Raw genomic sequence first — 144,179 nt, 5'->3', positions numbered from 1 at the left:
CTCTTCCACCTCTGTTCAACAGGGTGTTTCCCACTCTGGTGGGCCCCAAGTAGCCTCTGGTCATGGAAGTAGATACTCTCTTGAGGAAGAAGGCCATCGAGGTGGTTCCTCCTCTCGACAGAGAGTCCGGGTTCTACAACCGGTACTTCATCATTCCGAAGAAGTATGGAGGGTTGCTTCCTTTTCTAGTTCAACATCAGCTGATCACGATAAATCTGAAAGATGCGTATTTCCACATATCCATCCTTCCTCAACACAGAAAGTTCCTGAGGTTTGCTTTCAGGGGGAAGCATACCAGTACCAGGTTTTTCCATTCGGCCTTGACTGGACCAAACATATCCACATAGCTATGATCAGATGCATTCTTTTTCACTGTTTTCTAACCATGGTCATTTTTGTTGTGTTTATTTTATCATTGAGAGGAAATCACACAGCACATATTAACATATTCATCTAAATGTCACTCTCAGTTGCATGGATGGCGTCTGGATATTCGTTAAAAGTATGTGGTTGCGAAGGTATTTCTAACTTCTTTTTAGTTCTAACTGAAGTAAAAAAATAAAATGAAAAAAAGTAAATCAGGACCTTGAATCATGTTTAGTTTGTTGTATGTTACAGTCTGTGTGCATGAGTGTGAGCACAAGCAATAAGCTGCTGGCTGCAGTTCACTTAATAATTAATAAATGATTAGTGTGTCCACTTTACTTTAAAGTTCACTTTCACAGGATAATGATGTTCATCATTCATTAATAAATGGTTCATAGGTGTTCACTTTTAAGGTTCGCTTTCACAGGTTACTAACGTTTATAGATCATTAATAAATGGTTCATGGGTGTTCACTTTACATTAAGGTTTACTTTCACAGGTTATTAACGTTTTTTAACTCGTTAATAAATGGTTCACAGGTGTTCACTTTACATTAAGGTTTGCTTTCACATGTTACTAATGTTTGTTACTCATTAATAAATGGTTTTACATGTTACTAACATTTATAACTCATTAATAAATGGTTCACAGCCATTCACTTTACATTAAGGTTCACTTTCACAGGTTGCTAACATTTATACCTCATTAATAAATGTTCACAGGTGTTCACTTTACATTAAGGTTCACTTTCACAGGTTGCTAACATTTATACCTCATTAATAAATGTTCACAGGTGTTCACTTTACATTAAGGTTCACTTTCACAGGTTGCTAACGTTTGTAACTCATTAATAAATGGTTGAGCATCAACTTCTGGTTGGCGCTGCAGATGGCAGCCATGGTTTGTTGGTCCTTGGTACCTGTACTCTTTTTGTTTGTTTGTCCTGTCTTAAGCAATATTTTCCCAATCAGCTTTACTAGGAACGAACTCCTGGACATCAGAAATAGCACACCAAATAACTTTCTGCCGACATTTAAGCATTCAGATGTTTTACGGGACATTTTAGTCAGAGGAGCTGCATTCCTATACAAGCGCTCCAGGCTCCAGTGCGCAGGCGCGCTCGTTAAATTCCGACTGAGCGGATTTAGGCCGCCGCTGTTAAGCATTCATCTGGCGAATCTCCACTCCCTAGCAAATAAATCAAATGAACTACGACTCCTTACATGCACAAACAAGGACTTTTTAAACTCCGCTGCACTCTGCTTCACGGAAGCCTGGCTGAACGGAGCCATCCCAGACAGCGCGTTACATCTAACGGGCTTCCAGCTGTTCAGAGCAGACCGCATCACCTAGTCATCGGGGAAAACGAGAGGTGGTGGATTATGTTTTTATATCAGTGAAGGAAGCTTTTTTCATTAACTGCAAGTCATTTTATTCAGCGCGAGAGTTTTCATCATTTATTCTGGTGAGTGTCTCCATTCCTCCTGACGCGCACGTGAGTGCCAGGCTAGAACTGTTGGCCGATCAGATCACACACAAAGAACAACATTATCTGGACTCTTTCATAATCGTTCTCGGTGATTTTAATAAAGCTAATCTCACCCGTGAACTGCCTAAATATAGACAAAACATCACATGCCCCACCAGACACAGCAATATACTGGACTACTGCTACACTGTTTTAAAGGATGCATACCACTCTGTCCCCCGAGCAGTGCTGGGATTCTCTGATCACTGCTTGGTTCACCTTCTACCGGCCTACAGGCAGAAACTCAAATCTGCCAGGCCTGTATTAACCCTCTGAAGTCGATTAATGTGGATATGCATTTTGAGGCATTTTCTCCTGATAACCCCGAAAAGAACTTAAATTACACTTTCAGTTTTGATCGTACAGATAAGAGCAATACATCAATCGAATCTGTAAAGGGTCTACTTTTATTTGTATCCACACATAATAACAACAAAACTATGTGCATTTATAAAAAAAAAGAAAAAAAAAAGAGGTGCGCTGTCTGCAGCCTAGGTCTGCGGTGATCTTTATTTAGAAACGTGTCATTAAAATGAACTGTAACTCAGTGAATACTCAACGAAGAGACATGAGAGAGATATCTATAGAAAGCTTGATATGTCTACTAAGCAAAACTAAGCAAGTGCTTCCAAAAACAAATATTCTGTGATAAAGTAATCCATATGAAAACAACGCGATGTCTGTTTTTCATGTCTCCCTTCATTATATCTAAATCGACCACGCCCATGCAGCGAGCGCGCTATTGTTATTATAAGCATCCACGTGAAGCTTGCGCGGGTAACCTCACTCATCAGAGCAAACAAAGCAGTGAGACTGTACTTCACGTTTTTTAAATGTTACTGTTCACTTCGCGCTGAGAGGAAAAAGACATAATTCAACTCAAGAAGACCGCAGAGAGGAATAAGATTTGGATTACCTCAGAAAGAAGAATGAAGCGGCTTGACCCAGCAGAGATAAACATGAGTTAGTCTTTTTTATTATTAATCTACTTGTATTAGTTTTCATATAACTTGTACACATTTTACTAGTTAGACTTTTTCCAAACTATAATTCCTGACTAAATGTATATAATCAGGTGAAACATTATGAAGTTTCATTTACATCATCTCAATGTTTCAGATGCCAAGATGTTTTTTTTTTTTTTTAATGTTCTAATGTATAACATAGACAGCTCTGGTGTAAATATTTTGAATGTGTTATACCCCGTCATTGGTGTTTGCAAGCTTCTGAGGTAAAAAAAAAAAAGTCTATAAAGTAAGCTGTTAATATCACTGACAATAAATGTGCTATGTGGTAATTGTGTTCTTTTTTCCTGTAAATTACTAATAGTATCAGTGACCATCACAATAATGTTAATAGTGCAGTTTATTTGCGTAAACAGCATGCTTACTTTTTTTTAATTTCAGATAAATAATAACCTGTTGCAAAGCGAGCCAATGCAAATAAGCAGCCCACTCAGGAACCTGGAACACAGCTAAGACAAAGCGAGGCACCCACTCCCATCTCTACAAAGTCTCTTCTAAAAACTATGTCCTTCAGAGCACATAAACAATATACATTTTGGAAATGCCAGGTATGTGATGTTCATTTATATATTTCAACATGACACATGAGCCTGCATTTATTTGATCCAAAATACAGAAAGTTGCATTTGCTAAAGCAGTAATATTGTGAAATATATATAAACTTATTTAGCACACAAGTGATGGTAAATACAATAATCATGTTAGAAACGATGCTGTTCTTTCAATTAATAAAAAAAATAAAATAATCTCTTTTCAAAATTAATAATAATAATACATGTTTTTTTGAGTAACAAATCAGAATATTAGAAGGATTTCTGAAGGATCGTGTCAGCTTTGAAAGTCAGCTTTGACCAAAAATTCTAGGCTACAAGCTCCAGGTTTGACAGTCTTGTGAACAAATGTTCTCTTGGTGTTTTATGACCTTATTTCAGTGACTTCAAAATTTCTTCAGGCCCCCAAAACCCCCTAGACCTCAGAGGGTTAAAAACTGTAAAGAGATGGACTGCTGAAGCAGAGCAAGATTTACAGGCCTGATTTGAACTTACTGACTGGAGTGTTTTTGAGGCTGCAGCTACTGATCTGGATGAGCTTACTGACACGGTGACATCCTACATCAGTTTCTGTGAGGACATGTGTGTTCCCACCAGGACTTATTTAACTTTTAACAAAGACAAACCTTGGTTCAGAGCAAAACTCAAACAGCTTCGCCAGGCCAAAGAGAATGCCTACAGGAGTGGGGACAAAGACTCGTACAAACAGGCCAAATACACACTGAATAGGGAGATCAGAGTGGCAAAGTTAAACTACTATGAAACGATAAAAACAAAAAACAAAAAACAAAAAAAAAACAGCTTTCAAGGATTGACTCTACATTAGTGTGGAATGGCATGAAAGCCATCACCAGCTACAAGACCCCATCCCCCAGCACTGAGCCCAGTCAACAACTGGCTGAAGACCTGAACGAGTTCTACTGCAGGTTTGAAAAGCAAAACCCTAGTCTGGCACCCCACAACCACTCCGACCATCTCACAGCACAGCCATCAACACCCTCCCCCTATTGTCTCTCAGCCCGTACTCAAGATCTGTGAAGAGGATGTATGCAAAGTCTTCATAAGGAAAGCCAAATGCCCAGATGGTGTCTCTCCAGCATGCCTGAAAGCCTGTGCTGTCCATCTATCATCCATCTTCACATTGATCTTCAACAGATCCCTGGAGTTCTGTGCTCTTCTATAACTGTCTGGTTTGGGTCAGCCAGCAAATCAGAGGCATAAACATCTAGGCATAAAAAGTTTTCCCCCCATGCCATCTCCAGCTTAAACAGCTGACATATGAATCATTTCTTGTGTTCTGTAATTATTTTCCGTAAATCATTCTACATCTTTATTTATTGCCTTTCTCAAGTATTATGTAAATACTTATGCATATCGCTTTAGTTATACAGTTCTATATAGAGTTAAAATGCACAAATCTGTACATAAATCAATCCACTGTTCCAGATTCATACACATTATTTATTAAGTCTTATTAATTTTATTTCATTTTTTTTCTTTTTTCTGTTCTCATGTCAGATGTGTATGTATGCATCTATGTATGAATGTACCAGGAGCACCTTAAAAAAAAGCACAACAAATTGCTTGTCTGTTTGTGCACACCTGGCGAATAAAGCTAATCCTGATTCTGATTCACAGATGTTCACTTTACATTAAGGTTCGCATTCACAGATTACTAACGTTTATAGATCATTAATACATGGTTCACAGGGTTCATTTTATATTAAGGTTCACTTTCACAGGTTACTAACGTTTATAAATCATTAATAAATGGTTCACATGTGTTCACTTTACATTAAGGTTCACTTTCACAGGTTACTTAAATTTATAGCTCATTAATAAATGGTTCACAGGTGTTCACTTTACATTAAGGTGCACTTATAGACGTTATTACCATTTATATCTCATTAATAGCTGGTTCACAGATGTTCACTTTACATTAAGGTTCACTTATAGACGTTATTACCATTTATATCTCATTAATAGCTGGTTCACAGATGTTCACTTTAAATTAAGGTTCATTTTCACGAGTAATTAATTTTTATAAATCATTAATCATTTGCTCATTACATTAAGGTTCACAGGTAATAATGGAGTTAACATTTTCAATATTAATATATCAACAAGTCATGGGTGTGCTTTTATTATTTTCCCCCCAAAATCAAAATGATGATTTCATCTTGATAAACAAAATATATTTGTTTCTAATCATTGCTGTGGATACATGAACTTTTGCGGCAGATTATGGGTAAGGTACAGAGTAGATTCTGGTAAGAAACATTGTTAGAGTCATGAGATATAAATGGAAAATAAAAATAAAAAAATAAAATACATCACCCTTCAGTCTTGCTATAATAATACATTTTTGTTGCATCATTAACAAATAAGGAATCTGGTTTTGAGTGAAATAAGTATTAAAAAATATATTGTTAAGCATTTATTACATGAGTTAAAAATGGCTTACTATTTGATCAGATATTGCATTAAAATCACCCTTTTATTCATGCATTTATAGCTGCTTATCAATGATTTTAATGCATTTGTAAGTGAGTTATTAGTCATTTATTAACACCTTTATAAACCCTTTAGGTAAAAGTAAAGTAAAGGTAAACTGTTACCGATCAAACATATGCTCAACTCACTGTTGTGCCACTGGCTGCATGGTTTTTCCTTTAAAAAACAAAAATTTTATTTTAACAAACATAAAAAGTTTCAAACATATTTCTAAATTAACTTAATAAAGAAACAAAAATAAATATGACCACTTTGCCATTAAAAAACAAAACTGAACTATTTAATAGCTGTGTAATGGGGGAGAGAGAAAGAAAAAAGACATGGGATCCAGTCAGACTCGGGCAAGAAATCTCATAAGCTTCCCATGCAGGGCTCTATTTGTTCCCTCGTTCAATTAAAAGTTCCCCCTGACTCAGCGGGCCCCCAAACTGCCTGTGTATTCACCTGCATACCCTGCATACCAGACGCTAAGTCACTGCTTTTGAATGTGTCGTCACATATCCAGCTTCATATGCATGAGTTTTCTAATTCAGTAGGGTTGCTCTGTAGCTCATGCAATATGGCGGTGCACTTAAGAGATGAAGAGCTCCGTTGTTCTGTCGATTTGTCCTACCCTGTCAGATTTTGCTACCTTCCAGTGGGTAGTACAGTTCAACAATGAAAAATGCTACCTGTAAAGTTATGGTTTATTAACATCTACACCTACCACAACCCTAAACCTACCCTTACAGTAATGCAGAGACATTAAATGTAGGATAAAATGTCAGAACACTGTGAAACTAAGATTCAACAAAACAGCTCAAATCCACATTTTAATAGCATGGCTGCATTAACAGATGAGTTTTTATATCACTTCTGCATTTGTTAACACTATCATTTAGGTTAAGGGTTAGGTTTGGTGTAGGAAATATTTCCAGCACGATAGAGCGTTAACTTTTAGTGACACTCATCAGATATTTGAAGTATAAACCGTAAATATGTACCTCAAGCAATGTAATACAAACACAGCAATACGTGTCTATATCAACATAACAAAAATGTGCCAGGGTCACATATTGAACCCGCATTTTAGTGCCACACACTGGATGTTTCATTTTGAAAAGTGCCGCAAAACTTGCAGTAAAGTATGTCATAACGGTGTTTCAGAAATGTATTTAGAGGCACGTATTTCGAATGAGCCTATTGCGATAGTCCTGATTGTCATTACAGGTTTCCCTCATTTTGTCTGAAACACAATTATAATCCGGTAGAACAGAACTGTAGCTTCTGTTTCAGTATGTTTTCAAACCTGTGTTTGAATGGAGAAAAAAAGGCAGTATAAGTGTAATCACAAGATGCCTTCCTAAACAATGAGGATTTTATTTATTTATTTATTTATTGTACCAAACTGTATTTTGAAATATTGCTTATTGAAAATCTCACTAAAAACAGTTTCTTATTAAGCCGAGCGAGAAGACCAAAACATGGCTCTGTGAAAGCAATTCAATCATGCTGCAAAATTAGATTGTGTCTTTCAAACCAAGATTATAATAAGTACTTGCCAAAAAAATGAGCATATACATTATTTCTGAAAATATACTAGAATATGGAAGCCTTAAGTTCTTTGATAGGACCAAAGGGTGGTTGAGGAAATCTAGCTATAATTATCAGAAGAAATTCAAACCTGCAAGTCTGTAGCGGCTTCTCCCTTCTGCAGTATTTTTTCATAAAGCTCCTTATTTGTGGTTCAACTGGATTTAATGCACCATATGTTTATCTATAACCATTCTCCCTTCTAATACTTTTTCTAAACCACAGGTGAAATTCCAGTCTTAACAGGACTAACTTCTCTGCCCACCTGGATTCCAGAAAGTCTATTTAAAATACAGCGGTAAACTACAGCATTGTTAGTTTTGGAAGGCATTTGTTGATGGTATGCCTTAAAGTTACAGTCAAAGATTGTTTTTTTTTCTAACAGCTATCTGATCTTGACAAAGTTATTTAAGCTTCTGTGATCAAATTATATTAATATTATAATATTGTGTTATTTGTATTAATATTTTATTAATAATATTTAAATAATAATATGATCAATAAGCCTTGATTATATATTTTTTTACTAAAAACAAAACATATATTTCAAAATATTCTAGTGATCATAAAAGTTAGATTGCAAGTTAGTCAGAGCTCATATTTTCACCTGATGACAAATAAATGCAGAGGTCACGTTCTCCTGAGGAAGTAACCATGGCAACAGTAAGCTGCTTGAGCATTTTGTTGCAATCAGTATCGGGCAGTGCCTAGACAAAACATGGCAAGAACTGACATTATTTATCACCTTATTATACTATACATGTACATACAATCAATATATCACAAATAAATAAATATATAAATAACATATTTGCATTGCATGAGACAAACTGCCCTGAAATCTATTCTAATAATAATAATAATAATAATAATAATAATAATAATAATAATAATAATAAAAGTGTCCAAAATCTCTCTGAAGTCTCACCCTGAAAATAAGCTAAGTAAATTATTTAAAGAAGCCAAACTTCCAAAGAGTCATTGTATAATTCACACACTGAATAATTACAAATGTAAATGACTGAAAGGAGAAGAGAGGCGCGTGCATTGACGTGCAACCAAATGATGGCGAATGTCAAAATCTAGCTCATAATAAAAAGCTGTTTTAAGAGTTTACTTGTAAATCAATAAACTGACAACACTCTCAATATAAAACCTTCAAAATACAGAGGTGTTTATTAAGTGAAAATCAAACTAACTGGAATAAATTTAGGGGTCTCAACTGGTTTTTGTTCAGGCTGTTCATGATCTTTCCCTGGTTTTGTTATTGGCTTATTAAACACAATAACTATGTCTCTCATTTGGGGGGAAGGAGTTGATATGCTATACTCCCACACTGCAAATTTGATCTTATTATTTTTGTTTATATTATTATTTTGTAGTTTCTTTTGATCCTGAGTCCATCATCATTCTGCATGAGTCCAGTCCATCTGCAAGCGAATTAATGAACAGTTTCTATAAGCCCACGGTCATATCCCATGGTTTAAATTAGTATACATAGCAGCCTTTGTACTCACGCGATGAAAACTGCCAGAACTGCAAGGAGCTGAAACAGCACAAAAACAGATTATTAGCAGACAAACAGTTAAATGTACACTAAGAACGATGGTTTAAAATGATCAAAATCATTTATTTAACTAGATGTTTGTTAAAAAAATTAACAAATAAAAAAATAAAAAAAAAACTTTGATGTTGCCTTGACAAAGCTATGTTCAAAAGTTTTAAATAACTTTGAAAAGCTTGACGTTTGTATGTTAATTGAGCTCAGTAAAATGTTACTAACATGTTCTAGCACACTGCTATAATGTTAATGCAAGTTGCTAACATTATTTAACATGCTGCTAACACATTTTAGCATGTTGCTACCATAATTTAACATGTAACTAAATGATTTATCATGTTGCCAGGATGATTTAACATGTTGCTAGCATGTTTTACCATTGCTGTCGTGATTTAGATTGATCTAGAATGTTTTACTATGTTTCTGGCATCACAGTGTTCACCGACCTTTTTAAGCACAAGATCTCTGACCTTGGCCTTTATGAAATATGAGTTCTGCCTGTTGTAGAACTGATTGAAAAAGACAGCCCAGACTGTACTTCCAATTTGAGGCCTTTTATTTAGGCTAATTAGTGATGCATCAGTCATGATTTTCCTTGGCCAATTCCAATAGTCCTACTGGCGATTGTGATCGATGGGTTGGCCACCACTGATCTACAGTAACATGTTGCTAGCATGTTTTAACATTACTATCATCTTTTAACATTGCTAGCATGATTTAACACATTGCTAGCATGTTTTAACATGTTGCTAACTATTTTAGTGTGTTGCTAGCATCATAGCTAGCCGGCGATTTATGTTTCTGCCGGTGGGTGCTAAAATGTATATAAACACATTTCCACCGCTGTTACCATGACTAAATAATAACTGGGCTAAGTTGTCATACACATAAGCAGCAAATTTAATATTTTCAAATATTTCATTCTCATTACTCAGCAATTAATTATACTGGGTGTTTTTTTTTTTTCTTATACTCTGTTGGATGGTGCGTTTGATGAATTTACTACACAAAATTTATCTTGCAAAGTGAAACAGGTGCAGTTAATGTTTCGACTTAGAACTCATTTTTAACGTGTCGGTTTTAGGTAACACTTTATAATAACGTTCTGTTATAAGTCATTTATAAATTATTAGTTAATGATGAACTAGTCATTTACAAAACATGACTATACATTCATAAATGATTAATAAGTAATAAGTTAACATTTTAGTAATGTTTTATTAATTCAGTTATAAGTCACTTATAAGTTATTGGTTAATGATGAATGAATCATTTACAAAACATGACTATGTTCATAAATGATTAATGAGTGGTATGCTAACGATTTACAAATGTGTTGTAAGTTATCTTAAAAAAAAGTTCAAATCATGAAATAAATCAAACGGATCATTAGTAGATGGTTTATAAGTTATTAGTTGATACATTATTTATCACTTATAAATCATTGAAGTATTTATGTCAAAATTGTTTTGTATAATTATCTCATGCACAAATGATGAATAAACCATTAGTAAATGATCAGTATATGATTTATTGGCAAATTTGTTAGCTGGTCTGTGTTCAAAAGCACAAACATGCAGGTATGCTAAAGCACTATTTTTAAGAAGAGTAATTCATTTGTTTTGAAGTTGATAAACATTCATAAATGCCTTAGTCAGGTGATTCCAGTGGCTTGTGTTAAATCCTTTCACTCATCGGCACAGACTTGTGTTCTGTGTGGATCTAGTGATGAAGTGACCCTCTCAACCGCTTTTACCTTCCACTGAAGCTCACATCAGGTGCACAGAGGTGTGTCAGAGAAGACAGCTGTCTATACCCTTACCAGTCAGTACTTACAGTAGTACACACTACAAAGTTGTTTAACACCTGTTATAGATAATGTGTAAACGCATGAGTAAATCATTTACAAAGCTTTCTGCATCCCCTCATCTAAAGTGTACACTATTCATCACTTGTAAATGTGTTACATATCACTTGTAGACCTTTCTTACCTGTTAAAAATTATTTGTATATGTACACAAGTCATTTATAACACTTTCTGCATCCCCTAATCTAAAGTGTACACTATCCATCACTTGTAAATGTGTTACATATCACTTGTAGACCTTTCTTACCTGTTACAAATTATGTGTATATGTACACAAGTCATTTATAACACTTTCTGCATCCCCTAATCTAAAGTGTACACTATCCATCACTTGTAAATGTGTTACATATCGCTTGCAGGCCTTTCTTACCTCTTACAAATTATTTGTATATGTATACAAGTCATTTACAAAGCTTTCTGCATCCCCTAATCTAAAGTGTAAACTATTCATCACTTGTAAATGTGTTAAATATCATTTGCAGATCTTTATAAATTATGTACAAACTGCTGTTTATAAATTTACCATGTATTTGCCATATGCAAAGGTTGTGGTATACCTTTTAGTTACAGGATATACAAATCTATACAAATCCCTTATATGATATTTAAATTATAAATATTTTTTATGCAAATATATTTTACTATTATATAGATATATTTGAGCCTCTAACACATCCCTTAAACACGACGTTTTAGCCACTTCCCAAAAATAAAAACGCAATATAGATATATTGACAGTGACTATTATCTTAGTTAATATACTATTGTATAAAAAAGATCATTTTAAGCTCCCTACTCCACCCTATAATCTTAAGCATAGCCATTTTGACAATAAAAAGTGTAACAGACAGATAAATGTACGTTAGTCACAATAATTTATTTAAAACATTACAAAAAACAGTATAAAGAACAGATAAAACGACGCGTGTGCTACATTACCAGTGATCTGACAGCAAAACAATTTTGTGTGAGTTACAGAATGAAATTAAAGTGTTTAATCGCTGCGAACATTCTCCTGATCTGCATTTCCATCCTTCAAAGCGTCGCGCTGCATCTCACTCAACACAATTTGGCATGTCGCAAACAATCTATGGTGGTCGCAAATCACAAGTGACAGCCAATAAGGAGCGAGGTTTGACGTCAATGCCGCAAACCAGTGCCGTTGTGTAGAAGCGCCAATTTTGAAAGTTTTAACGGATGAGACGGTAGCTATGTACTGTTATTAATGTATAATGATTATATTACGGAAAACAAATCTTTTTCTCACACGGTGGTATCGTACGACTTCTGAAGACTTGGAATAAAATGCACAAAATAATGGACTACGTTTATGGTGCGTTTTCATGTTATGTTGAGCAGCTGTCCCATGGGAAACAAAATAAAAAATACACAATTAAGTGCTGATTAAATGGTGACAGAGTGTTCATTTATTTATTTTAAAAAAAAATTAAGTTCAAGTTTGGGTAAAGTGATGGAATGAGATGGATCATGTAACAGGAAGAAATGATATGTAACACATTTACAAGTGATGGATAGTGTACACTTTAGATTAGGGGATGCAGAAAGTGTTATAAATGACTTGTGTACATATACAAATAACTTGTAACAGGTAAGAAAGGTCTACAAATGATATGTAACACATTTACAAGTGATGAATAGTTTACACTTTAGATGAGGGGATGCAGAAAGCTTTGTAAATGAATTATTCATGCATTTACACATCATCTATAACAGGTGTTGAACACTTTGTAGTGTGTACTACTGTAAGTACTGACTAAGACAGCTGTCTTCTCTGACACACATGGAGTCTTTAACTCCATGCACCTGATGTGAGCTTCAGTGGAAGGTAAATGCGGTTGAGAGGGTCACTTCATCACTAGATCCACACACTCCACACAGAACACAAGTCTGTGCTGATGAGTGAAAGGATTTAACACAAGCCACTGTGACTGGAATCACCCGACTAAGAGATTTATAAATGTTTATCAACTTCAAAACAAATGAATGACTCTTCTTAAAAATAGTGCTTTAGCATACCTGCATGTTTGTGCTTTTGAACACGGACCAGCTATCAAAATTTGCCAATAAATCATATACTGATCATTTACTAATGGTTTATTCATCATTTGTGCATGAGATAATTATACAAAACAGTTTTGACAGAAATACTTCAATGATTTATAAGTGATAAATAGTGTATCAACTAATAACTTATAAACCATCTACTAATGATCTGTTTGATTTATTTCATGATTTTAACTTTTTTTAAGATAACTTACAACACATTTGTAAATCGTTAGCATACCACTCATTAATCATTTATGAACATATAGTCATGTTTTGTAAATGATTAGTTCATCATTAACCAATAACTTATAAGTCACTTATAACTGAATTAATAAAACATTACTAAAATGTTAACTTATTACTTATTAATCATTTATGAATGTATAGCCATGTTTTTTAAATGATTAGCTCATCATTAACTAATAATTTATAAATGACTTATAACAGAACGTTATTATAAAGTGTTACCCGGTTTTATTCTTACATGTACTGTAATGACATGTATTATTAGGCCTGAGACTATTAATGTCAATGAATAAATACATAGGTACACAATAACCATACCTATAAACAGCCTTGTGGTATAATTCTCGTTAGGAGAGTCAGAGGTTTTGGTTTCTAATCTGCCCTTGCATATTTTTTTTCCCCTTATTAAAATCAAAGATGATCATCGGGTATCAAGAGCAGGGACATGTTTGTATGTATTTTGTTTTGTGATTTAACCGGAATGAATATATATTCTCCACAACGTCACAAGCAATAAATTGAAGTGCTCGTGTGTGAAGCGTTTCGTCACTAATAATATAGTAACAAACATTCAGCATGATTTGAAAAACAACAGATTCCAGCACCAGATCATATCTTATTCAACAGAAACTAATGCTTAATCTGCATAAGGTATGTCTGTGCCACAAGATGTTTCAAAAAAGTGGTGGGGACAATATCGACCCTGGCAAAAATTGGTGGGTACATGTCCCACCCGTAAATTACGCTTTTGCAAATAATACACACATTCTTTCTTTGAGGGTTGAGTTTCACTTAATAAAATGATTTAAATACCTGTTTCCAATAAGCACTTATTCGCACGTACACAGGACATACATATTTGACATTTGCCATTAAAATAACGCCAAAAACTGCCTCAAATGAACTATGGAAATGAGAATAAAGTCATACAATCTGCAATCCATTTCTTATTGGTTAAAATGAATGGAGACTATCTCCTGTTGTTCCGTTGGTGTGCGATCATTTCCATGGACGCTCGAGCTATGGCTTGCTAGCACACCATAATGGGATATTTGCTATGCTTTGCTATAGACAGGTTATTGATTCTTATAGTACAAACTAAGTGATAGACAGGTTATTGAGTCTTATAGTACAAACATTTCAGACCAGTCTGAAAGTCAGACCTGACTTTAGTGGTTGTATAGCTTGATATAAAAAAAAATAAAAAAAAAAAAAAAGGTTTTCAAAACTGTTTCAAGGCCATGTGTTCTATTTCCAGGAATGCATGAGCTGATAAAAATGTGTATCCTGAGTATATCCTGCATATCCTGTATGATGCATTCTATGCATATATATGTGTGTGTGTGTGTGTGTGTGTGTGTGTGTGTGTGTGAAAAAAAACAATTCATCAGATTGTGTCTTCTTTTCTATATAAATAGATAGAAAATTGCTAGATAGATAATGGCTATGTATATATATATATATATATATATATATATATATATATATATATATATATATATGAAAGATTGTAATTGTAAGAGTCATATTATGAGCTGAAAACACTTTTTCTTTTCTTTTTTTTTTTCTTCATAGCATATGATTTGTAAACGAATACATTTTGATGTTTGCATTACATAACCAGTTTACATAACCAGCCATATATGGCTTTTCGGACATAGTAAATTCGCTCTATTGCTCACCTGGTGCAGCACTGATAAACTGGTTTATTTCCTTTGGATTAAAATAAGTTAAAGATAATAGTACATAGAAAATTATGTTGCAAAGGGTAAACCTCTAATAATAATAACAACAACAACAACAACAACAATAATAATGAAAAATGTATTTAGACTCTTGTCTGTCCAAAAGTAGGCTAATTAGGTACAGATTATTTCACAGACATATCTAAGAACAAAACTCAAAACTCGGACTAACCTGACAAACTTTGGCAAGTCCAGTGACTATACTGAATAAAATTTTTAATGTAACCATATTTACAGCAGGTTGTTTCAGTGTAGTTCATTCTCACAAATGATCATTGTAGCAGCTTGAAAACTGTCATTTTTCTGTGCAGTGTACATCAGATGGTCAGTGAACGGATTGTGGGTGGTCTGTGTGGTTGCCATCTGATGCTGAGCCTAGTGACTGGTTTATTATTGTCTTGCAATTGTTAGTAAACTGTTGTCAACAGATGCAAGCTTGTTCATGCTTGTTAAGATGCTTCTTTAAGCAGACTTTATCTAGATCATTACATACATTATATGTTATCTCCAGACCACAGGGCTGGTGTGAGCTATGATACTACTAAAAAGATAAAAAGGTACTGCAGAGATAATTTTTTTTATTTTTATTTTTTCACTCATAAAAATACTTTTTTGCAGTGATGCCATAAAAGAACCGTTTTGGGTTCCTTTCAATTAACAGTTCTTAAAATAACCTTTTTTTTTTTGATAATTGAAATAACCTTTTTTTCCACTATAAAGAACCTTTAGTGGAATGGAAAGGTTCTGTGAATATTGTTTCTTCATGTAACCATCAATGCCAACAAAGAGCCATATTTCACATTGTGTGTACACTGCTTGGATATAATGTTATGTGGTTATCACAGCCTTGTTTTTTGGGGAGTGAATTGAATTGTAGAACGTGGTTGTCACTTCAGTAAATAACCAAACTGTGTGTGTACAAAACAGGATTAAGCACTCAGAAGAGGATTGTATGTGGCACTTACTGTAAGTAAGTGAAGAGATGCAGAAGGGTGATTGCATGGTGTTCTGGGGCCTTGATGGTGAAGTAAAGTCACAGTGGGTGATAGGCTCAAGTGTCGGAGATGAAGTAGTAATTTAGCGGACACTGCCTGAACCACTTACTTACAGTACACTTACAGTATAACAGACTCAGTCCTCCTGGAGTAACCGGAGGTTAAGTACCTTGATCAAGGACACACCATGATAATTCATAGATCAAGTTTTGGCAGTGTTTTAACCTGCAGCATACCAGAGCTTTAAACATAAAATGCACAAGTGACTCAGATATATCTTTTCTTTTCTTTTCTTTTCTTTTCTTTTTCTTGCTTTTTTCTTCATTTGATAAATAAATTTAAATATATACTCATTTTCTTCATTTGATTTATATATTTATTTATTTACTTACTTGCTTGCTTACTTCTTGCTTGCATATAATTTATTCAGTTCACATACTGTATGTTTGTTAAATAATTTGCAATGTATATGCAATTAGACATAAGCATTATGAAACATCTAAAAATATTATACTGATGATATAAACTATAATGACTATAGATTGACCCTAGATCAAAGTTTACCCCTACAAAATCAATAATAATAATAATAATAATAATAATAATAATAAAAATATATGTTCTTCTTGCTTGTAAATAATTTATTCAGTTTGCATACAGTATATGGGTTAAATAATGTGCTTTTTTTCCCCAGATATAGCTGACATATGGACACAAATTTGTCCCCATTAATAAAAATACCAAGTCTCAAACTGTATTTCACATGAATTTTAGGGGGAAAAGTCAGCTATGCATCTAGTTTTAACTACTTGATCATGCCTTAATTAATTAATAAATTAGTTTGTTATTGTATGTTTGTTTGTTTTCTTCTTTAGTTGAATGCCATGGTGTATTCAGTTCAAGATTGCTTTCTTAAAAAAATCAGAGTGGAGAAGAAACTCAATTTTAGTGTTCTGCCCACTCACTCAACTAAGCTGCTATGTTATTTAGCCTCTTCTTGTAGATGAGTCATTATTTTAATCAGCTGAATCTTGTTCCAGATATGTGTGCCTTTTCCATATGCAATTGTTTAGTTTACGAGAATCAGAGCTGATAAACACTGATTAACACTGATAGATGTACTTAAGATTTGCCTTTGTAACTGAAGACATACTGTACATAAGATGGAATGCACATAGAATGGCCAAATATGCCAATTTGAGTGTATTAGTATGTAGGCATGTGTAAGCATGTGTGCTTGTGAATATTTGGTGTGCATTTATTATTCTTCTCCAAATGAGTATCTTTGTCACATATGTCTCACTGCTACCAAATAAGTAATAAAAGTGCAAACTATGATACAAATGACAGACAGTCAAATCAATGCATATGTATCTGTCACGAATGAGACTCCCGCTGTTCCTCCCACTTGCCACCAGATGGAACTCTCACCCGAGTATTGAACTACAATCTGGACCACACTCATACGGCCACATACCTGGCCCTGATTACTCCTGCACCTGATGCTCATCAGTGGACTATTTAAGCAGCTCCCAGATCCTACCTCATTGTGAAGTCTTGTATTACCCTGGTGTACACTTCTGAGCGGTTTCCCTCCATGGCTAATCTCTCTGTGCATTACCTTGGGGACTGTCTCTCTCATATCGATTGCCTGCCGCTGGCCCCAAACTCTTTGCTCTTGTTTCATTGACTACTGATTGTTTGCTGCCTGTCCCGACCCTTGCATGTCTCTGACTACAATTTGGATTGTCTTCTCTGTTGTGTTTACTGGTGTTTGACTTTGCCTGTTTACCCCAATTTGAATAAAGGTGTAGTTGGATCCTCACTCTGCCGATGTGTTGTTACAGAAGACTTCACCACTACATGATCCAGCAGCTCTGGCTCAGCACTCCACAGAAGTCTCAGCTCAGGACTATAAACTCGCCGCTCATCAACACCAACTGACTCGACTCCCTGCTTACCGTGGTGATGAGATGCATTGCAGACTGTCATCACTCAATGGCTGGATGTCTAAGTAGTGCCCGCAGAATAACATAGGTTTCATAGAAAATTGTGTGTTTTGGGGGCAGACCTGACTTATTAAAAACCACCTGGGGTGGTGCCACTCTTCTGTCTAGAAATATGGTACATAGTCTTAGAGTTTGTACTTGACTAACTGGGGCCCAGGTCAGGAAGCAATACGGATAAACATGATAAAGCTTGGTTTATTGAATATCAATGATATGATCACTGATCATAACCTAGATGTGCTCTGTTTGACAGAAACCTGGCTAAAACCTGATGATTACATTATTTTAAATGAGTCTACCCCCAAGATTAATGTTATAAACATGAGCCAAGCCCAAAAGGTAAAGGGGGAGGTGTTGCTTCGATTTATAACATTGTTTTCAGTATTTCTTAGAGGGCGGGCTTCAAGTATAACTCGCTTTAAGTAATGGTGCTTCATATAACATAGTCCAGAGAAACAAGGGTAAATGATAAATCCCCTGTGATGTTTGTACTGGCTACTGTATACAGGCCACCACGGCACCATACAGACTTTATTAAAGGGGGCTACAATGGTGTTTCATGTATTCAGAGTTGTTCACAGTGTTAAAGAGATGGATTCTCATGCTAAACATGGCCAAAGTTTTAAAAATATTTTGGACGAATGACGGAGAATTTCTGTGCCAAAACCCTTACTTCCGGGTTGGTACAAGTTTCGACTGTTTTTTTTTTTCGATCGTGGATCTAATGACGTAGACGATGGTGGAACTCCTTTTATGAGCATTTCTCTCGGAAAAGCGTGCCCGTGCACAAGTCGACCAGAGGAGAGTGAGACCATGCCCATCAACGCGTTGCATAGGATTTGTTCGAGAATGTCTCCAAATAAGTGTGTTTTTGGATGTGATGGAAAGTTTACCATGTTCAGCTTCCCAAAGAACCCAGCGTTACATGAACAATGGTTGCAGTTTGTTTTTCCGCGGCAGCAACGGAGTGTAGCAAGTGCGTTTGTGTATTCTCGTCATTTCAGTGACGAATGTTTTATAAACAAGGCCCAGGTCGACGCTGTATTTGCACATTGTTTACTGTTAAAACATGGAGTGGTCCGAGTGATAAAAGACTCCATTCATGTAAGTACAACTGCATCAGATTTCTGTCTGTTGTTGGAAATCAGCACATAAGTGAATATATGTTAATGGAAACAAGACGAAACATCAGTATTATAGCTCCGCCCACGGCACGCCTCCAGGAGCTTTTTCCGGAGAGAATCGGAAAGCTGTATTTTTTTTTTATAAATATAATACAACTAAAGACTTTTTGGAGATATGAAGGATGCAGCACTACCCTATAGGTACTCAAGATTAACATTAGATTAGGTGAAACTGTGTATGTTATGTACCCTTTAAAGAATGCGCTGAATTTATATCTTAGTAGAGTTAGTGCTGGCTGCAGATAAAGTTTTAATTGTAAGTTATTTTAATATCCATGTTGATAACGAAAAAAGATGCATTGGGATCAGCATTCATAGACACTGAACTCTATTGGGGTTAGACAACATTTCTCAGGACCTACTCATTGTCGGAATCATACTCTAGATTTAATACTGTCACATGGAATTGATGTTGATGGTGTTGAAATTACGCAGCCAAGTGATGATATCTCAGACCATTATTTAGTTTTGTGCAAACTTCATATAGCTAAAACTGTAAATTCTATTTCTTGTTACAAGTAAGGTAGAACAAGTAAGGTAGAACTTTTACTTCTACCACAAAAGGCTGCTTTGTAAGAAATCTTCCTGATTCATCCCAATTCTTTAGCATATCCAAAACCTCAGAACAACTTGATGATGTAACAGAAACTATGGACTCTCTCTTTTCTAGCATTTTAAATACAGTTGGTCCTTTACGCTTAAGAAAGATTAAGGAAAACAGTCTGACACCATGGTATAATGAGCACACTCGCACCCTAAAGAGAGCAGCCCGGAAAATGGAGCGCAGCTGGAGGAAAACAAAACTAGAGGTATTTCGTATTGCTTGGCGAGAAAGTAACCTATCTTACGGAAAAGCATTAAAAACTTCTAGATCTGATTACTTTTTGTCTCTTTTAGAAGAAAACAAACATAACCACAGGTATTTATTCAATACAGTGGCTAAATTAAGAAAAATAAAGCATCAACAAGTGTTGACATTTCCCAACAGAACAGCAGTAATGACTTTATGAACTACTTCACTTCTAAGATTGACACTATTAGAGATAAAACTGTAACCATGCAGCAGTCAGCTAAAGTATCGCATCAGATAGCATGCTTTAGATCGCCTGAGGAACAATTCCACTCATTCTCTACTATAGGAGAGGAAGAATTGTATAAACTTGTTAAATCATCTTTACCAGAAACATGTATGTTAGACCCTATTCCATCTAAGCTTCTAAAAGAGGGCTTCCAGAAGCCATAGATCATCTTCTGACTATTATTAATTCATCACTGTCATTAGGATATGTCCCCAAAACCTTCAAACTGGCTGTTTCTCCCTTTTCTGTCCAAGATACTATAAAAGGTAGTATCCTCACAATTATATTCCTTCTTAGAAAAAAATGGTATCTGTGAGGATTTCCAGTCAGGATTTAGACCATGTCATAGTACTGAGACTGCTCTAATTAGAGTTACAAATGAACTGCTCTTATCTGATCGTGGTTGTATCTCTCTATTAGTGCTATTGGATCTTAGCGCTGCGTTCAACACTATTGACCAAAACATTCTTTTGCATAGACTAGAAAACTTTGTTGGCATTAATGAAAGTGCATAAGCATGGTTTAAATCATACTTATGACCGTCATAAATGCGTAGCAGTGAATGAAGAGGTATCATATCGATCACAAGTGTAGTATGGAGTACCTCAAGGCTCAGTACTAGGGCAGTTACTCTTAGTTACATGTTACCATTCGGAGATATCATCAGGAAACAGGGTGTTAGCTTTCTCTGTTATGCTGATTATGCTCGGCTCTATATTTCTTCGCGGCCCGGCAAAAAATACAAATTTGAAAAAACTAGCGGAATGCATAGTCGATATAAAAAACTGGATGACGAGTAATTTCTTACTGCTAAATTCTAAAAAAACAACAACAACAAAAAAAAAAACAGAGGTGTTAATTATAGGACCTAAAAAACTCTGCATGTAATAACCTAGAACACTGTCTAAGACTTGATTGCTGCTCTGTCAGTTCTTTGTCATCAGTTAGGAACCTACTATGTGTGCTATTTGATAGCAATTTTTCCTTAGAAAGCCACGTTTCTAGCATTTGTAAAACTGCATTTTTCCATCTCAAAAATATATCTAAATTGCTACCTATGCTCTCAATGTCAAATGCAAACATGTTAATCCATGCGTTTATGACCTCAAGGTTAGATTATTGTAATGCTTTATTTGGTGGTTGTTCTGCACGCTTAATAAACACACTCCAGCTGGTTCAAAATGCAGCAGCTAGAGTTCTTACTAGAACCAGGAAGTATGACCATATTAGCCCGGTTCTGTCCACACTGCACTGGCTTCCTATTAAACATCGTATAGATTTTAAAATCTTGCTTATAAGTTATAAAACCCTGAATGGTTTAGCACCTCAGTATTTGAACGAGCTCTTGTTACATTATAGTCCTCCACATCCACTGCGTTCTCAAAACTCTGGCAATTTGATTATACCTACAATATCAAAATCAACTGTGGGCGGCAGATCCTTTTCCTATTTAGCACCTAAACTTCGGGAGGCAGACACACTCTTGCAGTTTAAATCTAGATTAAAAACCCATCTCTTTAACCTGGCTTACACATAACACACTAATACGCTACTAATATCCAAATCCGTAAAATGATTTTTAGGCTGCATTAATTAGGTAAACCAGAACCGGGAACACTTCCCATAACACCCAATGTACTTGCAACATCATTAGAAGAATGGCATCTACGCTAATATAAGTCTGTTTCTCTCTTATTCCGAGGTCACCATAGCCACCAGATCCAGTCTGTATCCAGATCAGATGGTCACTGCAGTCACCCGGATCCAGTACATATCCAGACCAGATGGTGGATCACCACCTAGAAAGGACCTCTACAGCCCTGAAAGACAGCGGAGACCAGGACAACTAGATGAACCACAGATACAGATCCCCTGTAAAGACCTTGTCTCAGACGACCACCGGGACAAGACCACAGGAACCAGTTGAGTCCTCTGTACAATGTGACATTGCTGCAGCCTGGAATTGAACTGCTGGTTTTATCTGGTCAGAGACTAACAACGCTATCGGAAGAGCTAGTGAATGTGCTTAGGAGTATTCACCTTTCATCTCCAGAGTCAACGATTAGTCATCCAAGGATGAACACGTCACCTCCTCCCATTTCCTAGATAAATCCTCGCCTGGCTCTCCCCGTCAAATTCAACGGAAACCCCATGAGGTGCAAGAGATTTCTATTGCAATGCTTTCTGTGCGTTAACCAACAGCCAGTGATGTATACCACGGACACCAGTAAGATCTCACTCGTATGCTCTCTATTGACTGATAAAGCTTTAGACTGGGCCACAGCAGTATTAAAGGAGGATGGATCAACCTTCCCATCATTCAGTGCTTTTCTCCAATGTTTCTGGGAAATATTCAACCATCCTGAGGGAGGTAAAATTGTGGATGAACAATTACTCGCTTTATGTCAGGGCAGAAATACCGCAGCTGAGGAAAGATGAGGAAAGATCACTTAGATGAGGAAAGATCACTTAACCAATTAATTGAGCTGGCTATTCCAATTGACAACCTGATTCGATCTCGTCGCCCTACCAGAACGATTCCAATCAGTCATTGTGTTGCAAGCACTTCTTCATCTCCTTCAGAGGAACCCATGCAACTTGAATATACTTACCTATCTCCAGAGGAACTAGAATGCCGAATCACTCAACGTCTCTGCCTTTACTGCGGACAAGCTGGTCATCTCTGGGATTCCTGTCCCACACAACCACCCCTCCGTACTTCTTCTGCGGTGAGTCCATGCATTCAGACACATCACTCCAAGACATGCTTAAAAGTACCCATAAAACTATCTCATGTCACCACATAATCCGGTCATTCTTGGACTTCCCTGGCTACGACAACACAAGCCACTCATTTTTTGGAAGGAGGGTCGGATCAGTCAGTGGGATCCTTCATGTCAAGCCAAATGTCTGAATGACAAACCAGCAGTCACAGTTCAAGGCATCAAGCACACAGAGGAATTGGATCAAATGGCTACACTTCCTTCAGAATACACCAAACTCGTTGAGGCCTTCAGTAAATCCAAAGCCTTAGAACTACCTCCTCACTGGGCTAGCGACTGCGCTATTGATCTCCTACCAGGTACAACACCTCCCAAGTGCCGTATCTTCCCTTTATCACAACCAGAATCTGAAGCTATGAAGAAAAATATCAAAGAGGAACTTTCCAAGAGATTCATCAGACCATCAACCTCACCTGCATCAGCGGGTTTCTTTTTCGATAAGAAGGATGGAGGTCTACATCCTTGTATTGATTACTGGGGTCTCAATGACATTACTATTAAATTTCGTTATCCATTACCTCTAGTACCAGCTGCCTTAGAACAACTTCACAAAGCCAACTACTTCTCCAAGTTAGATCTCCACAATGCATACATTGCATCTCATTCGCATCAAAGCGGGTGATGAATGTAAGGCAGTCCTTTGGTGTTTCAGTCCTTGATCAGTGATGTCTTTCGGGACATGCTGGATCGCTGGGTAATTGTTTACATCGATGACATCCTTGTCTACTCCAACACATATGAGGAACACGTACTACATGTGAGGTCAGTTCTACAGAAATTAATCAACCACAAACTGTATGCCAAAGCTGAGAAGTGTGAATTTCACCAGATCGGTACATCATTTCTGGGGTACATCATCAGTCAGGAGAGAGTGGCGATGGATGAGAAGAAGGTCAGAGCCATTCTCAATTGGCCACGACCGGCAACGATAAAGGAACTACAATGTTTCTTAGGATTTTCAAATTTCTACCACCGCTTCATCAGAAACTTCAGTTCCGTAGCCGCCCCTCTAACTTCCATGACCAAAAGAAACTCTGCTCATCTCATCTGGTCTACTTCAGCATTAGAGGCCTTCAAAGAACTCAAGTCAAGTTTTACTTCTGCTCCCATTCTTTACCATCCTAATCCTGAGATCCTGTTCATAGTCGAAGTGGACACTTCAAATACTGGCATCGTGGCCATCCTATCACAGCGGCATGGTAATCCATCCAAGCTTCACCCTTGTGCCTACTTTTCCCGCAAGCTCAGTCCTGCTGAATAAAACTATGATGCGGTAACAGGGAATTGTTGGCTATGAAAGCAGCCATGGAGGAGTGGCGACACTGGCTTGAAGGATCAGAACATCCCTTCATCGTCCTTACTGATCATAAAAATCTAGAATATTTATGAACCGCTAAAAGATTGAACCCCAGACAGGCACAATGGGCGCTGTTCTTAACACATTTTGACTTCTCGATCACCTATTGACCTGGTTCCAAGAACACCATGGCTGATTCTCTGACACGTAAGATCTTGAACTCAAACTCAAAAGTAAACACAACTTTAACCAGTATGCAGCATAACTTGTTTCATTAATTGAATTCATAGCTTGCATTTTGTCGCAACACAAATACCAAGTAAAGTCAAATACATGCACATATACAGAACACAGAACGAGTCCATCCCCAAGCATACACATAGTTTGTGCACTCATTTTTAAAGCTAAAATCATGCATTTTTTTAGGTCAATCCAAATGCATGCTGTATGAAGGATATATACATTAAGGTCTATGTTTGGACACTAACACAATTTTCAAAATTTCGGCTCTGTATGCCACCAGAACAGAATTAAAAATAAAACAATCAAGATTAAACTAAAGTGCAGAATTTAAGCTTTAATTCAAGGGGTTGAACAAAAATATAACATAAAATGCTGGAATTACAACCATTTTATATATTTATATATATATATATATATATATATATATATATATATATATATATATATATATATATATATATATATATATATATATATATATATATATATATATATATATATATATATATATATATATATATATATATATACATACACACACATTACCCCCAAATGTAGTTGGACAAATAAATATAATCATAAATCCAAATTTTATTTACTTTATTATTATTATTGTTATTATTTTAAATTTAAAATATTAATCAATTAATATATATATTGTTGAGAATCATTTGCAGGCAATGACTGCCTTAAGTCTGAAACTCATGGACATCACTGACTGGGTTTCTTCCTTTGTAATGCCTTGCCAGTCCTGGCAACTGTGGCTGACATTGGTTGTTGTTTGTTTGTGGGTCCTTCTGCTTTTAGTTTTTCTTCAGCAAGTGAAATGCATGCTCAATCGGGTTGTGATCAGGAGACTGACTTGGCCATTGCAGAATAAATCAACAATCATCCAAATCAATAAATCAGAATAAATTATATTGGTGACACACCCTAATGACAGTTCAAAAAGGTTGATTGACATTAAATTTCTTTTTTAAAGCATCTTTTTCCTATCAATTTTCCCAGTACAGCCTCCATTAACCAGTAGTTTACTCGACAAGATGCGGCACTGAATGAAATGGCCGATTTTGTCAAATAGGGTGTCAAATTTCGTTCGACCTCCCCTTCACTAGATGGCAGACATGTCATACTTCATCTCTGACTCAAAAAAACGTCATGCTTCTATACAAAATCTTCGATATAGAGCGCATTGAATCAGTGCGAACAAAAGCGGAGCTAGTGTGAGAGTGAGCCATTTTATCAGAGCAATATTGTCAACATCAGCGAGTATTTGCATTATATTATTATTATTATTATTATTATTATTATTATTATTATTATTATTATTATCTAATGGCATCAATAAAGCTTACCCGCAAAGTGTTGGGACTTCTATTCGCGGACCCTGATTCTGAAGGGGAATATCTGCCTTCAGAAGATGACGGTGATTCTGAAAGTGAAAGTATAGCCCTACACCAAGCAGAAACAGTGAATCCTTTGCCCAATGTAGATGGTCCTTTGCCCAATGTCAGTGGTGGGAACAATGTTTCCCGGGGTCGGAGTGGTCATCACAAAGTTAGCAGGCGTGTTAGTATTGTGGGGAACAAGGCGGGAGATTTTTACCGCGCTAGCAATGTAGATTTGTCTTCTGACCGTGTGCCTCTCCGCAATCGCGGTGACAGTATTGTGGTAGTGACTTTGTCTAATGCCACTGGGTATGTTAGACGAGGTTGAAGTATTCATAGAACAGTTAGGGGGCAACGTGGAGGCAGGGTGGGGAGTCGCAATGACAATGACAGTAGTCCAAGGTGTGCACACTCGGCGCGTGCTGTCTGTCTCTTGTCTCGTCATCGCACTCATGATCTGTGCCTTTCCGTGGCGAGTGAGCTTTTGAACAGGTCTTGTCTACTTGTGTTTGTGTGTCATATGAAATATATATATATATATGTGCCCCATACATGGAATCAGAGTGCCTACTGTATGTAGTAAATGGAAAATCTCTACAGCAAAAGGCCAACCGCTACATGCATTTGGTTTGTTTCTACCATTTATTAGTAATGATTTACACAGTTTGTTTACTACTTACTATTTACCTGAGCATTCAGTATTGTGCAATATAGCATACAGAAAGTGAGGGACATTTTGGGGGGAAAGAAGTGCTGCATTTTATCATTTAAACATGTGACTTTTCATGAAAATTCTATAATCCAAGATGGCCGCCACCATATGACGTCATAATATGCACATTAGATGGGGAAATGTAATCCCTACATAAACTTTGGGTCATCCTTAATATTTCTATAATTTACAGAAAGTCTTTATCTTTTATCACTTTTAAGATATAGCCTTTTGAAATTAAGATGTTAAAATCGAACGTTTTAGGAAAAAACCTCTGGCGCCTAAAGGGTTAACCACTGGAATGAGACTCGGGCATTTTTCAGACCGAAAGGCATTACATTAAAGTGGTAGAGTCCTGAAGGTGTGATGAATGCAGTCTTAGGATTTCTCTGGGAGTCCATGGCTACCTGCCAGTAACCACTGTTGAGGTCGATGGTAGTGAAGACTGCTGTACCTGAGAGTGATTTGAGTATCTCAGTTATATTTGGAAGTGGGTAAGCATCATTCTCTTTTACTGCAACTAACTTTCGATAATCCACACAAAACCTAAGGCTGCCATCTTTTTTATGGACCAAAACAACAGGCGATGTTCAGCCAGTGTGTTGGTTCTATAATTCCTGCCTTCACCATTTCTTTAAGCTGCTCCTTCACAACAAACTACTTGGCAGGTGACATGCGGTAAGGACGCTGTTTGATAGGGACCTGATGGTTGGTATAAATACAGTGTTTCAGAACATCAGTACGTCAAGGTTGTAAAGCACACACTTGAATGTTGGTTTCAAGGATTGTCTTTAACCTGTTAACCTGCTCCCCCCTTTTTGGGACTCAAAGCTGAAAATTACCTACCTAACTTAAAATGGTAACAGTTCCTGACAACATATTTGGAAAGAATACACTTAAGGCTTTACTATCCATCATCCAGAGTTTATAATGATCAAAAAGATAAAAAGTTATAGACACTGAAGTGCCTTGACAAAATTTGTACCACACTGAATGTTTTTTTTTTTTCTTCCATATTCAATTACATGCAGTCAATCCTTGAGCAAAAACAATAAATAAATAAATAAATAAAAATAGCCACCAAATGTAACCCAGATGTAGGGGTTCTACAAACTATTTTAGACATTATACATACCACTGCATACTTTTTCTATTATAAAATAATGGACTGAATCTTAGACATTGTATAAGTGATTTATCTGAGAACTAGAAAAATACTTTTTTGAGTAATAATAATAAAAAAAAGAATTAGCTTTGTATGTCAAGTACATACTCCTGATTGCCAGACACACAGCATTCACACTGATGGCCAGTCATACAGATGGCCGGCCATATAGTCAATATTCACACTCTTATGGCTGTTAATATAGACAGCATTCACACTTATAGCTGGTCATTCCGTCAGTAATCACACGCTGATATGCAGTCATACAGAGGGTACTCATGCAGATACAGCCACATTCCCCACAAAACACACACACACATTTATGAAAAATGTCAAATAGGGGAAAAAATAATTATTTGTTCAAAAAGCCGATCACAGATGACAGGTGCATCACAGCGCGCATCATGAAAAAAAACATGTTGTTTTTTACCACAAAGATGTAGTTTTATGAGCATAAGTTATTACATAATGGATACAAACAATAACTCTCCCCGAAAAAATGAGATGTAAACAAAGGAATAACCATCCATATTACAATGTTATTGTTTCATTAGACTAAAGGTGCTCTGTGGGATGTTGTTCAGTGGACCCTTGCCTTTCTAACTAAACTGGGATTTACAGCAGCGGATGCATTTATGACTCGTTATTACGATGAATCTGGTACATACAAGTTGACAAGAAGAGGCTTGGTTGACCAAAATTTTAATAGTCACTTAGTTGCAGAAAAAAACAAAGAAAGAAAAATAAAAACCACAGGCGAAGTCACGCAGTCTGTGATGGACAGGACATTCATCGACCTCAAATATGGCTTATCATCTGAAATATGTTAGTATTAGCAACTTTATATGGCTGCTCAATCTAATGTTATCCTAGAGAAATGTGCACTCTTGTGTCTGTGCGAAACATGCAGCTGAACAGTAGCTCGCTCAAGGCAGACAGATGGAGGCGCCAGTGCCATCACTTGGTCTTAAAATAGGCTACTCCAACATTTTTAGTCATACAGAAAAGAGTAATACATATTTCAAATCTGTAAAGACTCTATGTTTATTTGTGTGCACTCACAATAAAAACAAATTGTGCTTTTTTGAAATAATGAAAGCAAACAATATGCGCTTTCTGCCGTCTCGGTCTGTGAACTTGAGTGCAAAACTCCATGTATATCTTTGCTTTACAGACATTAAAAATATATATCTATAGAGAGTGAAATGTCTACTTTCAAATTAACCAATTCAAAAGGAAGAAAAATATTCTCAGATTATGTAATCCATATGAAACATTCATACAGGAGCATCCACTACTGCGGCGATGACAAATCAGTGTCACCGACTTCATCTCTTAAACAGAAAACAAAGAAAGCACTAGTTTATCAAAATATTAAAATGTTAATGCAGTCTCCTTTCTGTTTTTCACTGACACATTCATAATCATTACTTCTGCCGGTGCACTGTGGCAAGCTTTATGCATGCACTTGAGCACTTATTAGGCTATAGACAATTAAAGGCTCATAATAGTGATTTAAATGGTTTATTAATAAATGTGGGATTAGTCGACTAATGCTTCAAATTAATTACTACTGGTCAACCAGAGAAATCCTTAGTCGAGGACAGCCCTACTGCTTACACAGATTTATCAAATACATTCCTTGTAAGCTTTCCATTGAAAAACAGAAATCTATCGTCGATGCTTGAGCCTTAGATCTTTAGAATGATATAGAGTTTGTCAAGGTTTATTATGTCCCTTTAAATGTAATATATTCATAAACAATGACGTGCAAGCAAAGGGCGTTCAAGTGCGCCAGTGTCCAGGTGCGGGTTAACAGGTTAACCTTTGTTTGTCAGTGGGAGATGTGCTTCATTTACTGCTGTGTCAAATAATGTTTGTAATTTTGCCTCAACAGAAGACATTATGAATGCAGGTTGGGGCAGCAGAACAGAACTCAATAGTGTGAGGGACGGGTTGAGTGTGCTTGGAGGTTGTTCTGATTTTTGGTGTGAAGGGCTAGGTATGCTGTGAGTGACATCAGGTACACTGGCATTACCAGGTTAAAAAGGATAATCCTCCTGTGGAGTAGTCTTGGATGAGTATTTCCTATCGATGACATTTATTTGTAAGCCACTGAAAAAAATGAAATCCAACCCTAAAATCACAGTGTATGCAAGTGCTTGGGGGGACATGACAGCAACAGGTTGAGTAAAAGTTTTGTCATGCAGACTGATTTGCAATTGAACTCACCCAAATGGGACTTCTGCTTCCCCATTTGCTAGGTACAGTGGGCCAAGTTACAAAAGGCTTGAGTTCTCCTGGCAAGAAAAGCTTTCTCCACAGGCTTTCATGGATCATGGTATAGCTTGCTCCTGTATCCAGAATGGCCTTTCCATACCAACTGCCAATACCGATTGGACTAATAAGCTGTTGAGGAATGAAAGCAGTAGGGGCATTTGCTGATTTGGAGGGTGTTTTCTTTTAAGTTCTTAGAATCTTAGGTTTTGTTTGTTGTGGCTGTGATAAAATGGTTTGTTGCTTGACCTCCAGGCTTACGAGACTGAAATGGGCATGGATTGGGCTGGTGCTGTTTTGTCGAGACCTTTACATCTCCAACACTGAAACTTGTGGTTTGTCTGGTTGCTTGTTACTTGTGTTTTTTTGTGATACTTCAGATAGTAGTTTTCTGCCCATGCACATTTCAGAAACTGACAGAAAAGCAGTCTCAAACTCACTCCATGTTGTTATTGAAGAGCGAGCGACCTCTCACCAGTCACGTGCTGTGCCGTGAAGTACGCTGTGGAAGGTTGCCAAAAAGTCACTCTCTACAAGAGGATGTAATGCTAAAAAGTCTTGACATCATGTTAGATAAAAGCAGAGGATTGGTGTAATCAGACGGTCTTTCAAATGTTGGAAAGGTCAACTTTAAATGGTCACTTTTTCCAGCAGGGAATAGGACGACACTCTAGGACATTTTCAAGGGATGATGGGGGTGTGGGAGTGAGTGGTGGTTGTATCCATTTGTTTTGGTGATCAGCCATTTCTTTTTCTTGCCGTTTGACTTTCTCCATGTTTGTTTGAAATTCATATAGGTTGTTCCAGTTACCTTGAACTTGCACAGTCAAATGGTGAATTTATTTTCCAGTAATTGGGAGGTAACCAGGCAGGTGATGCTGTGACACTGAGGAAGGTGGTATAGTTTCAGTGGATGTGGATGTGCAAAGTTGCATAGAATCTGGCTGGTATTAAGCAGTGCCCCTTGGAGGTGTGGAGGCAAAGTGCACCTGAGACCTTGGATGGAGACTGGACAGGGGGTGGGGAGTTCAGTCAGTGTACTGTTTGAGTAAATGAATTACTCCGGGATATTGGTTTATTTGAACTCAGAGGGAGTGTCAGCCATGTTAAAAAGTTAACAGCTTAAGTCATTTGTGGATTAATGCTTATTGTTGACGCGAACCATTTCAAACGATTCAGTTCGATTTGGTGAACTGGTTCAAGAAGATTCGGTTACATCGAGTGATTCGTTCGCGAACCGGATATCACTAAACTGCAGTGTTGTGAACGCGCTCATAACAGACCCGAGAGAGAAGTCAATGCTGAATAAAGTCGTAGTTTTTGATATTTTTGGACCAAAATGTATTTTCGATGCTTCAAAAAATTCTAAGGGACCCTCTGATGTCACATGGACCACTTTGAAGATGTTTTTATTACCTTTCTGGACGTGGACAGTATACCGTACACACATTCTCAATGAAGGGACAGAAAGCTCTCGGACTAAATCTAAAATATCTTATACTGTGTTCCGAAGATGAACGGAGGTCTCACGGGTTTGGAATGACATGAGGGTGAGTCATTAATGACATAATTTTCATTTTTGGGTGAACTATCCCTTTAAGGTCATTAATGCAAGACGTTCAATTAGAGTAAATCACAAATGTGTGTCTGGGGAAATAAGTGTGATTAGGTGCATTGGTTTGTCTATGAATGGTGGGGAAAAGTTTTGTGGAAAGCGTTTTCTCCAAAGTAGCAAAACCCAATGGAATGGTGATCTTGTGAGTTTCTTCAGCAGTTCATCACACTCTCTGCAGCCAGTGGATATATATTCCAGCATTCACCCCAACCAAATACAGAATGCGTCTCGCTTCTGCCGATCAACTCCTAAGGCAAAGCTCACATCAATTGTGTGGCATACTCAACTCTCTCTTGGAGTCCGCTTTTACCCTCTACTCCCTTTTTCCTATCCTTTCTTTCTTTTTATAATTTCCGCTTGATTGTTCAACATCCCGATATGGGCATGGAAGGGGCGGATTTTCTTTACACTGCCACAAAATCAACAATCGCCCAATCAACTTTGCTCAACTTGACTGAATCTTGGCAGACAGTATATCTCTATATACTTCAGAATTCATCCGGCTGCTTCTGTCTTCTTTCACATCATCACTAAACACCAGTAACCTGGTGCCACTGGAGGCATGCATGCTCATGCCATCACACTGCTCCACCATGTTTCACAGAAATTGTTGTATTCTTTGGATCATGAGTTGTTCCAAGAAGTCTTCTCTTGTTTGTAGACTTTGACAGTGACACACCTACCTCTTAGAGTGTTCTTCACTTGGCTGGATTTTTGGAAAAGGTTTTTCTTTACCATGGAGAGGATCCTCCATGAACGTCCAGGACTTTTTTGTTACTTAGCTCACTAGTATCTAATAGTCTGTTGATTTGGCCACTCCTAATGTTCCTGCTAACTATCTGATGGATAGCCTAACAACTGTCTGTTTCACTTGAAGGTAAAGCTTCTTTGACCGCATGATGTGGGTTCACAGCAACAGCTTCCAAATGCAATTGGCACATTTAGAATCAACTCCAAACTTTTTACCTGCTTGATTGATGTAGAAATAATGAAATAATAGCCCATGCTTGACCATGAAACAGCTTTTGAGTCAATTGTCCAATTACTTATGGTACCTTGAAAAAGGGGGGAGGCACATGTAATTCCTTAAAGGGATACTCCATTCCAAAATGAAAATTTTGTCATTAATCACTTATCCCCATGTCGTTCCAAACCCGTAAAAGCTTAATTAGTCTTTGGAACACAATTTAAGATATTCTGGATGAAAACTGGGAGGCCTGTGACTGTCCCATAGACTGCCAAGTAAATAACAGCGTCAAGGTCCATAAAAGGTATGAAAGTCATCATCAGAATACTCCATCTGCCATCAGTCGTGCAATCTGGGTTATATGAAGCAACTGAAACACTTTTTGTAAGTGAAGAAAACAAAAATAACAACTTTATTCAATAATTCCTTTGTCAACAGTCTCCTCTGTCTCTCCATATCACCATATGCTCTTCTGTATCATCCACGCCACAAGGATGCGCTGTTTTCTTTCAAATCAAAGCTAAATACATGTAGAAACAGCAGATCCTTCAGTCACAGGCCTCCGGGTTTTCATCCAAAATATCTTAAATTGTGTACCGAAGACGAACGGAGCTTTTACGGGTTTGGAACGACATGGGGTAAGTGATTAATGACAAAATTTTCATTTTGGGGTGGAGTATCCCTTTAACCTTTCCTCCAGTTTTAATGAGAATACCCTCAAATTACATTTTAAACCCATGTTCATTATATAACTGTAACTTGAATATGTTTTGGTCAGCAGCTAAAATAATAAAAATTGTGCCTTTGTCCAAATATATGGACCTAATAACCCTAATGTTTCAGATTCTGTCACATTTCTTCCTGGGTCTAGTCTATGGATTCTGTACTTCTAACATTATTCTGTATAATGAGCTAAGAATTTATCTCACAATATACTAAAATTTTCAGATTAACCCCAGTAATGTATCTAATTGTGTAAGCAGAAAGCCAGGCTGAAGCACTGAAACTCAAGGATTAAAGGTCAACATGACGGCGAAATGTTACGGTCTTGAATTTATTCAGTTCTCATGGGGACTGACATAGTTGTCGAGATACATTAATTATCCACCACTATTACTCAATATTCTCTACACCATTATTTCATTAATGTATATTCATCAACAATGAAATGCATTAAAATGATTATGATAAAAAGTTAAAATCCTGAAATTAAACTCACCCTTGTTTCATTCCTAACCAGTATGCTGCTGTTTTTACCTTGAAACACAATTAAATAACTTACCACTACATTGTCTTAAAAGTCATTCTACATAATTTTTGTCTGAACCGACAAGTTTGTCTGAAAAAAAAATATATATATATAAATAAATAAATATTGTTGAGTTTTGGATTTTGGGTACCCCTTATGGAATATGAATGTCCTTTGTCAGTCACATGCCTATTTAAGTGACGAGCTGTGTTACTCGTGATCGTTTTCAGAGTTGGTAACGGGATGTTTTGTGCTATAGTTTGTGGCTTATGTTATAACACTTCACTTCAACTTTTGTAATACCAGTGCTATATACAAACAAGCTTAATGCACAACCCTGTTAGGATAGCTGATAAAGATCAGTTAAGCAAATGCTTAACAAGAAAGAAAGAAAGAAAGAAAGAAAAATATAAACTGTATCTGCTATGAAAAGTGTAATTTTATGATAATGTGAGGTGAAGAATTCTGAATATAGAAAATCTGCATTTCAGATGCACATCAATAATGAAGCTAAACAGACTTCTTCGTGTCTTGCTTGCAGATATTCAAAAGTTGTAATATGGATGTTTGGTCATGACTTGGATTAACCTGGGATCCAATCCAGAGAAATAGGCAATCAATCTTTTTGATTTATGCCTTGAGAAAAAGTTATAAAACTATCTAATCAACGGTCCTTTTAATTACAATGTTTAATTGTTTAGGAATTGAGAATACTAATTGTTAAAGTTCTTCAAGTAAATTTTTTTGTCCAATCTGGCTTGATACAAGAAACAAGATGCTCAGCAGTGTATGACTGTTGTTGACCAACTCTCATTTTCATGTTGAGCCATACATTTTTAATAGGAGACAGATCTGCTGGCCAGTCTATGAAGCTATTTTTGGAGCAAAACAACTCAAAACAAAATAACAGCAGAATTTGTAGTTATACAGAATAGCCACACATGTGTACCAGTACATTTTAAGTCACAGACTTTTTTTTTCCTCTCCCACAAACACAACAGTTACACCTTCTTGAATCCCTCACTGCAGGTGCATAAATCCTATTCTATAAATCAGAAATCAAGAAACTTTTACGCTCACATTATTTTGATACAATTGCTGCAGTGAATATGGTGAAAAACACATTCAAACACCTGCATCAAAAATGTGAAGTCACGGACAAATTTTGTACATCTGCAAATCCGTATGTGAATTATTGCAATGAGATTTGCACACTTGTAGAATGTTTTCTTATACACACACACACAAACACACACACACACACACACACACACACACATATATACATATCTGCTAAAATAAAAAAATATATATATATATATACATATACATACATACACACAAACCCGATTCCAAAAAGTTGGGACACTGTACAAATTTATGAGTAAAAAATGAATGGAATAATTTACAAATCTCATAAACTTATATTTTATTCACAATAGAATATAGATAACATATCAAATGTTGAAAGGGAGACATTTTGAAATGTCATGCCAAATATTGGCTCATTTTGGATTTAATGAGAGCTACACATTCCAAAAAAGTTGGGACAGGTAGCAATAAGAGGCCGGAAAAGTTAAATGTACATATAAGAAACAGCTGGAGGACCAATTTGCAACTTATTATGTCAATTGGCAACATGATTGGGTATAAAAAGAGCCTTTCAGAGTGGCAGTGTCTCTCAGAAGTCAAGTTGGGCAGATGATCACCAATTCCCCCAATACTGCGGTGAAAAATAGTGAAGCAATATCAGAAAGGAGTTTCTCAGAGAAAAATTGCAAAGAGTTTGAAGTTATCATCATCTACAGTGCATAATATCATCCAAAGATTCAGAGAATCTGGAACAATCTCTGTGCGTAAGGGGCAAGGCCAGAAAACCATACTGGATGCCTGTGATCTTCGGCCCTTAGACGGCACTGCATCACATTCAGGAATGCTACTGTAATGGAAATCACAACATGGGCTCAGGAATACTTCCAGAAAACATTGTCGGTGAACACAATCCACCGTGCCATTCGCCGTTGCTAGCTAAAACTCTATAGGTCAAAAAAGAAGCCATATCTAAACATGATCCAGAAGCGCAGGCGTTTTCTCTGGGCCAAGGCTCATTTAAAATGGACTGTGGCAAAGTGGAAAACTGTTCTGTGGTCAGACGAATCAACATTTGAAGTTCTTTTTGGAAAACTGGGACGCCATGTCATCCGGACTAAAGAGGACAACCCAAGTTGTTATCAGGCGGTCAGTTGTATGGTTGTATGAGTGCGTGTGGCATGGGCATCTTACACATCTGAATAAAGGCACCATCAATGCTGAAAGGTATATCCAAGTTCTAGAACAACATATGCTCCCATCCAGACGTCGTCTCTTTCAGGGAAGACCTTGCATTTTCCAACATGACAATGCCAGACCACATACTCCATCAATTACAACATCATGGCTGCGCAGAAGAAGGATCCGGGTACTGAAATGGCCAGCCTGCAGTCCAGATCTTTCACCAATAGAAAACATTTGCCGCATCATAAAGAGGAAGATGCGACAAAGAAGACCTAAGACAGTTGAGCAACTAGAAGCCTGTATTAGACAAGAATGGGACAACATTCCTATTCCTAAACTTGAGCAACTTGTCTCCTCAGTCCCCAGACGTTTGCAGACTGTTATAAAAAGAAGAGGGGATGCCACACAGTGGTAAACATGGCCTTGTCCCAACTTTTTTGAGATGTGTTGATGCCATGAAATTTAAAATCAACTTATTTTTTCCTTAAAGTTATATATTTTCTCAGTTTAAACATTTGATATGTCATCTATGTTGTATTCTGAATAAAATATTGAAATTTGAAACTTCCATATTATTGCATTCTGTTTTTATTCACAATTTGTACAGTGTCCCAACGTTTTTGGAATCGGGTTTGTATATATATATATATATATATATAAATAAATTTATAAATATAAAATATAAATTTATTTTCTTGGATGCTTTTTCTAGCACAAACACAAGTGCATAATGACAACGGCGTGAAACTGCTGCTATGAAACTCAAACCTGTCTTTCGCTTGCAAATTACAAGTTTAGCGCACTCTCCCTTTTACACCTCATATCTGTGAGAAATATGTTGCAAAAGTTATCTGTGCATCTGTAGAGCCATTCTTCAAAGATCAGAGAATTTTGGCCAATCAGACGAGCTAGTTTGGGTGCCTATCAGCAGAAAAAAAAAAAAACTTTTGCGAGCTGCAAGCATCTTCCGGAGCAGACAGCGGCAACCAATGAAGATTTGTTTTCTTTCTTTCTTTTTCTGAAATCACTCACCTTTATACTGTACATTTGTTTATAGTTGAAATATTAAATGAGTTTAGCTCCAACACTGATAACGCTCACCTGTACCATTCTAGTAATCCAAATTAAGTTAGCTGGTAGAGGTGTGTTTGATTAGGGTTGAAGCTAAACTCTGCAGGACAGTGGCCCTCCAGTACCAAGTTTGCCCATCCCTGCTTCAACTCACAAAAAAGGCTTCATAAAATATTTTTTAACCCGTTCATTAAATAGATTATTATGTGAGTGTCATATACAAAATGACCGAATATATTTAATATATGTAAATTATTAACAAATGCACAGATTAACGGTGAGTGATTTCAGAAAAAGAAAGAAAATGTACCTTTATTGTTATTTGTTGCTGTCAGCTCCAGAAGATACAGCGTGCAATCAGTTCTCACTGCTTACATACACAAACAGCAGTCCAGATGTCTGTCGTGTAGACTAGAGTATCTCATGTAAATACAGTCGGTTATGGATTAAGTGAATGACATGCATGCCTTCTGTTTTAAAGGGACAGCATTCCTAATTAAGTACCTATCCGTGTCATTAATGTTAACCAACAAAAGTTGTTAAATAAATATGTTAAGTAAAAATAATTTAAATGTGCATAAAATTCATTTTAATTTTCATATCTTTCATATTCTTCTTATTCCAAAACTTTTTTCAAAAAATAAATTAAATTATATATCATATATGAACAACTATAATTTTTATAAGTTGTTCCCTTTTCACTACTGTTAAAGGGACAGTTCACCCAAAAATGAAACTTGTCATAATTTATTCAAGTTTTTCCAAATTCAATCCTTGATTAAAATTTCTCATATGCTTAATTGATTTGGTCTAAATAGAGAAGAATTAATGACTATTTTTATTTGAAGACTATATATAAATAAAATAATTCTGCTTTTAATAAAATGGACTGCTGGCCATATGATGAGCCCCTCATAATCACCACCTGTGTTTTTGCTTGGATAATCTCCTGTAACAGACAGTCACAGCAGCCTTTTATAGTTTATGGTCAGAAAAAAAAAGAAAAAAAAAAACCTTCCATACAACAACAGAACAGTTTATAATAAAATAAACAATTTATAATATTTGTTAACCAATATTCCTACATTAATATATTACTAGTCCCGTTCTGTGATGAAGAGCAGCAGCCGGTGGCTAACTCGGCTAATATAGTAGTTGATGGCAGCTTACTCACCTGTTTTTAGCACCGCTATGATGGCAATCACAAGAAAATACACTCCAATACACCTCCGTTCCAGAAGACATGACCAATAGATCACAACCTGAAAATAAAATACAAAAGATGTACATAACAGTGGTGTTTCTTAAAGGCACAATATATGAGTTTTTTTTTTTTTTTTATTAAAATATCCAAAAACCACTAGTGTTATATATTTAGCTGACTTGTGTACTTGCATTATCCCAAATTTTTCGAAGAATGTTTAAATCCAGATAAATAAGCAATTTTATCTACTGACACAGACTGTGTCCATAGTGTCATTGTGTCGCCTGCCAATGATGTTATACACCCTCAAGTTCCGGTTTTGTAGAAAACATGGAAACACCAAAGACGCTTTAATATGTTGTGCGTTTTAATAGACTGGTGATGATGGCACAGAGTATCGTTATAACAGAATCTAAAAATCTATCTAGTATGATAAAACAGCACTGCTTTTTCCCCCCCCTCCATATACGCACAACCGGAAGGAGCAGAAGCGATCAACTGTGACATAATAAAAGCTCCCCTGCTTTCGAGCCATGTATCATGCTCTATGGCAGGCCGGAAGGTCCTAAAATAGGGCTACTGACTTGTCACTGGAATTCACCATACAATTGCCAGTAGCTACAGAGTTTACCACTGATAGGCCTGCGGTGCATCTGTATACATACTCTCCTCACGCAGCGGACGACTCACTTTCCTCACGCAATGGACCACTGACTCTCCTCAGTTGTAGACTCACTTTCCTCACGCAGCGAATGACTCACTTTCCTCATGCAGCAGACCACTGACTCTCCTCAGCCGGCGACTCACTTTCCTCACACAGCAGACCACTAATTCAACCCTCACCATTGATTTTGTATGGTGGGAAGCTGCATCCTTGTCATTTCTGACTTATAACAAAATACACAACAATGTCTAAAAGCTACGCAATAAAAAAATAAAAAGGCACAGGTCAGGTCAAGGTGTACAGCAAACAGTTAAAACCCCAGTACTACGTTTTTATAAGCTGTCGACCCCAGGAAACGTAATCGGCGACAGGAAACGTTACTTAAAAAATAAATTAGTAAGCTTTTAATCTTCACTTTAATTTATATTTATATTAATATTATATTATATATTCAAATTTATTTATATTAATTGTATACAGTGGTCGAATTGTAAAATTGTTTTAGGGGGGATAGTGTCAATTTCTTTTTCAGGGGCGGTGTTTGGTCCTGTAGCTAATTTCACGTAATGATTACAAATGACAAAATCACAATTTTTAAAAAGGTTTTTATTTAATGAAAAATTTGCCTTATTAAATGAACTATTATTTATAAGCTTTTTTCCTTCTGGTGCCTGAAATGGATGAATTTTGGTCAATATTTTGCTAAATGTGTTTTTGTGCTGGTAGTAGTGCTGGCACCTTGTCTGGTTTAGGGCTGTCATGGATAAATAATGATGACAATAAAACCACCAGTAGGTGACAGCAAATCCATGTTTTAATAAATTATTTATTGAATCGTTCAAATCAAACTATTCATTCAACGGCTGATTCAATTAGAAAGGAAACAAGTGAGTCCATCTGAATGGACTGTTGAATCACTGGCTCACTCAATTCGTTCAAAATCTGATTCATTCAAGGAACGAAACACCATGTCACTGTGCAATGTTGTATAAAATTAAAAGCACATTTGTGCTCATGCACACGTGCTGATATTCAAGTATTGCTTACTGTGCAATGAATATAAAAACGTAAAAACACATACATGGGTATTTTTTTTCTTTCATTGCTTGAATTATAAGGACATTCTAACTGTATTTATTCATTCTAACAGGCTTCATTGTGCAGTGAATGCTCTTGGACTCTCAGGACGTGTTTTTGTTTGGTTTTTGCAAAGTCGGTGACTCCAAATGTCAGCTCTACTATCGTCTCTCAATCTGTCACAAACAGCGTACAGCACAATAACTTAATATCTGGGAATGTCTTTCGATTATAATGAAGGAAAAATCATACATTTTCTGTTGTCTTCTTTTTAAAGGACTTCAAAAGTTGCACTTGAACCATTTTGCACAAAAAATTATGAGCAGCTTGTTACAGAACCGGGTTCTGATTGGCCATTCACCGCTATTTAATTTGGGAATTATCATAAGTAGAGAATTTTAACATTTCATTTGCATGGTAAATTTTACATAATAACAAAAAGTATACAAAAATAACAAAAGTGTTCCTCTGGGTCATTCTGATCTGCATAGGAATGGAATTTAATTTTTTTTATATATATATAGATGACCACTGACACCTTGCACAAGGAGGGCAAGACACAAAAGGTCATTGCAAAAGAGGCTGGCTGTTCACAGAGCTCTGTGTCCAAACACATTAATAGAGAGGCAAAGAGAAGGAAAAGATGTGGTAGAAAAAAAGTGTACAAGCAATAGGGATAACCGCACCCTGGAGAGGATTGTGAAACAAAACCCATTCAAAATTGTGGGAGACATTCACAAAGAGTGGACTGCAGCTGGAGTCAGTGCTTCAAGAACCACTACACACAGACGTATGCAAGACATGGGTTTCAGCTGTCGCATTCCTTGTGTCAAGCCACTCTTGAACAACAGACAGCGTCAAAAGCGTCTCGCCTGGGCTAAAGACTGGACTGCTGCTGAGTGTTCCAAAGTTATGTTCTCTGATGAAAGTAAATTTTGCATTTCCTTTGAAAATCAGGGTCCCAGAGTCTGGAGGAAGAGAGGAGAGGCACACAATCCACGTTGCTTGAGGTCCAGTGTAAAGTTTTCCACAGTCCAGTGATGGTTTTGGAGTGCCCTGTCTTCTGCTGGTGTTGGTCCACTGTGTTTTCTGAGGTCCAAGGTCAACGCAGCCTTATACCAGGAAGTTTTTGAGCACTTTGTGCTTCCTGCTGCTGACCAACTTTATGGAGATGCAGATTTCATTTTCCAACAGGACTTGGCACCTGCACACAGTGCCAAAGCTACCAGTACCTGGTTTAAGGACCATGGCATCCCTGTTCTTAATTGGCCAGCAAACTCACCTGACCTTAACCCCATAGAAAATCTATGGGGTATTGTGAAGAGGAAGATGCGATATGCTAGACCCAAGAATGCAGAAGAGCTGAAGGCCGCTATCAGAGCAACCTGGGCTCTCATAACACCTGAGCAGTGCCACAGACTGATCGACTCCATGCCACGCCACATTGCTGCAGTAATTCAGGCAAAAGGAGCCCCAACTAAGTATTGAGTGCTGTACATGCTCATACTTTTCATGTTCATACTTTTCAGTTGGCCAAGATTTCTAAAAATCCTTTCTTTGTATTGGTCGTAAGTAATATTCTAATTTCCTGAGATACTGAATTTGGGATTTTCCTTAGTTGTCAGTTATAATCATCAAAATTAAAAGAAATAAAAATTTTAAATATATCAGTCTGTGTGTAATGAATGAATATAATATACAAGTTTCACTTTTTGAATGGAATTAGTGAAATAAATCAACTTTTTGATGATATTCTAATTATATGACCAGCACCTGTACATTATGTGTGGGGTATTTTGAGTTCAGACTTCACAGACACATTCTGGGGACACCTGAGACTTATATTGCATTTTGTAAAAGGGGGATAATATGACCCCTTGAAAGATACTGTAATTTCTTCTCTTTGTGTGTCGTCATTTAATCTTTTCATGTTTTTAATCTCTTCTTTACTTCCATTTCCTGACCCTGTTTTGAACCCAAGCCTGTTCCCTAGTTACCTGCCAGAAAAGCTCAATAGAAAATACCATCTGAAATGTTCTGGTTACTGAAGTTCATAGGCCATTCCATCTGAGGGCACCTGGCTCTGGTCATTAGAATCGCACAGGGTTTTAAGGTCAAACTGGTGTGCTGCTGTTATTGCTCGCTGTATTTCAGGGGATTTGTATGAGGTTGTTTTGTGCAAGCCTTGACTTCAGCGAACCGTGAGGTAGCCACTATTGAATCAGATAGACCTCCTGCAGATAAAATGCTATATAAATATAGATTGCCTTGTCATTCAATAGGAACTTAATCCACAACCATGACCTGAAGACAAGCTATTCTCAGGGCACCAGATCTCCTAAGAATGTTTTTGTTTGTCACACAAAAGCCGGCGTGTGTTAATCCGGATAGATTGCCTCGCTGCCTTTAAATCACTTTTGACAAATGAAAAAAAAAAAAAGTTTGTTGCTTTGGTGCTGTGCAAACAGGAAAGGGATGTGTTGTTAAAAATCAAGGAATAAAGAAATCAAAATCAACGTACAAGCAGTGGTGGACAGTAACAGAGTAGCTTTACTTCAATACTGTACTTAAGTACATTTTTCAAGTAATTGTACTTTACTGGAGTAGTTTTTACTTCACTACATTTCATAAAACATATCGTTACTCCTTATAATACATCACATGCTCCGACACACAGAAGTGGAGTCTGATTCAAGAATGAACTGATTCTTTTCAATGAACCTTTTAAATTGGTTCGCAAATCGCACCAAACGATTCATTCACGAATTAGAATGATTCGATTGCAGCTGTTCTCAAGTTGACAACTCACCGATCCAAATGAGCCATTTAGTGCGAGTCTCCAGTTTACTGAATTCACAAGTAAGAACCGGGAGATCTTGTGAGCGCACGCGACTGATGCTGCTAAAAGTAAGTTACTAATGTCGAATTTTAGGATTAATTATTAAAACTGAAAATCATATTTAGGTAAAAACTGTCAGTTGTTTGTGAACTAAATCTGCTGTAAAGGGTGATCTATTTAAGCCCACTGAAATACTAGAATGCAGACACATCAAGACACATGTTTTAGGTCAAATTTTTATATATATATATATATATATATATATATATATATATATATATAATAAATAAATAAATAAATAAAACGGAACATTAAAATAACACAGATTAAATAACAAATTCCCAGTTGACGTAACATCAACAGTTTTATTAAAATGCTACGCAGATACCTGTATGTGACATCTGTTTTTATATTGTTTATCAACAGTATACATTGTTATATTGTTTGGGTTAACTAACCGGGTAGACAGATATGAATGTTTATTCATAACCATACTGAAAATAAGTAAATATTGGTAGCTGATGCTAACTAACAAGCTTGCTGGTGCCAAGTTGAGGTAATTTTTATATCTAAAGTACAAATATTTTTATTCAACCATCTAGATAGATTACATCTGAAGTAAAAATAAAGAATGTGATGTTCAGAACATGTTAACTACAGTAATTATCGAAGTGGGAAGTGATGCCCTCTGGGGGCATTTGGCCAGGGGTGTTTTTACACCACAGAAAAGGTTTGAGAAGAAAAAAAAAATATTATATTATAATTATATTTTCCTTAAAATGTTCTTCCTAACTTCAGGCCTTATTCTCAGGTCATATATTGTAACGCTCAGCCCAGCAGGCTGGGTTACTAAAATTGGAATGGGGTCTGATTTCTCTGTGTGAGAGTTAAAACGTGTTAAAAGTATGACATAAAATAGAAATTCGGTTAATAAGATTGGTGTATCAAAAGGCTCACAATAAAAGACTTTAAAACAACACAATAAAACCAGGTAGACTCAGTCTGTTAAAAGAATACAGCCATTTTGTCCATATCCTAAAAACAGTCCAAGAATCCTCATGTGTTATTGAGTCCCAATGTGAGTGTCCAGCAGTGTATATACAATCCAATTTGAGTGAAATCCAAGTGGCTGCAAGTGTCAGGAAAGGTAAGTCCAATAAAAGAAACTCCACAGTCCGGGTGTGAGTGGAAGCTGTGAGTGGAGTGGAAGGATGGTCTCCTTGTTTATTTGACATGCTGCTCTTATAGTGTTCCTGCAACCATATAGTTCTTAAAGACACACACTAAAATGGTTAAGATGCATAAAATGGACATAAGAAACATGAAAACCAATTAAAACTCTATAATACATAAAATCAATGTAATAAATAGAGCGGTTAAAACATGTCCCCTGTGTGACAGTGTCACACAGTCTCCCGCCTTTGCCTATGGCACCTCGGGGAAGAAACTGGACTTTTAAGAGTTCTGTCAGCCGTTGTCCATAAAATGTCTTTCAAGTGTGGCTTAAAATGTCTTTGAAATAAATTAGCTAAGACTAGGTGTTCCCAGATGGGCCCTAGTCTGCTGGAAGGAGCTGGGGAACCATTGTAGAGAGGTGGCAGCTGGTACCAGCCTGGGTAACCCTGGGTAGGTGGCGCAGTTCCTCCCTGGTGCTTTCTGTACCCAGCATGGCTGGCCTGCTGCTCCCTCTGTCGATTCCTCCTTCCTTGCTTGATGGTTGGTGATGAAGAGATGGATCTTTGCCTTGGTCGGTGACTGTGCACATTCTACATTTCCCCACATACTGCCAGACATCCTTTCAAACTGTAGGCCACCAGGCGACCTTCAGGATGCGGAGGAGTGTTTTCAGTCAACCATGATGTCGCTCCATTATCCTGCTGTGGAGGAACTGCAGAGTTCTTTGGATCATGGCCTTCGGAATGACGAGCTGTATTCTGTGCTGGCCGTCCTCACTCTTGATCCGTCTGTACAGTATGCCGTGGTGGACAATGATGTGGGTCTGGTTAGTCTGGTATGGAGAAGGGGAAATGGGAAGGGAGATGGAATCCTGTTGTGCTGTGATGACTTCCTCGCTGGAGAAGGGAAGAACGGAGAAGATGGTGGAGAGATCAGGCCCTGTTGATGTCTCGATGAGTGTGATTCCATCCTTTGCTCTGTCATCGGTCTGTGAAGCTGTTGAGATGGTGGTGCAGAAGAGTGGAGGTGCAGCAGAGCTGATAATGGCAATCAGCCATTATAATGGTTGGTGGTTTCTGTGTGAGGGGAAACAGTGGGTTCTGGAAGTTTCTTTTTATCCTTCCTCTGTTTTGCCAACTGTTTGTCTCGCCTCCTAAAACACTCCACATCATCTTTTTTCCAACGCCGCCATTTTCTCCTTCACATATTCCTCTCTTAACAAATTTTAACTCCACACTCTCTCTAAAACACATTTCATGGTTAAAATGACTTTCGACAGTCTTTAAAATCCTTCTCCAGTTTTAAACGTTTTTAAGAGAAAGTACTTCAGCACAAAGCTGATCACAGTCACAGTGGTGTAAAATCTGTTCATCGTTTAAATCCGCAGGAGTTTTAAAAAAAGCGTCACTTTCAAAATGGGTTGTCATCTTAACACTTTCTCAACACAGTTTAAAATCTTAAAACGATCCCCGTACAGGCCACCACATGTTGTAACGCTCAGCCCAGCGGGCTGGGTTACTAAAATTGGAATGGGTTCTGATTTCTCGGTGTAAGAGTTAAAACGCGTTTAAAGAATTACATAAAACAGAAATTTGGTTAATAAGACTGGTGTATTAAAAGGCTCACAATAAAAGACTTTAAAACACAATAAAACCAGGTAGACTCAGTCTGTTAAAAGAATGCTGGTATTTTGTCCATACCCTAAAAACAGTCCAAGAATCCTCATGTGTTGTTGAGTAGGGCTGCACGATTAATCGCATGCATTTGTCATGCGTGTCTCATCAGTAAAGCCGGTTCCGTGATTAGCAGTAAATGTCTGTCACCTGTTTTCAAACGGGAGCGGCAGTTAATACACAGAGCCATAGTTCACTGACAAGCTACGCAATATCGTGTTCATAATCGAATGCGATTAATCTCAATTATGAACAGAATATTGCGTAGCTTGTCAGTGAACTATGGCTCTGTGTATTAACTGCCGCTCCCGTTTGAAAACAGGTGACAGACATTTACCGCTAATCACGGAAGCGGCTTTACTGATGAGACACGCATGACAAATGCATGCGATTAATCGTGCAGCCCTATTGTTGAGTTCCAATGTGATTGTCCTGCAGTGTATATAATTCCAATCTGAGTGAAATCCAAGTGGCTGCAAGTGTCCGGAAATATAAGTCCAATAAAACAAACTCCACAGTCCGGGTGTGAGGGCAAGCTGTGAATGGCCTCCTTGTTTGTTTGCCATGCTGCTCTTCTTATAGTGCTCCTGCTTCCTGTCAGGTGACTGATCACCTGACAGGCCAACCATACAGTTCTTAAAGACACACACACACACACTAAAATGGTTAAGAGGCATAAAATGGACATAAGAAACATGAAAACCAATTAAAACTCTATAATACATAAAATCAATGTAATAAATAAAGCAGTTAAAACATGTCTGTGACGGACCAAGCAGTCAAGGGCAAAGAATGCAGGATCTCCGAATAAAGAAAATCATTTATTAAATGCCAAACAAAGTTACAAACTTAGAACTGAATGAAAATAAAGTCAGGCCTAGGCCTCAAACAAAAAAGGTCAACTGAACAGAACCAAACTTAACAAGACAACAACCCCCAAACGACACACCTGGGAAACTTATATACACAAAGGATACACAAAGGACTAGTCCACTACACATACACAGGGGAAGACACCTACATCACCTAACACCAGTAAAATAACTAAAGTAATTAATTTCAGAAATAGAAGCACTGGGTCATAAACAAAGTAATATACCCAAAGTAATATAAACAACAAAATATACATAGAATTATAATAAACAGACCATCATGCAATTAATCTTGTACCCCCCCCCCCCAGCTAATTGGCAACATGGATCAATCCAACAGAACAAAATGGTGGCAACTAACGCCAGCCAGTCCTTTATTGGGAACGGACTTCCACTGACGTGCAGCATCCCAGCCAGCGCCAACCTCCACTCTGTCCACGTAAGCAACTTAAACTTAAAAGAAATAAACTTTAACAATATACCAACAACCACTAGAAAGTGTGCACCCAAACTAGTAAGTTATGGCAGAAACGTATTGAAAATAAAACAAATGAAAATTACCAAATCTGTGTCAGTCATTATTATGCAATACGGGTATAGTATGATCTGTAACCAAGGTACCTACAAACAATATTTAAATCATGAAATACTAAAAATAATGTGTAAACCACTCAGAAAGAAGACCGCATGTATGCATATGTGTTCTCAATTACCGTCCTTGGGTGTGGCCACATCTTTGGCCATCACATTCCTCTCCCCTTCAGGAACCTCACTGACACACCGAGAGAGGAAATCAGCCGTAGCATTAGCTTTCCCTGGAACATACTGGACAACAAATCGAAAGGGCTGCATGGCCAAGTACCATCGGGTAATTCTGCTATTTGTGTCCTTCATCCTCTCCAGCCACTGTAGAGCTTTATGGTCAGTTTCCACAATAAACTCTCTCCCCAACAGATAATATTTTAGGGAATCCAGAGCCCATTTCATAGCCAAGCATTCCTTTTCGACGGTAGAATACCGGACCTCTCTAGGGAAGAGTTTACGGCTAATACAAGCCACCAGTTGTCGTCCCTTGGGTGACCCTTGCAGTAGCACGGCTCCAATGCCTCGCTCCAAAGCATCTGTTTGCACAATAAACGATTTATTAAAATCAGGATTATGTAACAGAGGTTCCTCCCCCAGGGCACTCTGTATGTCTCGAAATGCCATCTTTGCTTCCTCAGACCACTGAAGTCGATTGGGGCATCTTGAGCCCACCATGTCCGTCAAGGCAGCTGCTCTGCCAATGAAATTGGGGATAAAGCAGTTGTAAAACCCTGCCATACCAAGGAATGATCTTAACTCTTTCCGTGTTTGAGGTAAACGACACTGCTGAATGACCTCGACCTTCTTTACCTGGGGTCTGACCACCCCTTTACTGATGACGTAGCCCAGATATTCGATTTCAGTTCGGGCCACCGCACATTACAGTGGATTGATGGTGAGGCCAGCTTGTTGGAGACGCTGCAGAACTTTTTGAAGATGTTGTAGGTGCTGTTCCCACGTCACTGTAAATAACAATGTCATCTAAATAAGCGGCCGTAAAAGACAAACCATGCAATATCTGGTCCATGAGCCTCTGGAAAGTGGCTGGAGCCCCATGAAGGCCAAAGGGAAGTACCCTGAAATGAAACAGCCCCCATGGGGTTCTGAAAGCAGTCAGCTCTCTACATTGAAGAGTGAGAGGAATTTGCCAATATCCTTTGGCCAGGTCAATGGTGGTCAGATATTTGCTTTGACCCAAGCGGTCAATTAGGTCACTGATACGGGGGGTTGGATAGTAATCAAACTTAGAGACAGAGTTCAGGTATCGGAAATCAATACAGAATCTTAAAGTTCCATCTTTTTATCGGAACTAAAACCACGGGGTGGCACCACTCACTTTTAGAAGGTTCAGTGATTCCCAACGTTAGCATCAGATCAACCTCTTTCCTCAAGGAGGCTTGTAGCCGCTCAGGTGTTCGATAACTCATCCTTTTCACAACAGCATCACCTTTCAACACTATCTCATGTTCAATCAATGTTGTGGCTCCTGGATACTCAGAAAAAAGGTCAGGTTGGCTCTCACTTGTGATTGGCGATCTTTTGGCAAATGATCAAAATTAACATGTTCTGCAACCGGCTGAGGAAAATATTGCTCTTCTAGGTCTTCTTCCATCACATGTCGAATCATCAGAACTTGCGACTCTTTCTCAGAATGAGGAATCCACTCCTTCAGCAAATTAATATGCACTACTTTACTAGGGCGGTTCATACCTGGTGTGACAGTTTCATAAGTGGTGGGTCCAAGTTTCCTTCGGACTTCAAACGGACCTTGCCATTTGGCCAACAGTTTACTTTCATTACTGGGCAGCATCACCAGTACCTTTTGACCCGGTTCAAAAGTGCGTTCACGAGCAGACTGATCATACCAGGTTTTCTGGCGCGTTTGCGCCTCAGCCAAATGAGATTGGGCCAATTCCGACATCTTCTCCAGACGCTCTCGCATCTGCACCACATAGGACACAACATTCATTGGCTCATCCCCTCTTTGATCCCTTTCCCAGATTTCTCGAAGCAGAGCCAGAGGACCTCTTACCTCATGTCCATATAGGAGTTCAAAAGGCGAAAAACCAGTAGATGATTGTGGCACTTCTCTATAGGCGAACAGAAGGTAAGGAAGCCATTGGCCCCAGTCTCTACCCGAATCACAGACAAACTTGCGAAGCATCTGTTTAAGGGTCTGGTTGAATCTTTCGGTAAGCCCATCTGTCTGGGAGTGGTAAGGAGTTGTTCTTAGACTCTTGATGCCCAGCAATTTGTAAACCTGTTTCACCAGGGTAGACATAATGTTTGTTCCTTGATCTGTCAAGATCTCACATGGAAACCCAACTCTGGAGAATAATTGTACAAGGTAAGTCGCCACATACTTTGCTTTGATTGACTTCAGAGGAAACACTTCCGGATACCTTGTAGCGTAGTCCGTTACCACAAGCATAAATCGGTTACCTGTGTGACTTCTTTCAACCGGTCCGACAACATCCATTCCTAGTCTTTCAAAGGGAGTTCCTATGATTGGAAGCAGTTGGAGTGGAACCCGACCAGGGCTATATGTAGAGACTTTTTGACATTCTGGACAACTTCTGCAATACTGCGTTACCTCTGCCCTCAAGCCGGGCCAATAAAAGTGTCTTCTAATCCTAGCAAGGGTTTTACACTTCCCCAGGTGGCCAGCCCAGGGAATTGAATGGCCCAGGACAAGAATAACTTTGCGGACACACCGGGGTACCACCAGTTGTGTCACAGACCCAAGCCGACGACAGAGTATCCCCTGTTGAAGAAGATATCTTTCCTTCGTGACATCACAGTCCATCTCATTCTAACAAATAGGCACTTTCTTAGGCGACTTAACTGATGTTACAGAGTCAAACTTTCCTCCTAAGGGAGGCTTACCAAAGGAGTGGTACTGGGACGGAGGATAGACCTGGGATTTGCGAGAGTCTCTGCCACCCCGCCAACTCCATGGCTGGTTCCTTCCCCGGGCAGCAACAACACGTCCGCTAATGATGCAGCTTCGGCAGCAGTTTCAGGGCCCGCTCACGGATCCATACCTGGAGCTCAGGAGAGAGCATTCTGAGATACTGCTCAAGAATAATTATTTCTCCAATTTCCTCCACTGTTTTCCCTTTTGGTCGAATCCACTTCCCATACAGCTCCTTCAACCTGGCATACAGCTCTTTAGGACTCTCAGATGATTCAACTTTTCGGAAACGAAATCTTTGTCGATAAGTTTCTGAATTGATGTCGTACTTCCTCAAAATAGCTGACTTCACACTATCATAATTAAGAGAGTCGTCAATATCCATAAATACATATGCCGCTCAAGCTTTACCAGTCAATAGGGGAATCAGGCGGAACGCCCAATCAGCCTTAGGCCAACAACACGCTGCCGCAATTCTTTCAAAAGTTATCAAAAAGTGTTCTATATCACCGGAGTCATTTAATTTCTCTAATTTAAGGTCTTTAATCAGGGACTGACCTCTATCGTGCTCCACTCGAAGTTCCCTTTCACTTCCTTTAACGAGTGGTCGACTACTGCCAGGGTCCCCATCCAATTCGCAACAATTGGACCAGGAGTGTATGAAGTACGAGCTTGCACCTCCATTTGAAGCAGGCCAAACTGATGCTGCAGTCCCTTAAATCGTCGTTCTTGCTCCTTTTGCTCTTGAGCCCTCCCGGTTTCTCAAGCATCCATTTGCGCCATGTGTGCTCGGAACAATCTTGTCAGATCTGCAAGCGTTGGCTCCTGCCCTCCTGACTCTTCTGCGACTATTTCCTCCTCATCCACCATGATCTCCACCTCTTCCTCCCTTGCTTCCATTAGCGCTGCCTTTGGTGGCCCCTTCCTTCCAGGCCGACTCATCGCTCAACAAACCACAGGGGGGAAAGGGGAAGGCCAAAAAAAAACAAAAAAAAAAATGGGGGGAAACCTGCACCCTTCGCTAATCCCACTTCTGACACCATATGTGAAGGACCAAGCAGTCAAGGGCAAAGAATGCAGGATCTCCGAATAAAGAAAATCATTTATTAAATGCCAAACAAAGTTACAAAGTAAATAACTTAGAACTGAATGAAAATAAAGTTAGGCCTAGGCCTCAAACTAAAAAGGTCAACTGAACAGAACCAAACTTAACAAGACAACAACCCCCAAACGACACACCTGGGAAACTTATATACACAAAGGACTAGTCCACTACACATACACAGGGGAAGACACCTACATCACCTAACACCAGTAAAATAACTAAAGTAATTAATTTCAGAAATATGAAGCACTGGGTCATAAACAAAGTAATATACCCAAAGTAATATAAACAACAAAATATACATAGAATTATAATAAACAGACCATCATGCAATTAATCTTGAACCCCCCCCCCAGAAAGAAGAAAAGAAGACCGCATGTATGCATATGTGTTCTCAATTACCGTCCTTGGGTGTGGCCACATCTTTGGCCATCACAATGTCCCTTGTGTGACAGTGTCACAATATAACTGTGATGTTCTGCAAAACAAACTTTAAAACACTTTTTTCTTACTGGTGAAAATCAGATGTTTTCTCTCAGGTACATCACAGTGTAAGCTTCACAGTGAACATTACTACATCACCCTCCTCAACATAACCCATATCAACAAAGAAAATATATCTAGACTCCATATAGTGGTTATTTAGGGGTAATCCCAGGTATTTTGAGCAGTAGGATTATTAAAAATATGTGTTAATATAAAATTAAATTAAATAGCCTATATAAAATTGCAAAATAAATCTATATATCAGTACTTTTTCACTTAAGGACAAAATAAATCGAGTACTTTTGTAGTTTCACTCGAGTAAAATTGAAAAAAGGAGTACTTTTACTTTTACTGGAGTAATATTTTACTATACGTATCTGTACTCTTACTCAAGTACTTGATGATTGTGTACTTCGTCCACCACTGCGTACAAGAACATTTATAAGATAAATATAAGTGTGTAGTGTGTAGTGTGTTTGTTTGTGTGTGTGTGTGTGTGTGTGTGTGTGTGTGTGTGTATATATATATATATATATATATATATATAATGGTATTCAACCATCTGTTTCATAGTGTAACACTAATGAGCGGATGGTATTCAACCATCTGTTTCATATTAATGAATCCTGAGTCTCTAACACGTCCTGCACTCAGAGAGAAGAACTTCAAAAAAACAAAAAAACAAAAGATAAGGACTTTTGTTTTTACAACATCCTCCAACATAAAACCCCCCCTCGGGCGCCGCGATGTCGATAACATCCCAGCCCTCGTGACATTTATTACACCTTCGAGATGATCCAGAGACACTCTCGTGAGCATCAAAGGAAAGAAACACCCGCCCTTTTGGTCACAGCACGACGACATTCCAGACACACACACACACACACACACACACACCCACACGAGCATTTCTGGCTCACGCATGAACACTTTTGATAAACTACCTCTAAATGTATTAAATGTATCTCTTTATGTGCTTAGATGTCTTCACGTGATATAGTGGAATAGATATAATGTTTACTGTGTGTTTAATCCAAACTTTATATGCCTGTAGTTAGGAACAACTCTGTATCTCTGTATCCCTGACTCGCAAAGTTATAGTTTATGGTGTCTGTATGATCGTAGAAACCCGACTGTGACGAATCTCAACGGCAAATTACAAAAAGATGCATTGTTTCAGAAGTACAATCTTTCTGAGGAAAAATGTGTAATTTTGTCATCGCCATGAATTAGACCAGTGGGCGGAAATCAGCAGACAAAGAAGATTTTTCCCGCCTCAGTTTCTCACACAAAGTGAGTTTCATAAGGTGACATAGGTGTGAACCAACCTTTCAATAAAAACAAAAGAAAACCCTTGCTCGTGGCATTCCGCCAGAGAGAGAGGGGGGTTTCCCAGTTCGCGATCGGACTTCTCAAGAAGTCCCTCCGTTTCTTCTTCTTTACTTTTTCGTTTTATCTTAGTTTTTCTTTATTGTCTTCTGATATTTGACTTCGTTCAATTGTCCTCACGAGTCAAACGAACTTAAGTCTAATCATCTTTTGGCAAAGTTTATATTCGCGTTAACCACGAACTCACGCACCACCAGCTCCGGAACGGACAACGCAGAAGCTACAACAACGGACAATTTGAGCTCAGCTACACACAAGAGCCAGATCAAAGCAAGTATTGTCTCATATCGCAACTTAAAAATTGCTGTTTAAGGTTGTCTAGGCTATTCCACTTTTGTGAAATTATCCAATGACTTGGAGTCTCTCGCAAAGTTAACTGTTTGAAAATTGTCACTCTGAGATCTGCCTTCCCTCTTTCTCTCTCTCTCTTTCTCTCTCTCTCTTTCTCTCTCTCTCTCTTTTTCTCTCTCTCTTTTTACTATTTTCGTTTGATTATCTTGTTTAAACTGTATTGTTTGTTTGCTATATACTCATATTTACTCTGTGTGAATTGTAGTTATGTAATCTTTAGTCCGCTTTTATTAAATACAATAATTTGCTTGAATTGAACCATTTTATTGCTCATCAAGATCGAAGTCCCTGAATCGTGTGATCTAAGCTACAAGCTTTGTTTTCTAGTAATTACTATTCAGTAATCTAAATACTACAGACACAGAAAATATTGTTCTTCCTGATCAAAAGATTAATATTTCTTGGAGTTTGTAAGAAGGGTATTTTTATTGATATTTGATAAGGGAGTCTAGCATCCAGTTCGCGGGACGAACAGATTGTCTAGATAACTTACATTAATTCTAGTAAAGATTACCTTTAAATGATTAAATATTCCCTCTTTGGGTAAGTTAATATTTGTAAGCAATAAGCACATCATATTCATAGACTCATGAATATTCACTTCATTTGAGTTAATTATTCCCCAGAAAGTGATTGTTGCTACATATTTTATGGTGGAGATGCTGGGGAGCGTTCAAACTTTGTTTTTGGTGAGCAATATTCATATTCATATTCATGCATATTTTTGGATGTTAATATTATGCACGCGCATTTTGAATTGTGAGTTAAGTCGCGCTTCCGAGCGAACTCATTCGGCACAAAAGCCAGCTGTTCAGCACATTAACAGTTTCTAAAAAGAAAACCCATAGTCACTGTTATTTTTAATGAAAGTACACTGCAGTATAATGTTAAAAGTCTCCTGTTAAGAAAGACTAAGATCTCTCTGCAGTGAGAACATTTTAATATTAAAAACCCACCTATTAAAGACGAAGAAATCTCTTTTTTAGGACGAGACGTAAATCTGATCAGAGCGAAGTTCCTTTGTTTCAGTCGTTAAAAGGCCTTGTAATTACTAAAACATTTATTGAATTCGTGGTAAACCACAATAATATTCAAAAATAAAACGATAAAAACTCCTGGTCTAAAATTGGCTTAGCTACCCGATTTTTAAACCTAAAACATTTAAATCATAAGTGCTATTTTGATAAATGTGTATGGGAGTGCAACAGACGGACAATTCCTGTTGCTCACATTTGCGTGTTTTTGCAGCGAAAAAATCCTGCCTCACGCTCTTGTGTAATATAGCACCGCAAAGGTCCTAAAACCTTTGTCTGTTTGTTTAGTTGTGATTTTGACGCAGAAAATCAGCCGACAAACGCTCAGATTCTAAATCACATTGAGGTTGTCTGTAATTCCGCTGACTAAACACCAGAGGGCGTCCTTTACGTATTTAGAAGTCTCAAATTACGCCTCGCCTTCTGATTTCAGCCTGCATGAGTGCAATTACGCCATCTCGTGGCCGTTTCAGATAATGCACTCTTACTGCTTATTAAAAATAAAACTGTGGTTGTTGCATTAGCCTGTCTAAATTCTCAATAATTATTTGCATTTACAGCTTTGCTCGTGCGAATATTATTTTTATGTTAGACAAATTTTCCTGCCTTTGACTGTTTACATTTACTTTGAGTTTGGTTCGAACATGATTTGAATTAAAATTTAATTGTTTAATAGTGTAAATTAAATGTCTCAGGTCAACCACTGATTGACCTACTTAAAAGGAAGTGAGCCATCTAGTGGCCGTCTCCTGTTAAGTCGGTTCACAGCGTTCAGCTCTCTGATCTCTCTCTTTTCAATTCTGTTTTGAATTGCATGTTTCTACCCTTACCCCTTTTTGATTATTTCATAATTATTAATGATACCTTACTGTTATCATTGATTGTTATAGGATATTATTCAGATTTTCCTTTTAATTCTTCTTACATGCTTATTTTAAATTTCAATTTAAACCAGTTTTTAATTTTTAATTTGAATTAAGTTTTCTGCTCACCTGGTGAAGCACAGAGAGGGAGTACGCCCGCTTGTGGTGAAAACCAGCTACTGCGTCCTCCTCCTGTGTTCAATACTGTCTTTTCCTCTTTTTGATTTTTATTATTTTTCTTCTCTCTCTTTTGGATTAGGTTATTTTGGATAATTACCATCATTATCATAATTCCCTTTTTGTTTTATCATAATTAGGTACAGCTGTTGCCTTTAATTTCTACATATATATTCACTCAGTTGATGTTAAACAAAACAAATCTTAATTCACTTTAAGTTTCCTTTGTTCATCCTTTGTGTATTTGATTGTGGATAAAAACCCATCCACTTATTATAAGGCACAGAATATTAGATATTCCCCCGGATATATTTTTAAGTGTTTGGTCCACTTTTCCTCTCTAAGCCACACCCTTTTCCTAGGTCTCTTACTCCCATAGCCACACGTGCTGTAGGCCCTAGCAGAAACTCTTGCGAAAGGTAGCAGGTTTAGCCCCTTTATTTTTCTTTCTAACACTTCCAGCGTTTGTATTCATTCCATTTCATTGCAGACCAATTTATTTGGTGTTTTGTTTTCACTGTGCTCTTTCCTATCTTCAATTTATTTTTTTCCCTTTTCATGCTGTTGTGATCTTGTTTCTTACAGTTCACCGAGAGACCCCAAGGAGAGCTAAGTAGTAGAGCGACAACCGAACAGCCGGTGTCACCAGGTGACCCACGAGGCTACCACCTGTCAAAGTCTCTATTTTGGGTCGACCCGTAATTGAACCCGCCTAACTGTCTAACTGTCTGCATCAGTTAGCCAAAATTCTTATAGACGGCATAGCCCGTACGATAGCTCGTTAGCCAGAAAACAAACTTGCATTGGCCTCTTTGTGTGTGTGCTGTGTTTTCTCTCGTCCGCAGTGAGCCAGGATGTCCCGTTCATCCAGTCCCGCAGTCCCTTGGGATCAGCTAGCGACATGGCTGGAAACGATGACGACCCCCTTCCTGCCCACAGACACCAGGGACCTGCATCACTTGAGCCAAAGACAACTGGACACTGAGATGGACCAGCTGATGGCACACGATCCGACGCAGAGTTACCCCCACAAAGAACTCGCCAGGATCACCGGAACCCTAGCTCACCTCCTCATCGCCCAGGGACGGCTCAGCGGAAAGAGCTACCTCGACCTGGAGCAGGAAGCTGCAACTCTAAGACTTCAAGCGGAGGAAGCCCGGAAGCATCAGGCTCACACCCAGAGCCGTCTAGATAAGCTACTTCTCGAGACCCAAGACCAGCACGAGAAAGAGGATGCCACAGACCCAGGGCTACAGGAGGAAGTAGACAGACTTCAAAATGCCCTGGAGAATCTTCGTCTGGACACAGACCAAAGAGAACATTTGGAGAGAGAAGCCCGAGAGAGACTCGAGGCAAAGCTCCGACAAGCTGAAACCCTCCTTGAAAGGGCTGAAATTGAACTGAAAGAAAGAGATGCTAAAGCTAAGGCCTATGAAAATCACCTGAACATGGCCCGAGCTGAAATCCATGATCTTACACAGCATAAAAACTTTCTAAAAGATGAACTTGACATCGTTCACAGAGAACTGAAACATTCTTATAGACTGAAAGTGAACAAAAAGAGGAAACACACTCCACAGAGTTTCCCCTGGCCAGTGGACCCAAGCCTTTCAGCCAAGAACTTAGAGCTGAAAAAGGGAGTGAAAGTCTGCTTTTCAAAATGTCACCAACCAGCCTGCACAAACCCCTGTCAGCAGCGGGGGAGGGAAAACCCTTCCAGAAAGTCCTGGTCACCAGCCACAGACACATGGCTCCCAAAGAACTGGACAAGCTGGCTAGAAACATCCCTACGTTCAACCCAGATCCTGCAGGAGGCCATGACATTCACGCTTACTTACAGGACATAGACTTTCACTTACAAACTGTCGCCAACGTAACCACTTGGGACAAACTGTACCTGCTCAGAATTACGTCCAGTCGTGAGGTACGCAGTTTCTTAGACCGTCAACCAGAGACTGTCAAAACAGACTACCAGCAACTGCGAAAAGCTTTGGTGCGTGAATTCTCTGATCCAGAATCAGACCAAGGGTTAGTAACCGCAATGGACCTCAAGCAAGGTCGACTTGAAACCCCACCAAATTTCTATAACCGACTGCGACGTGCCTACTTCGGAGCACGAAATGAACCAGGCATGGAGGAAGACATTAACTTCCGAACTTTGTTTCTTCAAAACCTCCATCCTACTGTAAGCCACCATTTGGGAGTATTAGCGTGCCCGCGTAGCATGTCAACGCAACAGTTACGCGACTTAGCCCATAAGGCTTACACCAAACAAAAGACTGTGTCAGAAAAGACTGTAAAACACCCAACTATTTGCCCTGTCTCTGAGTCCTATTCAGAATTGACCCTAGAGGGCGCCCAACCGCACCACAGTTATAGACCCAACAACCGAGAGTCAAGACCGTTCCAAGCCAGCAGAGGGCAGCGTGGTCGTGGTGGTGCCCGTCCGAGGCAACAGAACGACCGCTCTGGAGGATCCTGGGACCGGCCTCGCCCCTCCCACAACCAAAAGGGGGAGGGCACCTGGGAAGCCAGCCGGCAACTCAGAAATAGCCGACCTACAGCCTCCAGAACACCAAGCCCAGGGAGCCGGGAGGGGGAACACTCTCAACGTGATGCTTGGAAGTTCAAGGCTGAACCCACATCTAACAAGGAAAGTGCAGCCACGTCCGAAGCTGCAGAACTTCTGAATGTACTGAGAGAGTTCCTTAAAAAGAAACCTCACAAGGAAGACAAGAAGGATAAACCAGACACCGCATGACTAAACCTTATGCCTGAAACCAACACCCTTCCCGACGTCTCAGCAACTGAACCAAGCACCCAGAACACTGTTTTGCAACCACAAAACTATTGAACTAGCTGTTGCATCATCAAACGACAGCAGCACCCCCACGAAAGTGCTGTTTTGTCTGCACCTCCTGACCAAGAAAGCATCATCCCTCACACTGAGGTACCAGAAAGTGCTGTTTTGGTTATCTGTACCCACAACGAAACACACAAGACATACCCTGACTGCTTATCGATCGATCGACACACAAGCCCCAACACCAAAACTCCTGGGGAACCTGATCGAGAAGGGAGTGGCTCGGAAACTCTACCTAACTATCACCTTAGAAAAGGAAATGAGACTCGAAGCCCTTGTGGACACAGGCTCAGACCTCACGTTGATTTCGGCTGAACTATTTGATAAGCTCAAATTTGAAGCTCAAAGACAGAATCAAACTCTTAATTTCCACACTTGCGAGCTGAATGTACAGTCATACAGCCAAAATGACATCCAGCTTAGAAACGTAGCTCCCATCCACCTGACTATCGGTCCTATGAGTCTAGTAAATCCTATTTATGTCTCACCAATGAACACTTATTCATTTCTCATCGGCAAAGACCTGCTAGATCGCTTTGAGCCTTTACTAGACTTCAAACAGCTGAAAGTCTGGGCTCAAGTGCGAGATCCTCTTCCCCTACAGCCACACAGGTCGCCGGCGCCAGACTGTCAGGTCACCGAGGTCACGGGAACTCCCACAGAGCCAGACTGTCAGGTCACCGAGGTCACGGGAACTCCCACAGAGCCAGACTGTCAGGTCACAGAGGTCAAGGGAACCCCAGCAGCCAGCCATGGGTACGCAGCCTCAACTACAAGCCAAGGCTCAAGTTCGCTCCTCTGCACCTTCAAGGCCACCAAAGACTCTGATACCTACAGCCCCAAGGTCAAGACCGAACTGCAGCTGCATGATGTAACCACAACGGACATTATTCTGGCCATATGGGCAGACAACTCAGCCATTAGTCTCTCCCTTTACAACGCAATCATTGAGAAGACACCGGACCTTCCGTATGCCAGCAAGCGCACCCGTTTCCCCTTGAACCCACACCCATCCTCTATGGTGTCTGCCAGAGGAATCTGCGCTTTGTTCGTGAAATGGAATTACCGGTGCCTGACTCATTATTTCCTGGTCGTTCCGGACCTGCCCCACGATGTTTACATTGGAGCAGACATCTTGATTCGCCTCAAGGCTCATGTGGACATCTTTAATGAAGTTGTATGGGCCCCATTGACTTTGCAGCCACGCGTTTCCATCAACCATGACAACCTCATGTCAGGACAGACCATCCCAGAGGTCTGCACCTTAGTCAACGAACAGAAAACGGTGGTACCAGCTTACACCAAAGGGGTCGCTATTCGGCTCAACATGCGATGTGGTCAAACCTTAAACCACACGCTGGGTTTCTTCCAACCTTCACCTGAATGTGTGGAACTCGGACTCACACTGGAAGCCACACCCCTCACTGAAGTGTCATCTCGTGTTGTCTACATTCTTTTCAACAACTGAACGGCAACTGACATCAACATTCCCAAGGCCTACCAGCTGGGATGGCTAGTGAGCCATGACTTTCATGACTTTGAACTTTTACTACCTGTCATTGGGCCCATTCCACCTGCACTGATACCTGAAGGCAGTACAGACAACACATTGTTCACTGCACCCTTCAAATTCATCGCCATCACATCTGTCATGTCAGTGACCAAAGACCAGGTGTGCAGAACGGAGCTGACTGAGGACCAACACCTTGCAGTATACACAGTCTCCCCACCAGAGCGTCGGTGAGACTGTTGAACCTACTACACCTCTCAATACCAAACTGACTGATGACACACGACGGACGGAGGAGCCTTACCCAGGTTTTGAATCTCAAGTGCAGCAAATTCTACAAGATGCTAATGCACTTGAGAGCGATACGGATCGTCAAGGACTCAGACAAGTTCTGTATAAGTTCAAAGAATCCTTTGCCAAAGACTCTTTAGACTGTGGTCTCACCAGCCTCCACACGGTACGCATCCCTACGCACCCTGATGCTCCTCCCACTTTTGTCAAACAGGTACAAGATTCCCATCGCCTCACATGAACCAGTGCAGGAGATCATCGAATCTATGCTTGAGAAAGGTGTCATCCGTCCATGCAACAGCACCTACTCAGCCCCCATCTGGCCCGTCCTCAAACCTAACGGCAAATGGCGACCCACCATTGACTACAGGAAATTGAATCAACAGGTGCCACTGTCACGATGGCCCATGACCCAGCTAGAACAAGAAATACCCCGAATCAGAGGAGCCACAATCTTCTCTACACTTGATGTGGCCTCCGGATTCTGGACCATTCCGGTGCACCCGGAAGACCAACACAAGCTGGCGTTCACATTTGGCAACCGACAGTTCACCTTCAACAGGTGTCCGTTTGGCTACGCCAACTCACCAGCTGAATTCAACATCTTTCTGAACAAGGCCTGCCCAGATGCTAGAATGAGAGGTAACCTGATCTTTGTAGATGATGTTCTCATGAAAAGTACAACGGTGGCCGACCACCTAAAAAAATAAACTATGTTCTGAACCAATTATCCACCGCCGGAGCCAAGATCGCCCTCCACAAAGGACAATGGTGCCGAACTAAGGTTAACTACGTGGGCCTGCTCATCGGATCCCAAGGCATTGAACCACAGTCGAACCGTATTCATGCTATTCAAAACATCAAGCCTCCCACTAATGTCTCTGAGCTGCGGAGTTTTCTAGGGGTATGCAATTACTCTCGACAGTTCATCGAAAACTACTCAGACATTGCCAGACCTCTGACAGCTCTGCTAAAAAAAAGGACTGCCCTTTCGTCTGGTCGAAGGCTCAAGAACATGCCATGAAAGAACTAAAAAGACATTTATGCACAGCTCCATGTCTTGCTTACCCCGATCCACAAAAGGAATTTTACCTGGAAGCTGGGTCTGTTCTGACCAATGTCTCAGTGCTGGCCTGTACCAACGGCATGACCAAGACAAGAAAGTAGTTGCCTATGCCAGCAAGACACTGCTTCCACCAGAGTGTAAGTTCTCAGACTGTGAAAAAGCTCTGCTCTGCACTGTATGGGCCATTCAGCGATTCTCCAATTACATTGGAGCACAAAAAGTTATCATAGAGACTTGCCACCAGCCAGTAATGTTCCTCAACAGCCAACGAATCCGAGATGGCGTGGTCACCAATTCACGCATAGCCACATGGTTAATGGCTCTCCAAGGACGCAATGTTGAGGCACGGTATGCACAGAATCACAAGTCTGCACTGGGCAATGGCCTGGCTGCATGCCAAAACTGCTCTGATAACACACCTGCAGAAGCAATGGGCGTGCAAGAACCCCAACAGCAACAACCAACCTGTCACAGGTACTTTGAAGAGAATGCGTGTCAAGGCATGCTCACAGCCTATGTCGATGGATGCTCCTACAACCACGATGGCATCCTTAAGGCAGGTGCAGGAGTGCTGTGGGTCAACGACCAGCCGTGCCCCCCACAACACTTCAAATTAGGTCCCCAGTCTTCACAGTATGCAGAAATAGCAGCCATTCTCATAACTCTACAGATCGCATCAGCCCATGACATCAGAGAAATCCTCATCTGTACAGACTCTAACTATGCCAGACTCAGTTTTGTGTGCCACCTTCCAGGTTGGAAACAGAATGGTTTCAAAACGGCAAACAACAAGCCAGTCAAACACCAACACCTGTTCCAGGAATGTGATAACATCACAAAAACACACAATATAACTGTGTACTGGAAGAAGGTAAAAGGACACTCGAAGTTACCAGGTCTGGACAAAGACCTAAATGATCAAACTGACGCCCTCGCCAAAACAGGCGCACTACATGGGGAGGTGTGGTCACTTCCAGAACCCACACCCAGCCCCAATGTTGCAGTGTTAACCCGCAGCAAAACGACCTTCACCTGTGGCAGTGCCCGCCTCACACACTCCATCGCTAACTCCACAGATTTCCAACAACGACATTGCAGATATGCAAGCTTCTGACACTGCCATAAAGACAATTCTTAACCACCTCTCTGACCCCTCCAACCACCCTATCACGCAGGCTGAGCTCACTGATGACTCGTGCCTCCGACACCTATATAACACCAGACACATGCTGCGCGTACAGGGCGACATTCTGTGGTTGGCACCTGATGACAGCACAGCGCCACGGCTCGTGGTGCCACGATGCCAAAGGGGGGTACTACTAATGTACGCCCACGACACACCATGTGCTGGACACCACGGTACCAGAGCCACGTATGACACACTGACACAGGTGGCATTTTGGCCCGGCATGCAGCAAGATGTGGCAGAGTACGTCAGAGAATGTCTTGTGTGCTGCCAGTTCACACCAGCAAACCCAAACCACAGAGCCCCACTGCAACGCAGAGGGATCACGTTCCCGTGGTCAGACCTTCAAATTGACTGGGTAGGACCCCTGCCCAGGTCAACAAGAGGCAACAAGTACTTTCTCACTGTGATGTGCCAGTTTACCAAGTGGGTGGAGTGTCTGCCAGCACACAATGACACTGCCCAAATCACGGCATACCTCCTGATGAACCATATCTTCTCCCAGTTCGGATTGCCACTGAGAATCAACTCAGACAGAGGTACCCACTTCACGGCCGAGATCATGCAACAGATCTGGAAATGCCTAGGGGTACAAGCTAAACTTCACATCAGCCACCATCCAATCACGTCCGGCCAGGTAGAGAGATCAAACCGAGCGGTGGTCGCCATGCTTAAAAAGTATGTGTCTGCTAACCAGAAAGACTGGGATGTGAAACTACCCCTTGTGCTGATGGCCATCAGAGCCACCCCGCAGGAATCAACACGGGTGTCCCCTTTTGAACTCATGACTGGGCGGCAGATGACCCTGCCACTACACTTGCTGTATCAACCAGGAGACTCCAACCTTGTCACTGCTTACACCACATTCCAGTATCTTGACGAGCTCCATAGACACTTGAAAACAACTTTTGCTTTTGCCCAGCAACACCTGCAAAAAAGCGCTGAAGGCCAGAAAGCATATTACGACCGGAAAGCATCACACCAAGAACTAAATGTGGGTGACAGGGTCTTGTATTACAGCTTCACCCCCGCCAACTCAGACGGGCCCCCAGCGGCTGTCAAAGAAATTCCTACCACACTGGACGGGACCCCATGAGATTATGAACAAACTCTCCCCAGTTGCGTACCAAATCCAGCTAAACCGGAGATCGAGAGAACCAGTTCTCAAATGGGTCCACCGTAACCAGATTAAGAGACATGTGGCCACTAGCAGAGAAAGACAGGGAGGGGCCAATGCAAGCTAAACTCAACCGCCGCCATCGAAGCGGAAAGACTGTCCCATCCAACCCGGGACAACCCTCACTGACCTGTCCCCCTCTCTCTTTCCCCTTTTCCTCCCTACCTCTCTCTCTCTCTCTGGCCTGTAACAGGATGCTGCTGTGTATTGTCATCCTGTGCCTCCAGACAACCAGAGGCCAGCCACCATCAGACATTATCACACCGGGTCCGGCCTCGGGCATTGTACTGAGAGAAACAACCAGGACTCCTGATCACGAATTGTCGGATGCACACCCAGAAAGTATACGTTCGACTCGACCCCCGCAATGTCTACAGAGCACACTACCCCCACGCAGTAGCCCAGTACAGCTGGGCCGGTGCCCGTTGGACAGAGGACTCCCTCTATCACGCCGAGGCCGATGTCAAGCACATGCTCAACCAACTTGAGAAGATGACTGTTACCCAGGCGGAATTAGGTGGACACAACCGCCGCTCCAAACGTTTCCTGGGAGCGTTGCTCGGAGCCGCCGCCGCTGCCGTTGGAACTCTGTTCAACATTGGTATGTCCAGTGTCAATGCAGTAAACATAGCCACTGTGAGACGGCATGTGGCTGAAATTCAGACTGAACTTCCACAGCTAAAAGAGCAACTCACCACACAGAGTGCATCCTTGCAAACCATCGGAAAGACATTGAAAGGAACGGTGGTCATTCTCAACACTCATAGCGTGCTTTTGAACCAGACCGTGAACTCCATGAAACAGCTGTTCACTGTCTTCCAGAATGACTTTGCCCAAACGCAGCTAGTCACAGCATTAATGACTGACATGTTACGGGAAGTGAGTTCCTCCATCGACAGTCTAGCCATGGGAAGAATTCCACCATTGCTGATACCCTTAAGCCTGGTGCAAAGTGTGCTGGCTTCCGCCATCACCACACCCACGGATCCTATCCAATGGTGTGGCCCCTACTCACTGGGTAGCGCTATTCCCCTCTACGTGGATCCCGAGCAGAAGGAGATGAGTTTCCTCCTGAACTTACCCCATCATAGAGTCGAGCCGAATCTACAGACTCAAAGACATTGTTAATGTGGGGTTCTGGAAGGATAACACGCATATCAAGATACGTACCCCTGAGGTGGTGGCATACCATGACAGCAACACCCAGCTGTACTTAGCCCCGAACCTGCACATGTGCACCCTGACTAAAGACATCCACTACCTCTGCCCCAGCAAACCGTTTCTCAGAGACAATACTGATGGAATCTGCGGGTTGCAACCCATGATCAGCGACACGCGTTGCCCTGCCGACGCCCAGCCTCGCAGCCAAGTCACCGAGACGCAAGCTGAGATTGTAGGCGATAGATGGCTCGTTAACACTCCAGTACGTACCGCTACACTGACCTACGACCAGCATGACACCGCCACCCGTGTCAACCTGCTTGACCAGAGCATGTGGATTCAAGTCCCGCGAGGGGCCATCCTCCACCTTCACGATCTGGCCTTATACCATCTTCCCAAGTGAAGAGTACCAATCAGAACTAGAAATCCCATCCTTCTTCAAGAACTACAACTTCACCCTAGGTCCAGAGTTAGAACTATGGATTGAAAAAGGGGGGCCTCAGCTCATTGACATTGCTCCAGTCGACGCAGCCCTCCAAGCCTTGTCTCGATCACCCATCCTGAACACCTCACCTGTTGTCCAAGCCTGGACTGCAGCTGACACAGCACTGTGCATCTCCATGGTCATCGGACACACCCTGACCCTTGGTGTGGCCTTCATCCTATACAGGAAACTCAACGAGATGCGAACCTCTGCAGCCAAAACTCAGGACAACCCTGACTGGAGGTCTCCGATGGAAACCACGGAGGGAAGGTACACCACACCAGAAACTGATACGGACCTCATCGAGCTGGGTCGTCAGCCCTAACAAACACCTGCTCTCCGACCGTCATGATTCACCTGCCATCCGACCATTGTGATGGGTGTTGTCCGATAATGACCACAGGGCATCATCCGACCACAAAGGGGGAATGTAACACTAATGAGCGGATGGTATTCAACCATCTGTTTCATATTAATGAATCCTGAGTCTCCTAACACTCCTGCACTCAGAGAGAAGAACTTCAAAAAAACAAAAAAAACAAAAAGATAAGGACTTTTGTTTCACGACATCCTCCAACATAAAACCCCCCCTCGGGCGCCGCGATGTCGATAACATCCCAGCCCTCGACATTTATTACACCTTCGAGATGATCCAGAGACACTCTCGTGAGCATCAAAGGAAAGAAACACCCGCCCTTTTGGTCACAGCACGACGACATTCCAGACACACACACACACACACACACCCACACGAGCATTTCTGGCTCACACATGAACACTTTTGATAAACTACCTCTAAATGTATTAAATGTATCTCTTTATGTGCTTAGATGTCTTCACGTGATATAGTGGAATAGATATAATGTTTACTGTGTGTTTAATCAAACTTTATATGCTGTAGTTAGGAACACACTCTGTATCTCTGTATCCCTGACTCGCAAAGTTATAGTTTATGGTGTGTCTGTATGATCGTAGAAACCCGACTGTGACGAATCTTCTTTTTTTTTTTTTTGAAAAAGAAAAGTATAAATGGTGACGATTCTTTTTTCTTCTACCCCGAAAAAGAAAAATCAAAATGAAAAAAAAACAGACAGAAAAAAATACACAAAAAAAAAGAACAGAAAAAAGCAAAACAAAAAAAAAAAAAAAAACACACAAACTAGTGTGACCGACAAAAAAAATTCAACAAAAAAACAAAAAGAAAAAAAAAAAAAAAACAAAGTACAACAAAACAGAAAACTGACACAAGAAAGAACATAAAACACAAACTGTAAACAAAGATCGAACGGAGAACAAAGGAAAACAAAAAGAAAAAAAAAAAACAAAAAAACAAAATGGAAGAACAATGAAAATTACGAAAGAAAAAAAAAACAAAAAAACTTTAATTGTCTTCGAAACGTATTCCACTAACGTTCACTGATCCGCTTCTTCTCTTCACAACCAACCAGAGTGCATAATCATCTTAAAACACGTAAATCTCGAGCCACACCAGATCTGTTCCCCAACCGTAACACCAACAGCCAACAGAAGAGCAACGCACGACTTACACCCCACCCACACAGCCGTCACACTAAAACAACGACAGAAGCTGCATAAAAGCCAACACCACCCACTGCCACCCAAACACAAACTGCACACCCCAACCGAGCAGATCAAACAACAACACCTCACACAAAGATAGTCGCAACCGAAAAAAAAGTAAAAAATTGCTGAAAAAGGGTTGTCAAGGGCTATCCCAACCACCCCAGAAATTTATTCCACACAATACGCAACAAAGTCTCCTCTACAACATGTTTTAAACTGTTTGAAAAAAAAACAGAAATTGTCACGTCTACTCTGGAAGAGATCTCCTGCCTCTCTCATCTTCTTCCCCTTTTCCCCCATTTTTTCCTTTTCCTTCCCCGCCCTTTCATCTCTCTCCTCCTTCCCCTTTTCTCCCTTCTCTCTTCTTCTTTTCCTTTTTTCCCTATTTTCCTCCCCTCTTTCCCTTTTTTTTTTCTGACTATTTTTTTCCCTCCCCTCTTCCCTCCCCTATTCCTCCCCTTTCTTTTTTCTCTTTCTCCCCTCCTTTCCCCCCCTTTCTTTTCTTCTCTCCTTCCCCTTTATCCTTCCTTTCCCTCTTCTTCTTTCTCTTCCCCTCTCTTCCCTCCTTCTTTCTCCCCCTCCCCTCTTCTCTCCTTTCTTTTCCTCCCTTTCCCTCTTTCTTTTTTTCTTTCTTCTTTCTTTCCCTTTTCCTTCCCTCTCTTCCCCTTTTTCCTTCCTTTTGCCTCCTCCTTTTTTTTTCCTTCCCTCCCCCCCCTCTTCCCTTTCCCTTTTCTTTTTCTTCTCTCCCTACTTCCTTCTTTCCCCCACTTTTCTCTTTTTTTTCCCCCCCTTCCTTCTCTCCTCTTCCCCTTCCTTCCTTCCCCCCACCTTCTTCCTTTTCTTCTCTTTTTCCCTCCTTTCTTCTCCCCCCCCCTTTTTTCTCTCCCTTTCCCTTTCCTTTCCTTTCTTTTCCCTTCTCTTCCTTTTTCCTTCCTCTTCCCCCTCTTTTTCCCCCTTCTTTCCTCTCTCTATTCTTCTCTTCCCCCTCCCCCCCTTTTTCTCCCCTTTCCTTTCCTCTTTCCCCTCCCCCCTTTCTTTCCCTTTCTTCCTTTTTCTTTTTTCCCCCTCTCCTCCCTTTCTTATTTTCCCTCTTTCCTCTCTTTCCCTCTCTTTTCTCTTCCTTTTTTCCCTCTTTCTCTTTTCCTCTCTTTTCTCTCTCCCCCTCCCTTCTTCTCTTCTTCCCTCTTTCCTCCTTCCCTTTCTCCTTTCTCCTCCTTTCCCCTTTTTTCCTCTCCTTTCTCTTTTTCTCCCCTTCCCCCCCCTTCTCTTTCCCCCCTCCCCCCCCCCCTCTCCTCCCCCCCCCTCCTCCTCCTTCCTTTTTTTTTCTTTCCCCTTTTCCTTTTCCCTCCCCCTTCCCCCCTTCCCTTCCTTTTTCTCCCTCTCTTCCCCCCCCTTTTCCTCTCCTTCTTCTCCCTTCCCCCCCTCCTTCCCCTTCCTCCCCCCTCCCCCCCCCCTTCTCCCCTTTCTTCCCCCTTTCCTCCTTTCCTCCTTTTTTCTCCTTCTTCCCTTCTTCCCTTTCCCTTCTCCTCCCCTCCTTTTTTCTCTCCCTCCCCTTCTCCCCTCTTCCCTCCCTTCCTTCCCTTCCCCCCCTCTTTTCCCTTCTCTTTTTCCCCCTTTCTTCCTCTTTTTTTCCCCCCCTCCCTTTCCCCTCCTCCCTCCCCTCCCTTTTTCCCCTCTCTCCTTCCCCCCTTTCTTCCCCTTCCTCTTCTTCCTTTCCCTTCCCCTCTCCTTCTTCCCCCTCCCCTTCTTCCTCCTTTCCCCCCCCTTCTCCTTTCCCCTCCCTCCTCCCTTCTCCCTTCCCCCCTTCTCTCTTTTCTCCTCCCCCTCTTCCTCCCCCTTCTCCTTTCTTTTTTCCTCCCCCCCCTTTCCCCCCCCCCCCCTTTTCCTCCTTTTCCCCTCCTTCCTCCCCTCTCCCTCCCCTCCTTCCCCTTTTTTTTTCCCATCTTCCCTCCCTTCCCCCTCCCCCTCTTCCTTTTCTTCCCCTTCTCCCTTCCCTTCCCCTTCCCTCCCTCTCCTTTTTCCCCTTCCCTCTATCTCCTTCCTCCTCCCCTCTCCCTCTCCCCTTCCTTCCTTCCTCTTCCCTCCCCCTATTCCCTTTCTTCTTTCCCCTCCTTCCTTTCTTCCCCCCCTTTTCTCTCCCCCTCCCCCCTCCCTCCTTCTCCCCTCTCCTCTTCCTCTCCCCCCTCTCTCCCCTTTTTCTTTCCTCTCCTACCTTCCCCTACCCCCTTTCCCCTCTCCTCCCCCCTTCCCCCCCCTACTCCCCCTTCCTTTCCTCTCCCTCCCCGTTTCTCTCCTTCTTCCCCTCCCCCCCTCCCCTACCTTCCCCTTTCCCTCGCCTCTCCCCCTCCCCCCCCTTCTTTTTTCCTTTTTTCCCCCCCCCTTTTTTCCTCTCCCTCCCCCCTCCCCCCCTTTCCCCCCCTCCCTCTTCCCCTCCCCTCCCCTCTCTTTCCCCCCCCTCTCCTTTTCCTCCCTTCCCCCTTCCCCCCCCTTCCTTTCCCCTCTTTTCCCCCTCCCCCCTTTTTCTTCCCTTCCTTTCTCCCCCTCCCTTTCTTCCCCCCCCCTCCCCCCTCCCTTCCCCCTCCTCCCCCCCCCCCCTCCCTCTTCCCCTTCCCCCCTCCCTTTCCTCTCCTCCCACCCCTCCCTTCCCCCCCCTCCCCTCTCCCCCCTCCCCTCCCCCCCCCCCCCCTTCTCTCCCCCCCTTTTCCATATCCCCCTCTCCCTGGTTTCCCCTCGCTTTTTCCTTCTCTCTATCCCTCATTAACTATTTTCGTTTGATTGTCTTGTTTTAAAATAAAAAATGTCTTTGTTTTGTTTTGCTATATTACTCATATTTACTCATATACCCCCTCTGGTTGTGATATTGTAGTATATGGTACTATTCTTTAGGGGGGAAGGTTAGGTCGGGGTGGGAGTGTAGGTAGGGGTTGGTTGTCCGCTTTTATTATTACCAATATACCATAATTTGCTTTAAATTGAAAAAAACAGCGTTTTACACAAAACTAAAAAAAAATTGCTCAAATCAAGATGAAGTCCCCTGAATCGTGTGATCTAGCTACAAGGCTTTGTTTTTCTAGGAATTACTTATTAATAAAAAAACAACCCAAAAACCTCTTCTTTTCCTTTTCTTCTTTCGTTTTATCAAAAAAATAAAGAATAAAAAAAAAATTCTTGAGTTAAAAAAAAATAAAAAATTTACAAAAAAAAAAATTGATATTTGATAATTTAGTGTCTAAAATAAAAAAAATTCGCTGCTGGGGGCCGAAAAGAAAAACAAAATTAAAAAAAATATTAATTATATTAAAAAATTATAAAAAAAAAAAATGATTAAATAATCCCCTCCTTTGGGTAATTGAAATAATATTTGAACAAAAGCAATAAAGCAAATTAAATAAAATAAAATTAAAAAAAAAAAATAAATTAAAAAAAAAAACCAAAAAAAAATAAAAAAATTAAAACAAATATTAAAAATTCAAATGCATAAAATAAAAACACAAAAATAAAACTAAAAAAAAAATTCAAAATTAAAAATTAAAAATTTATATAAACATAACCGATAAAAAAAAAAAGATTAAAAAAAAAAAAAATTTTAAGAAAAAAAAAAAAAAAGATTAAAAAAAAAAAAAATTTTAAGAAAAAAAAAAAAAAAAAAAAAATAAATAAAAAAAAACCTAACAAATAAAAAAAAAAAAATAAATAAAAAAAAAATAAAAAAAAAAAAAAAAAAAATGTAAAAAAAAAAAATAAAAAAAAAAAATAAAAAAAAATAAAAAAAATAAATTTTTTAGGACGACGAATCTGATCAGAGCGAAGTTCCTTTGTTTCCAGTCAGCAGCGTCTTGTAATTACTTGTATCGTTATTGAATCTGCGGAAACCACAGTGATATTCAAAAATAAACGATAAATCTCCTGGTCTAAAATTGGCTTAGCTACCCATTTTAAAACCTAAACATTTAAATCATAAGTGCTATTTTGATAAATGTGTGTATGGGGAGGTAAATAGACGGATACTCCTGTTGCTCATATTTGGCAAGTGTTTTTTGCAGCTGGCTATAAATCCTGCCCCCACGCCTTGTGTATTATAGCAATCAAGAAAGGTCCTAAAACCTTTGTCTGTTTGTTTAGTTGTGATTTTGACGCGAGAAAATCGCCGACAAACCAGATTCTAAATCACATTGAGGTTGTCTGTAATCTTCCGCCGACTAAACACCAGAGGGCGCCCTTACGATGAAGCCCCAAATTCACGCTCGCTTCTCTGATTTCAGCCTGCATGAGTGCAATTACGCCTATCCGGCCGCTTCTATACGCACCCCTACTGCTTATTTTAAATCACCAGGTTAAGTTGCATTAGCCTGTCTAAATTTCTTACCAATTATTTGCATTTACAGCTTTGCTCGTATTAATATTATTTCATGTTACAACTCCTCTGCTTGACTGTTTATACTTACTTTGAGTTTGGTTCACCATGATTTTGAATGAAAATGAATGTTTAATAGTAAAATTAAATGTCTCAGGTCAACCCACTGATTGACTCACTTCTAAAGCGAAGTGAGCCATCTAGTGGCCGCCTCTGTTAAGTCGGTTCACAGCGCTCAGCTTCCTGATCTCTCTCTCTTTCAAATTTCTGTTTTGAATTGCATGTTTCTACCCTTTACCCCTTTGATTACTATACTGCTTAATGACATTCACTGTTATCATTGATTGTTATAGGATATTATTCAGATTTTCTCCCTTTAATTCTTCTTACATGCCATTTTAACTCAATTTCAAACCAGTTTTGAAATTTTTAATTTGAATTGGGTTTTCAGTTCACCAGAAGTACAGAGAGGGAGTACGCCCTTGTGTGAAACCAGCCACGCGTCCTCTCCTGTGTTCCATAATGTCTTTTCCCTCTTTGATTGGCCCTTTTCTCTCTTTGGATTAGGTTATTTTGGATAATTACCATCATTATCATAATTCCTTTTTGTTTATCATAAATTATAAGCTGTTGCCTCTAATTTCTATATATATCTACCAGCTGATGTTAAACAAAACAAATCTTAATTCACTTTAAGTTTCCCTTTATTCATCCTTTAGGTATTTGATTGTGGATAAAACCCATCCACTCATTATAAGGCACAGAATATTAGATATTCCCCCGACAGGCTTTTTATGTTTGGTCCACTTTTCCCCTTAAGCCACACCTTTCTCCCTAGGTCTCTTACCTCCTATAGCCACGTGCCAGTAGGTCTCTATAAACTTTTAAAGGTAGCAGGTTTAGCCTCTTTTGATTTTCTTCCTACTTCCAGCGCTTTATTCATTCCATTTCTACTGTAACGCACCGTATTTGGTGTTTTGTTTTCACTGTGCTCTTCCCATCTTCAATTTATTTTTTTTTCCTTTTCATGCTGTTGTGATCTTGTTTCTACAGTCTACCCCCCCAGAGACCCTGAGAGAGCTTTCTGGCAGTAGAGCCACAACCTAACAGCCGCGTCACCTAGGTGACCACTTAGGCTACCACCCGTCACAAAGTCTCTATTTTGGTCGAATTCAGAATTGAATCCGCCTGAACGTCTAACCTGTTCATAATTGCTAGCCGGAATTTTATAGATCTGCATAGCCCGGTAATATAGCTCGCGTTAGCCAGAAAAACAAACTTGCATTGGCCTCTTTGTGTGTGGCTTTATACAATTAACAATATAAAATCTAAATAAAAATAACAATAAAAATAGGATGTCAATTTTTCAACAAAACAAGAAAACAACATTACGAAACAAGAACACAAGCTTGTCAATTTTTGAATAAATCATGGGATGTTCATTCCTTTACCATATAAAAAGACAACAGCAGGAGGCTTTTCCCCAATGTGTTGTCTCAACAGCTACCAAAACAATATGTAACTGATATGCAAAGCTTTTATTTGCCAATTATCTTAGTTTCCTGGCACCAATGTGTGTGTGATTCGGACAGTTGGTTTTTGACAGTGGAACTAACTGGCCAAACATGGCTAAAGAGGATGCCAAAAAAGCACGCTTTCAATAATATGCAAAGGGCATTCACCCATGAAGAAATCAAATGCTCTTTTACAAGAATTACTGTTGATTTCAGTCCTAATATGACACCAGTTTTTTTTTTTTTTTTTTTCAGTTTGTCTTCGGAGTTTGTTGTGCAGCCCGTATACATCAACTGCAGTTACATCAAGTTTGTGAAGTTCCAAACACTAATCAATGGTGTGTGGGTTGCCAATGATCCATCTGCAAATAAATAAATAAATAAATAAAATAATAATAAATAAATAAATGCTAAAGTTTCATCTGATTTACAGTATTTAGTTGACACTCTATTTAATTCATTCCTGTATAAATATTACTATATATCTTTCATATCTGTATCTTAATAGAGATGTTTTATTCAAACTAAACTAGGTCTTGGAAACAGCATGTTACTTATTTTATAATATCAATGAATATACTATGTGAAGAATGATAAAGTGTCATGTGAATTTAACTCCAATAAAATGTGTGATAGTCAGTTTTTTGGAATGTTGTATTTTATTTCTTACAGCTACTTGAATTATCGGCTCTTTTTTTTCTTTTCTTTTTTTACAGAATGTATGCTGAAAAACAACAGGTATTTTTATTTTCAAATATAAAAGAAAATAAATGCATCCAAGTTTTCACCTACAGACATTGACCTCGGGTACACTGTTCCACAATGACAGAAGCAAACTCATAGGATTCTGTTTAAGCAATCTCAAAAAAACAAAAAACAAAAAAAACCAGAAATTATATAGTTTAATATAGGAACAGGAAAGAAAACGGCTTTTGAAGAGGAGAAGACAAATTGTTAATTTGGGCAATGTATTGCTCTTAGTTTAAGATTAATTGGCATTAAACTTGTTTTGCTGTAGGGAGAAGTCATTTTCGATAAGTTATATCATGAGCACATTGCCCAAGGTTCCAAAATCTGGTGTACATTTAATGTGACTCCAGAGGTGAAAAGCAACTGAAAGGTCAAGTAAAAACCTTGCAGCAAACAAGCTGTACTGGTTTCTCCAGCACAAACAACCCTCCTCCTGCAGTTTATTGAAACTTCCATGTGCATTTAAACTGTGATGGGACTGAATCTGCATTAATGCAGGAGTGCTGCTAATTCAAAAAGGCAGGAAGGGCTCAGACCATTCAGAGATAGAGCAGATGTGATTAAACACTGATGCCTGATCGAAAAGCTTGTAGGGTCTTGACTTGAAGGATCATGCATGATTGACTCTGAAAAGGGAAGAAGGATTCTTAGGGGTTTACAAATGTATAGTTGCCATGGTAACTGGTGCTGGTTTGGTTTAGCAAAACTCAAAACTCAGTTACAAATGGCTAATTAGACTAAAGGTACTTGAGAGGGAAGGAAGCAATAGATTCAATCAAGATGGAAGCAGCTGGGCTGAAGAAGACTTTTTTTTTCTACTGATGCTAATTTCTGTAATTAACTTGCAATAAAGAAGCAATATTTGTTTCAGCTGCATATGTGTATATGTGGAGTTTCATTTTTAATTCTGATCTGGCACATACTGTAAGACGTGTCCATTGTACAAAAGATCTTTAATTGTTTAATTATTAAATTGATCTTAACAAGCTGTATCACCTAACCTACTTCTCTGTTATTCCGGAAGGAAAATGCTGCACTTTTAATGCAGTAAATCAATATTATCAGGTAAGTTTTGTGTAAATTAAAAGCCACATGTTCAATATATACAAGGAAGACAAGTCAAATCACAACTGAGTATGGAAAAAGATATAAGCAGACCAGTTATAATTAAATATATACATTTGTTAAGATTTAAATTATGAACAATCAGTGTAGAAAAATAAATAAATAAATAAAAATAAATCAGAGGGACAAAAAATTAAATAAATAAATAAATACAAATGGGGATCTGTACTGCCCTACAAAGGCAAAAGACCTTAACTCGCTAGAGTGTGAAACTGAGAAAAATGACTTCTTTTTTTTTTTTTTTTACTTGTCCAGAAAATTAATTACAGGTAGGACACTAGAAATTTAACAAATAGATGCTTTAGTAATGGAAATTATCTATATTAAAAAGAAAAAAAAAATGTAATAATAATAATAATAATAAATAAATGTGAGCTCAAACTCAATTTTTACCTCTATTTTGAAGTTAATGTACTTTGCATTGTCTGCAAAACGTGAGAAGTCACACCAAGGCAAAAGGCAGTAACTTCCACATTATCAATATTTGGTTGCTGATCCCCATTTACAAAATCTTTAGTGGATACGATCATAGGCTGTCTCATATAGGACTATCACATAGACTACTGCATACAAAATTCAACTATATTCTTAACAAAAAAAACAAGACAATTAATAAAACATGTGAGTGGATACTGTGGATACCTGTTTATTTGCTATGCTCAGTAACGTTAAAGAATGCTAGACAAAGCATAATTGCTTTTATATTGACTTGTATGAAAAAGTCTGACTAAAAGAACAACTTGTGGATTACGCCAGCATGCAGGAATACTGCTTAGAATGCTTGTGAATTAAACATTAAAGGTCCTTCTCAAAAAATTAGCATATTGTGATAAAAGTTCATTATTTTCCATAATGTAATGATAAAATTAAACTTTCATATATTTTAGATTCATTGCACACCAACTGAAATATTTCAGGTCTTTTATTGTTTTAATACTGATGATTTTGGCATACAGCTATGGAAAACCCAAAATTCCTATCTCAAAAAATTAGCATATCATGAAAAGGTTCTCTAAACGAGCTATGCCTCATCATCTAATCAACTAATTAACTCTAAACACCTGCAAAAGATTCCTGAGGCTTTTAAAAACTCCCAGCCTGGTTCATTACTTAAAACCGCAATCATGGGTAAGACTGCCGACCTGACTGCTGTCCAGAAGGCCATCATTGACACCCTCAAGCGAGAGGGTAAGACACAGAAAGACATTTCTGAACGAATAGGCTGTTCCCAGAGTGCTGTATCAAGGCACATCAGTGGGAAGTCTGTGGGAAGGATAAAGTGTGGCAAAAAAACGCTGCACAACGAGAAGAGGTGACCGGACCCTGAGGAAGATTGTGGAGAAGGACCGATTCCAGACCTTGGGGGACCTGCGGAAGCAGTGGACTGAGTCTGGAGTAGAAACATCCAGAGCCACCATGCACAGGCGCGTGCTTTTGAACCAGAAACAGCGGCAGAAGCGCCTGACCTGGGCTTCAGAGAAGCAGCACTGGACTGTTGCTCAGTGGTCCAAAGTATTTTTTTTCGGATGAAAGCAAATTTTTGCATGTCATTCGGAAATCAAGGTGCCAGAGTCTGGAGGAAGACTGGGGAGAAGGAAATGGCAAAATGCCTGAAGTCCAGTGTCAAGTACCCACAGTCAGTGATGGTCTGGGGTGCCATGTCAGCTGCTGGTATTGGTCCACTGTGTTTTATCAAGGGCAGGGTCAATGCAGCTAGCTATCAGGAGATTTTGGAGCAATTCATGCTTCCATCTGCTGAAAAGCTTTATGGAGATGAAGATTTCGTTTTTCAGCACGACCTGGCACCTGCTCACAGTGCCAAAACCACTGGTAAATGGTTTACTGACCATGGTATTACTGTGCTCAATTGGCCTGCCAACTCTCCTGACCTGAACCCCATAGAGAATATGTGGGATATTGTGAAGAGAAAGTTGAGAGACGCAAGACCCAACACTCTGGATGAGCTTAAGGCCGCTATCGAAGCATCCTGGGCCTCCATAACACCTCAGCAGTGCCACAGGCTGATTGCCTCCATACCACGCCACATTGAAGCAGTCATTTCTGCAAAAGGATTCCCGACCAAGTATTGAGTGCATAACTGAACATAATTATTTGAAGGTTGACTTTTTTTGTATTAAAAACACTTTTCTTTTATTGGTCGGATGAAATATGCTAATTTTTTTGGGCTTTCATGAGCTGTATGCCAAAATCATCAGTATTAAAACAATAAAAGACCTGAAATATTTCAGTTGGTGTGCAATGAATCTAAAATATATGAAAGTTTATTTTTTATCATTACATTATGGAAAATAATGAACTTTTATCACAATATGCTATTTTTTTTAGAAGGACCTGTATATAAACGTTCATCACCATGGATTGATTTTATTGGGTTACAAGAGAAGGTAGGGTATGGATTTAATTGCAAACTGTTAGTAGGCTACTGATTTTATAATTGATCATGCTAACTATAGTATTCGAGTCCACACACGTTTCATAGAAGTGACAGTCTGGTGAATAATCTGCATTACAAAAAAAAATCTTTATTCTCAATTACATATTGCTGCCAAAGTATCTAGTCTTTACAGTGCTTTGTTATATGGAGCTGTTTGTTAGATTGCGATCTATCTTATTTGTTTGTCTACACTGTAATTAAAATGCGGCAGATTTTAATGGACAGTAAAAAAAAGGCAGAACACCATATAACTCCAAACTGGCACCGTAACTTCATTTTGATGCACAGTTATATAAAGGCACGATGCCATAATTAATTTTGAGTATTCCAAACAAAATGAAAGAGCCGTAATACGGTGTTATACGGTGTTCTGCCTTGGTTTCTCCTGGGCTTTTTGAAGTTATGGTTGAGGCGACCCATTATTTTCTCAGAAAAACAACTAAATTGAGTCAAGATACGTATACACATGATAAAGGATGTTTTGAAAGTCCCAAAAATATCAATAACTAATTTTCGACAAAAATTGAAGTTACAGTTTTTTGCCTTTGGCCTGCAGTATAGCTCGAGAGGATTAAAAAAAAAAAACATTTACCACTTTTCTCCTCAGGGCTTCTGTACCATACTGAGAAGATACTATTTGTTTCTCCCCAAGCAATAATTTGAAATTGCGGTTGGACATTTGGCACTGACTTTTGTGCTCTTGCGGATGATGCAGGTTTAAGGGTTTGGCCTCATTTGTTCCAAATCCCATTCCCTCTCTCTTTCCCCAATAAATTCCTAATCCAAAAAAAAGATAAATAAATATGTAAATAAATAATTAAACAAAGACTCTAAGTGACATTGCCCCCTAGGGGGCACATTGGGGAAAGCCGCCATTATGACCAGTGTCTGAAGCACGTGTGAAACAACGGCAGTCTATTTGTCCACCTGGTCCATGACGTCATAGGCGGGGTGCCCATAATTATAAAAGGGCACCTGTTGAATACATCATCCTCGTTGCTATCTTCAGGAGCCATCTGTTTGAAGTGCGTGTGATAGATCAAGGCAGGTGAATGTTGTGGAGAGTGTGTGCCTCTGTATCCAAGGTTTCTGACACTTGGGGCTCACACAATCTATGCGTCATGTGTCTTGGTCGGGAGCTTGCACGTTTGGTGCTCGAGGGCTCTGAGCATGCTTATTGTGATTGTCTCCAATGAGAAGCTCCGTTCACGTTTGTCCCTCTTCTCGAGTGATGAGTGACAAGTGTTTGTGTCTCGCGGTTTGGGTCCCACTGCTGCCGAGGCACGGCGAAGCCTCGGATTGTGGCACTCGCGGGATTAAGATGCTCTTTTGGATTATCGATCCCTTGTATAGCGTCTGAGTCAAGCAGCGCCTGAGGGAATGTGTTCCTTCATGTTTGGATTCTAACACTTGAGGGCATATTCTGCTTTGGTGTTTGTCTTGGTGAAGAGCATGCATGTTTATGTGCTCATTGTGATGAGTCACGATGTCTAGGCCCCACTCGCATTTGTCCTTGTTCCCAAGGAATGCGGGATGAAGCGTTTGTGTTTCACGGCCCAGTTCACTGTTGCCAAGGCACAGTTTATCTCAGCTTGCGTGATCGGTTTGATCTGCCGGATCATCAGACCCTCTCTAAACATGTTGTCAGATGCTGCAAATAATATTGGGTTGTTATGACGATGAAGCGTGAGCATGGAATCGTTTCAGCCTGATCCTGCGAGATTGTGGGTGGAGCTGTATTCAGCTCGGCCGTGTTAAATATTCAGGTCCCTTTCTAATATGCATGTTAATGTGTATGGAGAACCTCGCTGGGTGTGAATATATGTTTATACTCTGTGGAGAAATGCTTGCGAGCTTTCTTTCCCAGGGTGTTTTCAGCACCTACAGGGATTATGGGGGAATGTTCCTTCCTGTACTAAGCCAGACAGGTTTAGGAGTGGGCTGCCTCCCCAGGTTTCTTGGTATTTTTAAGCAGACAGTCTGTCTGAATCCCACCTAGTGATTTTGGGCTAAGTACAATGCTCCCCCTCTTCAGGGTTTTAAAGGGATAGTTCACCCAAAAATGAAAATTTGATGTTTATCTGCTTATCCCCAGGGCATCCAAGATGTACAGTAGGTGACTTTGTTTCTTCAGTAGAACACAAATGAAGATTTTTAACACAAACCATTTAAGTCTGTCAGTCTTATAATGGAAGTGGATGGGAATCACGGCTAAAACATACAATAAAAGTAAAAAAAAAACAACAACAAAACCAAATCAGAATCAGAAAGAGCTTTATTGCCAAGGAATTTGTTTTAGTGACATAAGCTTCCAGTATACAGAGACAACACACAGACAAAAAAAAAAAAAAATGAAACCCTGCGGCTCGTGACGATACATGGATGTGTAAAGACACAAAACAATCGGTTTGTTCAAGAAACTGAACAGTATATATATATTGTTTTGTTTTTTTTACCTCTGATTCACGCAATGTTCGAACTGTTAGAACTCTCCTGAGCGTGTTCTCAGCAGCAGGCATGTGAGGCGTCTTCTTCTTCTTGCTTTAAAGCAGATCGCAGACTTATAAGTGCATTTCTGCCACCTATGTGTAAGTGGACCATTGACACTCTATCTACAATCTCAATTAGGAGTGTCAATGGTCCACTTGAGAGATAGGTGGTGGTAATGCACTTATGAGTCTGCGATCTGCCATAAAGCTGTGATTAGCCGTGATTCCCATCCACTTCCATTATAAGACTGACAGACTGCAACGGTTTGTGTTAAAAATCTTTGTTTGTGTTCTACTGAAGAAACAAAGTCACCTTTATCTTGGATGCCCTGGGGATAATCAGATAAACATCAAAGTGCTTTTTTGGGTGAACTATCCCTTTATGTGAGATGTCCCTGCTCAGAGTATAGCTGTCTGTGAATGGTTATGCTCCAGCTCAAGCTTACTTTGGTCTGGAATATGGCAGTCTGAGGCCAGCTATGTTCTAGCCTGGCTTGGGTTCCCCTTGGCACAAGCTCTCTCAAGTAAGCGCTGAAGTCTTTGTCCTGTCTTCAGCCTTGTCTGAGGGAACTGCTATTCAAGGATAGCTGTGTCCAGCCCTCTAGTGTTTTTAGCCTCAGCTTACATCAGGCTTTGATCTTGGACTGATGATGTTTATGTGTTCGCTCTTAGCGAATCATTTTCTGATGGCTCCAATCTCCCTCTTGTGAGCCCCTAGTTAATGACATGGTGCTTCACTAGCCTACCATGGGACTGACACAGACTTGGGGCTTCCTTAGTATAGCCATCTGAGGGTGGTTATATTTCAGCCATTGTTATGGCAGTATGGGCTTACTTGAATACAGCTTTCTTAGATCACCCACTTTTTACCCCCAACGTGTTGAGCCCTCACCTGGAGTGATCCCCTTTCCTAGAGCCTAGCTATCTGAGAGCTATGTGCTAGCTCAGTGATTGATCCCCTGCCTAGGGTTTTAAGTAGTGGTCTCTGGAGCCCATGCCTAGACAGGGCTATCTCCCCTGCTAGAGTTGTAAGTAGATAGTCCACTCTCTCAGCTGGTCCCCCTTATGGTAGCCCCTTCCTAGGTACAGAGCTGTCTGAGGGTAGCTATGTGCTAGCTCTGTGATTACTCCCCTGCTTAGGGTTTTAAATAATGGTCTCCTTGAGCTCTTGCCTAGACAGTGCTATCTCCCCTGCTAGAGTTGTAAGTAGATAGCCCACTCTCTGTGGTCTTGGCAACTTTACAGGAAGGTTTTCCCTGGCTATCCTGGCTAGCTGTATATGGCTATTCTGGCCTTCATAAGATCTTTATGTTCAATCTCAGCAGCTATTTCTCCTTACCGGGATTTAAGTAGCTATCTTTGAGCTCCTAAAGAGGTTTTCTAGTTTAGTCTCTTAAGTGGTCTTGTGTATCCAGCTTATATGACTCACATGAAAGTGAAAGTCATGACATTTGCCAAGTATGGTAACCCAAACTCGGAATTGGTGCTCTGCATGTAACCCATCCAAGTGCGCACACACACAGTAGTGAGTAGGGAACACACAGACACTGTGAACACACACCCTGAGCAGTGGGCAGCTATTTTTTTCCAGTGCCCGGGGAGCAATTGGGGGTTCAGTGCCTTGCTCAAGGGCACTTCAGCCATGGGTACTGAGGGTGGAAGAGAGCGCTCCCCCACATTCAACTCCTGCTGGCACTGGTCACGGACATGTGACCTTCGTGTTACACAGGGGGGATGGATTTCGTTCCTCAATGTGCCCCCTAGGGGGTGCAGCATGGTGATCCCTAGAAGGGGAACGTCTCGGGTTATGCATGTAACCATGGATCCCCGAGAGGGAACGAGATGCTGCGCCCCGCTTGCCCTGCCCTCAGCCTGCTAAGTGGATGACGTATTCAGCAGGTGTTGAATTTTTTATTTTTATACTTCCGGGCACCCTGCCTATGATGTCATGGCGTTGTTTCACACATGCTTCAGACACCGGTCATGCAGGCTGCATTCCCCTATGTGCCCCCTAGGGGTCACAGCATCTCGAACCATGGTTACATGTGTAACCCGAGACATTTTGGTGGTCCTCCAACAGACATTGTACTGACATAAAAGTATGCAAGTATAAAGTAAAGTACTAACCCTAAACCGAACCTAACAGTGTGCTAATACTCTAATAGTTAGTTGACATAATCACAAAGTTCATAATTTGTTTGTGACCTGAACCTGGCAATTTTTTTAAGAACCAGTGCATTTTCCCGTTTGATACCACTGGGAAATCAGCAAATCAGCCTTATGACCTCATGAAAAAAAAAAGTTCCAAAGAACTCAAGTTAACACATGCATGCTCTCTTGAAATAAAAAGAATTATCAGAACTATGTATGGAGGAAAAAGGGTGAGGCTTTGAGTCTGAACAACACCATCCCAGCTGTGAAACATGGAGGTGACAACATCATGTTATGGGAGTGTTTAGCTTCAGAAAACGAAAGGCTATACATCTTAGGGTTTGATTCAAGTTAAAAAGATAGATATTAATTTTCCAAAACAAACATCCTTCAAAATATACTCTTTTGTGTAGGAAGGAAGTCATACAGGTTTGAATGGATAAAGGATTAGAATATTATAAAAAAAAAAAAAAAAAAAAAAAAAAAAAAAATATCCCTTTAACAAAGCTTCCAAATACTAACAAAGTTTATGCAATTGTTTACTCACTAAAAATTGTCTTTGGCATATATATTGTCATGAAATTTCTTCAAATTAACAGCCTGATTAGTTGGGAAATGTTCATCTGAAAGGGCTAAGAATAACGTTGCTACATTCAGAATAGTAACTTCTCTTCCTCACAATCTTGCCATATTTCCTTCCTGAGCATTCATAAACCATAACCAGGGCTTCAATTTTTCTGTCAGGTGTCATATCATCTTATGATATGCAGAGGCAATTTCAATTCTACATGCTGGAGAAAATGGGAACTACACAGCTGATCTCACCTATTCTGTGGCTCTGCTGTTAAAATCATTGTGCTGATACATTCAACTGGGCTTTCTCTTAAAATTATGCCATATAAAACTTTACAATGAGCTTAGTTACTTCACTCATCACCTTTATTTGTCATTCTGTCAAAACATGCAAATAAACTGCATGCACATTTTCCTTTCATGATCATGGATTACAATAAGTTTTCTTCTCATTGTCAACACCAGACACTTTTACTCCTTTTTCTATATGTAATTGCACTGAGGTTAAATGCTAAATGAACACACCCAGTTAACCTATGCCAGCTTGATTTAGATAAAGCTGAACAGAAACAAAAAGATGCAGCATACTGTAGCCTAATGTAAATGCATAAGGAGAGGAGTGAGGGAACTGTGTGCCAATGAATAGGACACAGAATGTGTGTGTTTTATGGACTTTAATCAATAAATAATTATTGCTGAATTCCTTAATACTTTATATGACATCAACCAGATTTGATTCACACTGACCTTTCTAAGGTAAAATTCACATTTACTTGTTTCAGTCTGAAGTGGAATCCAATTCTGTGACGTTATATGCAAATCCACATTGAAATTACTCATTATGTTTTGTTTATCCGTTTATGTGAGTCAATGGCCATAATGACTCAGACCTTTAGGGTTATAACTACTGTTATTTTGAACCAATATGACAAACAAAAGAACAAAACCATGTGAATGACTACTTGTGTTTGACCATTAACTTGACTTGATTAAATAAATGTCATTGTATTGATTTGTTTTTTTATTTTTATTTTTAACGAAACATTACATACTATACACAACTCTGTCAAATACAGTTTCTTTGTAAAGGCCCTTTAAACAGCAGTGCTTAATTAACACAGACACAGAATAGTAGGAGAATCAGGACCAGGCAAATGGAAGGAAAACTTATTATAGTTATTAAGATATTACATGAATAATTAAAGCAATATCCAATCCCTCTCCAGAAGGGATACATTTCTGTAAGAGTTTAGTTCCAACATACCTGGCTGGAAGTTTCTAGTTATTTAGTGTATGATTACACAACATCTATGTACTATTGTATTTTATTCTGATTCAACTCACTGCAAGGATCCTGCCAGTATTAGGCGTACAGCCAAATCAACGAGATGGAGATAAGTTAGCAACAGAAGGGCATATAAAAGCCAAGTGAAATGCAGCCCTACTAAGGCTGCATACCTTCTTTGCCATGTCATCAAGTACCATCAAACCCTGTCTCAATATGAAGGATCCTTGGACATCAGCCTTCGTTTCACGTCCTTCTCTCAGTGCATTTTGAATGATGCATTAAGTGTATCGTTCATGTCCTCCAATCACACACAATTGCTTGCACATGTTCCAAAAAAATAAATAAAATCACATAATGCCAAACTGCCCATGATGTACATCACTGGGAGACAAGAGACTATTGTCATTCATTGTATTGCATTAACAGCAAGGCAGGTAATATAAAGAAGTATTTTTTCAACATTCATTTTTAATAGTATTTTTATGCTGGGTGCTGTCCCTCTCAGTAACAACATAAATGCACAACAAAAATGACAGTGGTGAGAAAACAGCAGATGGGAAAGCATCTGATTATAGCAAAGTGGATATGTTTGCACAAGCTCAGCAAATCGGGACTCCTGAAATAAACTCCACATGGCCTGAACAACACCATTTTGGCCTGAATATATTCAAAATAGCATTACACCAGTTCCTTCTTCAATTTCACTTAGGAGGCTTTAGCCACCGAATTACAGCACCTCCATTTCTTCAACCATACAGCCTCTCTCCAATACCCTGCCCTTCCAAGACAAGTCAGACAACCTGATGTCAGCAAACCCAAATGTGCAAAATGTTTCACAGACAGAGAGTGTTTTCTGATTGGCTAAGAAAGGCACAAGCCATTATCCTGACTCTGTTTACAAAACTGTCAAAGGGACGTGTGATTTCTCAAGACGCCAATAGCTGCAGAATAAGACCGAACATGACAAGGCTGAAAGCTCAGGCACGTTTCTGGGATTCAGCTGAAATGGTGCATGGTACGAAAAATAGCTGTCACTTTCTATAATATACATTCACGCTTTGTACATACAGACAAAATACTGATTCATGATTAGTTCAGTAAGCAGTAAACAGAGCCAGAACGGGTATTCAGTGTTTGCAAGCCCCATCGGTCCTCTCTAAGTCTGTCATCTGCAGCTACTGTAGGCATTGGCACTTAAAGGCTGCTGTTTAAATTGGTGCCTGGGGTGTCTTCAGAGGTGGAGAGTGTGAGTGAGAGGGCAGGTTTCTTTGACAGCATTGTCAGCTAAAGATGCTAAACCTCACAGCGGGGATGAAGTGCTTTTCTCAAAAAGCTAAACAATGGGTCCAAAGACCTGGGGGCATTTGAGGACTTCAAAAGCACAAAGAAGGTGGAAAAAATGAACAGTTTTAACTGTCAGTCTCATGTTGCTGGAATATGAGATAATGTTCCAGGGTGATGGGACATTTTATTAATCAAAGTTCTCTGATTTGGATGTCGCTCCAGAATGGACAAGTTGGGTCTTTACTTTACAAATGAGAAAGGAAAGTTAGAGTTGAAATGCAGTGATGAAATGCTGAACAACCTCCAAAGAACAAGAAATAAGTGTTGTGTTTGCCTGCAGTCTGGATTTTGAAGCACCGATTTATATTCATGGTTTAAAAAAGGATTCTGACCTTTCCTCACTACATGTTTTTACAATAAGTATGTGAACTAAAATGACTAGTTCAAAAGTTGCTGAAACCTGAATTCAAATATATAGCAACATAGGCACATTTCTAGTAGTTTCCATATGTAAATTAACAGTGGGGGGGGGGATGCATTATGTACAATGTACATGTGAACGGCACCATGCAAAAACTCAGTGTGCCAGGGTAAACTGCAAGAATGACAATGTGAGTCTTTCAGTGTATTACCACCCAAACAGATGCAAATCAGTGAAAGAGGAGTAATGTAAAGTCAAGTAGAATTTGTGTGCGTACGAGTGGAAACCACTTTCAAATACCTGCACCACCCATATGTTTCAGAACACAGGAGTGGATGGCAGCGTTTTTTGTCGTTATGTCTTTTTATTGATAAGATAGTAAAAAGATGACAAGAATGACTGGGGACAACATGGGAGAAAGCCATGCGAGCTAGACTCAAAATACAAAAACTTGGTAATAACTGGTAATCTGAATATATATTGGAAATCATATTTTGTACTGTGAATTTACAAATTAATCTGTGTTTTGTGAACAGAGATGTCTCTGTTCTCTGTCTCTATTTGTCTGACAACATACAGTTTGTTCTATCTTTCAGGCACACTATGCATTCAATAAAAAAAAACATCATGCCAAACTGTCTAGGTGAGGCAAGGGGCCTGAGGCATTAAAAACTCTGGATTAATGCTATGCTGCACGGGTGACATAATTTCAAGAGGCAGGACAGGGTCAAAGACCTAATGCAGCAAAAAGCAAGAGGCTGGGTTATCAAAAAAAGAAATAAAAGAAAAGAAAAAAAAAGAAAGAAATAAATTCACTTGGGTTAGTATTAAGATGTCCTGGAACAACATACATCTCTTCAGTTTTAGAAGGACAATGCTACTCGGTCAGGTGTTGCAAGTGCTTGCACACACATTATCAAGGAGATACCATCCTTCTATGTATGGGTGCAAATTGCAGTCTGTAATGCAAGTGTCAAGTGTGGCCATGCAAGCGTGTAACTCTATTGGAGACAGGTTATGAATACAGTTTTACAAGGCTGCATTGATTCATCCAACCATTTCCTCAGTGATTTAGCATTCAACAATGATGAGATTTTAAATGCAATGTGAAAGCTTGATTCGAGCAAGATTCTGAATTCAAATACCATTCTGACAGATTACATGGAGGATGGAGTTTGGTTGCTCCTTTATTGTGATCAGTGCTTGTACGATTCAATATATATTCTGCCACTATAAAACTGAAAATTCACATCATTGCATACTGTCTGTTATGAAACCTGTCTTTAAGTCCAACAAAAGAGCATGACGTTTGTCTAGATGGAATTCAATTGGTATATCAGCATCACAGATCACTAGCTATATACATGTGCTGTTTTCATGATGTTGGTAGTGCAATGAAGGTAGTTCCGAGAGAAGCGAGGTGTTGGCTAGATGCCACTCTACATCAAAGGGTGGACAACTCTGGCTCTTGAGATCCACCGTCCTGCTGAGATTACCTTCAACCCTAATCAAACACACCAACCCTTTTCAAGTACAATTTCAAGACTTTGGTTAGACCTTCAGGTGTGTTTGGTAAGGGCTGGAGCTACTTTAGGAAAATGAAGCTCAAGGGCCAGGATTACCCAACCCTGCTGTACTGTACATACTTTTCAGGTATACTTATCAAACATAAGAACATCAAGGCGTTTATTTGGATTTGTTGCATTACAGTTTCCAATAGGGTCCTAAGCTTAAACTGAAGTCAGTGAAACTGACCAATCTATAAATGATCATTGTTGTATATGTTGTTGTATACATTTGTTGGTTAAACAAAATATGGTAAATATATTTATATAATCAATAAGGACATTATATTGTAGTGTCATTGGAAAAGTCATAACAAAAATAGTCTGTTAATATTTTATTGAAAGACTAATTACACAAAATGAATGTCTCTCTGAATAAATATTATAAATACAAATTAATCACCCCGTGCTGCAGAAGGTCAAAGTTTACACCAATGAAAAACAATTGCCTTGAAGAGAACATTGTTCCCTCACAAACGGCCTCAATCCATGAATAATTATTAAAATAAATAAATAAGTAAAAATCTGTCAGACAAGTGAATTGAGAAGTACGAATGGAAATTAAGTTCATTTTCATGCCTCTTTAAATAGATTCTTGAAGTATATTGTTATTAAGATACATTGCTTAGAAGTGAATAATTGTTTACTGATTATTATATTGTCTGCAATAGTGTTGTTATAGTGCAAGACAAAGACATCAAGATTTTGCAGGTCAGCATAACAAAACCAAAACCAACAAAAAAAAAATCTTTACAAAACAAAATAATAATACTAATAAATATAAATATTTTTCTTCATATTCAGAGTTTTCAGAACATAAAAAACAACAACAACAACAACAACAACAACAACAACAATAATAATAATAATAATAATAATAATAATAATAAATATAATAATAATAATAATAATAATAATGTGATGATGATTATTATTCTTATTATGCAGCATTCATACTAGGCAGTTGGTTTACCCTTGAAGAGGAGACAGGTGAAAGTTTATCTTTCACTTTATCAGACCGTATGGTGTTTACACCAGAGGCCAGTGATATATGGCCTGCATTGACAGGCTCTGCTGGGTAATTAACAAATTATGTTCCAGCTAACAAAGAGTACACATGACGGGCGATGCATGGCTTTTAGAAGACCCCACAGCAAAGACCACCAGAGGAGCAGCTTTAATGTGGTGTGATGAATGGACTAACCCCTGCACTGCACAGGTGGATGTACACACACACACTTTGCAGTAGTTTCTCATCTTGCACTGGGAGTTGTACAGCTGCAAGGTGAACGATGGCAAAGCAGAGGGCAATTATCCTCCAGACAAATGGCCCAGAAGGCAGGAGGCCTGACAATTAGTCCCACGGAGGTCCAGCTCACTCCAACTCAACAATATGCAGAACTGATGTCTCTTTATTTAATAATCTTTTTCCCTCCTTCTGAATTCAGTCATTCAGTGGCCTGTAGAACATTACTTGCATTCATTTATCAGAAAATATGCATGTTGCCATGAGGTAACCAGATTGGGATTGGAGTTGATTATTATTATTATTATTATTATTATTATTATTATTATTATAATAATAATAATAATAATAATAATAATAATAATAATAATAATAATAATAATAATAATTGCTGCTAAGGCTGACCTAGCTTAAAGTATCAAGACAATCTTTTATTTTAATGCAACAAATTCTCTCAACTTAAATTCTACACTGCAGTTTTCAGATGAAATTAACTCTAATGGCAGTGTCTTTTTCATGATGTCTATATATATATATATATATATATATATATATACACACAATACTGTGTCATTTCCTGGATGATCCATGACTGATTTCATATTTTGTGATAGTTGTTCATGAGACCCTTGTTTGTCCTGAGCAGTTCAGCTGCCTGCCGTTAACACTGAGGACAAAAGAGGGACATGCATAACTATTACAAAAGGTGAAAATGTACTGATGCTCAAGAAGGCCACACAATGCACGTGTCAGACTCTGTCCCGTGTTTTGTGTATGTTCCTGCTCCCTGATTGTTTGATTTGTTACAGGTGTCTCTTTATCAATTATCCTCCTCACCTGTCTGCCCCTCGTTATCTGCCCTATTTAGTTCTAGCCCATTCTGTTCTCCCTTGTCTGCTGTTAAATGTCATCCATGATGTTACAGTGTTCTTGTCTCCTTGTTTCCTGAATAAAACTCCTTCGAAGTATTCTCCAGTGTCTCCTCATCCCCTCCTGCCTGAGTGAAACGAGACAGAACAGCAGACTGAAAAGTAAAAGTGGCGCCTTTTTTCTCCCTATGTTTTATTTGTCCGTTTCTTCTGAAAATGATTTTTTTTTTCCATCTGTTTCTCCCCACGGCATGGAGGAACGAGCCATGTTTATCGCCGTGGCTCTGGCGAGCCCCAACCCGGTCAGTTATGCGATGGCATTCGTTCCGCTCGCCCTCACCAGCTCCCTGGATGGGGAAACACTCATGATGCTGTTCCGGCTCGGGATCACATACAATCAGCCTATGGAGAGCCTCCACTCCCAAGCCGGAACCCCTCCACAGCCGTTCCTCAGCCAAGCCCGCCGTCCGCGGCTGACCCAAGCATGCAGCCATCTGCGGCTCACCCAGGCCCTCCGCCGTCAGCGGCTCACTCCAGTTCACTGGCTGTTAATATGGCAAGCCGAATTAACATTAATATGGCAAGCCAAACTAACATTAATGTGGCAAGCCTGCCAGCCCCAAAGCTCACTCCAGTGCCGGCGCCTCGAAAGCGCTTGGCTATGCTTGCTCCTCCAGAGCACCCTCCAGTGCCAGCACAACGTAAGCGCTACCCAGGTCCCCAGCTAAGCCCACGGAGGGCTCCTGTTCCCGAGTTAAGCCCAGGATGTGCCCCCGTTCCCGAGTTAAGCCCAGGATGGGCCCCTTTTCCCAAGTTAAGCCCACGGAGTGCTCCTGTTCCCAAGTCAAGCCCAGGAGGGGCTCCCGTTCCCGAGACAAGCCCAGGAGGGGCTCCCATTACTGAGTCAAGCCCAGGACGGGCTCCTGATCCCCAGTTCAGCCCAGGGAGGGCTCCTGATCCCCCATTAAGCCCAGGGAGTTCAGATCCGTAAGTTCCCTCAAGTATTTTTTTTTTGAGGGGGGTAGTAGGGATCCAGCCGTAGAGGCTGAGGCGGGGCTGGGGCCACAGCCTCCGAGGCTGATCCGTCATGGCCTCCCGAGTCTCCAGATCTGCCATGGCCTCCCGAATCTCCAGATCCACCATGCCCTCCCGAGTCTCCTGATCCAACATGACACCCTGAATGGGTATTGCTCTGGAGTCCCACTGTCCCGTTTGTATCCTGCGGTACTTCCAGAGTACCCAACCCCCCTCCCCGTTATGATGTTATGTGGCTTGAGGTCACGCCTTTCGGAGGGGGGCATCATGTCAGACTCTGCCCCATGTTTTGTGTATGTTTCTGCTCCCTGATTGTTTGATTTGTTCCAGGTGCTTCTTTATCAGTTGTCCTCCTCACCTGTCTGCCCCTCGTTATCTGCCCTATAAAGTTCTAGCACGTTTTGTTCCCCCTTGTCTGTTGTTAAATGTCATCCCTGATTTTCCGGTGTTTGTTGTCTCATTGTTTCCTGAATAAAACTCCTTCAAAGTATTCTCCAGCATCTCCTCATCCCTTCCTGCCTGAGTGAAACGTGACAGCACGGGGGTGTAAACTTTTTAAATTGGATGATCAGGGTAAATTGTAAATAATCTTCTATGAAAACATCAAACAACCTAAGAATCAAAAAAAGTCAAGAACTAAATGAAAATATATGATCACGTTTCACCTTTTGTAATAATTGTGTATGAGTCCCTCAATTGCCCTCATTGTAAAAAGATGGATATCAAAATCAAAGTCACTTTTGGAAACGGTTCAAATATGCAGAAGATGCTGGAAAACTAAAGAATGTGCAGGAGCTGGAGGATTTTTCTGAAGAACAGCAGGCAGATGAACTGCTCAGGACAAACAAGGAAATCATGAACTATCACAAAATATAAAAGCAGTCATGGATAATCCAGGAAATGCCACATATTTGTTATGGAAGGAGATTGTGTCCAGTCTCATTTCTACAAAATGGACTCTCTATGCTATTCCAGCATAATACTGATCATCCGTAATTCTGACCTCCTTCGTGTACTTACCTCCTGTGTCTTCTCCAGTGTGTTCTCCAGCGCTCCACTCCAACGTCTGTCTCCTCCCTTGTCTCCATGTTTGTAGCATGATTGCCCGTTACTCTGAGCTGTCTGTTGTCATCCGTCCTCCATTTGTTCCATCCACAATCTCCTGTAAGACCAAAACCTTCATTACATTCTTCATCAATCCTGTGAACTGCTCCATTGAGCTTGCTAATCACCTGTCGTCTTCCCCATTGCATCTGTTGCCTTCAATAAATATTCTCTGTGTATTGTAATCTTCTGTTTGAATGTCCTTCCATAACAACTATGAGTCATTTCCTGGATTATCCACGACTGCTTTTATATTTTGTGATTATTGTGTGCATTAACTGCAAGCAGTTATATTCGCCACGGGAGTTTCACTCATTCATTCTTGTGACTGTTTACATTCCTCCGCAAGCACACGTGAGCTCAGCTTTACAGAAACTCGCTGATCAGATCACAGAGACAGAACAACAACACCCGGATTTTGTTTTAGTACTTTTTGGGGACTTTAATAAAGCAAATCTTTCCTGTGAACTGCCAAAATATAGACAACATGTTACATGTCCCACCAGAGACAGTAATATACTAGATTACTGTTAAACAGCAATAAACGATGCATATCACTCTGTCCCACAGGCAGCTTTGGGGCTGTCTGATCACTGCCTGGTTCATCTTATACCAACCTACAGGCAAAAACTTAAATCTGCTAAACCTGTAGTAAAGACTGTAAAGAGATGGACCAACGAAACAGAGTGAGCTTTAAAAGTCTGTTTCGACCTCACTGATTGGGGTGTTTTTGAAGCTGCTACCACCGAACTGGACGAGCTCACAGAGACTGTAACATCCTATATTAGTTTCTGTGAGGATATATGCATTCCTACCAGGACTTATTTAACATTCAACAATGATAAACCATGGATTACAGCAAAACTCAGACATCTTCGTCAAGCCAAAGAGGATGCCTACAGAAATGGGGACAGAGTCGTGTACACTCAGGCCAGGAACACACTGAATGAGGAGATTAGAGTGGCTAAAAGGACCTACACTAAAAAGTTGGAAGATCATTTCACTTCCAATGACTCAGCTTCAGTGTGGAAAGGTCTGAAAGCCATCACAAACTACAAAACACCATCCCCCTGCACTGATGTGAATCAACAATTTGCTGAAGACCTGAATGAGTTTTATTGTAGATTTGAAACCCCCCACACCCATTCTGACCATCTCTCTACACAACTGTTAACACCTCCTGTCAAGCTCCTGAAGTTTGCAGATGACACTACATTGTTGACTCCATTGTTAAAAAGGCCCAACAAAGGTTGTACATCCTTCGCCAGCTGAGGAAGTTTAACCTGCCACAGGAGCTGTTGAAACAGTTCTATTCAGCTGTCATTGAGTCTGTCCTGTGCACTTCAATAAGTTTGGTTCAGCTAAAAAATCAGACATCAGAGGACTACAGAGAATGGTTTGGACTGCTGAAAAGATTATTGGTGCTCCCCTGCCCACCCTTCAAGAACTGTATACATCCAGAGTGGTGAAAAGGGCTCAGAAAATCAGCCTGGATCCCTCAAATCCAAGTTATGCCCTTTTTGATCTGGCCTGAACTTCAGAGCCGCAAATACCAGGACACCCAGGCACAAGAAGAGTTTCTTCCCCCAGGCAATCTACCTCATGAACAGTTAAATGTTCCCCACTTTATGCGATAAAAATGTGCAATAACCTTATCCAATAGCCTTATCCATGTAGCGTGGCTGACACAGAAGAGCATAAGCCACCTGCGTACAGCTCAGATTTGCCAAAATGGTGCTACGCTGATTTGGAGAGGCACAGAGGAGAGGAATTGTTGAATAAAGTCGTTATTTTTGTTTTCTTTGTTTACAAAAAAGTATTATCGTTGCTTCATAAAGTTACGGTTGAATCACTGATGGCAGATGGACTATTCTGACAATGCGTTTCATACTTTCCTTGACCTTGATACTGTTATTTATTCGGCAGTCTGTGGGACAGTCTCAAGCCTCCCTGTTTTCATTCAAAATATCTTAAATTGTGTTCCGAAGACAAACAAAGCTTTTACGGGTTTGGAACGATATGGGGGTAAGTGAATAATGACAAAATGTTCATTTTGGGATGGAGTATCCCTTTAAGGTCTCTGCACACTGAGTCCGAAATTTTTGTATGCGTTTTTTTTTTTCGCATTCAAAATCCTAAAAATTTGTATATCAGCATATTAATTAATCCGTTGAGAAAAAAAATCACAAAACAGCACTAAACGGAGTCTTCAAGCAGTGAGCGGATTTTGTTGTCCTCTCGCTTCTTAAAAAAAAAATAAAATAAATAAATATTGGGTCCATCCTGAGATATAGAGAGTTCTCCCTCGGAGCAACTTGATTTTAAGTCTAATTATTTTAAAGGATATGCACAACAGTTGTTACTGTTATGTTTTTTTTTTTTTTTTTTTTTTACTGGAGAATAGTTAAGAGTGTTAACATTATTTTTAAATATTGACTTCTTGTGTTCCCTTTTCCTTCAGCCATCAGTACTTCTGAATCCATGGTGGCTTCAGGACTTCTCCACAGATGTGACCAGCACTGGTGAGGAGGTGGAGATTCTAAAGTGGTTAATGCTTTCCTTTGGATTGCTGTGGACTGTGCAGGGGACTGCGGTGTGAACTCTTGTTTATGGTGTGTGGGTGTACAAATGTCCTCACATATTTTGTAAAATACTTATACAGCCTACAAGTGAAGACATTTAACTGGTCCTCACTAGTTAAAAGTGTCAGACAAAATATGTTTTTATTTAAATCCAGTATTCTGCACATGTTTCTGGTAGGCTAAGTGATATAAAATATAAAAAAGTAACAGAAGGGAACTCACAATGGCAGGTATCTCACTATGATAGTGAGATATCTACCATTGTGAGTTCCCTTCTGTTACTTTTCCTGTTTTCCCCAGTATTAACATTCACGATAAAGTGTTTTAAAATACTTATTTAATACTTTTATTTATTTTATTGTGTGAAAATGAGATTGTAATAAAACAGCTTACAGTACAACTCAATCTAGTGATTTGTTCATCTGCTGAGGTGGATCACATAAGGCTAACAAAATAACTTTTATTAGCAACATATTTAGCCTACTAGTTTTCAGTTCACAATACATGATTAAAACTAAATTTGTCCAAGCTGCTCAAATCCTATACACTGTGACAGTCAATGCAATCAGATATGAATGCCAAACACAATTCACAATGAAGAAAAGTTTCATTTTTTGTCAGCTTTAAGATTTTTGGAATACATTTAGTTCTAATTTCCCCAAGGTCTTTTTTTAATCAGACTATACTATCATTTTCCATTTCTGCTTAATGAATCATGCGAGTTATAGTCATATTACAAATGGCAAGGCTTTGCAGGCTATTAGTTTGTTTCTTTAGGGGTCTAATAGAAGACATGCTTCATTTAGGACCCGGTAGTATCCCGAAGCAATACAGAATGGATTGCATTATTTCTAACAGCTGCCATTTCTCAGCCATCTCTTCAGAAGTATTGTTATATAATGCGCTTGGGTGAAGTTATTATTCCCGGCCAGACCCTTTAGATTTCAATGTAATGGCATCCCCTCTCTTGGAGGGGTATTTTACGTTTGATATCCTCTACAGATACACTCTTCTGAGTAGTACTTAATTACGAAATACATTTTGCCACTCTCTCTGGTACATTTTGCTCGTTCATGTGTTGTGCCATAATGCTAACTTTGCTTCGAATGGTTACTTTAACATAATTTCATTACCATGGATCATTCGTAAAATCCTTTATATAATACATTAATGCTATAATTGATGTTCTGTTGAGTAGATTTACCCATTGGTAAGAAAAATGTATCTTTTGTTGACTTCATTTATCAAGATAAGTGACTCAGGATTTCATAACGCAAATGTGTCTCAGAATGTTTCAAAGACAGCAAATCATTAAAAATCTTTTCCAATTCTAGGTGTTTTATTCATTTTTAAGTGCTTTATGAAACACATAACATTATGTTGTGGACTTTAAATGTGTTATAAATGTTTTAAATGAACTATTTAAAACCTTGGCTTCAGCTAATGGCCTCAGCTATCAGCAGCTGATTCTTTTTGAGTTGCTCTGTCTGTGACAAGAAAACAAATGAATCAGAAGTTATCAATGTCATCATGGATGTCGCTTGCTAGTCACCGTAGCCTGTTTAATAGACAGCAATCAGGGTATAAAGCGCATGAAATAATTGTAAATTTCCTTTTAAATACATACATAAATACATACAAAATAAAATGCACAGTTTTTAGCCACAAAACGTCTAAGTTTCTTTTTACAGAGAATTGTCAATTTAATGCCAGTAAACAGACATTTCCCAGGGAATGCGTGAACTGTATATCTGCAAATGCAGTGTCACTTTGGCTAAAAGCATCTGCTGAATTCATACAGTAAATGTAAATATTGTACCCTCTTACAATGAATAGAACTGCATTTGCCAGACACTTTTGTCTTGTCAGTCGATTAGACAACAGATAGTCCGATAAATATAATAACACGTTATTTATGTTATTAATGAAGAAGACTTTCATCAAAATATTGCTCTTTTCCTCTATTGATTGACATTTCTCATAGACAGCCTCCCTAGAAATCATTATAAGTCTGAGCATGTCATGAAAAATAAGCACAAAGTTGCACAGGCTTGCACGTAGTTTCACACTCTAAGATTCAGAATGCACATTTTTATGGCTAATGAAGTCTGACAAAAGCATAATTCATCTTGTCTACATAATTCACCCATACCAAATAACCGATCTCCAGTTATATATGTCATAATCATCCCAGAGCGGCGTCAGGGTGTTGTGATAATAAACTTCATTCTGCTCTCTTGTTTTTGGATCAAAACGGCCACTCACCGGCTTGAATGGGAATAGATTGCCGTCTGATTGCTTAAATAAAACATGAAGGATCTAATGAACATATTCAGGCTGTGGCATATAACTCCAATGCATGGCAGCGAGCATTGATTAAACCTCCCCTGTTTGGCATTTGGATAATGAACAAACACTGTAGAAAAATGGCAACTATTAACCTTTTTACCCCCTTTTTCCCCATTGCTATTGAAATAGTCCCGTTTTGATTTCCCTCATGAAAATCAATGAATTAAGACAAACAGGGGATTTTTATATTATTATTATTATTTAATTAAAAAAGTTTTCCCACTCTTTGCTGTTCAAGGGTTCAGAAGTCTGCTGAGATTTCACAGAACAAAATTTGCACAGCCTCACCATAAGGGTTCTGCAAAGTTGTGAAGGATTTTAACATATCATAAGAACAGATAGCATTTGTGTTTCATTTGTTTGCAGTAGTTTTCAAAAATGGCACTTTTTCTTGATTTCACAATACACGTAGGAGGCGGTGAGTGTGTTTGTCTTTGCTCATATAGTGTTTTTCTCTTGTTACAGCTGTCCATCTCAGTGGTAGGTAAAGTCTGCACGGGAGGGTGTTTGGCACTCTTTTTGTCCCTGTGAAGTTCCCAGTGCCCATGAAAAGATTCCAGTTTTTGTAATCCAGTTTTGAATTTCATCATTTGCTTTCCTTCTGTCATTTTTATTTAATTTATACCATGCTGAAAAGAGCAGAAGAACTGGTCACCAGCATATGTTCTACTTTAGATGCTGGTGTTCTGGTTTGTCCCGACCAGACGTCTCACCAGCAAGACCACTTTTCACCAAAAAATCCATGCTGGTCAGCTGTTACCCTGTGAGTGTGACCGTTTCTGTGACTGTTTAAATAAGTATTTTAAGGGACACTCGGCCCAAAATTCTTTCATTATTTACTCACTCTCATGCCATCACAGATATATATGGCTTTCATTCTACCTTCAGATGAACTCAGTTGGAGATTTTTAGAAAAAGTGGTAAGATATATTTGTATGGCATCTCCAAAGTGGATGCTTCAAAAACCACACAAAGTGAACACAACAGTAATCCATGCAATCCCAGTGATTAATAAGTGTCTAATTAAGTGAAACAATAGAAATATACTATTTATAAATAGTATTCTGTGTTTCAACCATAGACCGATTCAATTACTTGCTCATCACTGTACTGACCCGGAGGATTTGTTTTTCACACAAAATGTAAAAGTGCATGTTTGGCAATATTTTGATATTAAAGACCACTTCTTAGACTAGAGAAGGTGAAAATCTTGGTTTTCCTGGCAAAAGAAAACATACAAGCACTGTAAGCAACAGCTAATTTAGTTTTTTCTTTTTGATGTTTGCTGTTTACCTGATATAAGACTACATTGTGGGAGGCTTTTTGGTAACACTTTAGTATAGAGACCAATTCTCACTATTAACTGGATGCTTATCAGCATGACTATTATTAACATATTGCTGTTTATTAGTAGTTATAAAGCACATATTCTGCATGATCATATTATACATCCCTAATCCTACCCAATACTTAAACTTGAAAACTGCCTTACTAATTATTAATAACCAGCAAACTGGGAATGTATTGAGGCAAAAGTCATAGTTAATGGTTTGTTAATAGCAAGAACTGGACCTTATAATAAAGTATGACCGGCTTTTTTATTGATTGTCTATTTGTTTGATTGATTGATTTAGTTAGCTCCACAGTGTTTGCTAATTTAAATATTATTTATGGACTTTATTAGTCATATTATGTAATGCAGCATGTGGTTTATGCCATGTCTTGTCTTATTTGTTCTTATTAATAAATGTTATGTAATCAAATTTTTATTGTAATTTGTCAAAACATAAAATAGTTACAAATTGCCATGAGATTGTATTAATAAACCATCCCTGCAGGTTATTTTTTAAACCTTTATTTATGGGCTTTTTTAAGCCTGTATTTGTACAGGACAGAGTAGACAGCAATGCATTGGGTGAAGAGAGAGGAGCAGGATTAGCAAAGGACTACAAGACGGGATTCGAACTTGGGTCGCCACAAGTGTAGTGGTGCTGTATGTTGGTGCACTAACCATGAGGCTATTGAATAATCGTTTCATTTTAACATTCTAGTAACGTATTTGGCATTGCAGTGTGGCCTTAGAACCACCACAGTTTAAAAGAAGAATGTATTGCGAAAAGCTTTTTAACCCAGTCTAGTGAGAAGGCATAATTATTTTTTGAGTTCTGTGTCAAATCATAGGAATTCACCCGCAGTTCACCAAAACATAAAATAGTTACGAATTGCAATGCCTTTTATTGCAATGAGTTTTAGTGTTTAATGGACTTTGTTAGGTCATAATAAATGCTTATTACTTGCCCTTATAAGGAAAGTAACAACTCTCCTATATCAGAGCTTTCAAGTGACGCATGACTAGTATGGGCAGTTGAGTGTAGTGGGCCAGGCTTTAGTATTTATTGTAATTGTGTGGTGTGGAACATTATTTATCATTTATTATTTAACTTGCAGCACATTTATAGTTTAGTGAAAAAAAAAAACAAAAAAAAACATCCAAGCTAGAGCAATACATTATCTTTTACACAATAAAGATTAGTGACCCACTTTAATGTTGTTGAAGCCACAAATATCCCTCCAATGCACAGGAAATCCATTATGGAGTAACATAAAAATTAAGGTTCAGAGGGTTTGGGTAATTAAACATAAAGAAGTAGCAAACATTCATAAAACAGCTCTGTATACTCGTCCATGATGATAATATCGTTCACATTTATCAAAAATAATAGGTGCCTAGAAGTAGAATCTTTCAGTGGTTCTTTTCAGCGGTTCCTTCACAGTAAATGTGAAATTCATCGGTTCTTTAAAGTTGGAGGGTTGGCACAATCTCGGCAAGGTATCTTTCAGACAGTAGAGTGGCTAAAGCACTGGCTGGACATAATGAGGCTGGGCTTTGAGAGGAGAACATTTCTTTTAACAATGAGGAGTGTAGCCACTCGTTCTCTGTTTGACAGCTCAAAGCCAAGTGTGTGACAGAACGGTGTGCTCCGTTCACTCCATTACACACATCGGCTTAACGATCATCATTTGAAACAGTTCTTTATGTTCAGGTGCTGGACTGCAGAAATAACAGTGGGGTTCTAGAAATGGTGTTGTATTATACATTGGTTTGATTCAGTGAAGTTTCATTTCTTAATGTCTTAATTCTCTTCAATGGCCTCGCATAAGATTCCCATGTCAAAATGAAAGAAAAAAATAATAAAAAGCCTTCCAGATATACTCAAATGAACGTTTCCTCATAAATGGGAGCTGATGTAGGAAATGACTTTGAAGTTTTACTGTTCTTCATGTTAAAGATAAAAGTACTACTGACATAGACCACATACAGACCATAGCTCCTAGTTAAGCTTTTTATGGTTTATGGCAACTTTTACAGCAGTGAAACGGAACCTTACAAGTGACTGATCTGAAAAGCTCCATAGGCTCCACCTTCTTTAAAATCTCTCCACAAAGCTCTCCTCACATGAAGACTATGAGACTTCACTAAAGGGCCATGCACACAAAGGACAATAACTATAATGATAATGATAAAGGTAGAGTTTTAAAAATCATTCTGAATTTAAAAGAATACCACAGTCCACACCTCAGTTATAACGATAATGACACATATTAACAAAATCATTGGAATAACTCTCATATAATCTGATAGATTCTATCAAATTTAGTGTTCATCCTGTTTTTTATTTATTTTTTTTATTCTGACATTTTGGTCACACGCAATACTGTAAAGATCTTAAATAAATTGGTTTCAGAGGGCTTTCTGTGCCCCTGGGGGACATCCAAATTGAAATGCTGGGATACTCCAGGACCAGAATTGAGAATGATAACTTTAACAAGCCAGAAAATCATGACACACACATATTGGGCCAAATGGTTTAAATAGATGGAAACATTTTAGTATTATTATTATTATTATTATTATTATTATTATTATTATTATTATTATTATTATTATTATTATCATTTATACTTTAATTAAATGTAAAAAAAATCTATAAAACCAATTGTTTCAGTTCTTGGATATGATTCACTTTCTACGGTCAGCCGTGTTCAAAGCTGTTTGTAAAATATTCTGTAAAAGCACAGTTCACTACATGAGTATTACTGCATCATTGCATCTGTGTGTTGCTTGTCAAACATTACTTGGTAGAAGGAATTTATTTTATTTTTTTTTTAGCTGTGGGTTTATTTTACGCAACCTTGCCAGCTATTTGTAGTGACCGTTTTATAAAAGCAATAAACTCTGTGAAGTCATTTACTGTTTAACTGTGATATATTGTGTGTGTAACACTGAACATATTTACATAAAAATAATTAATAAGTCCTCCTAAACGTAGACTACTGTCTGTGAGATTAGAAATGTATTTTCATGCACAAGAAATAGATTTTGAAATGCATTTTGGCATATGAAGGTTTTCTTCTCTCTCTCTCTCTCTCTCTCTCTCTCTCTCTCTCTCTCTCTCTATCTATCTATCTATCTAACCATCCTAGCTAGCCGTATGGGATTTGAATAGCCCCTGCAGCATAATCATTATGCTTCTCTTGATTTGAAAAAAAAAAAAAAAAAAAAAATTAATATAAATTTACACAGCATACTGGATTTTAAAATCTAATATGTGAAGGTAAACACAGATCCACACAGAGGTAATGCTTAATTTATCTTATTAAAACCAATCTAATTAGATATTGTGTTTGAAATTCACTGATGTGCAATCTTTAAAGTGCTTTTGAAAGTAATGACTGACTTTTTAGTTATCAATGAACTGTACATAAAATATGCACTAACCATGAGACATAATAAAATCACTGACAATTACAAAAATGACTTTTCTCAGCCAGCAAAGACAGCTGGATTGCTTGGCCCTGTGCATGTTATTTCAAGTGCTGTTTAGCAATGACCTTGGCAGCTCATTAGCAATAAGCTGACAACCATTTTCAGCAAATGAGCAAAATAATAAGGGTAGAGTCTCAAATAATTGCAACCTGCTGCTAGTTAGGCATGTCATGTGTATTCTCCGACTTCCAGGTGGCCACAACACATTGACAAGATGTGTCACATAAACAAAAGCTCAAATGAAACACACAGTAGCACTGTCTATCGTTATACTCAAGGCTTTTGATGCTAAAATATACTGTGGATATGGCGAAAATGAACCTTAGCTTTGGGATGTTGTGTGAATAAAGTAAGAAATATTGGTTTCTTAATGGTTTTATGTAGACATAACATCTTGCTTTAGTGAACAACATCATAGTTAAAAGATTAGATCTGCATGCTTTCCCTTGATAAGAAATTCACCATGATGTTTATTATTATTATTTTTTTACCTTATCCCTTAAGAAGTTGGATAATTTTAAAAAGGAAACTTTAAAGCAAAGATGATGTGTGTAGCCAAATCAAGTGTGTGAAAATGACAGAAAACAAGTTAACAAAATGTCTATCTCTTGTAATGTTCCAAGAATATTTAGTGTCATTCAGCCCTTTGGTTCACACCAAAATAATGAATTGCATTAAACAGTGTTCTTCAGTATTAAAAAAATAACAAATTAACTTTTGCCATGCTATGTCTGCCAAAAAAGTAAAAATAAATAAATGTACCACCTTCTGAGTATTTATTATAAATAGCACAGTTCATTGTATCATCCCTTTGTATCAATCCTTTCTTATGCAGTTTTCAAGTACTAATTTCACAACATAGTCTAAAACCCCCCCCCCCCTTTTTACCATGTTTTCAACAGTGTTAGTACAAAACACAGATTCACAATGTAATTCAAAAAATAAGGGTTTCATCTACCTAAATGTTTCATTCACAGTAACAGTCTTTCATAATGCTATTACTATCAAATTTCAAATACAGCATTTTACAGTTTACACATTGTTAGTACAATACAATATCAAACTGCCACATTACTGTAGCTCACCCTTTATGTTTAAAGGTCAACTACAGTACGGATTAAGTCATACGGGAGTGAGGTTTTCAAGTGCCTTAAATGTGAGAAGCAGAATTTTGAAATTAATGTGGTACTTCCCTGCAAGCCAGTGTAGTCGCTGGAGAACTGGTTAAATGTGCACAGTAGAAGGAGTTCTAGTAAGAACACGAGCTATACGGAATATCCAGTTATCCACAGGATAACAGTCAGATTTGGTGAGAGTAGATCTTGTGCCTACAAGACCTCAGTTTTATTGCTATTAATTTTAAAAAAGTAGCTGAAAGCCAGTATTTGATTTCAGCTAAACGGCTGGACAACGAAGGTGGAGGAAAAGTGTCAGGGGGTTTAGAAGACTGGTAGAGCTGGGTGTCATCAGTATAGCAGTGGAAGTGAATACCAGCTGCCTACAACAGATCATTAGTGATTTTGACAAGAGCAGACTTTGTACTGTGGTGGGGACGGAAGCCAGATTGAAAATTTTCAAACAGTTTATTATCAGAGAGATGATCATGGACCTGTGTTGCAACACACTTTGAGAATTTTAGAGTTGAATTGCAAATTTGAAATAGGACGGTAATTATCTAGGTTAGATGGATCAGTGACTGGTTTCTTAAGGATGGGAAAAATGAAAAAGTGAAAGTGAAAAGTGAAAGTGAGGATGGCTCACAGATGCTCAATAGGGTTTAGGTCTGGAGACATGCTTGGCCAGTCCATCACCTTTACCCTCAGCTTCTTCAGCAAGGCAGTGGTCATCTTGGAGGTGTGTTTGGGGTCGTTACCATGTTGGAATACTGCCAGGGGATCATGCTCTGCTTCAGTATGTCACAGTAAATGTTGGCATTCATGGTTCCCTCAGTGAACTGTAGCTCCCCAGTGCCGGCAGCACTCAAGCAGCCCCAGACCATGACACTCCCACCACCATGCTTGACTATAGGCAAGACACACTTGTCTTTGTACTCCTCGCCTGGTTGCCGCCGCACACATTTGACACCATCTGAACCAAATATGTTCATCTTGGTCTCATCAGACCACAGGACATGGTTCCAGTAATCCATGTCCTTAGTCTGCTTGTCTTCAGCAAACTGTTTTTGGGCTTTCTTGTGCATCATCTTTAGAAGAGGCTTCCTTCTGGGATGACAGCCATGCAGACCAATTTGATGCAGTGTGCGGCATATGGTCTGAGCACTGACAGACGACCCGCCCCACCCCTTCAACCTCTGCAGCACTCATACGTCTACATCCCAACACAACCTCTGGATCTGACGCTGAGCATGTGCACTCAACTTCTTTATTCGACCATGACGAGGCCTGTTCTGAGTGGAACCTGTCCCATTAAACCACTGGATGGCCTTGGCCACCATGCTGCAGCTCAGTTTCAGGGGCTTGGCAATCTTCTTATAACCTACGCCATCTTTATGTAGAGCAACAATTCTTATTTTCAGATCCTCAGAGAGTTCTTTGCCATGAGGTGCCATGTTGAACTTCCAGTGACCAGTATGAGAGAGTGAGAGCGATAACACCAAATTTAACACACTTGCTCCCCAGTCACACCCGAGACCTTGTAACAATAACGAGTCACATGACACCGGGGAAATGGCTAATTGGGCCCAATTTGGACATTTTCACTTAGGGGTGTACTCACTTTTGTGGCCAGAGGTTTAGACATAAATGGCTGTGTGTTGAGTTATTTTTAGGGAACAGCAAATTTACACTGTTATACAAGCTGTACACTCACTACTTTACATTGTAGCAAAGTGTCATTTCTTCAGTGTTGTCCCATAAAAAGATATAATAAAATATTTACAAAAATGTGAGGGGTGTACTCACTTCTTTGAGATACTGTATACATACATACATACATACATATATACACATATATAAACAAATGATAAAGTTTGGCTTATTGAATCCCTTTCTGTTAAAGTGTTTTTTTTTGTAAATTATACAATCACTGACCATAAACTAGATGTGCTCTGTAAACCAGATGATTACATTACTTTAAATGAGTCTACCCCCCAAGATCACTGTTATAAACACAAGTTATGACCAAAAGGTAAAGGGATAGGTGTTCCTACAATTTATAGCAATATTTTCAGTATTTCTCAGAGGTCGGGATTCAAATATAACTTGTTGGAAGCAATGGTGCTTCAAATAATGTTATCCAGATAAACAAGTGTGAACGATAAATCCCCTGTGATGTTTGTACTAGCTACTGTAGACAGGCCACCAGAGCACCATACAGACTTTATTAAATAGGCGGAGCTCAACTCTGCACTCACACCATCCACTGCTTGCTCCTTCACGGCGAGCATGATCGCCGGCTCTTGCACCTTGTCTGACGGGTTGGGCTCTGCTTCCGGGGTGATCCTCTGCTCAGTTGCTGGGCAATGTGCTGGCTCGTTGATCACGGCGAGAAATGTCTTTCCATCATCTGTGGGCTTGGGCCTTGGAGATGGTGGGCTGGGCTCTTGGTCTGGAGTGGACCTAGTGATCATCCTCGGGAGTGACAGTGAGAGGTGTTCCGCTTCTCACCAGGATCCACTCCCCAAACTTGGCGAAATCCTCTCGAAGACCATCTTCGAATGATGGCACTCTGCACTCAACGTTTAGACTTGCATCGTAAAATGCACAGAGAGCGTCATCTGGGTAGCTGGTGGTTTGTGCTAGCAGCAGGAACAGTCTAGTATGGTCTTTGAGAGCTTTGTCCCCCTTCTCTAGCATGAGGAGGTGGTATTGGGATGAAGAAGGGCATCCATCCAGGGAACACAACGGGAAAAGAAGACACTGGGAAAAACGAGAAAACAAATGTAGGGGAAAACACATAGGTGACTGTGTTGGTCGGGTCTTCTGTCATGATTCACTGTGGGAGGAACAATGGGGAGGGAAAACACAACAAAACCAGTCCAGGGGCGTGACATTAATGATTTTCTGAACTACTTTACTTCCAAGATCGATACTATTAGAGATAAAATTGTAACCATGCAGCTATGAGATACAGTATCACATCAGACAGTGCACTATAGATCCCATGAGGAACAGTTTCACTTATTCTCTACTAAAGGAGATAAAGAATTGTATAAACTTTTCAAATCATCTAAACCAACAACGTGTATGTTAGACCCTTTTCCATCTAAGCTACTAAAATAGGTGCTTACAGAAGTCATAGATCCTCTTCTGGCTATATCAAATGCATCATTATCATTAGGATATGTCCCAAAAACTGGCTGTTACTAAGCCTCTTATAAAAAAAAAAACAAAAAAACAACTTGACTCAAAATTACAGACCGATATAGAATGTTGCTTTTCTGTCTAAGATATAAGAACAGGTAGTATCTTCACAACTGTTGCTTCTTAAAGAAAAATGTTATCTCTGGGGTTTTCCAGTCAGGATTTAAACTATATCATAGTACTGAGACTGCTCTCATTAGAGTTACAAATGACCTGCTCTTATCATCCAATCATAGTTGTATCTCTCTATTAGTGCTACTGGATCTTAGTGCTGCGTTCGACATTATCGACCACAATATTTTTTTTAGAATAAACTAGAAAATTATGTTTTCTAGGATGTGCATTGGCATGGTTCAAAATATACTTTTCTGACCGGCTCCAGTTTGAGTCAGTGAATGACAAGGTACAGTAGGTGGTCAACCAAAGTGTGCATAAAGAAGATCTGTAAAGTTGCAAAGACTAAAGTCTCAAATCCAAAGAGATATTCATCAAAGTTAAGACTTGTCCACGCCCCCTTAAAACGGCGTGTTCCGACACGCCCCCACAATTTTAATGATCTAATAGATGCCATTTTGTATGTCTCTCTTTGTTAACACACCTGATTCAGATAATCAGCTCGTTAGAAGTGAGTTCTGTGCATGAACTGTGTTACAACTGACATGGTCTCTACACAGTGTTCATTGTTCCCTACTCCCTTAGCAGGGGAAATCTGTTGAAGTTTACTTCACTTTGGAACATTCATTCACGGATTTACGCTGCGCAACGTCTGCACACATGGACAAGTGTGACATCATATACCTTGGTAAATAAATACAATTTAAATTCACGTCTCGCACACTTTAATGCACTTTGAATGGAACATATAGATTTGCTTCGAACTGGAATCATGGCGGGATATCCTGTGATGTCCACTTCGCAGGGCATTTATGTTCGAATAGAACAAACGTCTGAAGCGACAAGAGAAACATAAAAAATGTGCAGAGCAGGGGGTCACAGGGACTGGAATTGAAAACCGCTGGGTTAGGTAATGTGAGTGCTTTTTCTTATGGGGCATCTGTAGGCTGTATTACTCTGTAATGTCTTTAATTTAGCATAATAACTGGTTTGAAACATGTATCTTGCATTGTTTGCTGTTCAAATAACTGATTATTAAAGGTACTAAACTGAAAGAAGACCATACTGTTGTGTTTCAGTGTTTAAACCAAAAATTATCATTAAGTATTTCAATCTTTTTTATTTTTTTTGTGATCAAATTTATTTATTTTTATACATACAACAAACATCACGAAACATCAAAACAACAACAACAGACAGCATCCACACACTCTGTTACTATACTTGCTCCATGAATAACTTTGAAATATATAAGATGATGAGCCAAGTCCCTAAAGGCCAAACTGAGGTTAGACCACACCCCCTCCCAATTCGACAGATAAATCAAGATCAGATAATTCCTGATTCCAAACACATTAAACAGAAAAAGGCATTGCAATGTGATCAACAATTCCACCACACACCAAGGAAACAGATGGTCGACCAGAAGATGGTTCAATCCAATCAAGCACAAAATGAGATCTCCTTAAAGTAATTCTATATGCCAAAGAACCAAAACAGGCCGCACATTACCAAGAATATAGCTCTGCCTAAGAGAAGAAGGAAAAAATATATATATTTGGATACATGACAAATCAACACCAGCACAAAACCTTTCCCCAAAAAGCCCAGTGTCAAGAACTAGTAATCAAACCTTCTGTCCATTAGCTCCAAAAAAGATTTCAAAGCTTATCAGTCACTAGACAAGTTTGCAGGATAGAAGATCACAGCAGCAACTTAAGTGTCAATTTCCACCTTGTTATTCTCCTCTCCCGGGCATTTAAGACACCTTCTTCTGTGGCAGTGAGCTGATAAAATCCTCTGCTTTCTGAGAAGAGTCGAACATCATCTGCTCACCATTGTGTCGTAGTTTAATTATCACTGGATAGATGAGAAACGGCTGCAGACCCAGTGCTGTCATCCTCCTAAGGACTGGGTTGAGGTTCCTTCTCCTGGCAGATGTGGCTGGACTGAAGTTGGGAAAAAACAGCAGCGTGACATTATCCTGCGTATATTTCACCGGGTATGGCTGCCATGCACCCTTTAGGATGACCAATTTGTCGTGCCATCTCAGCACACGAAAGATAACAGTATGCGGCCGCTCAGAGTTACTTTTTCTCACGTCATACACGCGTTGAGCCGCTCAGTCTCAATATCGCGTCCTTTCAGTGCAGGAATCCACTTGGAAAGATCATCTCTGAGAAAGCCAGCTGCATCGGAGCCTTCCGCCCCCTCTGATAAACCCCACCAGTCATACGTTATTTCTCCTGCTCCCATCCTACGTTTGTCACTTTTATTCAACAAAATTATTTTATTTCATATTTAATTTAGTCAACTAAAATACATGCAAGGGACATGGTTCTCAGTAAATGACACCTCATAAATCCACATTGTGGCTTTCTTTAGAGATCTTCTGAAATGGTCTCGATTTGAATAATGAATGTCACTTATCTCACTGTTTAATATACACACTAGTCAATATATGAAGTGGAACAAATCAAAGTTGTCCTAAAACCAAAACAATACTAGTTCTTGTCTTATATGGAAGCAACTTTGATTAACTTTTTTGATTCTCTTCAAATGTTGACTACTGCATACTCACCAAAGCCAATGTGTGGCTTGGTGAGTGTTAATTCTTGACCCAGGCTTTTTCTTCACTCATTCAAAAAATAAAACTTTTGCCAACCTTTTTTTTTTTCTTTCTTTCTTTTTTTTTTCATTTTCTATCCCTTTCTAATAACCCATGGGTGCTGTCATGACTTTTGAACACTGATGCTCTGTTTCCAATGAAGAAATGCCGTGAGCAAAGATTCGACCCTGGTGTCTTTTAGACCTTTTTTACACACTGGGACTTGCACTTCCTTAGTGCTTGTTAATGTCTTTGCTGCTAGCAATCGGCTCCAGTCATGACTGGGTTAGGAAGCCTTCATTCTGGGTGCAAAGTCATCCTGCCCTGGGTAGAACCTGCGGCTGATGTGGCTCCCTGAGGAAGTCCTAACTGGATGCCACATCACATTAAGGTGCCAGTGAGACTTTCTAGTGTGGAAGAGCTTTGAAATGCTTCCCCAGCATGCCTGAGGGTAGCATAATTATTTATGTCCTCTCAAATTTTCTCTGTCACACTAATGTTTCTTATTAACCTGCTAGGCAGTGGATGTTTGGCTGGCGTGCATGTCTGTTTGGAAGGATTTCTATGTGTGAAACCCTGCAGTTTATATTTTTCACAAGGCATTGTCACTGTGGCATGGTTAATGTTAGGCCACTGATATGTAGTGCAGGACTTGTATTTCAGTAATTTTAACACACTGAGTCCTTGCACCTTAGTTTTAGTACTACTATTGTCTTCTATTGTCAGAAGACAATAGCAGCAGCATATGATAGCCACACTTGCAGAATTTAAATATTAATGTTTCATACACTCCTTGCAAAATCATGCACTCACTTTAGGTGGGTACTTTTTTTTTTTTTTACAGTGGCACATAAATCTCACATGTTGATCTGGTCTTCCTGTTGCCAATGCCTTTATGAGTGACAACTATCTGGGAGTGACAATGACGATCTAAATGCAAGCTTTTATTAAAACAGTTCATAGTCATAGTCAAAACAGGCAGGGTGCAACACAAGCAAACAACAGTATCCAAGGCAAGGCAAAAGAGTAATCCAGAGTCGGCGCCAATAGCCTTGTGGTTAGTGTGATGACATACACTCTAAACATTGTGTCATTCTCCCTGGAAATCACTTTTGAATCACTTTAATGACTTAATTTTATTAACAAATTATTTTTTGTCATTAAGATTTGTGACTGATGGAAATTCACCCTATTGATTTTGTAAATGCATGTTATCCCCCAATTAATTGCAGTAATGGGTTTGTACCCTTGTACTGTACCCGCTCTTGTGTTCCTTCCTGTTAAATATGGATAGAGCAAAACTATTAAGAATCCATGGCTCAAAAAAATCTTGATTGCCCATGAAGCAAAGTTGGGAGCATCCATGTTGCTCCAAGGCTGCATGCACCAGCTGAGTGCCAACAGATAGCCTTCTCCAGGTACATTAGACCTTCTTGGCACAAATGATCAGGTTGCGATTTGGTTGCGGTTTGGTGCTGCAGAAATTGCACACTACAGCTTTGAAGTTAGTTGGAAGAATGCTTCAGTCGCAGCATCTCACACTCACACTCTCTTTGAGCTCAGAGTCACTGTGTAAACGGGCTCAGCTGAATGAGAAATAATCACTTCTGTTGACGTTAGTCTGTGCAATAAGAAAGGAAATAAGGACAAAGGAATAAAACAAGAGAGGCTTTTTTCTGTGAATGGGACATGACGACACTGGAAACACAGTTTTGACCTTGTTAATTACAGAGGGAGAACAAAGGGGGAAATGGAGTCTCTCTGTGTGTGTGTGTGTGTGTGTGTGTGTGTGTGTGTGTGTGTGTGTGTGCGTGTGCGTGTGTGTGTGTGTGTGTGTGCGTGTGTGTGTGTGTGTGTGTGTGTGTATGCGCTTGCATGTGCGGTGTGGGCTGGGTCAATGATGGCAGCATAATCAAGCCTGATTTTTGGCACTATGTTGCCCTGGCAACCAAACTCATTTGCAACTGTACCAATTGCAGAGCCTGTGTTAAAAGCCCACTGTTTCATTTTCCCCTTTTTACCCGCAATGAGAGAAAATGGTTCTGAGGTCAGTTAAACAATTATGGCTATTTATGAGGAGCTGTTTAAATGATTCATTCCTTATTTTTCCTGAACAACTAATGCAGTGTTGCTCTTTCTGCTCAGATTTTAGGCAGAGACAGTGTTGTTTTGGAAACCGCTAAGATGTAATGTCTCCAACGTCACGTTAGGAGATATAAAATGATATGACAATCTCATAGTCTTGATGTTGCTTTTGAAAATGGTCTTTATGGAATGAATAGGAAACAGATGGAATAACTATTTGCTGCTTTGTACTTAGTGCTTTCCTTTTAAGATATCTTTTCTTACAGCTTTTCACACAAACACAGACTATTGTTGCCGCTCCTTTTTAAGAATGGCTTATCAATGTGAGCGGCATGGTAATGAGGTTTAGCTGATGAAAAATCAATGCTCAATTTCAGGTTAGATTAATTAATCAGAATCTACATGGAGCATTCACACCATTCTCTCTCAAAAAGCCTCTCTAATACTTTAAGTCTCATGAACAGAAAAGTGCAGATCTGCAAATGGTGAGTAAAATACCAATATATTGATATATCAGGCTGATATGTAATGAGTTTTCCTAATCTTTTGAGAACTGATAAACAAATGTTACATTACATGTGTTGGGGTCTCAAAGGGGTACAGGAGTACACAAATTGTTTCCTATGCACTAATTTTTCCTATGAAAATATGCTTGGGCACCATTTTTGATGATGATTTTGACAAAATTGTAGGAGTTATTATATTAGGAGTTATTCTATTATTATAGTTATTATATAAGAATATTATATTATATTATTTTTTTATTTTTATTTTCATCAGAATTTGCCAATATCTGATATACCGATATTCAATATTTTTCAGCTCATTTTGGCCGATGTTGATACCTATACTTTTTGTTTGAAAAACCAAGTACAGAGATTATAAACAAATGACTTGTAATTTAGTTAGTTTTGAGCAAAAACTTGTTGGAACTAAATAAACAATTATAAACTTATTTTTAGAGAGAGTATTGAAAGCTTTGAAAATAACTTTTTATTTATTTATTTTTTATTTTTTTTGTCCCAGGTCACACTCACCTATGGAGTCGTCATTTAAGACCAATCACAGTTAGGATGATGTATAGATTCAGAGTTTTCCTGAAAGTTTGTGCTAGAGTGCTGTTTTGAACAACCAAAAGAGACCTTCATTATGGCCAGATTTAATTTAAAACAGGATCAGGAACTATCCTGAAATTTGACGTCAAAGACAGTTTGTAAGTAAACATTGTCTAAATAGAATAGAATAGAATTCTATGTACCATTTAGGAAACCAAGGAAATTCAAATACACAGTATGCTTGACTGTCCATAAATGTGCTGTCAGTATAATAACAGATGTAATTTACTGTTTGAATTGGATTGGTCAATGATATACAGTATGTTAAAATGTTAAAATAAAATAAAAAAATAAAGTAAAAAAAAAAAAAAAAAATGCATTACTGCTTACAAAATGTCAAAAAAAAAGAAAAAAAAGAAAGAAAAAGAAAACATTTGCTCATCTTCAACAAATAATTATATTTTAATTAAAACTGAGAGATTTTCATACCCCTATTTAAATGAAAGTTTCACCAAAATGTTGAAGCTTTAAAAAGTTCATAAAGACATAAAAGGAATTCATATGAAACTTCTGAAGAGACGTGATCGCTTTATGATAAACAGATTTAATTTATTCTTTTACTAACTTTTAAACATTAATCAGTTCACATAATTATATAAAAGCTCAAAAGTATGTTCCTCAAACATGCTTACTTCACATGTGAAAACCAAAATGAGTTCTACTTTGTTGTGTGATGCAGTTTTTTTTTTTTTTTTTGGGGGGGGGGGGGGGGGGAATCTTCTAATCATTTGTTGATGTGACTTAATATTTAGTCATAGATAAGGAGAAACCTTTTCCATGCAGTAAATTCCACATCATACCTGATGCACAAAGAAAATGGCATTGAAATCCTCTACTCCGCAGAACAGGTGGAAACTTGAGATTAGCCACAGCCGCATGGATTCTTCATCTTATCTCATGCCAGCAATGGGTCTGTGAGATTGAATAGTCTGGAGGTTTTTGAGAGCAATAGTTCAGCCATCGGCAAGCTCTTAAAATGAATTTGACAATGTACTACTCTTTTACAGTTCATAAGCATAGCCTTGGTAACACTATTGCATCCTCTACCGAAGTAAACAAATTTATACCTAAAATGTTTTTTTATCAATGCAACCATCCTTCAGCAAAACATTGCCTGTCATAATTCTTACAAAACACATGTATTAATTCCCCAGTCCATATTTTCAATAAACCATGGTGTTTTGTCATTGAATTAACTAAAGTTTGAGTGTTTTGAATCAAGCTCTTATTTTAAATTCAACACATTTCGCTTAATATTCACATAATTACAACTGGCATACAGAGGATGCAATACAATTACGTTGTCTCATATATATCCATCTTTAATGGATGGAAAATAAGTTTCATTCTGTGCCAACAACCTCATAAGGAGTTGAAATACAGTGACGCCCAGAATGACTTGCTCACAACATTAGATGCAAAGTTGAATTTGCAGTCTTATTTTCAGTAGCCTACTTTGTGCACTCACTGGTATGTGGTCATTAAAGGTAAGGCTGAGTGGGTGGCACTATTTATGTGCCAGGTCAATACATTGGTAAGGAAGTGATAAGATGGAGGCCCTTGAAGCAAGGCTAGCGGTAAATTGCCAGTGGTTAAGAGTTACCAGAGCACACTGAAATTTGGACACTTCTGTGCAGCCACAGTAGCTAAAGGAACAGTTTAACCAAAATGACAGTTCTGTCATTATTTACTCACCTTTGTGACAAACCCACAGTCTTTCTGGTAGAACACAAAAGGTGAATGTTTGAAGAATCTTTATGTATCTTTAAAACATGCAAATACAGTGACTGAACCTAGAATTAAACATTAAAGTAGTTCATAAGACTTTCTTTCTTTCTTTCTTTCCTCCCTCCCTCCCTATCTCCCTATATCCCAAGTTTTTCACCGATTTCTTAACACATCCAAAAATTTATGTCTACACATACATACTTATACATACATCTTACAACATATTTTGTTTTTTTTCCCCATAATTAAATGCATACTTTTCCATAATTAATAGCATATATGTATTTATTTATTTATTTAAAGTAAGACATGCTTTCATTTTTCTATTCTGTGATGATGAGGTAGACATGTTCTTGCCTGTATAGGAGGGTCAGCAGTTTTCTCATAACCAGCCTAGACCCCCGCTACCAAATCTGATTTACTGCAGGAAAATATTTTTGCCCCCTGAATCAGGTTTTAGTTTAGAGGAGCGGACCACATGTTGTGAAATGAAGCAGGCAGCTAAACTAAACAGGTTGTCATTTGCCCTTGTGGCGATCCTATTGATTTACTGCTACTCGCTGATGGTTTCCTGGAGGGTGCGGGGACAACAAACCCTGAAAAATGTTCAAATGCAACAAAAGGTTCATGAGCCTTCCTCCCATGAGACAGCCAGCCTGAAGCACATTCAGTAATTTAAGAAGTGAGAGGGGAAAGCTGATAACCTGTCTACAATTAGGACATAATGCTTTTTAATGATCAATAATTCAGCCATTTTTACATAGTCTCTGACAAATTACAAACTGCACTCAAGTGACTCAAATGTGACCTGTCTATACTGGAACACACTGTTCTGTGGTATATATATATATATATATATATATATATATATAAAGAAGAAATAAAAAGAAAGAAGAAGATTAACTAATGCCAGTTATTGCACTAAAATAAATTTAAAATGAAAACATTAAATACTGTATATGGTTTATAATTACATTTTTCTATGCACACAAAAGGCCTATTTCTCTCAAATATTGTTCACACATCTGTCTAAATCAGTGTTAGTGAGCACTTCTTTGCCGAGATAATCCATCCACCTCACAGGTGTGGCATATCAAGATGCTGATTAGACAGCATGATTATTGCACAGGTCATAAAAGGCCACTCTATAATGTGCAGTTTTACTGTATTGAGGGGTCCGAAAACCAGCCAGTATCTGGTGTGACCACCATTTGCCTCACACAGTGCAACACATCTCCTTCACATAGAGTTGATCAAGTTGTTGATTGTGGCCTGTGGAATGTTGGTCCACTCCTCTTCAGTGGCTGTCCGAAGTTGCTGGATATTGGCAGGATTATTAATATTTGAGATGAATAGGCCTTCTGTGTACATAGAAAATGTCTTAGATATTTGAGTTCAACTCATGAAAAATGGGGGCAAAAACAAAAGTGTTGCGTTTATAAATTTGTTCAGTTTAAATCTGTATTAAAAACCCTTTTGCCAGGCATTCAAATAATGCATCTCATAATCTTGGACTGCAGTTATAGCTGATCAAATGCATGTTATTATTCTTTTGCTTGGGAAAACTATTTAATTTTACCTGGTTGGAACAGCAGCTACGCTAATTATGTCTCTATTTGTTGCTCTGTTTCTGTAACTAGGATTTACACAACTTTCAATCTGGATCCAGAACACCTGAGAAGAGATAATGCCAACCCCTCAGAGGACCTCAGATGATACCAACCCTAAAACAACATACAAAACTACCAAATTTTGCTACAAGTTTAACTGCATCATATAATAATTGCTGTTAATAGTGTTCATCGTCTGTTTGATCGTCTTTTTCCATACATTTCTGTCATATGTACATAAACTGACAGTCACCACTGATAAGATACTACTTAATATTGTAGAAACTTAATTTTCTGTAAAGTTGCTTCAACGATCTGTGTCGTAAAAAGCGCTATACAAATATATTGAATTGAATAACCACTTGTTTTAAACAAGGGAAAATATAATATTTTTTCTTCATCTCAAAACAGCTAGAAGAGTTATAATAAAAACAGAGGACTGGATTAAAACTAGGGCTGCCCCAACCAAAGATTAAAAAAGAAAGTAGCTAAAAAAGTAACTACCATGAATGTGTCAGGGGAAATGGTAAGGAGATATTTGAATTATGTATTAATCAACTAGTTAGTGTCCCAAAGGTAAAGTTGACAATCCTGACTCACCATTTCCTCTGACGCGCCTTTGAGAGAAATCTTTACGGATTACATAATGAAAGAGTTTTTGTTTTCAATTTGAATTATTTTGTAATTTAGTAATTTAAAGTAATTTAGTAATTTAAAGTTCCCTTTCAAGGGAACTTCGAACTGCGTCCTCTAGGGGTCGCTATGGGGAACACCTCGTCGTGACCCGTGTCTGAAGCATACAAATGAAAAAACACCAACGAGTTGGCCGGTGACAGCCTCTGACGTCACTACCGGTGCGACTATAAAACAGGCACCGGGAAACACGTCATTATCTTCTTCGTCTTCACTGACTGTTTTGTTTGAAGCGTGCATCTGAAAGAACCGGTAAGAGCGCTCTTTCTCTGTCTATCATGGCGACTACTAGCAAGCGTTTAGACAATGTATGCATCCGTGTCGGCGTTATTTGACACCTGATGACACACACGATCTTTACGTGATTTGTTTGGGTAAAGAGCACGCACGCGATGTCTTTGAGGAGGCAATCTGCGTGCATTGCGAGCATTTTTTCAAGAAAAAAAGCTCCGCTCTCGTTCGTCTCTCTTTCCGAAAAAAAAAAGGCAGCCATCTGCTTCCCGCAGTTCAGGACCCGCCGTTGCTGAGGCACGGAGGAGAATGAGCTTGTGAGAATTTCAGGTGGATCTGTCTGAATGGTTTAAAGAGGGACTTTCCCTTTCGCGCTCAAAATGGCGGCGGACGAGAGAGAGCCTCGGGAGGATGATGTTATATCTTTAACACTTTCTGATACTGAGGTTAGTGCTCTGCTGGGTTTTTTACCCAGGAAAAGCAGGAGATATTTGAGGATGGTGAAGAAGCTGAGGCTGAGCCTTCTCAATTCTCCTGCCCTGCGTATGTAGAGCTGTTGGAGTTTATGGATCGCGCCTCGATGAGCGTTATCTTTCCGACCATAGCCCTCCAGCTCAGGTGAGCCTTCCATTTCTGCCTGATCTCCATACAGAGATCGAAAGGAAATGAAAGAGGCCGTTTTCCTTCTCGCATCCATAGGTTTCAGCATAAGAGTTTTGCCGACATCGAGGCGATGCGCGAAAACGGCTATGAGAGGATGCCCCCTGCAGAAAGAGCTTTCATTCTGCGGGGGAGACATCCTCTCTTAATCTCCCTCCTTGCTATCTAAGCCCCTTCAAGCAATGCATCTTGCTTAAATGGCAAGGCATACGCAGCAGCAGGTCAGGCTGTGGCTTTATTACAAAATAAATGCTTCAAGCATATCAGGACTGATCGGCTGAAAGACCTGGATAGAGGCAAAGGCCTTTTTTCCTGATCAGGTAGCCGAGGTGCGCCGCACCACAGGCCTCTCTCCGGGCTACCAAGCAGGACGCCTCTGCCAAGCGCAGGACTATGGCGGCCATGGTGGTGGTGGAGAGACATCTGTGGATGATCCTGGCAGACATCGGGAAGAAATAAAAAGCCTTCTTTTTGATGCTCAGGTTTCGCTTTCTGAACTTTTCGGTATTTCCGTTGAGACGGTGATCGAGAAGTTCGGGGGAGACGAAGGCGCACTCCGCTGCTTTCAGATCCTTCGTTCCACGAAGGTCCAGGTCTGAGCCCGAACAACATAGGGGTCCTGGCCTGTCTCGATCTGAGGATCAAAGACGGGCACAGAAGGCTAGTGTCGCGACTCACGCTCCTCCCCCACCTGCGGGCAGGGTTAAGAGGAATTGTGGGTCACAAGGGGGTAAGCAGAACCTAAGGGATGTGATCCAGACGAGGCAGCGTTCTCGTCTGAGTCAGAGTGATACTGAGGTATCTACTCGTTCCCTTTAGGGATTTTTAAACTTCTGCTTTTATCCTCCCCTTCCTAATTCCCCTGTAACCACCAGCTCTCCACCTGATCGAGGTTAGGTGGAAACCTCTAACGCATAACAGTCTCCTATGCTGGACCTATAATGTTTTTGGCTGGTTCTATGTTCATAGCAACCACCTTACTGATGGTCCGGACTAAAAGGAGGCGCCCCTTGAGCGGGGCTCCAGCGCAGGAGGGTGGGAGTATAAAAATAACCCTTCCTGTATATACTTATGTGTATTAAATTGCTGGTGGTTATGTGTCTACTAATAAACTCTGTGAGTTTCCTTTGCAGTGCTCAGTTACAGTGTTTACTAAACACTCGTCAGCACCAGCCATCCGGCTTCATGTTCCGGTATTAGGCGGCTGAGATCACAGGTTTCTGCGGGAGCCTCCTGTGTGACAGGCTAGACTTAGTATAAAATGCTAGGTTCCTAGCTGTATCCCTTTAAAGGAATCTTTCCTGATTCCAAGCCTTTAGCTCTACCACCGGGCCGAGGCCCTAACAATTAAGTTGGGTATGTAGCTAAGGCCTTTGGCCGTAAGGGGTATCGTCACAGACAGCCGTCTAAACGTCCCGGGGGCAACTCCCATTGAAATGGTAGAGTTGGTACTTAGTGTTCGCCATGATTCTGGCCTGCACTCCCCTCAGCATGGCGGCGTGGGTATACTGTTCCCCATGGCGACCCCTAGAGGACGCAGTTCGAAGTTCCCTTGAAAGGGAACGTCTCAGGTTACGAATGTAACCATGGTTCCCTGAGTAGGGAACGAGACACTGCGTCCTCTAGCTCCCTGCCATGCTTCGGACGCAAGCTTCAGACGAAGAAGTGAATGACGTGTTTCCCGGTGCCTGTTTTATAGTCGCACCGGTAGTGACGTCAGAGGCTGTCGCCGGCCAACTCGTTGGTGTTTTTTTAATTGTATGCTTCAGACACGGGTCACGACGAGGTGTTCCCCATAGCGACCCCTAGAGGACGCAGTGTCTCGTTCCCTACTCAGGGAACCATGGTTACATTCGTAACCTGAGACGATTTCTATAGATATATTCATCATGTCTGTCAGGCAAGTATTCACTGAATTTCAGTTCATTTTTGTTAAGCAGTCCTGTTCAAGACTGAGACAGCAGAAAGTGCATCATGTTTGTTTTCTTTATTTTACAAAAGCACAACGTTTTGTTGTAAGTGCACACAAAAAAGAAGACCCTTTACAGTGTATAATGATGTATTAAGGCTTGTTCACACCAGGATGAATATCGTGCACGATTATTGTCGACGTTTAACTCCTCATGACTAAACAAAGTGGGCCACTGTGAATGTGCACACCGACGCCCAAAACACCAGGCGTAAAAGCACCATTTAAAAAAAAATAAAAAATGCCTCAGGCACATATTTTTGGTTTGACGTGTCACGTTAAAAAACTGGCCGACCAATGAAATTGGTGCTTTTGTTAACGTGCCTGGAGCTGCTAAAGTTACAGTAAAACACGACTTGGTGGCGCTCAAGCACAAAAGGGTCATGCTGAGCACACACTGATATCTAACGACGAAGAGGAAGTAAGTAGAAGAAGAAGATGCATCAAGGCAAGATGAATGTAGAGCTACTGGTGTCATTGGTGTCTGAACACAAAGAACTTTATGACAAACGTGACAGCGACTACAAAAATCTCGATAAGAGGGAGTTGTTATGGAGAGGAATTGCAGATCAAATAGGATTCTATGGTGAGTTTTATTTCACTTAATTTACTTCCATGTACATAGGCTTGCAACTTTTCCCTGCAAACTTTTGACCATTGGTATCGTTTGTGTGCTGTAGTGGAGGAGGTTAGACAGAAGTGGAAAAGCTTACGCGATACATACACAAGGAAAAAGTATGAGGATGATTGCCGGAGTGGAAAGGCTGCTAAAAACAAGAAGCCATGGAAGTTTATGAAGGTGATGTAGTTCCTCGCAACATCAACTGAATTTTGAAGGTATTAACATTAGAACATACCAATACATAGCTGTGTGAGCTATATGATATGTAATGCATTAAACAATAATTAACATGATATAATGGCATGTTCCATGTACACCATGTGATCATGGAGTTTTCTGTGTATAAATTTGTTTTGCCAGATGGCACATCAAAATGACCATGAATCTAAACATTGTAATCAAACATTGACCTCAGGAGTATTTTGTCAAGATGGATATATAAGTGTGGCATGGCCCACAGTATGAATGATTGTTTCTGATGTAAACTGAATTTATCTTTACAGTGTTCACAGCAATATTTCTGCTGAAAACATGGATGAAGTGGTTGACCAAGTGGTGGTCCAGGATGAAGTGGTTGACCAAGTGGTGGTCCAAAATTATGTGAGTGAAAGTGAGGAGGCACCAGTAAGCATGTCTTCAGGATCATCCATCACCAGCCCAACTGTGATGAGGTCCAATGTAAACAAAAGAAAACGGTCAGAGATGCCAGACTTCTTGGAGTGGTACCTCTTATCCAAAGAAGCCAGAAAAAGTGAAAGAAGGAAGAAAGAGGAGTGCAGAAGAGAGAAAGAGGAGTGCAGAGAGCAACGAAGAGTGCAACAGAATGATAACAATTACTTGTTTGGTCTTGGCTTGATACCAACACTAAGGAGATTGTCCCCAGCCCTACAGTCTTTGTTCAAACTCAAAATACATCAGCTGTTGCATGATGCTGAGTTTGGCCAGTCCTCTTCTGCTTTTTTTCCTCACCAGTCACCTGTGTCCTACCAACAGGTCACCCCGTAGACCCCTACAAACTATGGGTGCTCTGCAAGTTCTTGGCCACATCAATAGATGTTTATTATATGTCATTTTATTTCTGTATTATTAGTGTTTTTTTTTTTTTTTTTTTTTTTTACATTCAAGATATAATTGAAAATGTCTGTTTCATAAATGTTAATTTGCACTACCGTTCACTTGAACTACTGTCATTGTGACTTATTTGGACTATCGTTCCTGACCACCATCTCATGTCATGTACTGTATATGCCATTTGTGACACTGGACCACAAAACCAGTCTTAAGTGTCAATTTTTCAAAATGTGTTTGTTGTTTTGTCAATGCGGGCGCCAGTTGTCGAAGTAAAATTTAAAATTCACTGACGGACATTCTAAAATACCCCTGAAAACTCTCATGATACATTTCCAACTCTTGTATCAGTCGATGAAACTCCCTATGTTCTTCTCTTCTCGTAACTATGGGGTGTGTTCAATATTGGTGTCTTTTCCTTTGTCTTTCCTCATTCAACAGAACAATAATTTCTTCATCGCTGGAACTGCCAGAGCTGGAGCTGCTGCTGCTTGAAATATCCATGTTTTGTTTGAATGGTTTTGACAAGCACGTAAATACTGGTTTTCTTTTTCGTGTGTGTAAAGCGAGTGTCAGAAGCGTAAAGTTGCGCAGCGGCACCTTGTGTATCGAGGTATTTCTGTTTTTCATGAAGCGCCATCTAATGTCAGGGAGTGAATTTACACGTTCGCTTGGCTCATTGCCAGTGAAAATCGATTGGTTATGAACACAAAAGACGCGTTGAAAAACTTTGGCAATAAGCGTGCGTGATAATCATCCCAGTGTGTACTAGGCTTTTCTCTTATCTTTATGAGCAAAAATGATGACACATTTTAAGATTGTTTCCACTTTCATTAAGATAAAATGCAAGTGACTGTACTGGCACCTCCTTGTCCTGCAAAGCACACCTTAGCTTCCACACTCCACAATGCACATTTGTCTAGGTTAAACATTTAAACTATCTTTGTGAAGTGTTTTATATCTAAAGATTTTAATTTTAGGTAAGCCGTGATGATTTGAGAAGGCTAAATTGATCAAACATTTGCTCAACTGCCTACCCCTGGCCGCTTCTTTGTTACTTTATAAAACAAAAACTTGAAATTTACAAATCAAAGAATGCCTTTTGAAAAAGGTTCTGCCTCATAGACAACTTACTTTCTTTATTTTTTTTTTCCTGAGAATATAGACAAAGAACAAGTTTGAAGTTCTTCAATTTGATTTTGCCTGTTTACAGATTGTTCTATTTGATAGATTTAATGATTTCACTAACATTACTAAAATGTGTATAATAAATAATCATCAAGAAAATAACCATAAGGACTACCAGTGCTAGCTGATGTTGCTGTAAAAATGGTAGCTACTGTACATTGATTTGCCACCTTTTAATTAGTTATTTACCAATATCATTTTTGGGTCCCTTTGTTCAGAGATAAGCACCATCTCTGTGGTCCCTCTCTGTTCTTTAGCTTTTCATTTACATACTTGTTTGATAAGTTTAGATCACCAATGCAAAAGTAAGTGAAATTCCCATAATTAATATCAAATGCTGTTCCAATAGCTTTTACAGTTAACTTTAATAACCGCATCAATCCAAAGTGTTGGTGTGCACTGAATTCCCTCTTTTTTTAAGATCAGATTTTGGCCATATAAACATATTTGTCTTGAATCATGCTATTTCATAGATTCAAATGATTTTAGCCTGCCTGTATTTGTTCCATTAGCATAAGGGCAGCTTTATGGGAAACTGACCTTGAGTTGAGCATTCGAATATGTATACAGTGTCTGAAGGACAATATTCTCTTAAAAGGGACACTGCAGTGAACATCATGCTCACTTTATGAGCTGTCTGTCTGTTTATGATGAGATGCTGATTTTACTGCCTTTTGGCTGAAGCTGTTAATCTTTATTGTTTCCCCTGATTGTTTTTTAACTGTACCTCTTAAGATATTAATTTTAAATACAAGCTGCATTACATATTATGTTTAAAATAAAAAGTGATGTATCAACATGATTTTGTATAAATGATTTATTTGACTACACAGTAGCCTACTGAATAGAAATAACAATCACCACCAACACAGAGAAATACCCACAGGAATAATGTGAACTGATGTGATATTACAAGTGTTACATACAATTAAAGGGATACTCCACCCCAAAATGAAAATTTTGTCATTAATCACTTACCCCATGTCTTTCCAAACCCGTAAAAGTTTTGTTCATCTTCATAACACAATTTAAGATATTTTGGACGAAAACCGGGAGGCTTGTGACTGTCCCATAGACTGCCAAGTAAAATACACTGTCAAGGTCCAGAAAAGTATGAAAAGCATCGTTAGAATAGTCCTTCTGCCATCAAGTGGATCAACCGTAACGTTATGAAGCGACAAGAATACTTTTTGTATTAAAAGAAAACAAAAATAATGACTTTCTTCATCAATTCATCTCCTCTGTCTCCCCTAGTGGTGTATAAAGTGCCTGAAAGCCATACTCAAGTATTAGTACAGATATCTTACCAGAAAATTACTTTGGTAAAAGTTAAAGTCACCGTTTAGAATATTACTTGAGTAAAAGTCTTAAAGTATGTGATATTTATTGTACTTAAGTATGAAAAGTATTATTTTTTTTATCTTAAATGTACTTAAGTACTGAAAGTACAAGTAAATGCAAAATGGAAAAAAGAAGCATATATATAATTAATACACAGCTTGAATAGCAAGACTGTGTTCAGTTTTAACTCTTTCTTCCATTTTGTATTTTTGGTTAAGAATAAGAAGCATAAGAAACATAAGAAAACATTTCTGGAATCTGCTTCTGAAATAGCATTTAGATGTATTTACACAGTTTATGTGTCTCTGAGGGGACATGGATGCATTTAAACTGCAGTTACAGAAGCATAAATATGCCTGAAGGGTTTTTTTTTTGTTGTTGTTGTTGTTTTTACATAAAAACACTGAAGACAGTGCATCCTTGTGGTGCGGTTGACACAGAAGAGCGTATGCAGTTTGCATTCAGCAGGTGTTTTCCAAAATGGGGCAACAGTGATGTGGGGAGAGACAGAGACAAATCGTTGAATAAAGTCATTATTTTAGTTTTCTTCTCATACAAAAAGTATTCTCGTCACTTCATAACATGGGACAGTCACAAGCCTCCCAGTTTTCATCCAAAATATCTTAAATTGTGTTCTGAAGACAAACAAAACTTTTATGGGTTTGGAATGACATGGGTGTAAGTGATTAATGACAAAAATTTCATTTTGGGGTGGAGTATCCAGTGTCAGAAAAAATAGGGCAACAAAAGGAAATGTATTTGAAGCAGCCAGAGAATAAGTTCAATCAGTGGAAAGAAGAGCGATAAAGGGTTCCTAAAAATCAGCTTTTAATGTTGTGAGTTTTACTCAACGGTCTCTTGTCCATGTTACCCACAAATGCATGATGCAACCAAGTGGTTAAAATGAAAAAAAGTGCTGTGTCAGCTTTACTTGGTAAATATTTGTTCAGTCAATTGTAACTGAAATGCACAAACTGAAATATGCAATGCAGGGTATTTCCCTTTGTGCAGATCATAGCTGAGATGAGGAAATAAAGGGCAAGCAACAAAGTTGCAAACAAAGCATTATTTTTTATTTTTTTCTCATGGTGCCAAATGACATACTTGAGTAAACCATGTTAAATGAACTGTATCAGCCAGATGAGTATATTGTTCCCCTTCAGGAACTTGAGCTGCATCGAAACATTTTGGGAACACCTCCAGCATGACCACGCTCTGAATCACGTGTGTAATCAGTACAATGGATGGGCGAGATGTCACAGGCGGGGTGACGTAGAGTCCAGGCAGCTTAAAAGCACATGCAATGGATACATCGGCAGCTTCTGTCATTCAGTAAGTGCTCTGTGTGTGTCAGTTCTATTTATTGTTGTCTGTCCCAGTAAAAGCATAAGCCATGTCAAAGGCGGACAAGCATAAGGGCGAGAGCAGACAGCATTATAGACTGTGTGTTCCTCTCTGGCCGTGCTACTTTACGGGTAGGGATAAACACAGTTTATGTGTCATTTGTTTGGGAGCGGAGCTTGGACAGTCAGTTCTCGAGGGCGCTGATTGTGCTTCTGCCCGCTGAAAACACTCCACTCCCACCGGGCACACTTCGAGGAGTGTGTCCGTGTTTGTGATCTTGCAGTTCCTGTCCTGCAGCTGCTGAGGCACGGCGGCAATTGAGATGGCAGAGATAGCACATGAATCTAGCAGACGGGTTGGAGACAGGCTCGCGCTTTCTCCGCCTCACTCCCTAGATCTAATGCTCTCTCTTGGGGTTCAGAAGCCTGCACTGCGGTCTCTTCCCCCTTTGAGTGAGAGCTCACTGCTGCAGTTATCTTTCTCCGAGGAGTTTGATGTTGTTGGCATATAATCAGACTGCTTTTAGATAGCTTGTTCTCCCGCCCTCGCTAAAATAAAGGGGTGGGAATGCATGTGATTTATGTGTGGTTTGTTTTGGAGTGGAGCATGAACAGTCAGCTCTTGAGGTTGTTCATTCTAAAATTTCCTTAAGTGTAAAACAAGTGTTTATTACCTTGGATATATAGCTCTGCTCCCGCTGGCGTTTCTTCTCAAGGGAAGAAATTATTGTGCAATGTACAATTGAGTGGCTCGCACATTTATGTATGTTTCTATTATTCCGCAGGGTCCAGAGATGGGCACCCTTTCTCCTCCCTCACTCTCTAAATACAACAAGCTCTTGGGATAAAAATTCTCAAGCGAGAGCACGGTGTTACCTCTCTTGCTCCAAGGAGAGTGATGTGTTGAACAGAGGCTGCTGGGTGGGAGCAGCCCCAGCCGTGTTCCAGATCCTCATTCTGTGAGTGTCACTTGTACTTGTCCAGAATATCTGGATTCAGACCCCAGGATTTCTAAGGTTGGGCCCATCTGGGGAAGAGCGATGTACACCTCATCATACGGCGCCCGTCTCTCCTCGGTGCCCTCAGGAGATCTATCTGTCAACCCTGCCACATCCGGTACTTCAGGGCATAGCGGTCTTCAGCATGGGCTTCTCTCAGCTTCCGCCCAGAAACATAGTGGCTCTGAGAGGCTCGCTACCTCCAAGGAGGTCTCCAGAGCAGCTAGATCAGCCATTCCCTGCAGGTCCTCTGCTTCAGGGCACTGTGCTAGCCACTCTTAGTACATCAGAGGTCAGTCTCGAGCGACTGATTCCCTTAGTAGACTATTTGGCAGCGTGGAAGCTTCTGCCAAAATATGTCTCAATGGGTCATGCACACTGTAGAAATAGGCTACCAAATCCATTTGGCAGGCACTGTTCATGGAACAAGAATTAAACACTCTCTTGAGGAAGGAGGCCATCGAGGTGGTCCCTCCTCTCGACAGAGAGTCCGGGTTCTACAGCCGCTGCTTCATCGTTCCAAAGAAGGATGGGAGGTTGCGTGCCATTTTAGATGGATCAGTTGAACCGCTCAGTCATGCGACTGAAGTTCAGGATGCCCACCTCAAGCAGGTCATGTCTCAAATCAAGTAATGGGACTGGTTTGTCACGACCGATCTGAAGGATGCATAATTCCACATTTCCATCCTTCCTCAACACAGGAAGTTGAGGTTTGCTTTTGGGGGTGAGGCTTACCAATATCGGGTTCTTCCATTCGGCCTTGCACTCTCACCATGCACTTTCACCAAGTGTGTGGATGCTGCTCTGGCTCCACTGTGACTCCAGGGCATCCACAAATTGAATAATATCGACGACTGGTTGATATTAGCTCAATTAGAGCAGAGGGTGGTTCGGCATCGATATGTCGTTCTCACCCACATGAAGAGCTGGGGTTAAGACAGAAATGCCAAGAAAAGGGTGCTTTCTTCATTACAGAGAACAGCTTATCTGGGAATGATGTGGGATACGATCATGATGCAGGCATGTTTGTCTCCTGCTCAGATCGATTCAATCCTCACGATTCTCACCCAAGAGGACATCATGTGTTGGTGTGCACCGACAGCACAGCGGTGGTCTCTTACATCAACCACCAGGGAGGTCTGCGTTCACGCTCCCTTTACACGCTGGCACACCAGATCTTTAAGTGGACCCAAGGGAAACTCCTTTCGCTGGGAGCAGTGCACTTCCTTGGGCATCTCAATCAGGGAGCAGACATCCTGTCGAGGCAGGGGCCAAGGCCCGGGGAATGGAGGCTCCACCCTAAAGTAGTTAGATTTGGAGGGAGTTCGGCCAGGCTCAAGAAGACTCAAGAGAACCTTGCACTGTCCACTCTGGTTCTCCCTCACGCATCCAGCTCTGCTTGGGCTGGATACCATGGTGCAGACATAGCCAAGGCCTCATCTGCATGCTTTTCCCAATTGCTCTGCTCCCAGGAGTTCTGGAGAGAGTGTGCCAGGACGGGGTCCCTCTTCTCATAGTAGCCCTGTTCTGGCCGGGATGAGTATGATTCTTGGACCTGATTTCCCTTTTCAACAACTCTCCTTGGGAGATTCCCATCCTCTCTCTGGTGGGGCCTTTCCTCCATCCATAGTTTTAGAACTGTGGATGTGGCCCTTGAGGCGGCATAGCTCATAGGCTCTCAAATGAGGTTGCTAAAACCATACTCCAGAGCTTTCTCCATGAGGAAACTGTACTCTTTGAAGTGTTTCTTCCCTTCTTGATGCGGCAATCACCAGCTTGACCTAGTTAACTGCCAAGTTGGTTCAGTGTTGGAGTTCTTGCAGGTACGGTTATCCGTAGGATTGTCCCTCTCTACCTTGAAGGTTTCCGTGGTGGCCCTAGCTGCTTACCACGCCCCTTTCGGTGGATGGTCTTCGGGAGAGACCCACTAGTTACATGTTTCCTCTGCGCTGCGCTGAGGCTGTGGTCTCCAGCCAGTAGAAGCTTATACTAAGTGGTGGATTGGGATGCTATTCCATAGCCTCTGTCCTCTGATCTCCCCTCTCCCTTGGGGGTCAAGGCTCCTCCTCCAGAAGTTGGCCTTCAAGACACTGTGTGATGTCCACTTTGTTTACTTGTCAGGTTCTATACCTGCATTTTATGCCACTCCTGGCTCCTTTTTTTCTCGTCTTAGCTGTGCTCTTCCACACTATGCAGGGATCTGCGAGTCTGGCAGCATGGGCATACTCGTTCCCAAAGTGTTTTGACACAGCTTGAGATCCTGAAGGGGAACGTCTCTAGGTTTGGCATGTAACCATGGATTCCTGAGGGAACGAGCTGCTGTGTCTCATTGCCATTCTTCCAGCATCCCTACGAGAACTTCCTTCATTCTACCAGAAGCTGCCGCTGTATCCACTGCATGTGCTTTTAAGCTCCTTGGTCTCTACGTCACCCCACCCGTGACGTCTCGCCCCTCCAAACACTCCAAAGTGTTTCGATGCAGTGTCTCATTCCCTCTGGGAACCATGGTTATATGCGTAACCTAGAGATGTTTTCTGTTTAATATATATAGTTTTCCATGAATAAATAAATAAATAAATAAATAAATAAAATTGCTGTTAAATTCAATTTTGATTTGTAGCTGAAACTGTGGTCCTTGGTGATTAATAAAATGCCAAGCAGTGGCTACCATCACTTTGAAATAAAAAAAATAAAAAAATAAAAATAAACAAAAATAAAACTTATCAGGGAAAATATATAAATACCCCTGGCTCCTGACAATATATTAAGGACTGTGATATTGTGACATAATGTAATATTGTTGTTCATGTATGTGGATCAACTTACTATGTTGTGTATTTTCAACAGTTCCAATATGAAAAATAACTTTTATATTGATTCAATAATAAAAAAAAAAAACCTTGCCATGAATTTATTGAATTTTTGAAGAAAAAATAATAATAATAATTAAAAAATAAGTTCAATTTTATAATAAATCTTTGAAAATAAAAATCTGGATTTGATTTTTTTTATATTATTATAACCTAAAGATACTATGTGAAAGTTTGAAACAGAAAATAGTGTTTTTCATCTTGCCACTTTCTTAGTAAAGAAAACACATTTTTAGTCAAATTAATCAAAATGGATTTATTGCATTTTGGAATCAAACTCTTCATACATATATATATATATATATATATATATATATATATATATATATATATATATATATATATATATATATATATATATATATATATATATTAGCCTAAATAAGCTGACAAAATGCTACACAATTACTGTAACTATGGAACATTATGTACTATGGAACATTATGTACTTTTACAATTTTAAAAAAATAACCATTGTTGTACTATTAAAATAACTAAATGGCCTATATATTATATTTATTATTATATATTAATTTGTTTTTTTTTTACTATAGTTAAAACATGGTAAATTAACCACACTAACCATAGTTTACAATGGTATTTGTACAACTGTGGTTATATAAATGGTAATCAATACATGGTTGGTACACTTTTGCTATAATAAAATCATGATTAATTTTTGTAAGCATTGTTGAGGTCCATTGTTGTGGTCTGTGCTATGTGCAACGCATTTTGGTTTTTGTGTTGTGAGTATTTGAGGTGCCCTGATCACCCTGGTTCCACCTTGGGATTCCTGGCTGCCAGTTATTCCTCTGCCCTCCATGCTTTCAGCTCCGCCCCCCCTTCAGCTCCACCGTGGCCTTCTGGGTCCCTGCCTCTGCCTCTGCCCCGTTAGCCATCAGCACAACCATGGCCCTTCAAGGCCTGCTGTCTTACCCTGGCTCCATGTCTCCTTGGCTCCATCTGGGTCTCCACCTTGGTCAGCTCCTTCGCAGGAGACTCCATCTCTGCACAAAAAAAAAAATGTTTTTCAAGCAGTACTTTATCCTATTAATAATTTGTCTTTTAATTTACCATTATTTGGTTTATTTTTCAAGTAAGTTTTTTTTTTTTTTTTTTAGTTCAAAACGTTGATACTTTTGATGCTGTTTGTTGTGATTCTGAGATAAACTGTTTTATGTTAGTTTGTTCAACTAGTTTTGTCATGTTTAATGAAAAATCATGTTTTGTTGTATTTTTAAACATTTGGAATTGAATTAAAATAAAACAGAAAATTGCATGAATGTTCCTTTATTTGTTTGCTTTTTTTTCTTAATTTGCTAGTTTAACAAATTGGAAAAATAAAACAACTGATATAGATTTAACTTGTATATTACACTGAAAAATTTTTCATTCATCCAATTAAAAAAAATTAGGGTAATGATTTCACATTGATATTTTTTTAACTTGAGCAAAAGAAAAATAAATAACTTGCCCCAAACAATATTTTCTATGTCTATGAAAACTATATATAAAAAAAAATGAATGAATGAATTTAAATGAATTGACTTTCTTCAACAAGAAAAATATACTTTGTGGTAATTTATAAACTTGTTTTCATAGACATACAAAATATTGTTTAGGGCAATTATTTATTTTTCATTGGCTTAAGTTATAAAATATAGATGTGAATCATTATCCTACATTTTTTTTCAGTGTGGTACCTTCTACCACTAGTTCCAGATGTTCTTCTGCTCCATGTCATCCAGAACCTTCACAAAATGCTGAGTGTGGACAAAGAAAGTGCAATTAACAGGCAAGAAACTTCATCTTAAAACCATTTTAACATTAATCAAATATAAGCTGGGTTGGCTAGTTAAGTAGGGGTTTGGAGTTCATCTTGCTGCTGCTTACCAGTAAAACTTGGTCGACAGTCTTGTTGTTTAAGCTATTTTAGAAGCCTGAAGGGCACACCAACATCCAAAATAAAACATATGCTGGTCTTTTCAGAAGGGTAGTTTTGCAATCGGGTAGAACACGTTTAATTCCAATCATTTGTACAATAAAATTGTCTGGCCTGCAGGAGATGCCTGTTAAAGTACTGAGATATCCCAGGGGAGTTCTCTATGGAAAAGAGGGAAATTAGTGATATAAATGCTCACTGCAAATAAATAAATAATTGTAATGTTATTTTTTCTTTCAGCAACAAAGAACATTTCCGTTTAAATACCATAATGATTAAATAAGGTAATTGTGTTTCTTTAATTCCATGAAATGAAAATTATATACTGTGAGGAGACAATGCAAATGTTGGCTTAACATTGATATTTTTAAAATAACAACTTAGACTAATTTATATGTGATGTAATGTAATGTAATGTAATGCTTAGTTTATGTTTTTGTGGACATAAACAGAGAATAACGTTAAGTCGAAGTCTTGCTAAATGCCATTTATTGTCAAATCAAAAATAAAAGAAAGAAAGAGATAGAACAAAATCCATTCAGTGGACCCATTGTCATATGCGCAGTCATCATCACAATTGCAGTGGAGGACTTAATAACAGTAATTAGTTTATCCTGACAAGTTTAGGATGGGGACACAAGCCAAGCATGCTCTCTCTCTCTCTCTATCTTCACTGATGTTCACTGTGAGCTGCAGAACCCCTTCTTATAATCAAGGGTTGTACTAACATTTTTAAGTGCTCACATAAAAGATTATTGGGCAAATTCACTAAACAGTTGTGTAACTGTAGTGTGTGGTATTTCACAAAACCCTTCATCTTTTTTTTTACAAACACTAACGCATTTCAGTTAGTCATACAGTAATCAAACTGGAAAAGCACCATGCATATTTAAATCACTGTTATTCTTCTTGACACAAATACAACTTATGTAACTCCCTTTCTATGTAAATGGGTATCATAGATTGTGCCTTATTCACAAAAGAAAGAGTTATGTGCTTGGGGCAGTTAATTTCGTATTAAAGTTGTATGGATTTTATTGGAAAGAGATATACATTCTCTTTTGTACATCTTGTACCAGACCTACTATGTACTTATGCAATTACGCAGTTAACGAACGCACTAAAGCTTGTGCTTTGGCAGAATACAAATAATCATCAGTCGCCATTAGTTCAAAAAAATTAGGGATCAAAATGCACACATTTATTATTAGGGGAGAAAAATAAAATAAGGAAAATGTCAGTGAACGCATGCAAAGAAGAAGAGTCAAAGCATTAGCAGCAGATGAACTAATGGATATTCAGACAAAAGAAAAAATGAGCAAGCATCCTCATCCCTGGACAGTACCTTGGATTATTAAATTTGAAAGTTCACATTTTCTTTAATGTCACCCATCAAGTCATCTTACAAACTACCACTTTGCAACTTCTTTCTGCTGTTACCCCTTTGAAGCCAAATTTCACTAAATAGGTCTGTTCCCGACAACATCAGATGTCCCATCAATGGAGATAGCAATACCCTCTGTATTAAACAAATGCAATTGTCTAGGTATCATAATATTCATAATAAAGTGCTACTACCATAGTATTGAATCTGGGCCCGGTTCCCCGATAACGCTCACACTTAGCGCGCTAAGAAGACTCGAAAGATATATCTTACCAAAGTTGTTTATAATCCTAAGTGTGTTCCCTGAAGTGTCCCTTAGGAAGCTTCTTAACACGCTGCCTCTTACGTCCGACATTACAAAGGCACTGTCCCAAGTGAAGGTGCTGAATTAGTTGCCATCGATTGCTCAGGAATCGATTTTCAACTTCACGCGAAGGTGCATTACGCCGTTAAGAAAGACAACACGTTCTATGCAAATGAAACATTCCTCAAATTATTCCAGTTACATTTATTTTAACATAGTTTAAGTTATCCGTAAAATATAGACTATTAATTAAATTATCAAATTGTCAGTAATATGTTCACACGATATGTTGTGACGGGTAAACGAACCGGGAATCCCTCGCTAATCATCCACCCTCCTTATCCCATTGTGCCACTTGTGCCGCTTCTTGACATGGGTTTAACGACTTCTAAAAATTATGTAATACACTTTTATATTAATGGTAAGGTACTTTACAGTCAGAATTCCCCGGATGTAATCCACGGCATGGCGCAGAAGGGCGTTGGTGACAGTGTGGACGCACCTCCACACCGAGGTCTTGCTTAGGCCGTAGCCCTCTCCCACGACCTCGATGAAGCTCCCTGTGGCAAAAAAAAACCTTAGCGCTGCAAGCAGCTGGACTTCAGGGCTTAAAGCAAAATTCCGCCGCGTTAGCCTGGCAAGCGCAGGTCTGAGAAGGTCCAGCAGCTCCATAATGAGTTGTCTTGGGAGGCGATTTTTTTTATATAGCACGTCAGGCAAAATGTCAAAAGGGCTTAAGTTTTGCCGAATAAAAAAATTGACATGGACTAAACGGCTCCGCGGCCGGCACCGTCTTTGATTCAATACAAGGACACGTTGGATCACTGCCATAGTTGGTCGCTTACTGGACACCACCATGCTTACCCATTTATAGATCCTAGCCATTTAGAGCCAAATTGTTTGCCAGATTTTAATTATCAAAAGTGATTGCCAATTTAAACGCTTTAATGACATTATGAAATAGCCTAGGCTAATTACCACCATATTAGTTCTGATACCAAATAAAGTCAACTTCATAAATAGGCCTGTACAGAGGCGTTTCTATGTGGTGGCCAGGGGTGGCACCGCCCCCCCCCAGGTGACCCCCCCCCACCAAATGTCTTGTGATAGGCTTGTTTTTAGTAAATTTCTAACTGCATCTGGCAGTGGCGGATCCTGGCATGCGTAGCTGCCTAGGGCCGCTTTCTTCTCCTCTTTATACTTAATTTTAGGCTGTTTCTATAGCGTGATATTTGACATATCGAGAGCGCGTAATGTTACGTGATCTGTGTAATGCGCAAGCACGAATCTCCACTTGCAAGTGGATTTCCTTCACTCACACAAAACTGGATACATTGTTCTTTTATGAATTGGCTCTGCTTTTGCTCAAAGATTACGTGTATGCTCAAACGTTCTTGCATCACTGAAGACTAGAAGCGCCTTTTTTCTAATTCAGATGAGGAATAGGCTTATCTCATTAAATGGAAGCAAGCTGATTATAATCAGCCTTAGTTATTTATTTTATTAATAGCCTTCTTCTTTTAGTTAAGTGCTTAACTTATAAATATGCATTTATTCAATTGTTTTATTAAGTGCATTTGTATTTTGTTGTTTTTGTATATAGTTTTGCAATAAAAGCGTATTAACCAGGTTCCAGAAATAATCACTGATGGTGCTTCTAAAATTAGTGAGGGGGCTCTAGTCTTAATGCCCATTTTCACATATTTTCTCCCGTCTATTGCTTTGGTCATCATTGTGTCAATCACTGCTACTTCGAGAGTGAATCCCACATAAATATGCAGATGTCCCCCCCCCCGCCGCCGCCAACCTCTTTTGAGCCAGTGCCCCAGACTGGCCACCCCTTTTAAAATGCTCTAGACACGCCCCTGGGCCTGTATCCATTGCGAACATATTTTATTATTAGTCTTAAAATGTCCATAACATAAAATCATTTTTGAGCCACAACATTGTCAACATACCATAGTTGGACTTGTACTGCGCTGCACTGTTTTCTAAAGACTGCTGCAAAGTGGCGGCGACTAGCGTCTTGAGCTCAAATAACGCTAAGAGAGAGCTTACGAATGGTCCAGACCAACCTTACGAAAGTGTGACTTACAGAAGATATACTTAGCGTACGAACGTGTCGGGAATCGTGCCATAACATTAAGAGAGAGGTTAAGGAATAGGTTAAGAACTACTTAGCGATAAGAACGTTTTGGGGAACCGAGCCCTGGTTGGTTTGCATTGGTGGCTAAGCTGTTTTTATGACTTTGAATTGAATAACCAATAAGTATACATTTTTGTATACCCATGATTCATGCATGATTCATTATATTTCATGTTGCAGTTAATTCTTGACTATTTGTGGAAAAAAGTTTATGTATCTTTTATTAAAAACCATTTATGTATCTGTTTCTCTCTAAGACTGTCAAGACAGAATATTAATAATTCAGATATGATCACACCATCAGCAACAGATCGCTATTAGTCATAGGGGTATTTTGGGAAGCACAGATTTGTGTGTGTTGGGGAAATAAACACTCCTCCATGGCTCAGTGAGGGAATGAAGCTCTCTCTCACGTATGTGCTGGAAGGATAAGGTGAGGATTAGAGTGTGGATTGACAAAACAGAGAACTTTCCATACTCCCCATTCCATTTAAGAAAAAGGATTAATAGCATAAAGAAAGATTATTGGTGAATGGGCAACATGTTAAAACTTTAGAGATACACATCACTTTGTACAGTTGAATATCAGTGGTAAATCTAAATTACTTTGGGGAGTTTGAGTTAGGTGAGTATGTGCTCTGTTTCACAAAAGAATGTGATAGCTTTGTAGAGCTTTTTTAATAGAACAGCAGCCCACTAAAACATAGCTAGTTTGACCACGAAAGGTTAAATACAGTTCCATAGTCACTTCTTTGATTCAATATATTCAATACACTTTTAACTTCCCTTTTAATTTTCTAATTCAGAGTTTAGCTTGCACCTCTTTTAAAACACAGAAGTGTTCTCACTGCTCACATGCGTTATTTGAACAGTTTAACACCTAAAGTCACAGAGATGGAAATTACATATAAGCCTATATATAATGCCTCTTAAGTCTTATAACTTCCAAAGTGAAAGAAATGTACTGCAAGGTTTATAAACTGACAGCTTATAGAAGACTGTTTCAAAAGTGTATTTGAGACTTGAGAATTAAATTACATTAACAAAAGACTAAAGACAGAGAATAGGTTGTATTTTAACCCTGTAAAGCCTGAAATACTGAAATTGTATTTATGTATTTGGATAAATAAATCAACTCTAGAAAAACAAATACATAGTATCATATATAATATTATGTAAGAGAGAACATATCCAATTTGGTGTAGATGCTGATATTTATATGGCCAAAAAGTATGCCGATGTTCTGATAGCTTGTAATGTAAATCAATTAGATCTTTATAACAATAAACTACTTATATTAAATGCATATAAATATCAGTTGTCACTCTGTATCTCCCAATAATATCTCACAGAGATTATATTTAAATGCTAAGCTTTATAAGCAAAGTTGCGTTGTTTTAATTATTATTAGTGTGGAGTGAAAAGCACATATTCAATAAAATGCAGTAATTTACAAATAAATGTTCCTCAAAGGCCTGATGTATCATATTTAATACACATATTTTAACAATGAACAATAAAAAGTATTGTTAATCAAAGTAAAACTAAGCTGATTTAGTCCAGTAATCTTAAAACAAGATCACTAACAATAGGAAAAAAAAAAAAAAAAAAAATATCACTAACAATAGAAAAGTTAATCTTTCGTCACAGTAAAAAGACATGTAAAGGGGGACATTTTTTTAGAATTACACTAAAAATTATAACATATCAATCAGATGTCAAAAGGGTATGCTGATATTTGTTGTGTATCAATTGTGTATCAACATGTATAGATATTTCTAGAGTTTTAATAAGGCTTTGGTCATCTTGAAAAATAGTGGAAAGTGCCTACAAGTGTTCAGTGTCTTATATGATGTTGTGGGTGTGAGAAATATCATGATGTACAAGAAGGACCATATTTCAAAACCCCTTATGGCATGAACTGATGATTTATGTATTTGTTCCTATTCATAATACTACAGATAAAATACTTAAAATTATATCATTACTCTGACAAATTGAATTCCCTCTTTACACTTGCTATTAAATGCAGAGTAAAACTATGTCCCTAAACGTCAGCAAAATTAAAGTGTGTGTGGATGTGTCCTTTGGCTCAATAGTGTCAAGATTCTATAGAACCCCCGAGCAGAACATATAAGCTGAGAATGAATGTGGTTATACTTTCAGATGAGTCAGCAGTTGCTAAAGAAGATCTTTTGAAGACAGGCGAGCCATCCACTCTTTATCTAATGGCCCAAAACCCTCAAAACTGGTGTGTCAACATCAAATGGTGCAGATAAATGAAATTGGTTATTCAGAGCTCTGATAGTTTTGACACTGTTATTGGGAGGGTTTAAGATGCAGAAACATAAGGTACTGAAACTAGATAACAGTGCTAGAGTTTTAGTCTGCCCAAACTTCTCAAAGTATGTAAGCGCAATAATGTTTAATTGCAGGGGGTTTCAAACCATTACTGGAAACTCCTTAGTGTTGCATTATTTTGGGAGTTTGAAGCAGCTTGCCAAAGTTAACTTCCAGAAATGTTTGCTCTGAAATACCTTCATACTACCACTGGTCCATGGCGATTGGCCCTCTTTTATGTGAAAATTTTCTCCAGTTAATTTCTTCTGTTCACCCCATTGAGGTCAGACACAAGTCAAAATATAAACACACCAGAGAGCTGCTTTATAGTAGAAACTGAAGTTGAAATTCTGATTGAAAGTGACACTGACACTATTTTATCATATATAATAATGTAAAGCTGGTTGCTTTAAAGCAATGTATTTTATAAAGTACTAATAAACATGATGTGACTTGACTAGAGTGCCGCACTACTGAACTGGTGCAAACTCTCCACAGTTTGAGGTTTCTTAGTTTTGTTCGCCCAGATGTTAACCATGATTGCCAATTAAAAGCAGTCATCTAGATAAGAAGTTTAAATTCCAAGCAACTGTTGTAAGAACAAGCGATGAACAGTCCACACAAATGTATTGTGCAGTAGCCAGGTCTTCTTCTTTCTGTTTATAGATGTGACATAACCACACAATGATGAATGGTCAAACTGACTAATGACGTCAACTTCCCAACAAAATTAGACCCAGCACTTCAAATCATTAACCTTTATTATGAGTTATATGTCATACGTTATCCAATCTTGTAGGCAAAGGCTATTTTTTATCAACTCCGCCCACTTAATGTTCATTCATTTATTCATTCATTCATTAAATTGCTTTTTCATCACTATCTGCACTTAAGGTCTCTGCACAGTGAGTCTGAAATTTTCGTATACGTTTTATCGTATTCAAAATCCTAAAAATTTGCACACTGAGTCCAATGCGTATAAATTAACCCATTGTGAAAAAATTTGCAAAAAAAACAGCACTAAATGGAGTCTTCAAGCAGTGAGGATGATTTTGTTGTCTTCTCACTTCTTAAAAAGAGAAAAAGAGAGGAAATATTGGTTATAGACATATAGAGAGGATGGAGAGTTCCCTTCGTTATTTAGAAGCAGTGGGATTATCCCGGGCGATTCAAAGTTTACTTCATGATGTCAGTGGCTCAGTTTGATGCTTTGCTAGCGATACTAGAGCCACATATTAAAAAGAAGACCACCAATTTCTTTGAACTCAGTGTGCAAATATCTATATGCAGTGGAATAACTTGACAATCGCCATTCTGGATTATGGTGTTTGCTTGTACGGTGGCTCTGAACTGTCAAAACACCTCTCAAAATGCTTGCCACGGATGCGAAAAATGGAGAAAATCAAACCCAAACTTAATTTTTTTATGACAGATGAATATTTCGGAAGCAGTGTGTTTAAATGTGACTGACGTAACGGGAGGTTGTATTTTTTTTTTTTAACATGCGAAAATTTTTGACAAAATTTTCAGACAGTGTGCAATGGCCTTTAGTCTAAATAATATTTGTATCTATACTGTGTGTGTGTGCTCTCGGGGCACTGACCACTATAACATTTCTGCTTGAACACAGTTCAGTGTATTCATGTATTTGTTTATAGCAAGTGTTTTATAACGGATGCTCGTTTTGGAGAAGTTTCTGAGGATTAGTGGTGTTTATGTAGCCTACATATGGCCCTCAGACTCTCCAAACACAGAATGAGTTCTAATAGAACTATTCACTGATGACTTTGAGTTGCTTTCAGATCGCTGAGGTTCCACACAATCAGAATGTTATTTTTCATTTGTTTTTGTTGGTGTGTTTAGTGATCCTGAATGGATCTATAGTAGTTTATATGCATTCCTTTGGCGTCTCCCTGTGGTCTTGTTTGGTATGGCAGGTTGACTTGTGCTTATTTGTTAAAACTATTGTATAATTGAGCTGTACATACTTTTAAGTTGTATAGAATATCTGCAGTGACATTTTTTGCAAAGTATATTGGCAAAAATGAACAAAGAATGTTTAAATCTATCTTGAATTTGTTTTGTTTAAGTAATTACGTGGAATTGAAAAGAAATAACACTAGAATACAAAGGCACCTAAGGGTAGGCCTACTAAGAAATTAACATTATTATTCTTATTTTTTTGTATATTAAAGTGAAATGAAATTAATGCAATATTAAAATATCCCAACAAGCTTTTTATAATTTTATTTTTCATTTATTTATTTTTCACTTGGTAGATCTTCTTATTTGAAAAGTAGATCCCCACACAAAAAAGTGGGGGGCACCCCTGCTCAACAGTCAGTAACGCAACTTACACATTCAAGGTCCAGAACGGTAGGAAAGACATCAAGTAATCCATGACATTAAGTAATCCAATTTAATTAAGTGAAGTGAGCTTGTGTCAGGATAGTACATGGAGGCTGAGTAAAGTGAATTCAACACAGTCTTTTATTTAGACAAAGTTCGTGAGAGGTGAGTAAGTGCAGTCTTGGTGCGGGGTCTGTGGAGTTCGTGTCCATAGAAGCCAGGGGATTCCGCTTCTGTGAATGCCAGGTGAGTTTGTTACGTGTCGAGACGTCAAAGCCACACTATACGTTAATATCAATACTTGTCTCTTCTCTTTGCAGTGGCAGAACATTGTTCGAAGAATCACATGGGCACTCAGGAGATATCGAGGTACGTAGGAGAATTCAGAACACGGATAGTGCCATGAGAGTTCTGGGGACAAGAGAACAAAGACACACAGGTTAACTTCCCAAATGTGCCGGGGTAATGGAGATCAGGTGCTGGTGATTAGTACTCAGGGGAGTGTGAGCGTTGATGATTGGCTGGGACCGGGTCTGCCCGGTCCCTGACAGCTTGCTAGCTATGTTTTTTTTTTTTTTTTTTTTGCACAAAAACATAATTTACCACTTTATTTCTTAAAATACTATATAATATTATTGTGGTGAACACTTACTCATGTGCATTGTGTTGACTCAAGTCTTTGAGTTGTGTTGCTGTCTATGGAGGGAAAGCTCTCGGATTTCATCAAAAAGATCTCCATTTGTGTTTGGAAGAGGAAAGAAGGTCTTACGAGTGTGAAATGACACAAGGGTGAGTAATTAATGACAGAACTGGTTGATAACTGTCAAAAACAGCTCTGTCCACTGCAAGCGGTTATGGTGCATTTCCTTTTAAATGCTAATGAGCTCTGCTCACCTCGCCCCTCTCTTCTGTGGGGTAAGGAGCGCTTCTCTGAGAGACTGTAAACTTTAGCTGCATTCATTGTGAAACTTGCTAACTAGTACATTATTATAACTATATATATATATATATATATATATATATATATATATATATATATATATATATATATATATATATATATATATATATATAAACGTATTCTCACTTCTTCTGGAGGTGAAGCTGGATCACAAATGATTCACACAAACATACTGTAAATGCATTTAGGTATATATCATTTTATCATTATAGGGTGGCTGTGTACAGAAACTGCCAAGACACATTTCAGTTCAAACAACATGTAAAAGTGAATTTTGCATCTGATGACCCCTTTAAAAAAAGCAAACTTGAAATAAATATGCATTTCCTAAAGCAACTAAGCCATTTTATCCTCCTTATACAAAGTTTCGAGCTTTCTCATTGTTACTTTAGTTTCACAGGATTTGTACCAGGTGATCTACCAAGAAAGTTTACCATATCAGAAAATTCATGCAGCTGGCTATGTGACACAAATGTATTGTTTACAAATCCTGCAATATGGTAAAAGTGTTCTGATGTCATAACATTGTATTGTGCAAGGAACCGCATTAAAATGCATTAATCAATAATCTGCCCTTGTAATCTAACTGTGTGAAAAAGAATAAAAGCTGTTGGTGTTTTACGGTCTTCAGTGTTAATTACAGCTGGAAACTGCAATGAATTGTTTGAACAGGTACGTAGAGAGAGAAAAATATTTTCTCTGAGCCAATGGTAATAAAATTAGTCTACAGGATTTCTGAGAAAAATTCCAGGTCTTCTTAAATTGACAACTTTGAATGACAAAACTTTCATCAGAAGAACAGGATGTTCTTTGGAGAAAAAAATAAATAAATAAAAAAATCACCTTTTGTGGTCCATGGAAGAAAGAAAAGTCATTTTGGAATGGCATGAGAGTGAGTAAATTATGGCAGAAGGTTCCTTTCTGGGAAATTTATTATTTTACCACTATAACGTATAACATTATTGTGCTCCTGTAGCTCAAACAGTGCTAGCAACCACAGGGTCACAGCCTTAATTCCTAGAGAAATCATGAACTCAGAAAATGTATACCTTTCATGGAAAGTGGCTTTGATAAAATACAATAAACATACTTTGAAGACAGTGTCAGAAAAAATAAATAAATAAAAAAAAAAAAAAAAAAAAAAAAAAAAAAAAAAAAATGATATTTAACAGATTACATAAGCAATGTTTACAGCAACTACAGTTAATGGAAATGTTGGCCACCATTGTAAAGCAAACACACAGTCCTGTAATTAACGACCTGATTTTTTCATTTAAGTTTTATTATCATCGCTCACTTGTTCATTTCAATACACTATGTGTGCATCACAATGAAACATAAGGCAATGTCCAGGAGATGTACTCACCATACATATAAAATCACTTCTAATGCGTTAGTGGAAGGCTCAGGAGGCAGAGAATTTACTTGCGTTCAAGTCCCTGAAATATCAACCTCAAATCTTTAAAGATTAATGTCCTATTGATTGATGCTGTTAAATAATTCTCTTTCAGATTGATTGCTTTCTTTGGTTTAGTCTTGCTGTGTTTTTTTTTTTTTTCTGATGGTGATGCCAGTATATTTTCATGGTATATTACAACCCCTAAATGTGGGTTATGAATCAGTGTGTTGAACAAAACATTAATGTTTGGCTATAGTCCTGAAATACTCTTTGCATAAGGGCAAAAACTGGTTCCCAGGGTCAAGGAAGGGACATTAAGCATGGGAAAGTAATGTAGCTTTTTCAATTTGACTTAAGTGTTCAACATTTATTGATTTCTCACTAATGGTTAAATCTGGTTAGATGCAGTTCTCTGATGGGTGGCCAGCATTAAGTAAGTAAAATCATAGAAGACCCAAGAGGCTCAATGATCCAGCACTCTAAAAGGTCCATCTTGGGTTTGTGGAATTATCTTTGAACGTATTGCAAGAGCATTTCTCTTTCTTTGCTAGTGTACATTGCCACAAACAAGATTCAACAGAGATTGCATTACTAAAGTGGGAGAAGAGTGTGAAATATAGCGTAAACTCAATAAAAACACAAAGTCCCTTTAAGGCAAGTCATGTCACACGGCGGCCATCTTTGAAATGCCTCTCGGGCATGTAAGTGCAGCTCCTATCTCTTTGAATACGGAAACATTAAATTCTCCAACACTGGTCGCCAAGCTTACGATTCAATTTCATATTTGAAATCACCAATGAAATCTGACAATAACTGTATCCTAAATGTTGTTTATTTTTCTCAAATAGCATTAAAAAAGCTTATTTTTCAGGCTAGATCATACAGTGAACATGTGCAGTCCTAGGCGCATGACTCAGAACGCTGACTGTTTAGCAACCAGGACTTCTAACAGCAGCTGCAGTGACATGGTGACTTTACTGATTAGCGACTGGCTCTCTTTCAGAAGGCGGGGCAGCCATATTGAGCATTGCATTTTTTCCCCATTCAAAACAATTTGAAAAATGTCTTTGAAAAACATTAACCACAAGAGCCTTTTATGACGCACACTGAGCTAGGGGGTTGCATATGTGTATTAAACCTTGACATTTTGAGTGCATTTTCCAAACTGATGCAATTTTGTTGCTTCGGGTGTTTGTTTACAGGCAGTCCCTTCTGGAGAATCAAGTTTCTACATTATACAGAATCTACAGAATTCACCATGAATTCTAGAGAGACATTTTCCATCTATAAATAATGCTTCCATCAGCAGAGGTGTAAAAGTATAAGAAAAAAAAAACAATGCATTCGGGGGCTTGGTGGGGGATCTGGGGGGTGTTAAGCCTTTGGTCTTACCTCTGAGATTGTTTTGTGGTCAGTCTCTGAATTCATCTTTTATGTCATTTCAAGCCTCATATTATGATATTCTTTCTCCTGTGCAACAATTTATTGTTATTTTTTATTCACTTACAATAAATTGGGATTGGTGTTTTTAGGTAAAAAAAAAAAAAATAAATAAAAATCAAAAGCACCAAAAATTCATAAAAGTCCATATGACTCCTGCTACATATCACAAGTCTTCAAAAGTCATATACAAACAGACAGAAAGTCATTCACTAAAAATCTTCACTTCAATGTCTTTGAATCAGTGAGTTAAACTCGACAACCAAATCAGTGAAAATATCTTAAATTTCTACCTGTTTCTCATTAAATAATGAGCAAGTCTTTCTCAAATGTAATGAATGTTTATTAAGTAAATCAATGACTCAACTAAGATTAAAATGGTATGCTGGGAAATGTTCTAGTCTTGATTGCATTGCTCTTAATGATCTGAAACTCCAGACTCACTGTCATGCTGACTCTAGCATCCCACATGAATCCACAGAATCTCTGTTTCACAGCATAGTTGACCCAAACAAAGGATGAGATGACATTTTACTACACAACCGGAGAGAGATAAATGGCAAACCATTAATCTATCTCAGCCCACCCAAACCACTTTTTGGCAGAATGTAGTGCAAAATCCATTACCATAGCATTTAGCACAGCTACAGGATCACTGACAAATAGCATCTATGGGAAACATTACAGTTGATGTGTCTAATTTTTTCGATGTTGAAACACTTTCACCTATACTGGTTTAATGTGCAGAGACAACTAAATGTAAGCCGTCTGAAGAGTGTAAAAACTGCATTTCTCTTTCATACCATTGGCTCGGTTTGGAATAGCATTCTATCACACAGCTCCTAACAATTTTTGCAGAACTGTATAAAATAGGTATTCTGCGCAGGAATGTAACTATTTAAAATTTTCAGAAATTGGTCTTTAATTCATTTGAATTTGTCCATATATCATTCATATGTTTTATTTACGCTTAGTTGACAGGTAAGTTTAGGGGTAACTTTGATGACTAGGAACCCCCCCCCCCCCCCCATGTTCCACTGATGTTTAAGCATGGACCTTTATGCTTATGTTTATATTTTTGTATGTTTAAGTTGTATGTTTCTGTGATATCTGCTTATATTGTATACTGTATTTTGCAATTGGCTTGACCTTTTTTTTTCAATTGTAATTACTGCTGTGATTTTCCTTGCATGATCATTGCTTGATTTATGATTACTTGATTAAACTGACAAACCTTATGACTTATTTTACACACAACTTAATATTGACGTGTGATATAAATAATGTTTCTTCACATACGTTTGTCAAAAAATACTAGGTATGTTATTAGTGAATTATGGGCAGCTTTAAGTAAGTTAGTATTGTATTCTGAATATAAACATTTCTGTTACACTTTATTTTAAGGTCTAATTCTCGCTATTAACCAACCATTAACTAACTGCTAATTAATAGTTAGTAATATAGTTGTCAAGTTTAGGTATTGGGTAGGACTGGGGATGTAGAATATGGGCATGCAGAATATGTGTTTTATAAGTACTAATAAACAGCCAACATGTTAATAATATGCATGCTAACACACAACTAGTTAATAGTAAGAATTTAGTATAGGACACTAAAGTGTTGCCTACATCTCTTTGTTTGACTGGACCAAAATATATCTGTTTGTCCAACCAATGACTGATGGTCAATAGCAAATCTATTTCATTATATTTAGTAAAGCTAAAGTGTGACACCATACTGGAGAAAGATTTTTGTGATCTGTTCTGAGTCCATCACTGAAAGTTGAAAGAATATCATTCATACCTTTTGGGATATGCATCCAATTATGGTGTCAAACAGAGAGTCTTACTCTCAAAGCTAAACAGAGGCAGCGTCTGGGAGATTTCAGAGATCCAGTGATGTCATGGCTTGCCGGAGTGACAGGTGTTGTTAAGACCGGCTTTTGGCTTACCCAAGAACCCATGCAAAGATGGGCCTGATAAAATAAATGAACTGTGTGAGGGGTGACAGCTCAAGAATACAACCTCATTTATTTCACAGTCTCCATTCACCGCCTCATGGCAGCAGTCATATCACAATTATTTAAACCCTTTCCACTGCAGTGACAAAAATGCCTCACACCATTAACACCCCTCAACAAACAGCACTAAAACAGGATGCATCATACACATTATGTCACTGTCTACTCATTGTTACCTCTAGTCATTTATAGTACTTCTTTTATTCCATCCCATGACCCTTTTTTTTTTTTTTTTTGCTAAGTGAAATCTATGTAATCGAGAGCTC

General features: G+C 39.0%; 1 protein-coding gene across 1 annotated transcript; it reads left to right on the top strand.

Moving 5' to 3' along the window:
- The first annotated feature begins 56,673 nt into the window (after window positions 1-56,673).
- Window positions 56,674-58,599, top strand: LOC109065191. The gene is made up of 2 exons (XM_042741865.1): window positions 56,674-57,239; window positions 57,311-58,599. Exons 1-2 carry the CDS (start codon window positions 56,674-56,676, stop codon window positions 58,518-58,520), a joined length of 1,776 nt encoding a protein of 591 aa, XP_042597799.1. The 3' UTR covers window positions 58,521-58,599.
- The last annotated feature ends 85,580 nt before the right edge of the window (window positions 58,600-144,179 follow it).

The sequence above is a fragment of the Cyprinus carpio genome, chromosome B16 (assembly GCF_018340385.1).
Source record: "Cyprinus carpio isolate SPL01 chromosome B16, ASM1834038v1, whole genome shotgun sequence".
NCBI lineage: Eukaryota > Metazoa > Chordata > Actinopteri > Cypriniformes > Cyprinidae > Cyprinus > Cyprinus carpio.
Note: the sequence above shows the minus strand (reverse complement) of the source record. Positions and strands in the feature narration are given on the sequence as shown.

Coding starts and splice junctions, on each gene's coding strand:
- LOC109065191 (XM_042741865.1), top strand. CDS start 56,674: ATGACGACCCCCTTCCTGCCCACAGACACCAGGGACCTGCATCACTTG. Junction 57,240..57,310: donor GAAATCCATGATCTTACACA/GCATAAAAACTT, acceptor ATAGACTGAAAG/TGAACAAAAAGAGGAAACAC.